Raw genomic sequence first — 144,179 nt, 5'->3', positions numbered from 1 at the left:
TATATATTTTCTAGTGTTTTAATGATGCATGCCTTTCAAATGCACAGGGACAAGAACTCCCTCCATAAAGAAGATATTGCGATCTCTTATTGTATCTCTAGTGGTATTGAAAAGTAAAATTATATTACTGCTGCTGTTTCATATCATGATGAAAGAGAAAGTTTTCTCACAATAGTTATTTCCTGATAACTAATAGCATATTGCTGTCTGCTCAGTCCTTCAATCTGTACATACATATTTGACATCACACTAAAATATAGTAATCACATATGTCTTTTCTGTGCTAATCTGACACAGAAAGTAGTCCTGAGCCCTGTGGATTACATTTCTAATAGCTATTTCATAAAGAAAAACAATTCAGACTTCTTTTGGTGACACACTGCACGAGTTACACATCATGACTACAATTATTGCCTGCCAATACATTTTCAATTTATAAAATCGATGAAAATACAGAGGGGAAAGAAATAGAGCAATAATTGCATGGTGTAATTTACTGTAAACAGTAAAAGGAGCTTCTTACGTACAGCTCCCAATGGGACATGAGTATAGACAGGGAACCTCCTCTTGTTTCTAAAGAAGAAAAAAAAAAGAGGGATGGAGGGATGCTAATCTGCAGAGCAACCATTAAGATAAAAGCAGATGGGGACCTGGCTCAGAGGGTTGGTAATAGGATATGGCACCTTTTCCTTCCAGGTTACTGACTGGAAACAAGTTCAGGTTGTTAGCTACTGAAAATTGTGATATTACCATCCAGCGTATGGTAATAAAGTGACCTTTATTAAAAAGGGCTGTTTACTGCAGTTCCATTTCTTGTAGTACCAGAACCAGTTGAAGTGGCAGCTCAGGGCTATGCAAGCAGAGGCACTAAGCTTTGGGTACAGAGAATAAAATTCCCACGCAAACTAAATACCAATCTCACATCCACAGCAAGCTGAGGAGATGGGGCAGAGCTTCCACCACACAACTGACTGCTACCCCTGCTTTCTGCCCAGCCAGGAATTTTTTTCAGTTACTGCCCTTCTGTATCTTTTACTAACATGTCCCTTCCCTTTCCTCTAATTTCTTCCTACTCTTTCACAACTTCTTCCCAAATTTTCCTGATTTACTGAGGCATTGTTTTAAATTAAAGGTAAGGAATTTAAATTAAAGGTAACATCTCTGCTTCTGCCATTAAAACAATATCTATTTTGTCGTGTGCACTGTGCTTTTTTGTTTCACTTCATCCTGCCATCTTTTCCCCATTTGAATTTAGGGCTTTAAGGTTTCATCAGGACTACTGCAGTGTCTGCAGACAAGCCAGGGACGGGGCCTCACTGGGTAGGCACCTTACCAAGCCCCACTGGGAGCCAGTCCCTGCCTCGGGGACATTGCTGTCTAAAGAGGCAGGCCTAAAATATTCAGAGGGGAGAGAAATGCTTCTATCTGCATGAAAAACACCACAGGAATGAAGTAGTTCATTTTAAGTAATACTGGCCTTGTATCTGTTGAAATTCCTTACATGATTCTTCTTCCAAGGTTAACACATTTTTAGATCCTTTTTTTTTCCCTATTTCTCCAGGGTTTTGGAATAAAGTATACTCACCTCACACCAGGTCGGGGTCTCAAGCCTGGTTAGTGGCAAGTACCATAATCTCACCTCAAAGGCCAGCATGCCGAGTAAGTCAAAGAAGGTGCTCAAAATACCTGAGGAATAAATTGTAATTGTTACCCTGTTCAACAAAGGTGGTTTTTCATTTCCGAAGTCGCTCAGTCTTTTGAAGTGATGCGTCATAAAAGCAAGGGAAAGGTAAAACTTTTCAGTGTCTTTTTACTGATGAATCTACCTGCTAAGATGTAGACAAGCTGGAAAAGCTGCAAAAACTAGAGTCTCACCTCCCCCTTTTTTCACTTTTTTTATAACTTTTCATTTTTAGGGTTGAAATAAAAATAGTTTAATGCCTCATTATCTCTCTCTCCCAGGTCTCCCTCCTATCCAGACTTTTTAAGCATACTATAAAATAATCCAAGAATTCAGCAGTGATTTAAAATCTTCTAATAGCCACTAATAATTAAGAATATCCATTCTGCCACTATTCAGGAATTTCATCTATGTATTTCAATAAGGACAAAGTAGGCAGAAGCTGAATAATATGCAAAGTAAACAAAGACTCGGGTCTGGTTAGGGAATCAGGCATCAAATTTCATTTCCCGAGGACATTACTTTTGTAAAATTAGTATCTCACAAAGATTTTGAAATGTCTTCAAACTGTGAAACTAATAAAAGAAATTATCTTTTTTAAAATAAATTTTTGTAGATTAATACTCCTGGAAATGAATTATTCAACATTTCTTTGATGCTTGAAATGCTTGAAAAGATAAAGAATATCCTTTTAGCTTTGCAGATATGGGACAGCAGATTATCTGCTATGGAAATAAAAAACTACCTGCTTTCTTACTGTTTTCAGCATCTGTACAATACCTGCACATCTGATAAAAATTCATTCAGATATATGTTTTGATATGCAAAATTTGCTGATTCATTTTGAGGGAGATATTGTATCATTATGCGGGATATAATAGAAAATAGTAGACTATAACATTTTAAAACTGGGAAATGTAATAGTGGACTTAAATAGAACTTTGTGTCAAATTATAGGGGTTTTTCCAGACATTGATTAAAACACTAGGAAAAGGGTTAATTTTTTCATTGCTTTCTATAACTTTGTATGGTAATTTTCTGCAGAAGACTTGTTTTATGAGAGCTTATTTTTAACATTTCTCACGTATTTTAATATTGATGCTAAAGATAAAATTAATCTAAAAATAGTTGCTTAATTTCTAATTATCATTACTTCAGACAGTATGATGGTACAGATTTAGTACTTGTGCGCTCTGGACTAAGTATGAAGACTTGGATCTCAAAGAATGCATGCAGCTGGTAACATGGAATTAAGGAGGCAATATACCCTAAAGTATAATGCAAGAAACAGAAAAGGAATTGAATAATGAATGCGGTTTTACTTTGCAAAGATGTGTGCAAACAGTTGCTGTTGGCTTTTACTTTGAATACCTGTTGTGGGTGTGTTGGGAGCTTTGGATGTTTCTCTAAAAATCAAAGCAAAGCAAAGTTTATATTGGTTGTAGTAGGGTTATGGTCTCAGTTTCACTGTGAAAAGCAAATTATCACACATTATGCATTATTTCAGTGTAAATATGTATTGGCTCAGATGAATTTGAGTCAACCTTTTTATATGTCTAGACTGTATTTCAGGGTTACAGTGAAGAAACAGACCAAGGTAGTCTGACACACTGTGGCATCTCTGAACAAGGGATCTACTTAGCATTGACTCTGAATATGCCCTTATGATATATTCAAGTTATGAATCTTTCTGTACATGTGCAGCAGAGATATGGATAAATACAGTGCTTTCTACTTCTTAGAAGCATGGACTTTATTTGAATGTATGTTGAGCTCTCCAGATGAAAGTCACTGAAGACACATGGCAGTGAAAGTCACTGAACGGAGGGCAAGACACAGGAGTCAGGGCTTCTGCTCCCCACCCTGCCTCTGATTGACTTTCTGGCTCAAAATTAGTCATTTTGCATCCTCAGATATTTTTCTTGACTGTTACATGAGCACTGATGATATTTAACTACATATTTAAGGTCCCTCAAAGTCATGAGACAGAAGCACTAAGTTTTATTTAAAGTGCAGTTTATTAAATGCCATGCATTTTCTTGAACACTAAAGAGTGCTCAATGAACTCCTGGTAGAATAGAGCTAGAAAACAAGTCAGGAATAGGACAAGGTGAATACTAAGTAGATATGATGAATTAGGGGGAAATTTAGATAAAAACTGAGGTAGTGAGAAAGAAGGAAAACTATAGAAGAGGCAGGTAAAAGAAAATAGGGGAAAAAAAAAAAAGGTGACTGGAGATAGGAAATAAGCCTGGGGAGATGGGAACAGGAAATGAAAAACATATCTCATTCTTGCATAGTGTAATCCTGTGCAGGATAGTGTTACCCATACATGAAGTTATTATTGTAGATTCATTGTTGGAAATAAGGTGGTTCCTTATGGTAGGCGCCTACCCAAAGAAAATCACAAGCGCCTCATCATCTTGCTGATGCTTTGCCATTAACTTTGGCAGGTGAGATGCAGGTGAGACACTTCAGGTCAGACACTGATGGAGCTGAAGCCCCACTTAGAACAACAATGTGCAATGAAAATGAAAAAGTTCACATTGGCATGGCCTATTTCTGTGGATGGCTAAAGGTTTGAATTACGACTTTTTTTAAGAATAGAATGATAAATACAGATTTCACAGTAGATTTTTTGATAGCTTTAAACTTGCCTACTGGTTCATGCCTTTGGTACAATTAGGCTCAGGTCCTTGCTTATAGAATACTATCCTTGTGGGTAAGGTCAACAATAATTTATTAGAATATAAAAATTAATGTTTTCGTAGACTGACCCCAGAATTTTCTCCAGAGTGAAATAGTAATATTATGCTTTGCTACAGCCTAAAACAGTTTATTATTTCCTAATCTACCAAATTATAAGGTTTATAGAGCTATCATTAAAATAGAGAAGTATACATCAATATGTGAACTGGCTATCAGGCACAGAATAAACCATATTTTGTCTTCTAGTAAACACTTAAGCCTCGAACCATCCAATTATCACCCACTGGGAAAAATGTGACATTTCTGACAAGGTAGTAAAAGCATCTGTCAGAGGACAGAGTTTTTTAATTTTTAATTTAAAGACCAGCTATCATTCTTACTAAAAATACCTTGAAACTATCAGGTGATCTTCAACACTTCAGATGGGTTAAAATTTCCCACTGAAAGCTTTTACCAGTCCACAGTAATCTGTCATGACTCTGCTCGATAAGAATAGTGCGGATGAAAAATGTGTGGTTTATTGGTTCACGTACAGAATGTGTAAATAAGAGAACAGAGAGGAATGTATGCGTTAGTGTTTTTATCAAACTTTCCTTGTTCCATACAGAAAGTTTATGGTCTTGAATAGGGCATGCAGCCCTAATATATCTAATAGGCCTTATATCTAGGATTCATTTCCTAGGAATCTGAAGATTTACTTACTTCCTACTGTTGCCTATGTAGGGGCCAGCTCTGCCTCTTTATCAATTTAATGAACATATTAAGAATACGTTAAGAATAAGTATTTCCAAAAATCTCAGATGAGAAAGAATGTAATTGCTTGTCAGGCTTTAACTGTACACAAGTCAAAATCTGGATTAGTATAAATGACAGTGGCAGAAACAAGGCCTCAGTCTTGCTTTTAATCTTAGTCTTCCTTTCCTTCCAATCTTTTTCTATCATGAAGTCAAACCTCTTTGTCCATGAACACCTGAGAAACACTTTGTTTGTTTTATTCTATCCATCTGGTCACAGGGTTTTATCATTGCTTCAGACAAGTTTGAAGTCAGCACTCGTCTCTGCATTACTTTTATTGACAAATCATTAGAATGACATATATTAATTTAAAAGTGGATAATATTAACTCAGTGTATATTTAACTCAGCTTATATATCTAGAATGTGCCACACTACGAAAGACTTTTTCAGATCTGAGAGACAATTTTTAAACCCAGATTAGGTGCCAAAACTTATATTTTGGCCCTGAGAAAATGATGAGGACCTACATTTCTTGTCACTTCAATCCAAGATGGTGACCTCTTCTAATTGTATTTGGATGTCCAACCACTGGTTTAGGAAGTGAGCATTCAGCATCCTGAGCTCAGTTGTGTTAGCAAGACCTGTAAGACAATTTAAGGAGCACTGTGGTTTCTCTTATAGCTTTAGGGGAAAGCTGGTACATTGCACCCTGAAGCAGCCCATGTCGCCAAGTAGGCATTGGAGGACTGCATGTCAGCAGTAGAGGCTGAACATTACTATGTCGAGGATGAAGGTAATGAGCCCAGTGCAAACACAGATTTTTGCTGGGTAAAAAGGATGATTTCTGACTTAATGAAAACTTTCCTTCATAGTTGTCAAGAGTGGATATAAAGCCTTGATCCCAAACTAACAAATCCAGTTGGTTTTCACTTGTGAATCAGGTTCTTAGAAGGGTGAAATGCCAGGGAAGATGGGAGGGATGGTTTGAGGGTGACCTCCCATGCACTTCCCTTCAGTGAAAGGCATCACACTTCATTTCAGCAGTGGGCAGGCTTTTCCTCCACAAGAACTTTTGAACATCTTGTCTCCTCTTAACATTAAAGGACTGGTATGGTTTGTTATCAAAGCACAGGGAAAGGAGTATGGTTAAGAGAGAGGTATCGTTATATCTTTCTAGGATTTGAGATTTGAACTCTCCTAGATTAATTTGAAAATACAAGCCAAAGAGAACGGCAGACTGAAAACAGGTTTTCATCTATAGCTGCTAGAAAAACAGCCCCCCAAAAGTCTTCCATTTCCTAGCTCTGCCTTTCTGTGGCCCTTACTAAGACCTGTTTGCAGTCCCCAAGGTAAAATCCTGATCAGCTTTCATGGTGTACATCATCATCAACACCAGAGAGAGGAGATGGAGACAGGAAAGCCTATAGTCACTGCCTGGAGCCCCTCTCACTGCAGAAGAAATCTCCGTATAAATTATGGCTATAACCTTGTGAAACTTTTGCTTTTGCTGTCGCAAAGGGTTTGGTATTTTTTTAAATAAATAGGAATTAGGTATATACATTTTTTAATATCCTAAGAATTCAGTGCTTATGCTGCAATGAGTTGAAAGTGGGAATATTGGCAATTTTTATGTGGTAGAATTCCACCTGCACACAGAAAAATAACAAGTCCAGATCCTCTAACATCTGCTCAGGACAGGGTGATGATACTATGAATCATGATGGGTACTCAGTCCCTGTCTGCTAACTCACACGAAAATCCACTTCATCCACAGTCTGAAGGGGTGTCTACATAACAGATTGTGTAATTTCTACTGTTTCTTGCTTTTGTGTGAGCTAGTATGCCTTTGGAAATCACCTTTGTTGCACAATATACCAATCATAATGTTGACTCTATTGTATCCTCAGCAAGTATGAAATCAGAAGATATATTTTCTTCCCTTTGAAGTTGTGCAGTCAGCACTATAGCTCTTAGGGACAAGGTTTCCTTCTATATTTTGTAAAGCGTCTTCTATAAAGGCATTAAAGATTGTAGCTGCAGATTGCAGATACTGCCATAGTAGAAATAACTACATAATTATTAATGGGAATTGTACTCAAGGAAGAACTGAAAATTAGTGCTTTATGATATCAACTGAATTAATATTAAATAGTTATGTATTTTTTAATAAATACAAATATCTGGGTAATATTTTTGTCATCAGACAAAGCAAATGCATGCTTCATCCTCTTTACTTTTCAGTGAATTGTTACGGAAATTATCAAGTGTGAGAGACTTTTCCGATCAAGCTTTGTACTTATTTAAAACCAAAACAAGCTGCACGGGGTCGGTGAGGATTCTTCCTGTTGCTCCGTCCATTCTCTTCACCTTCAGTGGTATAATGGAGGGCTCCTTAGGAATATGCTTTGTAAATGTGACTTTTGTCTAATAGGTAAGTCAGTGGAACTAGTGGAAAAACATTAAATTCTGTCGCATAAGTTATCATTAACAAGGTGGTTTATTTTTGTTTGGCAGTTGAAATTTTAATGTAATGTTCTGCTGAAATTCTGAGATTCAGTCAAGTTTTAACAAGGTACAGCTAGAAGGAGATTGCATTATTTTTTATGTATTTGTTATTAAAATTCTTGATAAATGTTGCAGACATTCTACCTGTGAGCTGTTTTTCACTCTCTAGCTGATATTAAATACTTGCCACCAGAGCTGCATTTTTGATGGTGATTTGTCACATGGCATTATTTCTGCTCCTAGAGTGGATGAATGCAACCTTCATCAGGTTTCTTGTCTGAAGCCTCACAAGAAATACATTTCAAAATGAAAGCCTTTGGTATGTATGTGCATAAAATTTTCCATAAAGGTGTGCTAATACTATTTTCTTGCATGAATGTTTATGACAAGGGGATGTGAAGACTTTCAGCATGGGTGAAATAGATACATATTTTAATACTGAGCAATATTTAATAGAAAAAGTTTATGTCATTCACCCAACTGTGTTTTGTTTCGGTCAGCATTTATCTGGGAAAAGCTACTTGGGAGCCTTAGAAAAGCCCACAGACAAGGTTCCTGTGACTCTCAGTGGCCTTTAGAAAAGCTACCCAGCCTGGGAAGATGGGAATGCTGAGAGTGTGGGATGCTGCTCCTCAAAGTATATGAAGGTTTCTCCCCCTTTTAGATCTAAAGGGGGAGAAGCTGAATTTTCCTAGCTTTTGTCTGGCATGCTTTCCAAAGTCTCAAGCCAACAGCATTCCAGCTTGCAAGCCTGACAATAGTTCCTCTTTAGGGGTTAAATGAACCCCGGTGTATTTCTTGTATGCAATGCTATCTGATTTCTTTAAAGGATCAAGTAGTCTTTCAACAAGTCAGTAAGGTGGCACTGTGCAGCCTCCATATGTACAAACCTGTCCCCAGGCCCTCCATTCGATTGCTGTTACAGGAGATGCTCACACATCAGTGTCTTTGTGCACCCGATTGTCCAAAATGAGCACAAAAAGGTGGGTCAGAGATTCCATGTCTGGATACAGCCCTATCTTCTCTGCTGGTTCCCATGAGCATCATGCTGCTTTGAGTTTTCTAGTGATCCTAGCCCACTGTGCTTAACCCTCAGCAAGGACTCGCACGTGTGGATTAAGTTGTCTGGTAGTAAAACTTGTAGAAAGGGACTGCCAAGAAAAGAAATCCCCCAGAGGTTCTTCCCTCATCACATAAATGGTCATTCAAACTTTAACCATCCTGGGAGCCCAGAGGGAATACACCCAGAGGGTGCCCTCTGTGACCCGTCACCCTTTGACTCCATAGTTTCAATGAAAAATCAACTTATACCAGGATGGCTCTTCCCAGGATGGACTCCTGGGAGTGCAGACTAGAGTCACAGAGCTACCTGCCCATGAGTCATTTCTCCTGCCTGTCATGCTATGTGCACCCAGGGGGTTTCTGTGTTATCCTGGGAAGGTGGGTAGCTGGCCAGGGGGAGCTGGACTGACAAAGGAGGCTGGAAAAGCCTGCAGCATCTGTGCGCATGAGGATCTGCTCTGCTCTCTGATGCTCTCCAGTAAACTGTATTAATACGTGAGCACAATTAAACCTTCATCTATAGGTTTTGTGTATGTGGCAGACCAGAAAAGGGTTGGGTGTCAGGCTTGAGTTTGATTTGAGGGAGGAGTGGGATCTGAAAGCTATAGATACTGTTTTAAAGCCTTTCTCCAGTAATGATGATAATGAATGACGTAAGCCATTCCTTAAGACTGATGATTAATCCTAATGAATAAGTTGCATACATATGTTTCACAGCTGTCATTCAGCTTCCATTTGAACTGCTCTTCCCCTTTCCCCACTCCCACCCATGCCTGCAATCTGCAAACTCTTATTCCCTGTAGGTATTTTGATAGAGAAACAGACAGGTAACGATCCCCATGTCAGACTGTGAGCCATGCAACTGTCAGTTCACATTGTGTCTGACAGTCACTGACAGCTTGCTTCTTCAATTTTACTAAGATTAATATTCTTCACATGTTTTATTTATATTTACTGATCTTACTGCAGTGAATTTTTAAAGAGACATTTTCATGTTAAAATTCCCTGTTAAAAGTCAAATCTGCATTTTCTTCAAAATTTAGATTTACATTTCATCAGTATTGCTTGTGCAGTTTTTGCATGTTGCTAATGGACTGATCACATTCGCAATGCTTTATTCATACAGTGGTCAACAAGGCTTATTCTGATAAACCCCCAGGACCATCACCCTGGGAATCTCCTCATCCTTGGAAACATCTGCACATGGTTAACTTGACCCAAGGCAGTAGTTTCACAGAAGAAGACTATTCGGATGCATAAAATTATTCATGTGTGCAAGCATTTGAAAGATTCAATTTCTGTAAAAGTAACGTCGTCACCAGAGTAATACTGTTGAGCTTAGAAGTATTCACATGGGTAAATGATTGCAAGATTAGACTTTGAACTTTCTGGTGAAACTCTTGTACTGTTCTGTCCTTTTGGGCTGGCTCACCATCTCTCTGGATGCTTGAATTGAAATAGCAACACATGGGGGTGTTGGAATTGTAAATACAATGGGGGAAATTATACTTAAGCCAAACGAATTTTAAACACAAAAGATAGAAATAGTTGGAAATTTGGAAAAAAGATCTGATTTTATGACCATTTTTATATAAATAGCAATAAGCTATTTAACTAATTTATATTAAAATAATATTTGGAAAATGTAAAATTATATATATATGTATGTAAATACATATATTTGCATTCAATACAAAGACAAAAGCTGAATCTTAATGTCTATGCTCTGTCTGCTTTAAAAAGTGCTAGCCAAATCCCTCACTCCAGAGTCAGGGATTTTTATCAGGTGTCCTAGCTGAGTGGAGGCTGACTTATTGGACCCAATTAGGGAAATCCAGATCTTCATGTTGAACATCTTTGCATGTTTATGAATTGGAAATTCTGCACTTCAGGACTCCTTTTAACCTCTCTGATCTTTCAAATTGCATGTCTCTCAACTTCACAGATAAATAATGAGGCCGATTCCGACCTCATCTAGTCTTGAGATGACAGTGGTGTTTTATCTCTTTTTTCCTTCCTTTCTCTCCAGATCTGCATCATCATGTTTTCCTTATTGCCATGGCAATACAGCTCAGTACACAGAGAGGTGCAACAAGCCAACTGCATGTAAAAAGTTTGCACAAAGGCAGAATTGCTAACTAAACAAGGGGCACTGCTGATATACGGCTCCTGCAGGGATATGGGGGGGTGGGTGTCCCGTTTTATCTCCTCTCCTTATCAAGTGATTACAGGTGAAAACACAAAGGGGGACATGAAAGCCAACGCATAAGGATTTCTGAAACAGTTTATAGGAGGGAAAATCAGCATCGAGTAAGACTACAGTAGCATGAAAGCATGCTGTTCCATTCAGATCCTAAGGAGCTCTGGCAGCCTCTTATGAAAACATGGGTGATTTATTACTTGTAGGTGATTTAGCATTTTTAGTGAATTTTGACAATAACCCTGCCCTGCACCTTGGAGAGAGGCATATTGTTAATGAAGAAATGGTGGCACAAACAATCAAGGGCACAGAAAAAACAGTGAATCAGTGAAAAGCCCCTCTATTTAGCCTAGTGATACTCTCCATATTCTTAGGTGCTAACTGAATAGCAATTTACCCTCCAGTGAAACTTCAAGACGGCTTCTTTTTTTTTCAAATAATAGTAAAAAAGTAGTTAAAAACAGAGATCCCTTTGATTTTTCCTAAAGTAAGATGAAACAATAGATGAATAAGATGTAGCTTTTTACCTTTCTCGCTTGGTGTCATTTACATTTAATTCATTAATTATTTTTCAGGGAGAAAAGGTTTGTCTTATTTTCAGTGAAAGGAATGCTGATTGTTCTCCTAGGGATATTGTAATAATGTCAAGGAAAGCCATAAATATTTTATAAAGACTGATAATAGAGTTTTCTGTGCTAAGGAAAAGTCAATGATTTTTGAAAAGGGATACATAATGATTTTCTGACTAACTGCAAAAATGAGATGGCAGTAATTTTAATATTAGTTAATAAATATTGACATTAGTATTTCAATGAGTGTAATCAGGCTTTGGTTGGATATTGGAAAGTCATGGTTTGTTCAGCAGTATTATTATAAAAGCTCAACTATTTCCACTGAAGCTATTGAACAATCCTTGCAGGAAGCCTCAGTAACCTCTCAGAATAAATCCAGTAAGACTACGCGAGAATAAACACATGCTTTCTGCATCATATTGTGAGCTCATCTATTTTGCTGCCCGACTAAAAAACAACATTGCGCAATAGGTTACGTGTTTATGGCATCCTCATACAGAATCAGCCTTTATGCAAAATGAGTTGGTTAAAATGACAGCATCAAGCTTATAGGTAATCTGATGTCTTCAGCATACTTTACTGTGTTGTATCTCACAGTTATTCAGAAACTTATTGGTTAGGAAAAAAAAAAGAGCTAGAAAATACCCAGAGGTGAACCAGAGTCTGAAATGTCAGCTGTTATTCATGGTGGTAGCCTGTTACTGCAGAGATAGTCAGAAAGTCATTATTCCATGATTACTTTTGAGTTTTCAAAAACTTTTAGTCCCAAAGTTACCACCCCTCCACCAAAGTCAAAATCCAAAATTGGTTTCAGAAGCGCTACATTTCTGGTGAAGGATACCCCTGGGATACCTGGTATTTGATGAATTAAAAATGACATCATTCTTGTTGGCTTTAGGGTTGATAATTACTGTCTGCTGAGAACACGCAGCAGTGAACAGTGGGAGAGGAAATGGAGTGAGCTGAAACTTAGCTCTTTGGTTGGAAGCTCATTAATAGACACGTCTGCAACAAACAGACCAGATTTTAAATCTGACTTTTTTTTTTAATTCAGAACATTTTCAACAGAAGATTCCCGAGCAGTGATACAGTTTCCTCACAAAACAGCCTCAGTTTCCAAGCAGCGTAAATTTTAGGGAGTAGCGCATCCCTGTCCCTCATTGCCCACTGCTTTTGCTTTTCAAAAGCCTCTGCTACACTGGCACGGATGCCCAGTGAGCTAGACTGGGGTACAGATCTGACTGAAAAATAGCCTGGTTTGAATAATCTTTATCTGAACTAATTTCCGGATCCAGATGAAACTGTTTGAAATAAACTGTGAGAGTGGGAGAAACTGAAGCTGGCTGCTCACCGATTAGGAGCGATGACCCTGTCTCAGGGAGCGCTACCACACCATCCTCACCTTGGACTTGGTGACGTATTCCCAGACCCTGCCCTTCTGCTGGCCCTGGTGCTCCCCTGACCTCTCTATGACTCAATTTAAAGTCTCAAACCAGCTGAAAAGTAACCCAGGCAAAAAATAGAAAAAAGAAAAAAAGGCTATTTGTTTAAATTGGCTCAAGGAGGGGTCAGATAAGCAGCGGTGCTAATGCACTTCTGTGCATCAGTAACATGTGGCATGGCCCAGGAAAGAGGGAGGACCCTCACATGCTCGATCATTTTAAACTGTCTTGAAACTGCTCCCTGGATGTCTTGCCAGGGGCTGCGTAATAGCAAGAGGAGCAATTTCTGCATTGCAATGTTTAGTCCTGGCTAATTTTAAAATGTAATGTAAAACGGCTCCCTTTCTTTAAAAAACGGGATTTGTGAGCCTTTCCTTAATACACATGCGCACACAGAGTATAAATTCATCTGGGAAATGTGTTGATTTATAAAGTGGGGGGAGCAGAGCAGAGACGAAAACTAAACAATCTCTTCAAGTCTTGGTAATTACAAGAATGCCAAGCCTGGTTTTCCCATGCTTGGGGATGAGGGGGGTGGAGGCTTTTGGGGGAGGGACTGGGATTTTATTATGAGCTTTTTCACAGTTTAGATTAACTGAGAGGGATACTAGAATTTTAAGAAAGGGGTTTATTTTTCCTCCTATATGATTTTACATGCTGAAGTTTAACAGCTGTTGCAAGCAAGAAGAAAACATATTTTTCCCACTACATCTTTTTATTCCACCAGATGAACTGAGTTTCTTTGGCATTATTTCTTCTTCAGAAAATTCAAAAGACTAGGCAGTTAAATTTAACCCAGATATGATTCTGCTGATTTAAAATTACACTAAAACATAGGCCAAACCTTTTAATTGCTCATGACCCCATTATGTTCTGTCCCCTTCCCCCTCACTCCCCCTTAAGTAGTTGCCCCATTGTCTCACTGGGGATTGAAGTTAGATTTACTGGCTGGCAATTACAAGGATTGCTCTTTTGCCCCTTCGCCCCTCTCCCTGTTTTAAAAAATAACAAGAGAGAGGATGGGGGAGAGGGAAGCCTCAGAGTGGTTAGTTTGTTTGTTTGTTTCCCAGTCTCTCTGTGGGTTGCTGGTGTTTGTTAGGAAAAGTGAGAATATAAGCTGATCGATTTCCTTCACCTCCTCAGGACTGCATTTTCCTGGGACAACGCAAAGACCCAATTGCCCTGTGAACTGTCCCATCTGATTTTATTAGGTTTGTTTACCCCTGTGCTATTGTTTATCATAATCTTTATACATATTTGCCCTTACATTGTATTTTTGCTGTCAGCTGCAGCAACAAGTAGGCTTTTATTAGCCTGTGAGCCTCATGCAGAGCAGCAGGAGTGGGCAGCACCCCACATACAGTCTCCCCTCCTTGCATTACCAAGCCTCCCATGCCACAGTGGGATTCACTCCCTAAACAGATAAAGTTCCCACAGGTTCCTCCTCCCCCTTCAGACTTTCCACTGGCGTGAGCACAGGCATTTGCTTTAGTTTATGACCGTTAACAAAGACTGTGGGGGACTTGCTGGGTCAGCACGTCCTGTAACTCTTCTGGATGGCAGAACCGATGTTGGGGCGTGCTGCCATCCCCAGGAGGTCTCCCTCAGCCACACAGGGGTGATGGTTGGTTTTGGCTGTGTCAAATTCCTCTACCAACAGATTTCTCACCTCAGAGGTCCCCTCTTCGGGTTTATGTCATCATAAGGCAGCACTGGCTGGGGTTGAATCGGACCCTGTATTTATATCCAGACAGCACATAAACCTTCAGTAAAACTGCAGACAAACATAAATAACACATGCTTGCACATCCTCTGCTGTGTTGTGATCCCAGTGATGCTGAAACTGGTGCCTGAGCACTTCAAAACCTGATTTTAAAGAATTTGAAATGCGTCTATTAAATTGCAGCCTTTGCTGAACCTGTCAAGAAGGGCTTCTGCCCCAAATGGAAACTGTCCAAATAATTATGCATGGCCATTTTAAAGTTATGCAAGGTCAGAAAATACAAACAAAACACAACAAAACAAAAGCTGGGAGATTGAATGGCTGCAGGACAAAACTGTGAGCTAGGAGAGACGTTTCCCTTCAGTGCCCACTTAGCCACACAAAATCAGGGCTGTGCGAGTTGCACAGGGCTGGGGCGGGGGGCATCCTCCCCCTGAGCCACAGAAGTCCAGATTACAGTTTTCTAAGTGTTTTAATCCTGACTTCATTTTAGGCTAACACCTGGGGTTAAAAAAAATGCTTCATTGAACTGGGTGGGCATGTGAAACGGTCTTTTTTATCCTCCTACAGCAAAAACACGCTCTGGGGAAAAGGGGAGATAGATAGGTGAGGTTTCGAACCCATGGCTGGCTGGGATTCAGTGCTCACATTAGTCCATGCTGCTGCCTGCACTAGCAGACAGGTGTCCCAGTACCAAAGGCTCATCCTTTTTTTCCCCCAAACACTAGCCATAATAACTATGTTGAGGACAACACGAAATACTAAGCGTCCTCTGATTCATGGGTACTATTTCAGAGTTTGGTGCATTGACGAATTATGGGGGTGGCTGGGAGAGAGTTGTGATTCCCAGCTCTGCTGGATCTGCTTTCTGGGATACTTCAAATGGGTGAGTCTCCAGAGCTGCCAGCAGCTCCTCCTTCCTTGGAGTCCCTCTTTCCACACCCCAGTCACCAAACTGGCCCTATGACATACACTGCAGTTCCTGGCTTTCAGTGATTTTCCCCTTCGTTGGTTGAATTCTGAGTTTAGTTAATCTCTGTTCACTGGATTAGTAAAAACTTTTTTATCTTGTGAGCTGCACTTTTTGTGATCTGTATTTTTAAATTTCCAACAAGCAAGTTGGCAAGGAAACATTAAGGTTTACTGGCCATGGCTGTGAAAGCAAATAAACCATGAGTGACTTCCTTAAAGTTTTATCGATGAAGCTTGATAAATGCAAGGTCTAATTTTTCATTTAATTTTTTCATTGAAGTGAATTCTGAAACGGTTTCACAGAAAGTCTAAAAAAAATGATCCATCTCTCTACCTAAAAACATATCTCCAAAGAAAATTACCTCAAAATGCAGAAAACAGTCAAATCATTGAGGACCTGTGGGTTTAACTTCCACTGAGCATGACAACCATTTTGTAAGCTGAAGGCGTTCTGGAGCCAGTGTAAACCAAAACCACCAGGATGTTGAAAATCAAAGTTCCAAGCCAGAGTGCAAACTGCCTCCCTGTGTACCTACTGCAGCACAAACAATACCTTGCACTGGGAAAACATCAGTCTCCCTCTGTCAAAGGAAGCCTGGAAGACATAGTGGCAGCAAGACATGAAAAGGGTGGAGTTTGAGCCGTAGCTCTGCCATTACCTCCCTGCCTCTCATGGAAGGCAGGTCTCTGGCCAAGATTTACAATACTCTGTGTTCTCTTGGTGTAATTTAGTAAATAACTTTACAGGAAGACTGCCAGCAACCTCTTCTCTCTCCCTTTCCCATTTTACTGGTTCATCCTTGGCCTTGTGCTGGTTTGTCCCACCATGCAGGAGGTGAAATGGGTAAGGGAGCTGAATCCCTAGGAAAATCACTGTTTATTCTTATACTTCCTATTGATTTGTAAATTTTATATTTTCTGGGTGGGTTGGTTTTTGTTTGGGTTTGTTTTTTTTTTCCCAGGGAATCAGGTCCACCACCCAGCATAGTGCACATCCAGGACAATACTATGGGAGGGACACGGGAGGAACAAGTTGCTGGCAAGAGCCAGAAATGGCACAGAGCAGCTAAAGCATCTTCTGGCCCATCGAGTGCCAGATCACAGCTTTAGTCTATTTGGTGACCCACTGCCTGCTATGGTTATGAGATATATATATACACACACATGTATTTATCAGTGTGTCTGCAACCACCAATTCTCTGCCAAACTGTCCCTAATTTACACCAAAGCAATGTAAATGCAGCATGTCTGCGGAATGGTGCTCTTTCAACTTGCTTTGCACAGCTGTGAATACAAGGTAGAAGGCAGCGGAAAATTAGGAACAGAATAGCTAAGGATGTTATAAACAATGTCTGTGAGGTTAATTTAAATTTCGCTTATGTTTCTCTAGAGCCATTACTGAGAGATTACTTTGCATTCCAGAGAAACTGGAGTGGGGGGATCCAAGCAAATTGACACTGTTATCAGAACAACAAAAGAAATCCCTGTAGGCCATTTAGAAGCTGTTGGAACCAGGTTTCCCAAATAATATTAGTTGTATTCTTCCCTGCTACTGTGTTAAAGCATGCACGCAAAGATATAGGTAGTAATAAGAGAAGACAAGAAGTCGCATGTGCTGCATATTCTTCTTGCTCTTCTTCCTCTTCTTTTGCCACTCAGGGTACTTATATCTGCCTGCTGCTCTGGTATTACTCCTTTCAAAGGAATAATTGCAGAGAACAGACTTCACTCTTTGGTTTATTGGCAGCTTAAGGCGCTCAAGCACTGCAAGGATTAAGTCTTATATCTTGAGGGACACCTTTCTGTTTCATGTTCTTGGGAAAGCTAGCGGTTATTAGAGATGTATGGGCAGGTGTGTGACTGGCTTAAATATGAAAGATTTTTCTGAATGACTCGGTGTTTATTTTATTTGTTTTGACTTTCATTTAACTTGCCCTTGAATCCTTTTGCTTCTATATACTCTAAGAAAGGTGCAAGGTTCTCTAAATGTTGCCTTAATCCATTGTCTCCTCCCCATGCTCTGTTCCTCGGACACAGAACTGCCTATCACTGCAGAACATAACGGTCAAATGCTCCTTATTATACCATAGTTTAAAACTCATTTTCCAATTACACGAGTATATAGCATTTTCTAAACAAATAGGCTAATTTTGTACACGTAGGCAGCTTTTTAATAGGATGCTGCAATTGAAAATTACCATACAATTCCTAAGGCCCAGTATCACAAACATGTTATTAATCTCCTAGTGAAAACATGTGAGCTGCTTTCACTGTAGAAACCACTTTCTTTTTTCTTTTCTCTTTTTTACTTTTTAACTTTTTTACACAGTGCAGGTAGCAGATTGTTTTGGCCTATTGGAAACAATTAAATCAAAGTCCGTTGGGCTTTCTACAGCTGTATTTAATAGAGAAGGGCAGACTCCTTCCTGCTGGTTAAATTGGTTGCTGTGATGCACAGCTATTTTTATTTTTGCGTGAAAGTGAGGTTTTAAAGCCTTGAAAATAAATGATGGACTTGGCAGAGGAAAAAAAATACTTGGCTAGAAGTCAGCACCAATGTAGTGCCCTGTATTTACTTTGTGGTGTGTATCTAATTTTCTATTTTGATTCAGGAATTTACCCTGATAGATTAATCTATGTTTAGTGAGAGCAGCAACTCATGCTACCTGTTTCAACAGTTAATTTGCATTAAATAAGATGGGTAAGAGGAAAGCTGAATACCCCATTTGCACATTAAAAGCTGATCATTAATCCTATATTTTAATTCTACAACTGTCAGAAGCTATTATTTCCCAAAGAGCCTGACAGTTCAAGGGATAAACTGGAGTGGGTCCCATTATAAAGGTCTATGAATAGACGTCAGAATAGTTTGCGCATCAAACCCCAAAGGCTATTAAATGTGATGCTTTAAGAATCAATTTTTAGCTAAATTAAAGTGAAGGGATGTGAATCCTATGACAGATTTTAATAAAGCAGAAAACGTAACATATAGTGAGGCATTTTAAATACAATTAGGCAGATGTAAAGATTTTAAAAAGTATGCATTATTAAGCATAAAAAAAAACCCCATTGATTTTCAGCCTAATGCTTGGAAAACTGTGCCACAGTTCGCCACAGTAAAGAGATCAAACAGGGAGAGGTGCTGAAATGCTGCTTTCAAAATTATGTTTTCAAGTGACTTTAGAATAGATCAATAGAGAGCTGATAGCTTACGAGCCTCTGAGACAAGTCAACAAACGCAATGCAAGAAAAGAGGACCAAAGAGCTGTCTTTGTACAAAAAAATTAGTTTCTAACAGGACATCTTGCTGAGTTTTATCTGAGTTCATTAGGCTTGAAGACTGAGATCTGCTAATTCCACGTGAAAAGTTCCAGACATTTGCAAAGCCAAATCAAATGTGATGCTGCACTTAAGCTTGTTAAGAAGTCGAAGTTAACACTAAAACCTGCTTAAATGGGCTATCACGAAACAAGGCTGTACAAGCAGCACCATCCTCACACTTTCAGCAAGCCAAAAGAAATCATGTAAGCTCTATGCAGTTCTTGTGAGGCTTTTTAGCACCACAGTAGACTGGCCCTCCAAAAAATAAATGTTGGGAAAAGAACATGATTCTCCAATATGTTACTTCTGTTTTACCCCACAGGGTCTCAAATGAAGTCAGGGAATCAGGCCTAACATATAGAATTACAAGGGCAGGAGTGCAGAAAGATTGACAACCTCACTGTACTGGGAACAATTTTGTTATTTCTCATTTATTTCTACAATTTCTTTCTGTTAAGTCATTTATATCCCAGAGTCCTCGAAACAGGATGTGCCTTAAAAATGATACGTCTTCCTCTGTGCTCAGAAAGTTAATAGTTGTTTATTATTCAAAGTAGACTACTGAAAAAAGATCTTATAAAAATGAAATCCTGGTTCATTTCCATAGCTGAAAATGGAGCTCCTTGCTTACTGCAGCTGGAAGAAGTGAAGACAAAGAGAAGTTTATCATAGACCGTTCCCCCTGGTTGTTTTGTTTAGAGCTGGCTGAGACATGAATGGAAATTCCAGAAAGCCCCTCACTTTGTACTCCACTGGTTATCATGGATTTTAATATTCTGGGAGGATAGCTGAAAGCTCTGTGCTGTGGATTGACCATAATGTCTAGTAAATCACTGTCTATGATAACTTTGGTTTAGCTATTCCTGCCTTTTTTATATTGTCAAATGCAATTAAATATTACCCACTTCATGGTCCACCATTATTTATTTTGAACTAGAGGCAAGCTGTCTATAGGCATGTGCATGTGTGAATGTATAATACACGTTAAAGGAACTAGGTTCTTTACTGTTTTCTGAAGTTGTGTAGACAAAATAATGAAGTGTCAACACTGAGGATGTCCACTCAGCCCCCTCCACGTGTGCTTCACGGTATCATCTTTAATTGCACACCTACCTGCTAATTTTATTGCAAAGCATCATTTAAGTTTCAAGAATTAGGAGCAATTCTGTATTTTGCTACCTTCAAAGCAGTTTGTTATTCCATGCCTTATTTACTGTATGCTATTCAAGCACTTCTCTCAAAAAGGAATAATTAAATTCCTCATGAGATTTTCTGTGGTGACCAGTTCTGCACTATTTGAAAGCTGCACGAACATAAATTAATACACGTCCCTCTTAGCAGTTGCTTTTGGAACTCATCCCAACCTTACTGCTTTGAGTTCTTAGTACAGCGAAATTTTGGCTTTGGCCCTGTAATCTATCCCCGAATAATATATTCAAGCACGGAATAGTGAGGACACTAGTCTATAACCGAGGACATGGCATATGTGGTTCAGTCAGTGCTACCAGCTGTGAGAAACCTGAGCATCCTCAGTTACAGCAGAATCTTCTTAGAATTTAGCAACTTCAACTGAAGAGATAGTGATAGAGCATGTGCAAACTGTGATTTTTCACAGACTTATAACACAGCCAAGCGTATAACAAGAATAGCAAAAGGCAAAGCCCTAGCACAGGGTGCCTCTTCAGATTTTTCAGACTTTGGCTTCAAATTGCGGAGGTGCTAGAACAATTCCCAGAGAATATCCAGAATGTTTAATGATGGGCAAACCCACCTGGTTTATGTTAACCTCAGTCTCAGAAACAGATAAGCAGTTTTGGCTGAAATTTTCATTAGAATTTGAGCTTGAATTAGGCACTGCATGCAAATGACAGCAGAAATGTCTAAACTCTGATGAAATCTAGCAGTCGAGGAAGACAGGCTTATAAAGGTAGAGCACCAGGCAATTTTCCTTTTCACCCTGTGCATATACACAAATGTAATGATCTCATTACACCTAATGCTGTGCATGTGATACAAACATGTATGTGCCACATGGGTGCAAATGTGCTTGTGCAAATACATGCGACGATCAAACAATTTGTCATGTTCAAGAATATCACCCATAGATAGTCACCATGTGTAATTCAGGATCAGTTATGCAAGCACACAGGCCTGCTGCTCGTGAGCCACTCAGCAGCAATGCTACTACCTCTGACTGTGGTAAGAACAGGACAGTCAGGATTATAATCTCATTAAAGGAGAATAGATTCAGAAATCATGTCCTACTTTTGTTAAATGCGGCACTGGTAGGTTACATGGACTGCTTATCATTTGAAACACTAGTTGTGTATCTGGCTTGCAAAAATGATTCGATTCATTTGAGAAATTCTAAATATTACCATTAACAGAGCTTTCTTCTTTGGGCCCATAAATCCAGGTATATCTATAAAAAGAAAAAAAAAAAAAGGGTTTCTGTTTATCATCTGCACAGAAGTTCTTCTTGTCTTTTATTGCAGAGAGCCAAGTGTAATCATCACGAGAGGAAACGACCGAGTTCGGCAGCAGCCTCAGCAGGAAAGCTGACTGCCAGGTGCGTGGAGTGTAAGGATATCTGTGCTAGCTATGTACGCACCAAGGGTTTGATTTGCATTAGAACATTGGTGAGCTGGAGGGAAACGAATGAAAGAGAGGATAGCTAGGCACCTACCCCACCACCACGTCTCTGCCCGCTGAAAAGGTTTGGGTTTCATGGCAGAAACACAAATACAGCGTGAAGCTAAATAATTAAAGCCTGGCATTACAGGCCAAAGTAATTTCTTGTTATCGGGAGAGTAATTTTTTTTGTGTGTGTGTGTGGAACAAAGCTTATTTTGAAAGGTCTTAAATGCGTTCCTAAGAGAAAACATAATCTCTTCTAGCATTTGCAAAACTTATATTACCCTAGGAAAAAAAAAAATAGCCGACACCACTGAGCACATGGGCTTATCTGCAACCTAATACTGTTATTGTAAGGGTTTGTATAGCTCACTTCCTGCCTTTAGGCTTGCACAACAGGATATTTAAATTACAAAGACAATGAAGAAACAAGGCAAAATGCTCTTGATATTAAAAATATTCTAGCTGCTTTACTGCTCTAATTCCCCATGAAGTGACTCGCAGGATTAATGAGTAAGCACAAGGTCACTCCTAGAGTGGCGCTGGCTAAACAAACTACAGGCAAATTAAAGGCAGCCAGCAGGCAGGTTCAGGGTTTAGCAGCTGTCCCACTATGCTGCGAAAAAAGTATAACTTACTATTATAACGGCAACCACTACCCCTTACTACTGTTAGCAGTCTGTCACTGTTTCCATTGTTAACTTGGTCTTTGGGGTTTAATATCTCATCTGTATCAAGTTGCGTCAGGTTGAAACTTGGCACACAGGTATGTCTGGACGGCACTCTTTTTTTTTTTTTTTCTTTTTACTTACAAAATTAAATTGTATCAATTAGAGCTGAGTAATTTATTTTTTTTTTTCCTTTACTTTCAGGCACTGTTTATTCACTTCCCAAAATCTGAATGCAAACAGAAGTTTAACTTTTCACTGAAAGAGCCCCTAAGTATAATTCAATTGGTCCATTGAATCTTTTGGTTCCTATTCAGTTAGTATTGACAGGGCTATTTTTATCCTAGAGGTCTTTATCTGAGTGGGCACTTCTCGGCTTACACTTTCCTGATCTACCACCTTGGATTACTGAGAGAAACCCAATTAACCCATACTGGATTGCCATTAGACCCTGTTTGTTTCTCTTTGGCTTGTCTTTGGGGGAGACTTTCTGTTCTATTCAGTGTATATTTATTCTCTTTTAGCTGTGTAACCACCTCTCTCTGATTGCACAGCGAACTCAAGGAAGGTGCAAAAAAGTTTCAGCGGAGATTGCAGAACAGATATAACCCTTGTTACATGCTGTGTTAAGTAAAGATGCCAAAACACAATTCCAAGCACAGGTACCATGCATGACTTGTGCCATGGTTTGCTCTGCCAGGGTCAAAAAAGGTCTCAGAGTTTCATTATGGCAGCACAGTACTGACACATTTTGCAGCTACAAAAAATGAGGCTCAGAGAGAAAAGCTGGCTTATGTGGCCAGTGAGCGGAGTGTCCCCCCTAAACCCAGTGTATATGGCTGCAAAAAGGGTCAGACCCAGCACAGCGCCCTGCACACAGGGGAGAGATGTGCTATTCCTGCATTCCATGCTGTGGCAGGCTGTAGGTGATGATCAGGGAGAGTGAATATGGTACATGCCGTGCCAGAAGCAGGTAGGTGCAGATGTAACCACGGCCAGCCCGTAACCACCTGGAATCCGGTTCAGCCGTGTCAGCTCCGCTGGGCAGTGTGATCCTTCCTCTCTTCTCATTCATCTGCTTGGCAGTGGGCTCTTTGACCAAGCCTGCCCCTGCACTGGGACCCAAGCTGCACAGGGTGAAAAGAGCACAAGTCTCACAAACCCTTGATAAAGACTGAATATCTACTCATGAGTACCTTGAGTGAAATTCAACTTCGATTAATAGTTGGAGTTCTAAGCCCATAGCAGTGACAAAGATGTGATAGTATGTGGAAGAATGTAACTTATTCATTGGTTCATGGGCCCAAAATTCAGGGAATGGAGGACTCTACAATGGCTTTCATGGTTACTTTCTTCCATTAATATCTCTGATTAAGTTAAATCAGGGACTGTAGCAACAGGACAAGGGGTAACATATTTAAACTTCAACAGGGGAAGTTCAAGTTAAGTATAAGGAAGAAGTTCGTTACTGTAAGGGTGGTGAGGCCCTGGCACAGGTTGCCCAGAGCAGCTGTGGCTGCCCCATCCCTGGCAGTGTTCAAGGCCAGGTTGGATGGGACTTTGAGCAACCTGGTCTAGTGGAAGGTGTTACTGTCCATGGCAGGGGGGTCAGAACTAGATGATCTTAAGGTCCTTTCCAACCCAAACCATTCTGTGATTCTATGATTCTAAGTTTAAATGTAAAATGCACAGAATTTCCCATTAACTGTACATCTGAGGGAGCTGCTGAATGCACTTATGGGAGTCCAGATAAGCAGAAGCTTTAGGGTATACAAACAAGTCACACATCCCCTTGCTTTTCATAAACCAGGACAGTAGGATTATATGTGTGCTAAGTAAACGGCATTAGATGAAGTAATGCCTGTTTGGACATTTTCCATTTTGCATTTGGAAGTCAGGAGGATCTGGAAAACCGCATTTTTTTGAAATATGGTGGGAAATGATTAAATAAGAATATTGCTGTCAGTCTCTTGCGTGCAAATCTGACAGGGTCTGGAAATCACCAGTGAACTTTGGAGAGAATTTTACCCTTAACATGGCCTAAACACAATTGGTTGTCAAGGAGAAGAAAACACTTGGCTATTAACCAAGCAAATACTTCCTTTAAAAAATGTTCTAGTGAGCAAGTGAAAAATGAGGTCATTCATGTAAATATCCCATTCACCAGCACTTTTTTTACAACCAGATTATGGCTACTATGCCTGCCCTACAGCAGAGTGGTGCAGACTTCGGGTAGAAAACTCTTGAAAATAAAGCTAATGGTGGTTCATAGTCCTTGCAGACTATGGGGAGTCCTGAAATGGGGATGTGTGCTGAGGTACTGTGAATGCTCTGCCACATTGCCTGCTGCAAGAGGCAGAGGTGGGAACAGAGCAGGCTTCAGGAGCAGATGCTGAGCCAGGCGGTGGGCAGGGGCCTGCAAAACCAGACAGCTTTATCCTGGGTCCCACAGCAGAGCTGCTCCCCACCTCCTGTCTGAGAACTCACCCGCTGCCCCATCTCTGGTTCTTGCAGCTGAAGGCAGCGGGGGGAGCTTGGGTTCACATTCAGCTGTTTCACACCAACTTCCAGTCACTGACCTTGCACAGACCTGGCACTGCAATTGCCATAATGGTATTTGGGGTTACAGAGCAAGAGAACGCTGCCAGAGGCCTCCTGGCCTCTTCACCATCCCTTGACCCCTTCTTCCCATTTATGCCTTATGCTGTCTCTCCTGTGGACTACAGAAGTGCAGATGCAGTTCTACATAGCAAAGCCTTCAGAGAGTTAAGCACCAACTGGTAAAACAAACTCTCTTGAATTCTATAAAACAAACAAACAAATAAACAAACAAGCAAACAATCAAACAAACAAACAGGAACTTTAGCTTCAGTGACTACGTGGGCACGCCAGAGTTGCCAGTACACACTCATGCGCATCCTTCTTCTCTGGAGAGACAAAACATTGGCTTGGACAGTACCAACAGGATCATTCTGTGAGCATTTTTGGCAGTATTGTTACCACACTTATTTTGCAGTGTATTACATTTATTACACCAAGGCCTACCAAAGAAATAGGATCCTGGACTCCTTACTCAATGGAGGGATTTGGCATGAAATATTCTAATGTCTTAGGGAATGTGTGGGATATTATATGGCAGCATACTTCATAACAATAAAAGTATGACTAGTGGTACAGCTTGTATTATGAGAACATTGTTGTACTGGTCATGTGAAGAGCAGATCTACCACATTTGATTTTATTAAGCATAACCCTTTTATTATATAAAGCCTCTAGGAACGAACAGCGTGCTTGCACCATTGATATTAATGGGATATTTTGCAATAAAAACAGTACTTGGGAATCTTCTGCACAGCAGAAGGAATCTAAGAGTTGCTGGCGTATGTGGTAACTGCTTTACTGAGTGCATACATCTCTGCTTTTGTCAGAGAAGCAAACGAAAATGTAAATAGAAGGAAAGAAAAGCCCAGATGAGGTATTGCTCCACAAAAACATTCGAAATGAAGAAATATCTCCCAGATAGGCTGTTCATCTCTATAGGAAGCAAGACGAGTGTTTTAGAATAAAAGTGCTGCTTATTCCCAAACAAGGCACCCACACAGGGAGCTGCTTTAGTTTGGTTATTCTGCGAACAATTCCGATAGCAAAAGCTATGCCAGCCAGCTTCCTCGCAGAGGCGGGGGGAGGAGGTCTTCTCCTACATTAGGAGCCTTTTGTTGGCCTGATATGGCTATATTCCCCACCACACTGGTGTTCAGCAGGGTTTCCGGGATAAAATAGAAATCCAAATAGCCCTTTCTGTCTACTTGAAAGTTTGTTCTGATTTGAACAGAATTTGTGTACTTACCGGACTATTGAATAGTGTAGTTTAACACTCGGCCTTTTCTCTGCTCGTTTTAAAACGCAGGGAAGGGGGAGGGATTGGGGGAAGCAAAGGGGATTATACTGTATGAAACAGAGAAGCAAAAGTGCACCGCATATGACTAAAATATCTTCAAATCCTCACCACAGAAGTTTCTTAATACCTTGCCGTCTCTAAGTAAGGCCTTTGTTGACATGAGTGCCTCACTTGTTGCTGAATGCTCTGGGTTTATTAGCTTTGGAGTTTAACAGGGGAAAAAGGCAAATGCCTCACAGAGTCTGCACACCGGGCCGACTTCCCTAACTCACTTCTGTCTTTTGAACCCAATGGAAGCAACAAACCAGAAGCCTTCTGCTTTTTTCTTTTTTTCCTTTTTTTTTTTTTTTTTTTTTTTGGTTAAAAGTTAGGATAATTTTATGCTGCTAATTTTATGCTAATGATCCCAGGCATTTGTTTCAGCCTCTTTCTTTCAGTAGAACGAATTCACTCAGTTGATTTGTGGATCCAAATGTGGAAAAAGGAGTCATGAATTTTGCGTGATTAATGGGGAAATTAGAAAAGTAGCCAATTTCGCATAAAATTATACAGGGAAGAAAAATGGTCTATCAGCAATGAAAGAAATAGTGGGAAGTTTTTGGAAGAGTTCCCGTTCTCAAAATAGTTCTCCCCAGAATTGTGCATCTTTATTACGACTTACACTGTTGCAAACTACTGCATCTTCATATGTAATGATTGTACTTTTACTCATTTTTAATCTATGCCAGTTCAGAAATACAAGCAGGAACACACAGTTTTGGATGTAGCAGATATGCAGCAACATCTTAGCTATCCACCCTGATCTAGTATTTAATTATTTAACTTCAAGAGGTGGGCAGTAGTATGCTAGGAAGAGGCTAATGCCACACATTTCTGATTTGAATAAGATCCAGAAGGTGGAAAAAAGGTTTGGGAGCTTCTGAATCCCAAGTTTTTGTCTGGCTCACTGAAAGGTTAGAAGGCACTGGCAAACTTTTTCTCCAGCTTGTGAATGATTCTGTGTGGATGGACCTCAGTACAGGTTGCAACATCTCTGCAGTGAAGGTAAAAAAATCTGGGATTTAGGGTCAAAAGTATTTCTATTTTTTATCTGCAAGTTCTTGTGTGCTTTTAGCAAAATAAATATCTGATGCTGGTTAAATTTTTCTGGTTTTTTTTTCTGCTGCTCGCCATTGCAGATCCACGTCCTAGTGCTCACGACGTATTATGTTACAGCCAACAAACTAACTTCCTCTTAAACATGTTACTTCTACTGTGTTGCTCGTGATATTGATGGCTATTTTGACCTTTGGAATTCTCTAATTACTGGAGCCTTAAAATAGTACACATCAGGTAAAATATTCTCTTTTTGAAGTTCCTTTTTCCTCGCATGCCTGAGCTGAAAGACCATATAAACCAAGATTATTCAAACACTTAGACCACTGCCCAGAATGTCAAGGGAAATTTTGTTAGCGAGAACAAGTGACTGTTTTGTTCCACTTTTACTTTTGAGATATGTTTTACTCAGCAGAAGATAGTAAGCACATCGTTCTACTTGCCATGCTGTCACAGGAATCATTTAAAGCCTTCCCTTTACTAAACTCCAGAAATTAACACTTGTGAAACTATTTTTCTGTATTCCCTTATTTCAAGTCTTTTGTGAAACGTGACCAAAGAACATGTTGCTTTAGAGCTAGCAGCCAGTTCCCCCAGTTTTATCAAGCGCCGCATTCGCTGTATCATCAGAGGTCATTTTTAGCTATTGTACCTCTTTGTCTGGTCCAGTTAGAAAAGCGCACAAGCACTCCAGTACTATCAGTTATGCTTGGAGGAACATAAGAAGGGCGAGGGGGAGGGGAGGCGACACAAACTCAGAAATAGCCTGTTTCTTTGCTTCGAGAGAGCGCAGCCTGCTAACAGCCAGGTCCAGCCTGCCAGAAAAAGAGAGTCCTGCAGTATTATAGTCGGTAGACAGCATGGCCACAGAAATATGCCCTGCCAAAGAGCTCTTAAAAATAAATAAATAAATAAAATAATCTCTCAAAAGTGGCATCCTTATTGAATTTGTCTCCCTTGAAATCAATTCTACGTTGTGGCCTAGTTCTTTCTTATTTCTGAACCTATGATGGGCCACATCTGTGGAAGTCTGTATCAGCTATTCTGAAACCAGCTGCTGCCGAGATTCTTTCAGTTAAACTGAAATTAAGAACAGGTTTGTGGGCTCCCTACCTGCTGTGAAGCCGTGATGTAGTTTATAAAATTACATATGGGTGAGAAAATCTGACTGCCAGGGCTGGAAAAGTTGGTACTATATACAGCCTTTAACATGAACCTAAAATAACCACGTACACTGAGGCTGCACTTACTTACTTTGCAATATTAACTTTTTCTGCTCTCTTCCTCAGTGTCATTGTAAAAACTATGTTGAATAACTCGATTAAAAAAAAATGTGGGTTTGAGAGGATCAAAGCACAAAAATCAAAATCAGGCCATATCCTAGCAACTGTGTTGATGGCAGGGGCAAATATGAAAGACATTAAAAATGTTGATTCTTCAAGAAAGGACTCCGGATTATTTCTGCCATAAAGAAAAGCTTGTTACGTGCCATAAATGAGATGATGTTCATCTTTTATCATTAAAGCAATTCCGTTAATAGCAAGGGGACAACTTGTATGAGTAGAAGGTAAAGAGGAAGTGACCACATCCTGACACCCCATGCAATTTGTCATCAGATATGCCCGGGTTGCTTATTATGGTTACATGTTGATAGACTCATCGGATCCCGAAATACATGCAGCTCTCTGAACGGAAAAGTATTTTCAAATCCGTTTGCTAGATTTATGCCTGACTCAATTAGTGGGGCGCAAGAACTTGACCTCCATGCAGGCCCAGAGTACACCAGTGTGCAAAACTTCGCTGGGTGGTGGTGTGTTTTCATAGTGCAAACTTTGGAAACAGCTGGACACTGCGTATTAAAGAAGAGACAAAGATTTCTGTGGCGTGCGAGAAGTCGATCTATTTTATCCAAGAGTATACGCTGGGTATTGATTGAAACCATTTTGTTCGAGTGACATTTGTGCCACCCACATAAACTCTGAAAGTGCACGAGTGTTAGAATGGTCCGTTTTAATTTGAGTCAGGAATGTTAGTTTCTTGTCAAAAAGCATCCCTGGGAATGTTTCTGTGCAGTGATCTGCAGATGTACATGGGCATTAGAGCCGTGTGTGCCTTCCAGTCTGTAACTTCTGCACACGCTCTTTGTACTTCCAAGTACACCAAGAAAGAGGCTGGGTTTGAATGTAGAGGCTCATAGTGGACTATTTGTCATCAGGCTTTGCATGCTCTTTTTTTCCTTCTGACCCAAGCACACTTTGAAAGCAAACTCTCTGGTTTAGATTAAAACAGATATATACTGGTTTATTGGCAGAACTGGAGAACTAACTATAAAGCTAGGGTCTGTGTTTAGAAAGGGTTGTTGAGAGACAGATATGACGGGAGACGCCAAGGAAAATGCTAGTCTGAGTCTTGAGATGGAGAGACAGATTCCTTCAAAAAATCAAGAGCCGCAAACCATCCTGGGTTAGCACTATTTAGACACATTCTCTAAATTTCAGACAGATTCATAACAACAAAAAGTATTCACCAGCACAAAACCTGAGTAACTCAGAGCAAGCATACAGCCAAAACTGAAGCAACCAACTCCTCCAGATTACATTTCACTGAATATATCTGTGGATGTGACACGTATACACACGTACACACACACACATATATACACAATGTGATCCGAACTTGGCTTGTTTGCCTTCCTTGAAGTATTTATACATACTTTCAGCTTTGATTTTAAAGAGATGGCCTTTTTTCCTCACTATTCCATGCTGGGGTTTCTCGGGAACCTTTTCTTATCTAAACTTCCACCAATCATTCCTAAGGCTAAGTTATGCAGACAAGTCATCGCAGAGATTTTCATCAAAATGCCATTTTCCTTAACTTGAGAAAGCCTGGTCCCAAATGCTGAACAAATAATTTATTAGATCGTAGCAAAAGTAAATAAATGTTTTCCTGCTCCAAGTATTTCATTAGCCAGAATTATTATACATGTGAGTCTATAAATAGCAAACCATGTATCGAGCCATTAATATCGCTGACATTCTCATACAAAATACTGTAATTTAAAGAATTTGAAATGGGAAGACATCTCCTGGAAGATTTCTGGCAAAGACGAAATGGGTAAACAGTGCCTGCAAACAGATTAATCACCCGTGGTAATGGTATGTTACTGACGACTTGAAAATTAGGAGTATCTTCTCTACCTGAAATTTCTAACAACACCGACGATGTTATGCAAATATATTTTGCATATCCTTTAAGTCTATAAATTCTTATCCTGTTCTGGGTTTGCTACTGAAACCCAGAAGTGCTGGACTCAGCAGAAGAAATGTGAGAAAATCTCCTATTTAAAATTACATGGACAGAGGAACTCTGCTAGTGACTTTCCGTGAAATTAATATACCGCTTGATTGTTTTTAAAGTCTCTACATCTTTTGAATTTTTAATTGCCGTTCCATTAAAGTGGAATACCCCTCACTTACTGGGCTTGAAATGGCTTCTCCAGTCCTTTCACCCCCGTAGCCTCTGCATCCTATGTTTTTTTACAGGAACAAGGAGTGCAAGAGCAGGCCCTACGGAAGCAAATATGGAAAATATTAAGCATTTCAAGCATTATTCTATCAAATAGTAGAGCAAGCGCTGTGTTGTGTATTCTCATGTTTTACTGTCTAAGGAAAAAAACCTATACAGACTATGAGGGAAAAGGAGTAGGTTGTAAAAATCACATTTTTTAGGTAGAGGAGTTGGGAAATCTCCTGCACCTTTCATTGCCCTGACTTGTCAATTTTCGCCATATGGAAATTATTAGCTTAATACTGTAGTTCTAAATACTGCCCAGGAATGCTGATTTATAAGGGATCTCTTACTCTTTGTGTAAAGAAATGCTAAACTACTATGCACACTGTGATTAGAGAATCCACACTCTTGCTGCAGGGCGTGCGCCTGGGGTGAATTCTTCAAGCCCAGGGAGGCTGCATCTGCTCGGGTCCATTTGCAGGTAAATCCGTCATCAGGGAACTCGGAATTCCCACAAAACGCTGCAAGTAACTGGGAACACAATGTGGCCCGCGATTGAAAAAGCGTGCAGGGAAGATGCTGATGCAGAAGGAACAAAATCCAGACATTCCAGATAGATTATTTACTATTGGGGCGTGTAAAAGTGCTATCTTGGCGTAATGAGCTGCCTTTGAAGGACAGGCAAAGTGCATTTTTTAAAGCGCGTCCCCGCTCTGTTTTGACCAGCTGCTCTGCATGTCCGATATTTTTCTTTCCCTGTGAATTAGAATTAAATTTGATTGTCCCAAATACATCCCACTCAGGCATTCATGCTGAAAGCAGCAACAATTGTCACTGACCTTTAACACGCCTGCTATTCAAATTAGTGCAGATCATTAATCACACATAGCTTACATTTTATGATTCGTGTATCCTTCATTACCAACTTTCCCCCTTCACTCGCTGCCCCCCATCCCCCGCCCCCCCTTTCTTTCCTTTATTCCCGGGGTTCTGGTAACGAGCACTGGGAAGGGCAGGGTTTAAACCCCTCTCCCCCCACTGCCTCCTTCTCGCCCCAATTTTGTTTCCTCCTCCCTTGCCGGAGCAGTTTGCGTCCCAAGTGCAAGGCGGAGCTGGAGTGGGGCAGGAGCGGGGCCGGGCGGGGGGCTCGGAGCCGGGGTGCCCGGGAAGGGGAAAGGCGAGTGGGGGCCGGGATGCCACCCGGCCTGGCCCGGGGCGGCGGTCCAAGGATAGGAGATAACCCGGACCCTCCGTCAAAAGTCCTCCGTGTCAATTCTACGTCATCGCACAATACGAGACAAAGAAAGAGGAGGAAAAAAAAAGCGCCTCCTCCACACCCTCGCTGTCTAGTACGGGGCTTCGGCACGTTAAATTGGGCTTACCAGGCACGGGCGGAACACGCCGGTGGCACACGGCTGGCCGCGGCTAAACCGGGCTTTGGGAACACGCAGGGAAACACAGATTGAACTTTGTAGACATGGAAGGGGGCTGTGTGGGGTGTGTGTGTGCTCGGTGTTTTTTTCTTTTCCTTTTTTTTTTAAAGCCATATGGCAGATTGATTTGTTCGGAGGTCTTTCAACTTCCCCAGCGTGGCTGTTGAATAGTATTCCTCTTTGATCTTGATTGAGGACTTTAATGTTGTGTTGTTTCTGCGCATTTCAATAGATCCATAAATATTTTACCGGTGGAATTCGCCCCCCCCCCCAAAAAAAAGAAAAAAAAAAGGATAAAAAAGGGAAAAGTTTCGCACAGAAACGCATCGGGGGCAACTCCAGCCCGCACCTTTCGCACCGGAGGTACGTGGGAACCGGGCCGGCGGTGGGCAGAAGCGCGGCTCTGTGCCCGCTCCCGCAGCGCCCGCCCGACGGCGTGTCCCCGGGCCGGCAGCACCCCGCGCCCCAACTTTGCTCCGCGGAGACAATAGTACCGGCCGCGTTATGCTCCGCACCGGCCACACCATTGCGGCCGCCGGGGAAAGGGGCGGGGGGGGGGATGCGCGGTGGCGGAGCGGGCGGGGCGCGGCGGGGCGCGGCGTGCGGGGGGCGGTGCGCGGGGCGCGGCGGGGTCCGTCGGGCCGCCCCCCCCGCTCCGCGCCAGTGGAGCCGCTCGGCGGATCATGTGGAGCGGGCGGCCGCTCGCATGCGGCGCGTGGTTTCACCTTCAGGGCGGCGGCGGACGGCTCGGCGCGCCCTTCCCCGGCAGTGGCCGCCGGCCAGGCGAGGAGGTGAGGGGCGGCGGGGGACCCGCGGGAGGCGGGGGGGGGAAGTCTCGGTGTGTGTGTATGGGGGAAGAAGGGAAACTTCGCGGCGCCCCCCCCCCCCCTTCATCCCCGCCGGGAGCGGGGACTGTCTCCCCGGCCACCGGAGCGGCTCCAAAATGGTAACTTTGCGCTGTTTCGCTTGGTAGAGGAGGAGGATTTCGGTTTTACTGCAGTGGTGGTGCCGGGGGAGGGGGGGTGAGGGGGGTGTTTGCGGGCTCTGGGAGCCTTTTGGCTTTGTACGCTCCGTCAGGGGCTTTGGGTGGGGGTACATCGCGGGGACTGCGATATTAATCCATTAAGAAACAAAGAACAAATTACCTCACTTTAAAGTAAAACGCTTCGGGGAACGGAGGTGGGTGATGGGTCTTGGAGCCCCGAGTGGCCAGTTAAATTATTAAGTGGGGTTGATATTTTTTTAAATTATTTAATCCCCCGCCTCTCCCCCCGCCCCATAGTATTGTGTGTGCGGTGCCCGATGTGTGGCGGTCCCCCCACACCCCGTGTCCCCCCTTGTTTTTTATCCGCTCTCCACGAGTGGGTCCCCCTCGCAGAAGTACACAGTTCATCGAGGGAAGTTGGGGGCGGGCGGACGGAGAAAACAATTATTCACATACAGACAGCGAGAAGGACAATGTCTCCGCAGCGGTTATTGCCAGAAGAGGAAAAAGAGCCCGTTTGGTGCGGGTGGGGTGGGGGGGTTTAATATGTATGTTAAAAAAAGAGCGGAGGGGGGAGGAGGAAAGAAGAATAGAAATAATGCAGTTCCAGACATTTTGTGCTATAAAAGCTTTCCTCCTCCTCGTCCCTCCCTCCCTCCCCCCGCTGCTATCCCCGGTGATCATTAGCATAGCGCCCAGTCGCGATCCTGATGCGAACGGAGCACTCGGGCAAGTTGGGGAAAGTTTGGATGGGTGAACTTCGCCGAGAGGGAGCGAGGGAGGGAGCTGGGGTGTGAGGACGGGCCGTGCGTGTGTGTGTGTCTTGTATGTGTATGGGGGGGGGGGGGGGATGGCGTGTGGGGCATGACAGCCGGCCCTTTTTCCCCCCCCAACCACCTAACCTCTGCCATTAACCGCTGGAGACAAACCCCGTGGTTTTGTTTTTTGTTTGTTTTTTTTTTTTTTCTTTTTTAAACCGAAAAGTGTGGGTTTGGAGCCGGGCCCCATTTATTAGGAGCGTTAATAAGCTCCCAGCAGCAGGCGGGGATCGTGTGGGGAATGCGCATTGTGTGTGCCCACGGCTGAGCCTTTACATTCCCCCCGCAGATACGGAGGCGCTCGGGCACTGGACGCGCAAATATCATTTTGCTCGGACTACTTTCCAAACATTAATTCTGCCCTTTATTTAATCCAGATGCAGGGTTTCCCCCTTCCTTCTCCCCCCCCCCCCTTTTTTTCCCCCCCCCATTTGCTGCCTTATTGTCGGTTTACATTTTCTGAAAAGGCGACTGGTGTAACCTGTGGAATTTGAAATGCAAATAAAAGCCTGTGGGAGTTGAGGCAGAACAAATCAGCATTTATAAAGTGAAAAAGATTTAATGTCTTTGAAACCATTGCGAGATTTATTTATTTATTTATTTTAATGCGAGCCGAATCGTGACGTCAAGTCGTTTGGGAAAGATTTTTTTCTTTTTTGTTGTTGTTTAATGATTTTTTTTTAAATTATTATTTTTAACGTCTGAAACGCCGGTATGCGAAGTGCTTACAGGAAAAACAGATTACAAGATTAACATCTGTTAACATGATCGTTTATCTCCAGCCAAAAATAGGTCAGTCCTTTCTTAAGGAAACACGATTGCCGGGCGCATGATTAAATAATGAAATTAGGCTGATGAGTTCATAAATTAAGACGCTGTGGCGACGTGCGCCGGCGAGGGTCCGTCCTGTGGCAAAAATAATGGCATTCGGGGTCCGCCGGCGAGCGCTGCGAGGGGTCAAAGTCCCTTTTTGGGGAGAGCCGCAACTCTCTCGCCTCTTCCTCCTCTTCCCCCCCCCATCGCCGGTGGCCCCCCGCCCGGGGAGCCGAACTCTTTCCCTTGGGAGCGGAGAAGTTTCCTCGGCGGGGAAGGCCGCGGGGGGTACTGCGGCTGGGGGGGACGGAGGGTCGGACGGGCCGCGGAGCCGAGCCCCCGCCCGCCGGTGGTCCCCGCCCCGCCGGGGCGGCCCCAGCCTGCGGGCCCGCCCCCCGCCACCGCCCGGCCCCGCTCGGCACGGCCCGGCTCGGCCCCGGGGTGTCGGGGCGCGGCGAGGTGGGACGAGAAGCCGCCGGGCCGGGCCGCTGCCTTTCCCCGTCCTCTGCCCGGCCTCGTCCTTTACATCCCCTCGCAGTTTCCCTCTCGGTGGCGGGGTTTGGCTTCTTTTGGAAGTGGATGCGAAAGTGCCCTTACAAAACATCTCCCCGGGCTCGGCGGTGCCATCGGTGGTGTTGGGGTTTATTTTGCGGCAGATTCAGCGATTTCTAGAGGAAGATCAGAGCAGCTTTTCAGAACTGTGGGCTGCTGTGGGCTGGCTCCTCGGCGGTCGGGTCGGGGAGAGGTCCCAGAAGCCTGCCCGGCAAAGGGCCGCTGTGCTTTGGCCCCGTGCCATGGACTTTATTTCATGCTTGCTGCACTAAATGAGTTAACAGCCAAAGGGTTTTTCATTAACTCGACTTGGCAACCATGTATTTGGTTGGCTTCTCCCCCTGCCCCCCCAAACCCCAATACAGCATAATTCCAAGCAGAAGTCGAGTGGTATAACACGGATTGATTTACGGGGGGGGGGTCTGCTTCTCAAGGTGTTCTCTTTGTGCCCCCTCCCCGGGCATGGCGTTTGGGTGGGTTGATAACTGAGATTTTCATTTTGTGAGGTGTCTGTGTCTTGATTTTTGACTGTGGCTTTCCCGTGGTGCATTAAGGCCCCGTACGTCCTGAAGGGGACCAAGTAGGGGGGATGCTGACCCTGAGGGAGGGCAGCGACCTGCTGCTTCCCCTTTATCTTCCCCTCAGCCCTGCAGTGGGGTGTGTGGATGGGGCCAAGGGGTACATGTCTGTATGTACATGCTGGGGGGCACGCTGCTGCATGTAGTGCAGGTGCATATGTTGTTGCAAATGGGACAGTGTATGTGTGCACACATGCAGGGACAGAGATGGGGTACACTGCATTGCTGCACGTGAGCCACATGTGTGTGTCTGCAGATCTTGCTGGTGGGGGGTGGGGCTATGCATGTGCACGCCAGGATGGGGATTGCATGGGTGAACACGTGTGTGAGGGCACGTGTGCGAGGCAGCGGTGCTTCATGGGGCAGGTGTATGTGTGTGCTGATGCATGGGGACACGGGCTGTGTCCCATGGATGGGTGCAGGTGGTAGTGGGTGCTATGTGCAGTGTCATGCCTGCTCCTCCAGCAAGGCCCCCCAAGGCTGCTACTGGGCCATAAATAACTACTGCAAGAGGTGTTGGGTGTTTTGGGGGGAGAGCAGCACTGGGGAGGCATGGTGGTGATGGGAGCAAAAGTTTCATGGAGGCAGGGAGTATTTTGGGACTTTAGCTGCTGTAGTTTTGTCTGCCGTGGCTGGTCGGGATGAGGAGTTGTCTCTTGTTTACCGCCAGCATGTCCTTCAGCTCCGTCACAGCAAACCCATGGCTGTCTGGCCTGGTCATGTGCTGCTCTGTGCACTCCATCTTGTACCAGGCAGTGGCGGCTTTTGGAGCTTTTCCCTGGTAGAACTGGAAGCTGGAGTTGTGTAGGAGCACCTGAGGTGTAATTAGTGTTACGGTAAAGTTATTCTGGGAGACATCTTTAGTTTCACAAGAGTAGCTGCCATAACCATATTGAATTAACTCTGTACAGTGAATTGATTTATATGGAGTTTTGTATTGCTGGCATGGTGCACACCTTCACTAGCTCCTAGTGTAAAGTAGTTTTTAGGTATCTCTAAAAATTCTTGTCTGGGTTTTGTTTTCAAGCCTTTAGTTCCTATAAAACCGAGTGGTGTTGAAGTGACATCTAGTTAGTGATAAGTACTGTGTGGCCTGTGTGAACAATAGGGCATCATAACCCCCCTCTAAACTCTAAACTGTTAGTTTAAAATGCAAAAATAATGCTTACAAAAAGAAAAAAAAACTAAACACCAACATCAGTGAGAATAGCATTGTCTTAAGGAGTGATCCAAAACATGTTTAAAGAGAAGAATGGTATTAGTTAGCAGGGCTCTTACGTAGGCTGAGCACGGCCTTCTAAATTGCTGTATGGGACTAAAACATGTGAATAACTGCTGCTCTGTACATCCTAGAAAAGAAAACAATTTACATGACTATGGTGAAAGCTACCTGTTGTTATTTGCAAGTGACCTCAGTGACAGTATAGCTGGCTGAATGGAGCAACAGCAGTGACATTCAGCTTTTGTAGATTAAAGTTTTCCTGTGACAGTGACTAATGTCTTTGCTTTAAAAATTAGGTTTATCATGTGTTTTTATAGTTGGTCATAGTATCGCGCTGTCACCAAGATGTAATAATAGCAATTATCAGCACAAAAGTACTCATTGAAGGGGTTGAAAATGATTGTGCCATCCTTCTGAATCTTTGCCTGTTGATTGCCCCATAAGTGCAGCCATCCCTCATCTTAGCAAAGGAGGATGTTTATGTCTTAAAGCTTTACGTATCTACTTCAGAAGCAGGGATGTTGTCTTTGGTTGACTGAAAAACAAGTAGCCTTTAAAATGCACCTTGCTGTGGGTGCTTGCGTGGCTAGTACCAGGCGGGCAGCCTGGAAGAGTATTACTGGATGAGTGATGTAGTCATCAACTCTTGCAAAGCATCTGTGTGTTTGGATTTGTTTTTCAAGGTTTTTATGTGCAGGTGACTTCAACAGATATCAATATATAGATGCTTGTGATCCTAACTGGTGAGTTTTATGCTGAGGTCCCATCTGATGGAGGACATCTATATTTAGAATGATCAAAATCCTGTCAACTTTGAAAGGCCTCACTTTTGTGAAGACTTAAATTCATGCCAAGTACTTTTAGGACTTTTCTGGGATTACATACAGTGTGCAAAAGGAGCCAATGCTTTTGCGAGATCAGTGATGAAGCCTGTATATGTGTGCTCAAACTGGAAAGCTGGGTTTGACTATATTGTTTCTTAAAGTCATCAAAATAGAAAGCTGAAATACAGAGTGATTGCATTTTGCAGGAAGCAACTTGTCCGAGCTTGCAAATTTTGCAAGTAAAATGTGCCTGTTTTAGTTTTTGAGACACAAGTATGAATTTGTAGGTACGTACCTTCTGAGCCTGAACAGGCACTAGATTTCTGTGCAGAAGGGGGGAATGGACTACTGTTGTTTTTCATAGCTGTATGATGTTCCTCAATTGGGTAAGAGTGTGTACAGCCATCCTGTAAATTGACTTGTTACTCGTGAGCCCAGTGCTGTCCCCTAATGAGCATGCTTGCCACTCCTACTGAGTACTGAGGGTTGCAGGAGGGTGGCTCTGGGTGGAATTGCATTTTCTCTATGTGAGTCTGAAATCCTTAACAATATTGGCAGTTAATCAGCTAAAACTTAACTACAGGGAATTTTTTTCCTTCCTTTCTTTCTTTTTTTTTTTTTTTGTTTTTCAGAAGTCATACAGGTAATCCAGATAATTAATCACTTCATGGCAACAAAAAATAAAGTCACATTTATTTGATTAGATATCTGCAATATAAATATTTGAATGTTGAAGCAACATTGCTTTTTCTAAGCAGGCATCTTACATACTGCAAATGTTTATACACTTTAGTGCTAGGATAAAGCTGTTCTGACTCAGCCACTGAAGGCAAAATTCTGTTTTTCAGTTAACCCGCTGTAACTGCACAGTAACTCCAGGTGTCATCAATAGAGTACTTGGGAGTTAGAACGACTTAACAGATAGCAGTATGTCTTGATTGTCACTTCTGCATTAAAAGTAAAGGAGACTTCCTTTCCTTTTCCAGCAGGAGCGGTTCTAGTAAATATTGTGTTAGTGAGCCCGCATTAAAACATACTGGTGGCTTATGGCCCAGGTAAACATCGCCATGGCTTTCATTAGGATGATGACTTCATTGCGAATGTTTACTTTCATTACCTAACTGTTAGTCAGCAAATGTTGGGTCTCTTGATCTGCTGAACCTGCTTTGCTGTTTGAAGCCAATGAGCTCTGTTTTTTTGATGCGATGGTTACTCAACGTCAGTTATTCAGTTTTTGATGTTGTTTACATCTCGTTTATCTGTAGAGGTGCATCAGCATTGTTACACGCTTTGTGTTCGCAGTTTCTCCTTGTGTTCCTGAAACTGTATTATGGCAACAGCACTTATGCAAACGGACTTGGGGCGTTAAGCATATGTTCTAAGATTAAATTAATGTGCGGATGGACAATGCTTGCACCTCTTAAGTTGCTGCCAAAGTATTTATTGCCTAATAAATTCTAGCAGGTATTTTATAGCACTAATATATATTACTGCTATGGGGCTGTAATATAGAGCTGCTGTAAGATAATTCGTTTGTTTACCGCTCCCGAGCTGTGAGCTAACATTGCACATAGTGCCTGTTGCAGGGACTCTGGGACAGTGGCAGTTTACACTGTGACAAAGTCACGTGTTAATGAAGACACTGCTTTAAACTGTTTTAAGCCTTACCTCATAGAGCAACAGGGGCTTTTTACTGTGGATTCAAAACTACTTATGTTCTGATGACTGCTTAATGTCCTTTTTTGCTAACCTTTCATTAAAGTGATTGTTTATGGAAAAGAATTTAATTTGTATCAGCAGGATATTGCATAGCTTAACGCTTGTTCAACAAAATCCACATTTCATTACGGGCTGTTGTGGAAGCCATAGGCCAGGCGTTGCTGTTACCTTGGGTTTACGACGACTGTGTAACTTTAGTAGAGTGACTCTGAATTTACAGGGCTGTGTGTGGGGATGAATTTAGCACACAGCACTTAGCTCCTAATTAAAGCTTATAGTATTACATCCGTAATCAGGGTGCTCTTAGAATCTCTAAGAAATTACTTTTTTCTTTATCTACTCTTCCCCCTTTTCTTTCTTGCCATCTTGCTGTATGGTGTTGGGAGCTTGCTTCTCCATGTTGGGGCCATGATATTTACGTCCCAAAGGAAATGTTTTCCAGCAGTGTACTCCAAATTGCAAAGTAGGATAATTTTTGTGGCTCCCCAAATCTTTAAGGCCAGTTTCTGAAACTATCTAGCTTTTAATCTTCTTTTCAAAGTAAAACAGAGACTACAAAGCATATGTAATTACATTTTGTAGCTATTTTTAGACTCCTGACATGTTTCATTTATAGTATAATGATAAAAACAAATACTCAGCGCAGAGGCCAGACAGGCAATTTTCAAACCAACAGCATCCGCTTCAGCTACCCTGCATGTATTTCATACATGTTTGCTTTAGTCTTTTTGTTCTTTTTGGTTGGGAGTGTACCGAAACTGTGTGTTTCAGTACATGGCTGGGGGGTGCAGAGAAAATGAGAGCTCTATCGGGCAGGTCCTGTTGGGAGTGTTTGCTGAAAATTGGATCATATGTCAGTGAGTTTTAATGCATTACACACACACACACACACACATATGCATGCTTTGCTTTTCTGGCAGGTAAAATAAAGGAAGAACGGTGAGTTGGCCTGTCACTATTTTTACACCGCATAGAAATGCTTGTGTTGGCTTATTACGAGGGATAAAGCTGAGTTAATAGGAATTTTTCCTTGTCTTTTAAAGAAAGATGGTGAACAGCGAAGTGGCATTAGTTTTCAGTAAAGAAAGAGAGAAAGAGAAGAAAGAGCTGGTGGAAATTGAGGTGTTTGTGTCACAATTGTAGCCTCGTTTTAAAATAATCACATTTATTTATTTTAAAATAGATTTGGGAAAGAAAATAGCCGTGTTCTTTGTTTTTTGAAGGGTAACGTGTATGCGCTCACCATATGGTAGCATTTAACCTGTATTGTATGGGCTGACAAGAAGTCACATTTATGCTCTGATTTATTTCAGTGTTTCAGAATGTTCTTTTTCTGCAATCTAGTACAATAAACGATGCATTTAGGGTTGTGCAATGTAACTGTGTCTTTAGCTGTTTTGCGTCATTGTTAGAATGATACCAGGTTCATGAGTAAGCAATTTTATTTATTTTTTTTTTTCCCCTTCCGAAATAATTTCCTTAAGAAATAGTCGGTCTCTGAATGTTGAAATGATTTGCAGGAAGAGTTACGAACAATAGCCAGTGACACGGTGTGTTGTAAAGGATTGCGGAGCGAGGTGTTACGGTCTCTGCTGGCTGTAACTAGAGCTGCTCCTTTGATGGTTGAAGATATGCTTGGGAAGACTTTCTCCCCCCCTCCCGCTCTAGTCTTCACACAGAGGTTGCTTAGTTGTCCATTTTAATGGATGCATTCTGGCTTCCCTTGCAGTAGACTGTGAGGCACCTGTATTGGTGAGCTGGTACCAGTATTAACAGCCACAAGAATGATAAAACCATGAATCAGGCAGCTTAGGGATTGACTTAAGCTATGCAATTAGGGAAATAAAGTCTCTTATTTTCCCTTTGAATTTGGAGCCCCTGGGAGTTGTATTTTTAGACTTTCTTTCCCCCATGCTGCCCTAGCTATGCATATCTTCAGGGTTTCAGGAGACGGGGCTCCACTCGGAAGTCCCAAGGCACGCAGTAAATAGGAGTTATCCCCATACGGTGCATCGCGTGAGAACTTCCAAAAGTCGGTGTCACTCCTCGGTGAGGTACCAGTTGCTCACCATCTGTCTCTTAAAGTCGTTTCTTTTAACCTTGGAATACAGAAATATTTCAATAAGGTTATTCATGTGTTTGTGTGAAGTGTCTGTAAGTGCACTGAAAAACTGCTAAGCTTCTAATTTCAACGTGGTGTTTGAATACTAATGTATACCAATTAGGAATGGCTGACGTTGTAATTTATAGAAGTTGAAAGGAGCATTAAACACCACCCTTCCAACACTAAATACAGCTTTTCCTCCTGTTGTAGCTGCTTACGTGAAACCAAGGGTCTGTCTTCCAGATTGTTGTGCTAGCACGTTGATACATCCTTGGATAAGCTACCAGTCTCAAGTATTATCACGTCAGCCCCTTTGCAATATCCTGTGTATAACTGTACCTTTAGCTGATTAACACAGTACTTTGTTGGTACTATTTCGAATGACTCTGTGAATGCTTATTTTAAGACCATTTTTAGGGAAGTGTTTTCATCACTACTGAGAAAAGCTGAGTGAAATCTATAAATACTTACTCTAATTAGATTTGCTCTGTTTGTCTCTTTTATTTTTTTTCCGTTTACCCCCAGATAAATTTTACCTTTGTAATGAATGCTGTGATCTTCAATGCATAATTTATATTGACATTAATAATGATACTTGGAGAATGTTTTAATGCCAGTTTGAGAAAACATGACAAATTTATGATGATAAACCTCGTCCCATTAAATTGGAACAGATTTCGGTACAGAGAGCTGTGACTGTTGGTGGTATGATGAAATAACCCACTTCTCATTGTGGCAAGCATATTGGAGAGTTCATCTTATCATGAACGGTACATACCAGGTGTCAAGTGACATGCCAGGCACACAGCTTTGCTTCTGAATGACTCCTTCCAATTAGAAAGTAATGGCTTTAACGGGATCAACCAAGTAATCGGAGTCTCCCAGTTCTCCAGTGCCAAGAGGTGTATATTTGCAAATGTTATTTATTTATCTGCTCTTTAATTGAGTTCCAGAATTGTCGGTAACCTTGGGTAAATGTGGTGGTGGTTGTGGGGAAATATGTGGAAATCGTGGGATTAATGGTTTAGCAGTCAGGATTAAAAATAGTCTCAGCAAATTACCCTGTTGATACTGAAGCCGGAATCTGTTAATGGGGTTACAAGCAGATTGGTTTATCAGTCATTTATTTTCTAGGTTGATTAGGGATTATAGGTTGCCATGTATTTGTATCACGAAAGTAAGCAGTGCAAAAGGCGAGGACGGCTAATATTTCACTTTAAAGTTCCATGCACTTAAAAGGAGGGTGGCTGGAGCTCAGAAGTGTCATCTAGACTGTGGGCAGCCTTTTTCTCCAGATTTTAACGCTCTGAAGTGGATGTCTAAGGAGCCTGGGTGTTGTAATAGGCTGGCCTGGCTTGTTAAAAGTCTGAAAGATGGAGTGAAAGCAGTAAGGTATGAAATGTTAAAATACCTGTTGGTGAATTGTCTGCTGTTGTGTCTCCTACTGTTTCAGTGCAGAACAGAGAGCATTCTTGTTTAGTCATGATAATGTATATGATGTGCAGTCTGTGCAATAGACTGATGACTTCTGTGTGTCCTTGTTCAAACCTGCAAACAAACTGTCTTTGTGTGTACCCCTCCATAACAAAATCTTTTAACTGCTACCTGTGTACTGCAGGTTATGTGTTCATCTCTGAGTTAGGCATAAAATTGCAAACCCGGGTGTCCACTCTAAGTCTTCATAGAAACATGAGAGCCACGATGGAGTCCTATAATATCTCAATATTACTCTTATCTTCTGATGTGTACCTCAGGAGGTGCTGTGGCTTTCGCGCTCCTCTTTGCTACCTTGTCCTGGTGTACAGCTTGAGGTAGCCCAGTGGCGTTTATTGGCTTTCCAGTACTTGCCATGTGGAATGCAGTTGAAGTGGCAGGTGAAGATTTCTGCAACTTTTTAGATAGATTTGGAGCACTGGAGAAGATTGGTGGAGAGACTTGTAACTGTTTTTGCTTCCTTGGATCTGACAGAAAATAAGGGGGGAAACAAGAAGTTTAAGAAGAGAAATGCCGACTTGGTTTGAAAGAGGAGTGGAAAATATTAGCTAAAAAGGAATCCACTTGGGACTGGCCAGTCTGGCAGGCAGAGGAAGGGGAAGGAAACAGAGTCCTTGAGATGTAAAAAATCAGGCTAATTCCTTACCCTTCTAAGGCCTAGGTCCTCATCTCCCCTTGCAAAAAGCTTGTCCAAGCCTTCTGCAGGCTCTGGGTCTGATGTCCAGGGGTCAAGGCTTGTATCATGAGACTTGAGAGGAAGACAGATGGTTATCCCGTTAATGTGGCTTCTTTGTACGTGAATTTTGTGCTCCCGGAGGACAGAAGATGGGAGAGAGAGCATAACAGATGTGGTGAAGGATGAGCAGCCTAGGGCAGTGGCAGGATCGAGAAGTTTGTCTGAAGTTTGGCTTGAGTCCTCTCTCTTGCAGGTCGTTGTGTAGACCAGAGCGCAGGTTACCCTCCAGCATGTAGGGACCCTTCAGCGATGCTGCTGGCTCGGTAGGATAGGGAATGCTGCCCTCTCCGTTGGTACTGCCCCTGCAGAGGGAAAAAACCCCATAACTCAGGAGAGTCTCTGTCTTCTCTTATTCCCACAGAAGAGGACACACTTCCTCTTAAGCTAAACTCTCTTCAATGTGTAAGAAGAAGTACGAGATGATCAGAAGTGTGAGTCTGACAGCTAAGAAGATGCTAGACATGAAACAGATTTTTGTTGTTCTTACAAACCCAGTTTATCCTGCTTTGTTCAGTGTATTATACAGAGAACAGTATTTGAAGGACTGAAATCTCAGTTTCTCATTCAAAATTCCCATGCAAAATGAAGTTTTCAGTTTGATTTTTCTCAGTAATCTTTTAAAAATAAAATATTCGTGTAGGTACAGGGGTATGCGAATGTGGAAAAAATTTAAGAAAAATAATTTTGTGGAGGAGCAATAAAAACACTCCTCACAATCATCCCTCCTTCACTTCCGTGCTTTTAGGGTCTGGTGGATTTTGACAAGTGTAACTCAAGAGTTCTCTCATGGAGTTTTACAGCAGCTCTGTGAAGTTTATTGAAGACCAGATACCCAGAAGTACTCTCGGTGTAATTCCACCCACAAGGTTACACCTTGCGTTTGGGATAGCGGAGCTGTGCCAAGATGAGCTAGTTGACTTGTAAAGATCTCTCAGCCGTTTCACGGCTGGCATCAGCGTCAGTCTCTGCAGAGGCAGTGAAGAGCTGGTGCAGGCAGCAGCCGCTGCAAAAGCTGGGGGAGAGGAAAACGCAGGGCGTGAGGAGCTGAACACGCTGAAAGGAAAGGAGAATGTAACAAGACTGTGCAGAAATAAGGGGGGAGAAAATGGGTGTTTGGAAGAGCTGTGGATGTCCAGGAAGACGGTTGAAGGTGAAGAACCCATTTCCCTTGTGCCTCGGGACTCTGAGTTTCTGTAGGTGAGTGTCTTTGTTCTTTCTTTCATCAGAAATCACCATGGCAGGCATCTGCAGTTATCTGTGTTAAGGTAGTAAAATGATCATTGCCCCTTGGTGGTGCTTTTCTTCGTGAGCAGTGAGGCTGAGGTGGCGGCTGGAGCTCCTCCAGTCATTGTGTCCCTGTACAGCATCGCTGGATGTCGCTCTCTGGAATAGGTTGGCGCGGTCTAACTGAGATCTTGTGTGTTTCGTTTCCTGTGGCACTGGCCTGCCAGGTGGTCTCTGCCATCCCGCAGCAGCGTGAGAAGGAGACAGGGAGTGTGCAGAGCTGTGTAGGAGCATGGTATGGAGATACCTGGTGTTTGTCTGGCACCTAGCATGTGCGGTCCTGCTCCGTCACCAGGGGTCCTGGGACATGTTTGCATGTGTGTGAAGAAACTGAATTTTTCTTTGGTGTAGTTATTTTAAGGGACTTAAGGCTTGGTTCCCACTGCACTGGTCACTGCTTATTGTAGACGCTTCACGGATCACTGCCTATCGTAGACCCTTTTCCTGCCTCTTATCCCCCAGGTCTGCTTTGCTCTGCAATCCCTGTTTCCCAGCTGCTGTGCACTTCTGAACTTGAGGTGGTGTCAATATTCACCTAAAACCTAAAGGTGGCAGAGACTTGGAATAAGTGGGTGGATGTGGCATGTTGAGCATGAGAGTTTTTGGAGGAGGAATATGAAGTGGAGCAGGTTTGAGATCAAGATGAAAATGGGAGCGATCAGAGTGTTGCAAGGGGCCGGTGAGAAGGACGAGTCTATGCCAAGTAGCTGGTCTGTGGGCACAAGAGGTCTAGGAGGATAGCAGGCAGGATGCTGACAGCCGCCTAAGGCTGATTGATTTTCAGCACTGGCAGCAAACTTCCTTAAAAAAGGAAACAAAGAAATTGCTGTGAATGAACAGAATTTGTTAGGACTAGCTAAGTTTGTGAAAGATGCGTGTCAGCAAAACCAGCCATTAAAAAAAGAGGCACATGGGAAGTCTGTTGTTCATCCCCCGTCTTTTCTGTGAATACTCATGAATCTGTCCTGAAAGCACATTTTCTAGACGTGACTTTCACTGCTACGACCTGAAGTCTGGTTACTTTTACAAAGAATGTGCTGCATATAATGTTTCTGGTCTGTTAAAATGAAGTAATAACTTAGTGTTTTAAGCATTATAAAGGAGATAAAATGAGGACATGCAGCAGTTCCTTTTTCCAAGCGTCTGTAGTTTTGATTAGTTCCTTTGGTTAACAGCCATCCTCTAAATCAAACCACAACATGATGATCAGGTAAAGGTGTGTGGGAACATGGTAGGCATCTGTTTTTATCTGACACAAAGTCAGCGGTTTAGGCTTACAGTAGATTATAATTTATTAGGACAGTATAATTATAGCTGTTGTCATATGGTGGCATCCAGTAGCAATGGTGATCTGTTGTTCTTGTTCTGGGATGTGTATAAACACATAGTAAGAATCGGTGTCGGGACTTGATTGTATCTTCTCTGTGTACATGTGGTTGTATGGATCCATTAATGGGTCATTAAAATTCTTCAAAGCATATCTGCTGTCAAATTAAACACTAATAAATGTCTGTTAATTACCACAGCTCTCTTCACAATAATAAGTTATTAGAATTGAATTTACTGTGCATTTTACTAGAGTAGGGGGGAAGCCAACTTCAGCATTTGTTCCTCGGCTGCTGTTTGAACGTGTATCCACAATAGGAGGCAAAAATTTGGCAACAGTTTCCCTGGTACTGAAGGCTGCCTGTGTATACATGCTGTGGAAGTGCTTTCTGCTTCTTCCAAACTTGGTTGGTTTCTGTGTGGGGACCGGTCCTGCACCAGGCCTGCAGGAAGACAGCACCATGGGGCTCTGCTTCTGCATCTCTCTGTGGGTGCCTGGAAATGTGGTCAATGCCAGTGTACTTGGGTCATCCCAGAAATTAACCTGCCAGCTACGTGGAAAAATGAGGGTGGTTCGTCTTTATGTTAGCCCTCTTTGTATCTTTTACAAAAATGCTCTGAAAAAATCACGGTGAAAAGTCACATCAGAGATGAGAGCAACCAAGGAGGAAAAATGCTTGGCATGCCATGTAGCTTGGGTGCATTCATATGAGTACAGTGCTTGCCTGTGGGATAAAGGATTGTTTATGCAATTTTCCTTCACTGCAAAGGTACTCTGCTTTTGCAAACAGCAGTAGCAACTTTTTGGTTTTGGTAGTTCAGCTTATTAGTAAGAGCTGTGTGCCATAGTAAATATGCACAAAGCTCACTTTTATGTATTTACTGAGCAGTGCAGCTGGGATTAAAGTGGTGCCATATCCCATGGACGTGTAAATGGCTTTGTAATTTCTTCTAGACACTGGTCAGAAAATGATACAGATTCTTATGTCAATTTGGCCCTAGAGACTGAGCCTTGCTCACTTACTCTGCATTTCATTGGTGTTTCTCCACTGATTTCAGTTATGTTAATTTAAACTTGTATCAGCATACGTGAGACTGGAGGTTAGCGTTCAGTGTGCTAAATATGCACTGTGGCATAGAAAGTGTAGCAGGATGGCAGGGGACTGAGCCAGCAGAAGGAGAGATGCTCATGGCATGTATCTTGTGCCTCTGTGTACTTTACTTCAACCTCGTACTCCTGGTGTCATATTTAGCCCTGATATAGGTAGATACAGCCTATGCTGAGGTTATTTCTGCGTTGAGGTCTCATGGCATAGGGTCATTTGTCTCACTTTCTCACTGCTTTTCTCTGTAACCCATACTGCCTTGTAGGTTAATGATGAATTCATGGCTTGTAGGTAGTCATGTCTGCTCCTATGCATGTGCACACATACACTACTGCAAAATAAAACCTTCAGAGCGCACACTGAATAATCATTCCTGACATCAGTGAGCACTTCTTAGTCATCTGAGGAGTTGCGCTGACTTCAGAGGCACTTTCTTGTGAGTAAGAGCTTGCCAGTGTTAGCAATGGTTACCCAGCCTGGCCCTATAGGGTGGTGTTACGACTCAGTCATCCTAACCTTGGCATTGTCCAGGCACACACACACACAAAAAGCATTGGTATTACTAGGCCAGGACTTGAAAAATGTGAAATTATTGGTTTCACTGTTTAAAACCAGGCAAACAGAATACTTGCAACCTTGGAAGTACAAATGCCTCCTTGGCCACGCATGATGATGGTGTTGAACGCTTTGTGTGTATGGCAGCATGCTGTGATGCACTTCTGTCTTCTTGCTTCCTCCTCGGCATCACAGGCTGGATTCGCCTCAACTCTTTGCTATCAATACTTGCTAACGTGGAGATTTCAGGGGTGCAGGTCAGGTCAAGTTGGTCCTCTGTGTATACAGGACAACACACCTGTATGCTCTGTGAATATATTTGTTTATAGTACAGGTCCGTTGTTAAGAGAAAATGGTACATGACTTGTTAGATAATGGGAAAATGAAGGCAATATTCTCAAGATTATTCTCTTTAGAAACAGAGATTGCTTTCTGTAGTTCCTCAAATGTGACAAGATGCCTAGCTAAGTAATGTACTAGCTCACTAGAATAAGTGTATGATAATGCCAAAGGTAAGAATGTAATTTAATATAGTGACCTCAAAATCCTGTAGTTGTTCAGTATTTCTGCGTCTCCTATCTTGCAAAAAAAGCAAGATTTCCTTTTTTTGTTTTTCCCTTCCCCTGCTTCCAGTTTTGCAGAAGTAGGTTGGTTGTAGTCCTCTCTAGTTTTGAGGTTATACATTAGCAAGCATCATACTATTAACCCTTGCAAGTCAGTGTTGATTTTTTTTCGTAATATAAGCATAGTCTATGCCTATACGTGTGGAAACAAAAGTCACAGATTTATTTTAAAGCTATGAAGGTTGGCAAGAACCAGAGTGTACCCTAAGGCATCCTTACATTGCCAGTTGGGATTTGAGCTTTTATACAAGTAAATTTTATTGTCTAGGTTAAAAGCCAAATTCATTGAACCAAATTAATCTCTGCTTCATTTCCAGTGTTGGCAGAGTTTAGCCAGGGACAAACATAGCTGTTTGGTTAAAGATTAAAGGATTATTATTGGTTTGATATTTTTAAACTAATATTAGCATGAGCCCAAAATTAAATAGGTTTTGAAGTTTTGGCATGGGGTTGCCATGCTGCCAGTAATAAAACTGATCTTTATTTCTTTATTTATTTAATCAACATACTTGCCGTGAGTACAAAGCTTGTAATGTGATGCTTGTCGTTAGTCTGGCAAGCTGATCTGTGTAGGCAGATGCTAGTGGCCACTTGGAAGCCTACTGAACTGCCTGCAAAGATTTGCTCATGTGGGTCAGTCTGTCCAACTGGGGGTTTAGTTTTAGAGGCAATTAACAATTCACTGTTGCCTAATTTTAGAGCTCAAATAATTGCTTTGCTTACTCAAGAAGAGAAACAGTGCTTCTCTTTGAAACCTTCCTAACTGGGATGTAAAACCAGATAATTTACATTAAATGGCAGGAGCAACAATTTGTCTACTGCGTGAAACCCCTGTATTTATGTATCAGTGTAATCCAGCCATTAGTTTATGGATTCAGAGTCCTCCTGGAAGTGTGCAGTGCCCCTGAGCGCTAGATTTAGCACTTGATGCCCAGATGTAGTTTTCAGATCTATGAAGTGCATGGATCCTTACAGCTCCCCACTGGCTGTGTTTTTCAAGATGTTAAGGCGCTTGGTACCCTTCCCAGGTCAGCTGTAAGTTATGCTCAGTCAGAGTGGTCTCAGGCAGCCCAAATGATAGCATTGCAGTTATCCTAAGGCACTCTGTCATCTTCAAGATGACTTAAAAGCCTAGCTGGACATATAACACAGTACCAGCGTGCAGGATAGCCCTGCTGCTGCTTTAAGTCGGGGGCTTGGGTCCCTGCTGTCGCTTCCACTTGGATGGCTGCAGGATGGCAGAGTACAGTCTGGAACTGGAGGAGCAGGCAGGAGCGTTTGTTCCTGTGGGTTTTTCTAAAAGCAGCGAGGAGAAGGTGTAAAAGGTTTAGGGGAGCTAAAATGCCGACTTTACTAAATGAAACAATTTAATGAATGCAGTGCTGACATACCATAGGTGAGATCTTCTTGCCCTGTTGCTCCACATGCCCTGTTGTGACAGCAGGAGCGGTTGAGCAGGGAAGCGCATCGGTCCTCCCCTCTCTGAGTTTTCATGCTGCAACCCCTATACGGATGTCTTTTGGCCAAAAAACTTCCCTCAGGCATCACTTCAGGAAGCATGTTTTGACACTGCCTGCTTGCATATGAGCTTAGAGGGAGTCATTGCAGGTGTCACTGCAAAGAAGACTCTTCTGTGGTGTATGGTTGGAAGACTCCAAGGCAAAGAAGTCAGTGAGAATTACTTATTCTTCTTTAAAAAACTAACTAATTCTTCCTCCTACAAACAGCATAAATGTTACAGAACTGACTGTCAACATTGGGTTTATCTGGGGGGAGGTGATTAGTTTTAATATGAAAAGTTTGTTTTAGAAAGGTCCAGGTGAAGGACATAATATTGCAAGTTTAAAAGGTTTAGGATAAAGCAAAATGGTATTTTAACATTTTCAAGGAAGTGTTCACTGCAGTGCCAGGTAGCATTTTACCTGAAATTTGCTTTTTGTGCTAGATAAGCAGTTTTACTACTTGTAAAGTCTCAGTAGGAAGGTGTGAATATTAAGCAAGACCGATGTATTCACTAGACCCTGTTGTCAGTATCTGGAGACATGTATGGACATGGTATCTTCTCCATTGTGTGAAAGGAGAACTTTCAGGCTTTGAAAGCAAAGTTCAAACTCTAAGGTCAAAGAGCGAAAAGTACTTCTCCTTGCCCAGACAAAAGTAGACGTGTGGGGTGTTCTTTGTTCTTTATTTTAAGCACAACAGTGTATGCAGTTGGGCATGGAGATGGCACTTCACCGTGACTGTTGGTGGAGAGGTGACCTTAACAGTGGTCCTGGGCCACGTTGTTTCCTCAGTGTGCTGCAGCCCTTCTTTCAGTAAAGGGTTGCTATGGGATGGCTGAATCAGTACCGAGAGGTGTGGTTTGGGGTTTTTTGGGTTGTTCTTGTTTTTTATCCACGCTCTTTTTTTTTTTTTTTTTTTTGTGGTTGTGGCACTGACACATGTGAAGACCAGGTCCTCTGGGAGACCTCATTAACACACTAGATGTCCTGTGCAACTTTGCAAGGGTGAGGAGGAAGGGATTTGGTTGGGGTGTATCAATTGGCAGGTATGCTAAAATGTGATAAGGCTGTGTTGATGAAATCACCAGGTGCAGTCAGATCCAGTCATCCTGTGCTTAGTTATTCTTCCTGTGGTTACTGACCAGTGAGCCACCCTGTAATGTAGCAGGTGTCTGCATTTTGAGCTAGATCGTATAGTACCTGATCTTACTGATTTAATAATCCAGAGAGGTTTTACAGCAAAACAAAAAGAGTTTGCATACTTCTTCAGATTAACGAGATCCATCTCTTAAAACAGAGGATTAAGACGTAATTATTCTGTATTTATATAACAATCACTTGTGGTTGTGTATGCTAGGTAGCTTATATAAACTTCTCTTTAGGATTGTTTCTTGTTCCTTCATTTTTAAAAGCTATTAGGTGAATGAGAAGTTGGTTTATGATAAAACCAAACTTTTTTTTCCTTTGTACACAGGATGTAACCATTGCAGTGGTGCAAACTGAAATGAAAGGATCATTTGCTTTATGCTGACCCAACAACATGGAAGTTGTGCCTCTTGCTGGAGTGCCTCATGCTGTGTGGGTCTCTTATCCATCCTTTCTGCCCCAATGGGCCAGGCTTCTTGAGCAACCAGATCCTATAAAAAATAGGCCCTGTCCCTCGTGGCATGGTGTCTTCATTTGTCACAGTGGTCATGTGGTGGTGGGCAGAGTCCTGGTGGAGGGGCAGAGGAGGGAGAGGTGGGGACATGGGGGCCTTTACACTGAGCTGCAGTAAGGGCAGGGATATGATGTGGAGGTGATGGTTAACCTCCACAGGAAGCATTGAGATGTTTTAGTTTGAGTTAGGGTATGCTTTGAAGTCCTCTGGTGGAAAGACTGCCTCCTTGCCCCCTGTCTTCACTTTCAGGTGGTAAAGCCTTTCTACCTCCACTTTACCAGAAGTGTAGGTTAAGCTGCTGTGCTTTACAAGAAGAAAACGCTTCTGTGGCAAGCAGACATTGCATACAGAAACCTACGTTTGATTTCTCAATTCTGAGTCTCTCTTCTTTCAGAAGAAAAGGTTTGATGCACTTCTTTTTGTTCCACTTGTTAAGTTTTAAAGGAAAAGGTTCAGATTGTACTATTCAAGGTGATGTAAAATATTTAACTAATTATTTTAGCCAGCAGAGAAGAACTGGTTGGGAGGTGGAAAGGAAGAGGAGGCAAAGGTACCTGTCTAGTTAAAAGTAGTGGTGCAGTGAAGTTAAGGACCCTTTAACATTTTTATGCCAAAGCTGAGACAGCAGTTTCATTTCAACTGTTGATTGATGCCATCATTCCCCCTGTTGCAGCATCTGGCTTAACTGTGAGGAAATACCTGAGTATCTCCTGATTACTGGTGATGTCTTGGTGACTTCATGCAGTGATGTACCTGTTTTCTCCCATTGGGGCCCGAACACGCATAGCTGCCTGTGCTTTCTATCATCTTCGATTAAAACTGTTATTGCCTCTTCTCCGTAGATGGAAGTATGTCTCTGGAAGTCAAATGCTAGCATCTTAATCTTCACTTAAAAGTGTAGGCAGCCCTACCTACCTCGGGCTTGTAAAAGTTGCTACTCCTGTGAGTTTCCTTGGGTTTCCTCCTGTTTCTGTTCATTCTTCAGCACTTGAAACTAGCCCCTGTTTGAATCTTAAGCATGAAATTTTAGTTGGTAAATAAAACTTCAGTTATTCATATAAATTATGAGAGAAGCAGTAACACCTTTGTGCTTCTTACTGTTCTGGTTATGCCTGCTAGGAAACTTTAAGGAAATATATGGAGCTGTCAAGGATGTAAAAGCAAGAGAGTCTTGTTCTTGAAGAGACTTGGATGGCTGATGAAATCGCAGCCCTTGGGTGCCGCGGAGAAGTAAATTGAAGTCATTATGACATTATGGCAGAGAGCGCCTGATCTGCCAAACTGTCAGCGTTTGATGGACGTGGTATCTACCGACATGATGTTGCACGAGCGCCAGCCAGTTTCTCTTTCTGTCAGCGCAGTGTTGATACTGCCAAGTGCCTGTTATTCCCTCAAACTATGGCACGTGTAAAAAAAGCTGCTGATCAATACTACAAATGGGCAATTTATGTTTGGTGATCATCAAACGTGTATTGATCTGTCTCGGTTATGGGTGGGTAACATTAGGAAATCAGTGATGGAGAGGGTTGAAGTATTGGTAACAGATAATTTTTCAAATTAAACCATAAACATTCGCAATACTTAATAACTTGCAAGATATAAATAGTTTCCTGACAGCTTTCCACCATCAGTTTCATTTGGGAGCTGACTCACTAACACCCTAAAATTGAGAAGAAGAAAAATCATTGAAAGTATCAGAAAGTGACTTTTTTTTTTTTTTTTAATGTTTGGTGTGCTTTTTTTGGTGTGTGTTTGTTTAACATAGCACAAAGTGAGCATCCCAAGGAAGCGCTTTTGCCACCCTGCTATGACTAAATGCCTCCAAAATGAGTCTGGAAGCAGGTTCTAAAAGTGGAGATGCAGCAGAAACAAAGGCAAAAGTTGAAAGAGCAAACACCGACATTATGCAAGATAGCAGATGAGAAATGATTCAATAATGGCTACGAGCATTCATACAAGGGGAAAAAAACCATCCAGATTCCCACTTAACAGTATTGATTCTACATTTGAAAAATGAACTGCAGCTTACTGCATCCAAGTTGTAGAGAATGCTATCTGCAGATACAGGGAGAGGTACAACAGGGAGGGTTTCGCTATGTGCTTAGACAACAAAGTAACACAGGAAGGATTAAAGGACTTCTTAGGTGAAGTCATCCTCTATTTAATGCTTATTGAGAAAGCACTGCATCTTGTAATGTTGGCTGAACGTATTTTGGAGGGTTAAGGATATTTCTGCCACTGTATGAGTGATTATTAAAAAGATCAAAGCTCCAGTCTTCTGTTGGCATCTTCGCATGCAATTCTTTTGAAAAGGGGTGTGCTTTTTATTTTACTGTGTCATAATTTCTAGGGTTTTGGGTTTGGCTTTTTTTGTGTGTGTGTGATAGTTTATCATCTCTAGAACAATGCACAAATTAGTCATTCAGACGAAAACTCTAAAATCTGGATGACCTAATTATAGATTTCTAAATTTGCACTCCTGTGTCCTGGTATTAAGTATTCCCTTACTCAGAAGAGCTGAGTACTTAGAAATCCCATTGCAGTCAACGGGAATTGCAGTAATAAGCACTTTGAAAAGCAAGCTGTCCTTGTTAAGCACTTAAACATGATGGTTTATAGAGATACCTGAGACTTAAAAAATGTTTGCCTAAATTAGTAACCTAGTTAATATCTCTAGAGCCAGTTAACTGTTTGAAAAATATTTGCACATCATTTGGGAAATTTCAGGTTTCATTTAAAATAATTTTAAATATTGTGGGGTTTTTGGCTTAGAATTTGATCAAGTGTTTGAAGTACTGCCTTTTTGGAATAAATTTTGAAGTTTCACACTGAAATCTCTGATTTCACTTTCTGTTAAACCTATTGTGATGTGAGACTACTCACACTTCGTAGGTATGAATGGCTTTGAGAAAAAGGGTAGCCCCACTGGATTTAGTCAGTTTATTTCTGTGTGTAAAGTTACTCAGTTGCGTAAGTGTTTGCAGAATTTTGGCTTGTGTAAAGTTTCAGTTAATGACTTAAGTTTCTTCTTGTTCTGTCTTTAATAACTTGTTTTTTATTTTAAAGATGCCTGAAAAGCCAGTATTTACAGAGCAGCCCACCCTCTGCGTTTGGTTTCAGAAAGGAAAATAATTTTAGGTGAACTCTTGTTGCTGTAGAAGAAAAAAAAGTAATGTGGAAATGGAATGGATTTTGGCTTTACGCGTGTTTTTGTCAGTGATACAATGGATTCATTCATAAACCTTTAGTAAGACGTATTTTGATATTTTTTCTCTCATTGTAAAATGTAGGTGCGAGTTTTCCTGGAGAATAACAACTCAAAAGCCTTAATTTAGAGTTATAATTATGAAATGCTGACTTTACCATTCAGAGCAGTTGAATGGTTTTATGTGGAATGAGGAGACGGATGAGGCTTTCTCTGATGCAGGCCACTTTAGGACACCATAAATTATGTGCATCAGATATTTTTATTCAGGCAGTACACAACAAAACATGTGGAAATGCTAAGACTCCATATTTTAGGAAAGTAGATTTGTAAACTATCAGTTTTAAATACATCCTGTAACAGTGCCAAGCTGTGAGGCTCAGAACATCACAGATTTCCTCAGACAATATGAAATACTTATTGTTACTAAGTTTTAAACAGGATCTGTCCTTTTAAATGGCTGTTTTGAGTAATACCTGGAAGTTTAATGGTTACAGATACTTTCTGGTTTTCTCTGTAGACAAAATAGAGTATTTTCAAAGTAGCAATTAACGCGTAATGAACCCCCATGCACTTAAGGTGGACCAAAAAGTTTTTCCAGTACTTCCTTCAAAACCTCACTCTGCAACCTCCCTCCCTCTCTCATTTTTCTTCTGCTCCCTCCCCTCTTTCCTCCTTTCCTCAAGAGATTTTTTTGCCTTTCTGAGTAAGCATTCTTGAGTACTTATCACTAAATTATCTGATTAACCCTTATCAGAAAGCAAAGGGGCAGACTTGCAAAAAGCACAGCTGAAATTTTCAAAAGAACCTCCAAAATAACTTGTGTAAGTTTCTTTGGCTACTTTGAAAGTTTCAATTTGCCCCTCTTTCTTTGTCTGTATTGCTTGTCTGTGCCCGTGCAGCTTCATAAAATTTACTGTACCATAAAACTGGCTTAATCTCTCTTTCAAGTTAAATGTACATATTGGGAAAAAGTTGGTTTAGGCTCAAGGTATTCTACCAATATTCTCCATTGAACTTATATTCAAAACTACTGTTGCCTGTAACAGTTTGTGGCGTTGTGCTTGAGTGAAAAGAGGAGTCTTCATGTGGCTGAGTGCCAGAATGAGTCGACCTCTCAAAAGACATTTTATCTGTGGGACTCACTATACCAAGGTATTACCACAGTAAAACCTTGCAGCTCAGGCTGACTAATGGAGAGGTTATGACATACAGCTTGTGGCTTAAGAGGGCTACTCCAAGTATGAAGTCAGGAAGACACTTTTTCAGAAAAGCATGCTGCCGCCTGCTTCTGAATTACTTTGTGCCTTCTGAAGTTGGGGCATTGGTCTCATCTTTGTGGCTCTTCTTACAATGAAGCGATGGCACTGATTTTAGAGAAGTATTTTTTCTCCCTGTGAATCACTGCTATGGTGACTTAGATTTTAAGGAAATAAGGAAGTGTCCTCATTGTGCGTGCTTTGTTATCTTTGTACCAAATACAGACAGTGTTCGTCATAAAATGGCTTTTTATTCTAATAAAATGGGGGGGGGGGGGGGGGGAGGGAGGGCGAAGCACAGTGGTTAAGCTCTAGGTCAGCCAAAATAAAGCCACAGAGTTCTTGCAGTGTCACCGAAACTACACTAGCTTGTATGACAATGAGTGGTGACCTGGTGGCACTTGCCCTTGATTATCTTCTTTTGTACAAGAGACTCCAGTTCATACTGGAAACAAACATTGTAGTATTAGGAAAGCAACACACTGCTCTGCTCTGCAACTTATATCTCATGTGCTTCACTGAAGAATAGCTTTATTAAACCAGCCACTGCTTGCCGATCCTCTCCAGCAAGACCAGATCTGATACTTCTTAAATGTATTTTTATTCTCCCTCAATGCTGAAACAAGCAGAAGCAGGCAGACTTGTGGTATGCTGCTTCTCTCTTCATGGAAAAGATGAATTCAGAACTATCAAGCCAATTTCCTGTTTAAATTGCTGGATTTTTTGTTGCCTAAAACTGGAATTCAGATGAAGCAGGAACCAGCTATTTCTTTCTGACCTTGACATGTGTTGCTTTTCTTGGCCAGCTGAAAAAATGTTAGAACAAACTTCATGGCAAGGCACTTAAGAGAGTAATTAAAACCCTGCAAGTAGTTCTTCAGTTGTTGGTCGCATTTCTGTAATAAGTAATTCAAATAATTATAAATAATAACACTCCCAAGAAGTCTTCTGTGACTGCTAGGATTGATGGGTGAAGAGCTGTGATTTTTGTGCATGTTTGACTGATATTTGATAATTGCGGAGCCTCTCCCTAGGAAGATTTTATTGTGCTGAATGAATGAGACCAACTTTTGGCTTCAGCCTTTGTTCTGTAAGGTACTTTAATGAGGACTGCCTTCAGTGCTCAGCAGCTGCATTTCTTCCTTTAGGGCTTTCACCAGTGGAGAACAAGAACAATAACGTGGAGATAACTTCATTATAAAATGCATAGATGTTGTTACACTTTTTTGGTCAGTAGTCCGGAGACGTGGGAATGTGAACCACTGAAGCAATAAGAATTCTTCTAATAAAGAAGCATTTACAAATGAAGCAGCTTTTAAGTTGGATATTTCTGCACTGTGTTGGAGATATGTTGTGTTTTCATGCCTTGGAGTTTAGTATGTTTATGTCAAAGGGCTATCAGAGTAGTTTAAATATTTTTGGGTTGCAAATCCCTTATAAGGAAATGTAAGGTGATACAAGCTGTTCCTTCAGTTGCTTCCCAGTTACTTAATGTATACGGAAACATAGTTCCGTTCAGCTTTGTGAAAAATATCAGTCTAATAATATCGGTACGAAATGTGAGTCTTTTCTCAGAGCCACACACTGAGCAGTCAAAACCAAGCTGGACTATAAATCACTGTTTTTGCAATACAAGTAGTTAGAATGTAGTATCTCACAGCCTAGCAACAGCCTTAATTAGCTGCTACTGCACAGGCGTGGCAGCGAAGGGTAAAAGCTATTGCAAGCAGAGCCCCAAATCTGCATGTGTTGTTTTCATTTACAATGTTAATGTAGATGACAAATGTTATTAACGTTGGGTAATTAAAGTGTGCATCCTTAACTTTCTGACGTCTCTGCAGTTTGTTTTGTTTTAGGTTGCAGGAAGCATTATGAACTCTAAAAAAGCTGTAAAGAGAGGTTAATAGAAGTTACTGAAAACAACTTGGGATTTAAACTGGAAAGCCTTGTAAAATTACTGCTCTTTCTCTTTTTCAGATACTTACATGGTTTCTAAACTACTTCTTTGAGGGCTTATACAGATTCTGGTTAGGAGAAATACTTTAAAAGGACTGTTGGGATGAGTGCTGATAATAGATGGGTCCAACTCTTTATAATGATTTATAGTTGTTATTCAGTTAAATTAGACCTTGGTGCACTGATACACATCTGGTCATTACTTTCTTTTGGCAGGGTTTCCGTAACAGTTTGCCTTCATTAACAGCTACCAAGTGACTCTTAGAAAATAATTAAAATTTCATTTGATGGTATTTGTAATACAATGGCTGCATTGTTGCTGGAAAGTGAAATCAAATGCTTGTTAGCCGCAAAATCTCTACAGATGAGTTTCACTGTTTCAGAGAAACTATTGGTCGTACAGAGAAAGCTGTGAAGGCTGGTGTGTGTGTCTTTGAGTGCAAAAGCATGGATAATGTCATTTCTTTGTTCATAGTAGCATACCGTTCACCCAAGAAATCTAATGGTGTTTGGGTACTTTAATCTTACAACATCTTTAAAAACATGTCATTTAAAAATGTTATTGCTTAAGAAAAAAATCTCTGCAATTAATGACGTATGCTTTCTAGCCCGATTTCTGTTCGTCTGCTTTGGGTACAAGACACCTAGCTTGAGTTGGTCACTGGAGTCTGTTTGATGAAGGCACAAGGAGGATGTTTTGGAAGCTCCTCGTAGGCAGCTGTGGCAGCATCTGGTTTGCAGTAAGGAAGGTGCGTGTGTTCCTGACAGCCTGCGTGGTGGGAAGTTGTGACACACAAGCAGAGCAGGTAGCAGAGTGGGAGGAGATGTGTATGTGTTTAGAGCTTTTTTGTTTTTCTGCTATTTTTGTGTCCCACGGAACCAGCACTGTTTGCCTTCCCAGCTTGAAAGTTGTGTTGCCAGCTTTTCTGGAGACTGTTGACCTCTCCCATATATGCATAAAAAGGCGTAAAAGAGTTACCTCGGCAAGGTGTGTTCGCACTGCTCTGCTGGAGATGCTGGCTGTGTACTGGGTGGCTGCAGCGCTGGCTGTTTTGCAACTCGCAATGAAAGATAAGGCTTGCCCTAAAATTCTGTGGTCACATAAAAGTGACTCCGCACCCTTCAACTGGAAGTGGCTGGGCTGTAAGATTGGAACACAGGGGACCTTCAGTTTTTTCCTGTACAGTAGCAGATGGCTTGAGATTTGTTGTGAATAGTTATCGGAACATAAGAGGGTCTGAACTGGGTCAGGCTGAAGGTTCGTGTGCTCCAGTATCCTCCCTCTGACAGTGCTCAGTGGTGGCTGCTTGGGGAAGGAGCACTGGGACAAGCCTTTGGTGGTAACCCCTCCAGGGGGACTCTCCCAGTTTGACCAGTTTGCAGCTCAGTGGCTTCCTAAGATAGAGGTCACATCTGTGTCATGCTGGTTTCTTAGCCCTGGATGGGCTTTTGTTTCACGAGTTTGTCCATTTGCAAATGTTGAGCCTCATTTGAATCAGTTAGGTAGTGGCAAAGACATTGGGTGAATTGGGAGCTTACAGTTTTGGGCACCTTGGTTTCCAGCTGATCTGCACCTTGTAGGCTCAAGCAGGGTTTAAAACGAAGTCTCGTGCAAACAGAAATAATTCCAAATGTATAAGGAAGATAAATGTCAGTCTTGCACTTAAAAACTGAGGGGCTAGTCTATCTCCCTTCTCCCTTATGTGAGTATAAATGTGCAGTGACTCCGCTAAACTTGGTGTGGTAGCTTGGGATGGACACCCATCTGACTCAGCTTAGTATTTGACTCGCAGTTTGTTACCAAGAATGACTTGAACATGCCTGAACCTCTTGTGAGCTGGCAATCTCTCTGCCTGCCCTGAGATGAGAGATCCTCTCAGAATAAGGACTTGGGGGTGTTGGTTGATGAGAAACTGAACATGAGCCGGCTTCAGTGTGTGCTCACAGCCCAGAAAGCCAACCATATCCTGGGCTGCATCAAAAGAACCGTGACCAGCAGGTGGAAGGAGGTGATGCTGCCCCTCTGCTCTTGTGAGACCTCACTTGGAGTATTGTGTACAGTTCAGTACGGTATTGTCCTCAACATAAAAAGGACATGGAGCTGTTGGAGCAAGTCCAGAGGAGGGCCATGAGGATGTTAAGAGGGCTGGAGCACCTCCCGTATGAAGACAGGCTGAGAGAGCTGGGGCTGTTCAGCCTGGAGAAGAGAAGGCTGCGTGGAGACCTCAGAGCAGCCTTCCAGTATCTGAAGGGGGCCTATAAGGATGCTGGGGAGGGACTCTTCATCAGGGACTGTAGTGGTAGGACAAGAGGTAATGGCTTCAAACTTAAACATGGGAAGTTTAGATTGGGTATAAGGAAGAAGTTCTTTACAGTGAGGGTGGTGAAGCACTGGAATGGGTTGCCCAGGGAGGTTGTGGATGCTCCATCCCTGGCGGTGTCCCTGCCCATGGCAGGGGTGTTGGAACTAGATGATCTTAAGGTCCTTTCCAACCTAACTATTCTATGATCCTGTAATAAGAGAGCTATATAAAACTGCTGTAATGGAGCTCCCAAAGAACAGCTGCCTTGTGGAGGAGGTACCATGCTGCCCCATGGTGGGGCCCCAGGGTGGCCAAACGCTGTTTCAGAGGCTGGACCAGCCTCAGTTGGTCCAGTCATCTAGAAGGCAGCATGAGGAAGCATCTAGGTACCAGCATGAGACCACCCTCTGTACCTTTGGTTTGTAGTCTGCAGCATATGGAGGAACGTCGTCTTCACAAGTCTGAAGGTGATAATGCGCTAGAGAGTAAAGTGTTGAAATACGTGCTAATCCAGACCTTTATTTTCTGACATCATTGATGTGTCTCAGAGGGTTGGCCTGTTAAGACTTCTCTTTTACAAGGATACCTAATAATTTTCGTCGAAACAACCCCATCCTTAGTGGTTTCGATGTCAGATGCTGCAGCTGCCTTTATCTGTGCCCAAGATGGACTCAGTTTTGCAAAGTCACTGTTTATAATCTGCAAATGACAAACCCAGTGAGACACAGTGAGGTTTGCCTGCTCCCTCAGAGCTGGCTTGTCGTACAGTAGTATTATCACCATCTATTCTACTTATATTCAGGGTTATGGTTTACTTAGAAACATTCTGGCAGAAGATCAAGGTATTTTTAGTACCATTCAAGGTTTTGCAATGTCTGTGCCACATCTGCACCACAAGGCACCTGGCAGATATAACAAAGGACTTGTGTCCTGCAGGAGAAGTAGCTGGGGCCAAGGAGTATATGGCGCTGGATGTCTGTCAGTGAGTACCTTGATTTTTTTTTGTGGTTATACAGGCTTGTCAAGTTGAGATGGTGTTCAACGCTGTATTTATCTTTAGCATTCTTAATTTTGTTAAGTCTAGTTGAAAGCATTAAGGAAAATCTTTATGAACCTAGATCTCAAACACTATATACCTAAATAAAATGTTATTATTTTCCCAAACCAAATAGTTTGTGTTCTTTTGCCTCATTTTTGATATGTGTAAATTCCATGGAGTAAGTGGAGGCTACACATGCTTTGTACACCTGACCATCCACTGAATGAGTATGTGGAGGGATTATTCTGGCCCCCAGCATTAGATGTTCATAGGTAAGCTGCCTTAGCCTTCTGAGGAGTGTTTTATGGGTAAAGCAGAGGAGGAAAGAAATACCACATCTGTTTGCTATAGTTATGGTCTTCCTCCTTCTATGATTTTGTCAGAGGAGAAGATGGGGATCATTTCCTGAAGCCCCTTTTTCTGCAGTCCAGTGGCTGCAGAACAGAAGATGTAAGCCTCTGAAAACAGAAAGTTGGCTTCACAGTTGTTGGAAGAAGCTTGAGACATGACTGAATGTACTGTAAAAGCTCAAAAGGCAAGTAAGAGAATCCACAGAGAAGTTAGGTTCAAAAACCTCTCCTGACTTTGGGTATACCATGGTATTTGAGTGCTTGACCCATGAGGTTTAGGGCTCTGAGTTTGCAGTACTATAATCATAATTTTTATTGTGCTTTCTGTGCAAGTTTTAACTATACCTGGTTCTGTATAGTGTTTTTAATTAACACTTTGACTTTATATGTTGATTGAGTTGATCGCATGTGGGAAGTTTGGGAGGTACTTGAAAGCCTGTGGGTAGAGAAGTGTGGTAGAATGAGGAATGATACTTAGCAAAGCTGTATATTGAGAGTTGTGATGTTGGATGGAGTTCTCCTACTTGATTACAAGCCTCATACATGGGTCTTAAGAAAAAGGTTTCCTTATGCTTAGAAAATACATGATTATAGATAAGATGCTGTACTTGTGACCCTATATACAGTAGTAATAGTGCTGTGTGTGTTTTTCCTTTCAAGAATGTGGTTTTTACTGGTAGTCAAGTTGTGAGGCTGGGTGACTTTGTTTTTTTGTTTAACGTGGCCAGTTTTTTCTTGTGAGGAAATCTTCAGATTATAAACAGTGACTTTGATAAATGTACCCATTACCTAAGTAAGTAAATACAGGTGTGCTTATCTAAACCTGATTAAAAAAAAATAAAATCCAAAATCCTCTAAGGTATTAGCAAACATTGTAGCTGACTATTGTAAACCTGCCAAAATTAGATTGCACCTGCCTAAAAATGTGCTTCTAGCCAAACATTTTCTTAGTTTTGCTAGATATTTCTACTGACATAAAAACCTCAGTGTAGATTGCTTCTTTTTATTTGGTATATTAGAGCATGTTATTGGTATGCTCTCCCCTGCAAGTAGAGTAGCCATCGAGTACTAAAGATAATATATAGTTATAAATGGTTTGTTTTCATAGTAAGAAGTGTCAACTGTAGTGCAAGCAGTCGCTTACATACAGAGCAAGTATAATACTGTACTATTGCACCATGATTATTTAGCACTCTTTATAGTGTAAAAATATATTAAATAGGGAGTAGTTGAGTAATAAATAGGTCAGATGCAGAAAAGAGAAAGCGATAAAAAAGATGGGTAATGTATGTGGCTGAGACAAACGGCGTTTGTGTGTTAGGAATAGCAGCACAAAACATCCCATGATGAACCAGCCACGCCATAATCCATGCTTATTTGTTGTGTAACAGGTTTAAGGACTTAGCAGTGTGGCTCAAATTCTGCTCTGGAGTTAAAGAGTCACAGTTACATTGTGCTTCTCTGGTGGAAAATCTACTTGCTTAAGTGTCGCCCTGAGAGTCAAGGAGTATTTGTATTTGCAGAATGGTAAAATGTGTGATAGAAAGCACCATGCATGTCGTGGAGGAAAGTGAGTTTAGAAAGCTTTTAAATCAGGCTTACAGTCCCAGCTGTAGAAAGAGACTAAACCCTGTAAGAATACCTTACTGAAGTGAGACTCACTGCTAGGGATCTTATACTTTAATTTGATGTTCCACACAGCCCACTGTTTTTCCAGTGTTTCCTTTGGTGACATGTGCACTTGAAATGTATTTGTTGTTATGCTTTTCGCTTGTTGTTATTAATATCCTGTAAATGGATACAATTGGCTGGAAACCTGTATTTCCGAAAGGCAGAGAGGCGAGAGGTTAGTGACATGATTTGAGCTTTGTTCATTTCTTTACTATCTGATAGTCCTTTTGGTTCACTAAGAGGTGAACTCTGGGTAGGCAGAAGAAGGGATTAGTTTACTTTTGGGCCTCATGGGAAAGAATCTTGGTTTCTCAGCTTCTGGCTGTGCCTGTGATGAAAAGAGGGACTTTGACTCTAAAAAGGTGAGGCTTGACTTGATAATTTGCTCTTAGAAATTTTTTGAAGTTGGAACATTTGATAATAAATGTTAGCTATAATTTAGTATATAATAAAGTATATACTCTATAATAAAGTATATAATAAAGTATATAAAAGAGCACTCTATAATAAAGTATATAAAAGAGCATGTATAAAAAATTTCGAGTCCCTGCCTTAAGGAATGTATGTACCAATTAGAATATAGCAATACCTACTACACATATTATGCATTGGGGGGAAAAAAACCCAACAAAACCGAGGCATGAATTTCATTTTGGAAAATAATTTTGATTCATTTGTGGAAAACACGCTTTTAAGACTGAATGGAAAAATAATGAGAAAACAGTTCTAAATGCAGTGTCAAAACACAAGGTCGTAAGTGGGAAACTGATACAAAAGATGCATTAGGGAAAGTGAATCACTGCCCACACAAAAGAGAGTAGGTGGAACTGTGGAGGTCCTTGGGGGAGAAGAATGGCACTTGAACCTTACATGTGAGGCATTTGACCTGCGTGTTGACATCCTTTTGATTTTTGGGAGAGCACTGTGCTGTAAGCAGCAGTTACCTGAATAGAGCAGAGGGCAACATGTTGGTGGCCAGAGATAACTGTGGTAACTGAAGATAGAAATGCCTGAAGAATGGGCGTCTTTTGGGGAACAGGGCAGAAGGGGAAGGGAGGAGGCACTTGCTGACTGTCCTGCCAAACAAGGAGCCAGTGAGCAGGGACTGAAGCCACATGAGCGAGGGAGAGCCCAAATGGAAGAATTAGTCACGAAGGGCCCAAACAGGTTTGAGAGAGAGGAGGTGAAGGTGCTTCTGGAAGAAACAGTAGCGCTGGAGAGAACCGAGAAAGCAGGGCTGAAGAGCGAGCACACTAAGGGAAGAGTGGGGAAAAGAAATGGCCTTTACACTGGGACTGCGGGATGGCAGTCGCCCGGGAAAGGGACCGCGTTGCCCCCAGGTGATCCACAAGGGATCTGACGGGCAGGCGGTGTGTGTTGATAGCTGGGGCTTGGAGGCATGGTGGTGATGGAGGTGGGGTGGAGCTGGGTAGGAGAGTGGAAGGAAGGAAGTCAGTGCTGCAGAAGGGGTGTGGGTGTGAGTGGGATGGACAGGGACCCGGGCTGCGGTGCAAGATGATGTGAGTATGGTAATGATGGCATGTGAGTTCTCTGTCACAAAGAGTGAGCGAGAGGGGAGGGTTTTGGTGTGTATATGTGGTACACAGGCACGTTTCTTTGAAAGGAGAAATAAAGTCTAACTATAGTATTTGGTGATGCAAACAGATCATGTTCTTGGTGTAATTGATGTTTGTCTTGCCAGCTGATAGATTTGCCTTGCAAGTTGCAGTTGTAATGTATGGAAAAATAAACAAACAGGCGACACCAGACCTTTCTTCCTTGCAGACTTGTTTGCTTACTATCAATGATAATTGTGGGGAGGTGGTTTTGTTTTTAAGTAGTTGCTCAGGATTTGTATGCTGAGGCTGTACAAGAGTTTCTATGTAGAGGGTGGGTTTTGTTCCTCTTCTTTTTATTCTCTCTGCTCTTAGATCTAGCTTCCTGTTCCCAAGGCCAGCAGTGAGCTCAGGAATGGTTTTGGGGATGGATGTCCATCCAGGCCCTTCTCTTTCATGGAGGATGTAATACAGAGTAATTTTCTGCACTTTGGTAAATTTCTGTCTGTATTTCTGAAGAAACAACTTGTACGCTGTAGACGAGGGATTGGCCCAAAGATTTAAAGTCTGATTAAATGGCAAAGGGAGGGGAAGTCCACGTACCTGTTTGTGTAAGGAAGGTGGAGTAGTTCTGAACAGAGTTGTCAGAGTTTATCTTGTGATATACACAGTGTCCTAACCTGCCAAAATCTGAAGCATGCCTTACATTGTGCCTTAATGAGAGCAAAGTTAACAGGATTGGTAAAGTGTGCCTCGAAATTGTATTTATGAGGAGCGGATGGAATCCGTTTGTCTCTCTGGATGATACATTGCAGTGATGTTCCACAGAGATAGTTCAGCACTTCAGACCAAAATAAGCTGGACCAACTGACAGCTGAATGATTTGGTTTGAGTTTAGTTTCTCTTCTCTTGTCTGGGAGCTTTGAAATCCAAAAAAAGTCATCTTGTGCTTTATAGTCATTCGATATATGGGACTGTTCCTTTCTTCCCTTTATGTTTATAAAAGTAAATACATAAATAGAGGAGAAAAGTAGTTGCCCTACTGTGTAAGTCTGCTCATGTTTTATGGTGATACTGCTTTTGTTGTACTGGCTATACCTGTTTGCTTTTATATGCTTACAATGATAGGCCAGTACAAGATTCGGTATATTACAAAGTTGGATTTATCACATATGTACTGGAAGTAGCTTTTAGTGGTGAGAACTACAGAAAACTCTAAAATCAGTTAAGAGAGTAATGAAATAACAGCAGGCATCTTCTTATCTTTAAAACTGCTGGTGAACTTAGAAACTTGTTTCTTCTTTTAAACTACAAGCAGTCATCTGTCTTACCACTAAGTGTGAAAAAGCTCATAATCACAAATTGTACTTGTGGATCAAGTGATATTCGGGGGTATCTGTGTACATTAGCGAAAAGGAGGTAAAATGAAGGTATTTCTGAGGCACTGGCTATCCACAGATTGGCCTTCAGCACTGTCCTCTGCCAGTTTGGGTCTGGGTGTCACTGAGCCAAAGCTGTGTGCACGTCAAGCAGCTCAGTGGGTCCTGAGTCTCACCCACTGCAAAGTGAGCTTCAGCTTCGTTGGTTTGGGATCTGTGAAGTGCAGAGCATCTGCGCTTGGGCCTGGGCATAGTCTGCATGCTTGACATTCAGAAATGTTGCAGAGAATGGAAAAACAGTGATTGAAAGCCTTAATTACCTGCTTAAGTTCTTAAACGTTTGAGAAAGCTTCCTAAAATAGAGCTCGTCCATGCTGTTTTGTGCTTTGCAAGCGCTTACAGTAAAACACTTATATATATAAAGACAAGTAACCCCACAATGGAAAATGAGGTTTTGGTGGTGTGTGTTTTGTATCGCTTGTCAGTGCTAAACACTGCTATCTCAGAAGGTAATGTTTAACAAAATATTTTATGGCTTATTCAATATGATTATCCCTCCTTGTGTTTCAGGGCACAGTTCTCTCTCTTTCCCTTCTGCCCTTTCTCTCTCCCCCTCTTCCTGTGTCTCTTCCCTCTCCCATTCCTCTCCCCACCGCCCCGCTTTTATTTAAATGGGATTTTGAAAAGAGTAAAGGAAGTATTGCCTGAAAGCTTGTTTCAGTGCTTTACAATTCCTTTATAATAGTGTGTGGGGGGAGGACTAAGCAACAACTTGCTGGTGTTATTTCAGAAATAATTTTTTGTTACTGTGAGGCTTTAATAGTTAATCAAACAACAGTGCTGTAATTCTAAATCTGTTAACAGGTTAACGCTTGGCAACACTTACATTTATAAGGTAATGATTTTACTGTAGCAATTTGAGCAGTAGGATGTATTAGGTGTAAGAGAGACTAATTTATTACCTTGAATTTCTTAATTCTCCACACAGCTTATTTCATAGCAACGTACCATAGAAATAATCTTTACCTTCCATTGACCTGCTGAACATAGCTGTAGCTAGTAAATTTGGTTGGTATTAAACATAGAGCTTTTTGCATTTGACGTCTGCTATGGGCAAGTCATTACAGTGCTGTATGAAAGTACTCAAGCACTGAAGTTTGTTCCTCACTGGTGTAATTGTTAGTTGTGGCAGGGAGGAATTTGGGCACATAGGACAACATTTTTTCATGTAACTTTTTGCTGGGGTAGGAAATCAACAATTCATAATGTTTACTTTTAATTATGCTCTTGTTTTTCTTGCATTCAGGTCTTGATTTACACAGCACAAAGGCATTCCGGTTTTAGCTAACGGTATGGCTTCTCGTTTGGTGCAAATTGATTTCATGGCACCGTGTGCACTTGCGGCAGCTGAGGATGTGGTTTGTGTGTAGCTTGCATTGATGGGGCAAATGAAAGAGACAGCAAGGAGGGGTGGGTGGTGTGTGTGTATGTGTGCGATGTACTGTACTCCTGCGTTGGCTGCAAGCTGATGATCGAGTCCCTGTTCTTCTGCAGATAATGTAAAAATTAAAAAACTACGTATTTCCTTGTTGTGACACTGGAAGTGAAAACAGATAACCCTTTTTTTTCCCCCCAATTTAAAGATACAAACTGAGCACATAGTAGCATATTGGTGGGAAAATACCCTGCCCATACAGTTTGTGATCAGCCCCCATGCTGAAGGTTTAAAATGGCCATGTTACATCTCCGTGTAAATTGGTTTGCAGTGGAAACCCTAACAAGATCATTAAATATAAAAGCACTGTTAGATGCCGGGAGAATACTGTGCTGCCCATGTATATGTGCATCTCCATAGACATGCATGACTAGACAGCATCAATGCCATTGATCTGAATAAGGAGGTAATAACACAGTATTGAGGTGGCTTTGCTTGTATTTGTAACCGACTTACTTTTTTGTTAGATACTATCAGAATTGTGGATGTTCTTTCAAATTTTCATCTAATTTTTACTGCTTGAGAGTACTGAGACACTGAAGTAACTTGGTGGGTGTGGCCAAATAGGAAAATATTAATTTTATGTTGAAGTAAAATGGAGGGCTTTTTTTTTTGTTTTGTTTTGTTTTTTAAGATTTTTCTGAACCTCGGATGATGCTTATATTCAGAATTAGTGATCCTGTTACAGCATGTCAGAATAAGAGCTTTTGACTTTCTGACATGTATCATTAATGACCTTAGGAAAAAAAAAAATCACATCTGCACTAGTGCAGTTCTTGGCTTTTCTAGTTCTGATCAATAATCACATTGTGTATTCATTCCCGCTAGCCCCCTACCCCGCGAGGTCAACTTTAACTACTAGTCTTTATATTTCAGAAAAGGGAAGGACATAGACTGCCTTATCCATTAATAATATTGGTCTCAGAGATTCCTTTGGATCTAATTTACCGATCAAAAAGTCAGTAACTTTTTTTTTTTATTTCTTTTATTTTAATACTTTATCTGTCATTTTTCAGAAGAGCTTTCCTCCTCTTCTGCCTTCCCGTGCTGTGTTGAGAAGTCAGTGTGGGAACTGGACTGAAGATGCTGAGGCTTGCTATGGCTGTGCTATTTAAATGGATCCTTGCTTGATTGTATTGTAGCATGTGACAGTGACAATGGGAGAACAACAATTTCAGGGCCTCGTGTCTGGATGGTAACACAGCTGCTGCAATAAAGTCTTGTTATGGTTGTCCAGTCACATTGTTATTTCTAATTAGACATTCTTATTTATGTTGCATTAGAAAACAGTTTGAGCAAACTAGTAGATACGTGAAGTTAGTTCATTTTCTCCTCGTTTTGAAAGATAAATATTGCTTTTTTGTTTTGTCCTACAGCTAGAATAAGTAGTCTTGAAAGAATCTTGCCTTTAAAATAAGCTTTTAATTATTATTTTGGACTATAATCTGCTGTAAAAATAAAGGGTTATTGTGGGTAGTTCTGTCAGTATTAGACATCACCACTAGTTTTAAGTCTTGTGATGGCATTTTGTGATTTCTGCATTGTTGTTTTTTTCCATGAAAGTACTAGTGATACTGGTTCCCTTTTATTCATTTCTTCATATTAGAGGGGAAATGTAGTTTGTTCATAATGGATTATTGATTGGTCTGCGAACAGCAGAAGCCCCAAGGCCTTGTCATCAATGGTACTTACTCTCCCAATAGTGAATGCATCGCTTCATGCAGCTATTTGCAACCCCAGTCTGTAGAATATAAGCCTGTAATTGTTACTTTTGTGCAGCACAGTTTTTAGGGAGAGGAACTCTTCATTGTCATTATGGGATTTTCCCCCTCAATTTGTTCAAAGAATAGTCCCTTTGTTTGGGTAGCAAGATAAAGCTTGTCCTGGATGTTAATGATATATTTCAATTCATTGCTTGGAATACTACAGTGTAACTAATAAAGTACATTTCTTTGTTTCCCAGAAAACAAACACGCACAGTATACTAAAACACAAAATATGTACTGAGTGGGTGACAGCTCTGTGTTTCTCAACATACCCTGTAGCAGCGCAAAAGCAAACTCCCCCCCTCTTCCCCTTGCTCCTGAACTGCTTCTTGAGGAGCCACAATAAAATCTGGGTTACGGAGGTTCTGCTGACCTTGTTTTGAGAGAGATCACCTCGCTGCAGATGCCTGCCTCCTGCTTTTTAAGCATTCGTGGTTTTATCTTCATCTCAGTGTATTCTTTCCCCTGCTAAGGGTGTGGCATCGATTGAAAAAGGCCTGACTCTGCTTTTGCAGCCCTGGCTGCCGCTCTGAAGCCTGCTGCAAAATGTCATTGGCTCATGGAGGGAGAAGGACATGAAAACACATGATGTATTTGGAGAAGCTCAAAATAATATTGCAGGGTTCAGACAGCAAACTTTTCAAATGGGAAGAGCTTCCCCAGCCGCAGGGGAAGGCTGGTTTAAAATAATTGAACAAAAAAGTATTGCAAAATGCTGCTGAAGGATTTCATATATAGCCTGAGCGGAAATAAATGAATAGAAATTCCTTGTTTGTTTTTCCAGGAGCTTTTTAATTCCTTGTTTGTTTTTCCAGGAGCTTTTTATTTCTCCTTTTCAGTCCTGTGTCAGTTTTGGCACGCTTAAACAAACTTCAGGAGGTCTGTTGTCAAGATTGCTGCTTTTAATAACTGAATACATTTGAAAATTTGACAGTCTTCTATAACTGGCTCGGGATTTTTGAATAGCTTTTTACTGGGTTAGCTTGGATTATTCTCAGAAAATCACTTCAGAGCTATGCAGCCTTTACCTAATGGCAAGTTTAGTCTATAGGTTGCAGAATGTCAGGATTTCCTGCAACTATGTGCTTACTACCTAAAGGTACGCTTGCTCCACTACGCTCTGATGTAGTCTGAAAGATGCTGATCAGCTCAAGGGAGCAAAGGATCTGTAGGCTAATGACATGGTCTGTAAGAAGCGTTTCGGTAGGACTAGTGCATAAATGAGGATGGCAGGATCGGGGTGATGGACTGATGGCTCCCATGGGATCTGGGTGTTCGGAAGAAGCCGCGTCCCCTCACGAAGTGAGGAGGAGGGTGTGCAGGTAGGGCAGGGCTGATGTGTGTGTGTGTGTAAGGTGGTGTGCCTGCAGCCGGGGGAGAAGACAATGGAGGGGGAAAAAGGTCTCTGCGATTCGGTGAGCACAAAAGCTGGTGAGGCAGTTGTAAAACATTCTCTGCCTTCCGTCCACTCTTCTTCTGCACTTTACTCTCTTCTGGCCTCTTTACTCTCAAAAGTGAAGTCTGTTTGGCTCTGGGGTTACTTGAGCCTTCTCAAATTGAGAGAGATCAGCTCTACAGGTTGCTGTTCTTTAACGGTTACAACTTTCTCAAATTCACCTACATGTTTATGTTCCACGGCCTATCATTTCATCATCTAGAAGGAATTTCAGTAAGATATTTTTTCCACAAGATCATGCCTTACAGTATTTTGTGTGTGTTGGGTTGTTTTTGTTTTTGTCTGTTTTGTTTTGTTTTGTTTTTTAAAGTCATTGCTTTTGGCAAAAGAACATGGTGGAGTGATTGGAGCGTATAGTCAAACCTCTTGAAGATTGGAAGAGCAATATTTCTCCAGTGTATTTGTTTCAGATGGGATTTGAAATAGTTGCACCCAAACTGAAAGCGGTTTGTTTTAAAATAGACACTGTGCTGTTTGAATAGGTCTACGTAGCTTCCCAGATTGTATGTTCTTGCTTATTACTTACTGAAGAGTTTTCCCTTCTTGCCATTACAGCCGTGCAAAATGATTTTTAAAGTCAGGTTTAATTGAAGGGAAATTAAAAAAGAATGTATAGTCTTCTATATGTTAGAACAAGAATAATTTTCTTTTGTTTTCCTCTCAGACTGCACTGCACAGGAGATCTCTATGTAGGAAATGTATTTTCAATTAGTTCTTCAATATGGTATCTCTTGCATTCTATTTTTCAACTTTCTAGTGTTGTTTATTTTCAATTTCTTCTTTTATTAATTGTTTTCCAAGAGACACAAAAGGCTGGTCTCGCCCTACAGGGAGTCCTCACAGCATACCTGGTCCTCTTCCAGAACACGTAGGTGGCACGAAGAAAAGAGTCCTAAGTATTTCAGTGTGCTCCTGTTTTATTTAAAGTGCTATTCCCCTGTACTTTTAACATACTTCAAGACTTAGAGAAGTTGTGAGGATGGTGCAGTCATGCACCAGTGTAACTGCACCTCTGCCAGCAGGGATGTGCTACCATGGCCTTGCTGGGGAAGCTGTGGCTAGTGCTGGGAAAGGCCCAAGGTCTTCGTGGTGACAGCAGGTCCCTTTGGCCAAATGTATTTTCTCTCACCCAAGAATTGTGTCTGAGTTAGTCTTTAAAGCCAGAGAAGTTTTGGTGTCGAAGTGTCTGAAATAGAGTAAATTCTGACCAATTCTTCATTTAAGCTAGTAGGAAAGCTTGTTTTCCCTTCTGGTGAGGGGATTAAAAAAAGTTTATTTGTATTTGTCCCCATGTGGGTCAAGCTGTCTGTGTGGCGGGGGGTGCAGAAACAAAGCTTATAACTGAAATATTTGGCCGAGCAAAGGCATTTCTCATCATGCCACCCCTCCTGGTTTTGAGTCTTTATACATGTTTCTCTTCCACCTTGCTTTATATACCAAACCTACATGTAAACAGTAGTGGTGTTAAGTGCCTTAGTGTATTTAATAAAGGCTGGAAATGCCCTGGATACTGGCCAGGATCTTCTATGCGAACTGCTGATCCCTAGTTCAACAAAGCAAAGTGAATCTAGTTCATACACTTCTTACAGCAGAATATCAAACACTCTCAAGGAGTTGTATGGCATTTGGCATACACACACGTTATTGTGTTTTAATGGCTGCAATGCCATTAAAACACACAAAACACTTTTAAAGACTACATATTAATTTACAGATTACATTCACTTGCATTTCCGTGTGGTTTGCCTCTGTGCTAGTGGGGATCACCGTGCTGTGACAGTCTAGGAGAAATCTGCAGGCTGAATATGACTCTGCTATGGATTCTGTGTGACAGGATGGTGCTAAGGAACTGCAGGGTGAACTTGAACCAGAGCAGTGAAAGGTTACCATCTACCACCTGAAATTAGTGAGAGTTGAAACGTTTGTACAGTAGCCTTAGGGTAGCTGGACATGGCCACATTCCATGTGCGCTGAAAGAGAATTATTTCAGAATACTTTCAAGTTCATAGTTATTTCAAAATACAAATATTTTTATCATCATAGTCAGCCAGGAAGAAACAAAAATAGCTGTGGCAAAATTTTACTCACAGCAGAAGAGCAATCAGTGTAGCTTGATTTAGAAGTTGATGTCTTCTATCCCTTATGCCATCTTTGTTTAGTAATTAATACTAAAGTGGAAATTATTAAGCCAGAATGTTATTTTCTATTGGAAGGATTTTGCAAGTGATGTTTTCCTCATTTTGTACGTTCAGTCTTCGGAATTCAATCTTTCTTCAGAGTTGTTTTTTCTTTCTTGCTGCTTCTTTCCAATGAACACTGGCTTTGCTGTTCTCAAAGAGCCCCTCTAAAAGCATTACTTTTAAGTGGCACTCAGGTGATGTAGGGAGGGAGTTATAAGTTGTTCATATATGTTTATCTCAGTCAATGTGCCAAGGCCTAAGGGAGACCTCTCCACGCTGTGTAAAACAAACTGGGATTGGGTGAACACCCTTCCTCCCACTGGAATTTCTGTCTGTGGAAGAACAGGCTGGAATTTTTGTGAGTCTTAAATAATTCAAATCTAGGAATACTTTATTTCAACTTTTAAAGTTACAAATTGCAGTGCATTAGCCAAGCTAAAGTAATAAAGATGAAACAATTATCTTGGAATATTTTGGTGAAGATGGTAAAACTTCCATTAAGTATTTTAGACTAATAAAATAATTTGACAATTTTTTAACTCTGACTTTTCCCCCCCCTCAGGCCTAATGTAATATAGGGCTGACGGGAATCTCCTGTGAATGGCTAATACCCCTCTTATAAATAATGCTTTCTTCATATCCTCATTTTCATAACTAAGTTTCATTAATGAAAATGCTATAAATAATTAAAGTGAAATATGTCAAGGCTAAGCACAGGGAAGCTGCGGCCAAGTAAACAAAGGGACTCCGAAGCTTTGGATTTATGTGTGCCTGAACTGCTGCATACAGCATTCTTGTCTAAGTTTGGCTGTTAAAGCTCTTTTGAACTTTCAGACAGGAAACCTTGTAGAAAGTTGAGTTAAAATGGGACCTACAAAAAACCCCGAAAGTCACTAGCCTAAAAGTCAGCCTACCGATAAGCAGTGTTCTCACTGGTGTGAACTGTAGAAAATACAGAATGTAGAAAAGATTGTATAAAATACGTGGAAAAATCTGCCCCAGAGCCTGCTCGGTTTTTTCCTACAGTGGTACAGAACATTACAAAAGAAGCTGTAGCTTGTTCAAGTATACTGTACTGTTGTGTTAAATGCAAGAAGTTACCCTGGTATTTCTTTTTGTGATTTAATGAGTTTTAGGTTAAGTCTTCGATTGTAAGACACTATGGGTTGTTACTTGGCAAGTTTAGATTACAGGTCAAATAAATAAGATGTTGCTCTGAATTGTTTCATACATCAATAATGCAGTGTGAACTGCATTTGTATTTGCTGTTTGGCATGTTCATACCTTCTGGTATAGCCACAACTTCCAGTGGCTGACATCCATTAAATACCCAGGGAATTTCTTCTGAGGCTGCCACTCTATTTGTTTTTAAATGGCTGATTTCGGAGATTATTTAGACATTCTTGTTTGTAAACTTCCTGCTTGTATGGATTTCTGGATTTGGGATTTTATTTTTATTTTTAGTCACAATAAATTAGTCATAATATGAAAATGCTTCATTCAGGGAATGAAATTGCGATTGTATCATGTCCTTTAGATATTACTGTCAGCTTTCTCGATGAAAAGGTAGTTTGGGTAGCTGCCATTGGTAACTCCTAACATGCTGAACGAATATTAGATATGCAGAAAATCAAACCCAGAAATGTATGGTCTTGTAGCAAATAAGAGACTAGATTAACTTAAACATAATGAAGGTATTCTATAGTGTGTAACTGATATGAGCATTGCATCAGTTGTACGTTGCTTTTTGTAAGGCTCATGCGGGTGTTGTGGTTAGACTATTTATTTATTTACACATAGAAGAGATGCAGAGGTGAATATAGTGAGACACCTTAAAATGTGCAACTGTAGATCTGTAGCTCTTTATTTATTGAGTCACAGATGTCAAGTGATGGATGTGTGAATATATAGTCTTGTTATTGCTCTGCATATTTTAGCTACATTTTAAGAAGCTGATGTTTTCTTAATGTAGTAATAGATTGGTTCTCTCTATTAGAGAATACAGTATTCTTTGATCTTAGTCATGTGGTGTTTGTAGTACTTAATGAGGATAGGAAAAGGGGAAGATTTTTGTTTTACAGTGTGGTAATTGGAAAAGAAACAATCTATGGAGATCTTAACCATTGTCTTTTGCCATATACAAGGTGGGGAGTTGCTGGTGTGTTGCATCTTGGATTGCTGAGGCAAATATTGACCTTGCATTTAGTCATGATGAGATACAAAAGCTTTACAACTTTTATTAATCATCTGTTTTGTTAATCAAAGCTGTTTCTTGTTTTGTTTGTTGGTTTATGGTTAAGATTCTGTTTCATTGTGGTGGGTGGTGCTGTGGTTTCCTGTATGTCTTGTTGACATAAATTGCTCATATTTAAGATCATTTGATACCTATGCACATCATCAGTTTCCTTTGTTAGATCTAGACTAAATATTACTCTTTGAGGATTTTGGTTTTTTTCTTCATTGTCCATCAGGAAATAACTTCTGCTTTTCCTGCATGCTTTGTCAGGCTCTGGATTCTTGTTTTCTCTCTCATCAAAGTACTGAGCGTCCTCAGCCTCTGCGCCTGCTCTGTGCGTGCCACATCAAGCAGAGCAGAGCTGTCTGAGATGCAAAGTAATGCAGTTGCCAGCAGGAATATGATACTTGCTAAAGACTATAGGAAAGCCTTTTATCTTTGGCAAGTAAGTATTTTACATGAAATTACACATGATGGTAAACCTACAGATTTAAAGCATAATAACCCCTTCAAGAAATGTTTTCCTCATTTAAGGTGTATTTTTAGCCACTTCTGCCTGGTTTTGAAACAAAAAATGTTTTGAAAGTTTGCACTTTTTAAAAGACACTCTGATGTCAGTGTGTGGAAATGAATGTATGCTCTTTTTGGGATTTTACTTGTTTATTAATAATGCTTGCCACTGAAATCTAGAATATCATCAAAAGGAGAAGCTGCTGCTTTTTTGTGCAGTAAATTGTAGCACAGTATGCTTCTGAATGTGGGGTGTATGATGGAAGCTGTTGGGTTAAAAATATGAATACATTTAAATATATAGGTTTAAGAATCTACTTACGTGATTTCTGTACATTTGTGTGATTTTTGTTCTTGTTTCAGGTGATCTATGCCATCCATTTACAGAGCACACAGAAGTGGTGCTTCGGACTCTCTTGAGCAGCTGAAAGGAGAAACCTTACCCAGAGAATGAAGCAATAAAACATCTCTCTGCAGAACCGTATGATTGAAAACACAGTCCAGCCCTCCTCTGCTGCCGGACATGCTTTTGTCCTCCTGCCCTGCTCACCTGATGTTGCAGTAATACAGATGGATCGTAGAAGAGAGGCAGAAATGGAGCTACGGAGATCCTCCAGCCCAGGCAAGCTAAGCAAGAATGACATGGACACTGACAAGACCATGTGCCACAGCTGCTGCATCTGCGGTAAAAGTTTCCCTTTTCAGAGCTCCTTGTCACAGCACATGAGGAAGCACACGGGTGAGAAGCCCTACAAATGCCCTTACTGTGATCACAGAGCTTCCCAAAAGGGCAACCTCAAGATCCACATCCGTAGTCACAGAACAGGCACTTTAAGTCAGGGGCACGAGGCGGAGATGGGAGAGGCGCAGCTGGGGGAGATGGGCGTTTCGGAGGGCCTTGGCGGGTGCACCAGCCCCACTAAAAGTACATCTGCCTGCAACAAGATCTTGAATGGTACTGCTCAGGTTGATAGCAGCAAGATCTTGTTGAGAAGCAGCAAGAAGGAGGTCATGGAGGCGGTTCCAGCCGAGGTAGATGGCAAACTGACCTCTTACCAGTGCACCTTCTGCAAAAACAAATTTGAAAGGAAGAAAGACCTGGAGCAGCACCTGCACCAGGTCCATAAACCATTCAAGTGCAGGTTGTGTAGCTACATGACCCTGAGGGAGGACATGCTGTTAAGCCATGTAGAGAAGGACCATGCTCAGGTCCCAAATGGGGGGGCCTACACTGAGAACTGCAAGAGTGAGCTGAGCGCGGGCGAGTTTCCGTGTGAAGTCTGCGGTCAGGCTTTTAGTCAAACCTGGTTCCTGAAAGCTCACATGAAAAAGCACAGGGGGTCATTTGATCATGGGTGCCACATTTGTGGCAGGAGATTCAAAGAGCCCTGGTTTCTCAAAAACCATATGAAGTCACACGGCCCCAAGACCGGGAGCAAAAACAAACCAAAAAATGATTTGGAGCTCATAGCCACTATCAATAACGTGATACAGGAAGAGACGATCGTGACAGGCCTATCTCTGTATGAAGTTTGCACCAAGTGTGGAAATCTGTTTACAAATATGGAAAGCCTGAAAGCGCATAATGCTGTTCACTACCGAGCACAGAGGGGCAGCACTGGGGATAAAGCTGAGGACTTAATTGATGGGAGCCTAAGCTCGTCAGTAACGAAGCAGTTTTTCTTGCAGTGTCTCAATCTACAGCCGTCTGTAGGGCTGGATAGAGTTACAAGAGGACAGCCTGGGAAAAGGGTAGCCGAGCTGGATCCTGTCAGTAGCTACCAAGCTTGGCAGCTGGCCACCAAAGGAAAAGTAGTAGAGCCCTCGGAGTATGTGAAGTATGTGGGATGGGACGAGGCCCTGGCGGATGCAGACGTGACTTATGACAAGGATAAGAGAGAGTATATCCTTGTCAACCAGGAGAAACGCAAGCGAGACCAGGACTCCCCCAGCTCTTCCAGTAACCCCAAGAAGAAGAGCTGCACCAGCGGGCGCTTGGAGAAAACTGGCAGCACCCCGTCGGGGGAGAGCTGCCCGCTCGCCCAGGGGGACCTGGACTACCGCCCTGCCTCGCGGCAGAGCCGGCGGGCCACCCAGAACAAGTCCACCGAGTGCTTCGAGTGCGGCAAGATCTTCCGCACCTACCACCAAATGGTGCTGCACTCCCGGGTGCACCGCAAGGAGCGCAGGAGCTGCGGTGAGGGGGGGACGGCTGCCCAGCCGGACCGCTATGGCTCGAGCAGTGAGGAAGGGGACTCGGGGTCTGTCAGTGGGCCCAGCACCCCCGGATCTGCGTCCGCCCCAGAGGACTCGGTCACCTCCGGCCTGGGGGAGGAAGGGGCTGAGGAGAGCTCAGAGGAGGGAGCAGCCAACCCCTTGCTAGGTAAGATTGCTCCCAGCCTTGCCCTGCTCACTGTTGCTGGTACCTCTGTCTCCCAGTGCGGGACATAGTGATGAGCAGAGATGTATGAAAGCATGTGAGAGGTTTAAAGGCAGTGTGGATGGGGTCCTGTGCCCGGTGAGTGCTGCTGCTGGTCTTGGCATGGTGACTTGTTGTTTCTGGCACAGGTAGTAAAAGCGAGATCAGAGGACGCCTTCATGAAGTGCAAGTGAATTTGTATTTCGGCGAAGGACACCTGAGAAATAGTTTAGTTGCCAATAGCAACACTGTGGGGTAGGGTAGTGTCTTTCCTGGACATCTTGGGGGCTGTTTTTCCCCAGTTTATGGGCATCTTGTGCACTGTTCTGCCTGTAGCATGCAGGTGTAGCAGGGGCACAGCCAGTGTGGTGTAGCCCTGAAGCGTGTAAACTTGTTAATCGCCAGTGTGAGAGGCATCGCTCTCTTCTTCTCTGCTTCACTTCCCAAATTGTGTTTATAACTCCAAAGGCTATAATTAATCTCTCTGGATTAAAGCGGTCCTTTGAGCCCAACACTACTAAATGGAACAAATTATTCTCCGAATAGCAGCAAAGTAAATATTTAAAAGAACACCATTAAGCACTTTTGTATTTTTTTAATATATTTTCTTTCTGTTGTTCACCATTCTTTGTTTATAATACCCATTTAGAAATGTGAGATTAACCATTCTTTCCTTACTAGCCTTGTGCTGCTCTTTTGTTTGTTTTCTGTTTGGCAAACAGTATTGTTTTCCTCTCATTTTCATTCCTTTTGTTGTGAAGAACATAGTTATCTGTAGAGTTAAACTCATTTACAAGACCATCGCAGATGAGGTAATCTGCACCATTGTGGCGGAGGGTGGGATTATTCAAGTAGCTGTGTTCTTTCAGGATTGTATATAATGTTGTGCTTTCTCCTGGTTACAGACCCCGCAGCAGCAAAGCAACATTTTCCAGAATTGTGTTTTTCATAAAGTTTAGAATATCTGTATCTATATATATGTATGTGTATATATGTAATATTCTTTTTGGTCATTGAGCTTCTGTTGTGAAAGTCCCATGGTTTTAGGTCAGTTAAAGTTGGGGCCGACACTGCTTGCAAGGTGTGGAGGGAAGAGAGCTCCAGAGGATTGAAACTGTAAAAAATTAAACCCATCTGTTTGTCCTTAAATTTACAAGAATGGTCCTAAACTTGATTTTGCTACAACTTGGATCAAGTCCCCAGTGGACAAATTGGGTGCACGCTAAAACAGAAATGTAAATTAAACCAGGAACTCCACATTTTTTTTTATCCCTCCCTCCCCCCCCCAATAGATCACAATTCCAAAAAGTCTTAGGACAAGCTGACTTAAATATTTTCTCAGTGATTACTTGCCTCTTTAAAAGACTCAAAATTTAGCTTTTCCATCTGCTATTGGATTTTGGACACTTAAACAAAGTTCATTATGGGACCATACATACTTTGTGTGAAAATCCATCAGCTGCTGCCTGAAACACCTTGGTACAGTTGACACAAGATGTAGTGATAAACCTGCAGCTTCGTCTACAGTTAAATACGGCTGCCGTGTTTTACCAGTGTATGTACAGTTGCCTTATGGAAACCGCTGTGGTGGAAAAGCGTGTCTCTGGAGATGGCTAAAAACACCAGAACACTTTTTCCATGATGTTTGAATAGGAAAGCTGTTCTTTCAGGCTTTCCATATGAAGCACTCTTTCTAACAAGAGGAGCTGTCTCATCTCTTTGCCTGTCCCACTTCTTACCTCAAATCAAGCTTTGAGCCCTTGTTGCAGGAGTGAAAGGTGAGAGTTAAGTTCATGTGGCAGTTTCTCTCACAGGAATTAAGTGACTGGCTTAACCCTGTGTAAATAGCCAACACTTCATTTGTTAGGGCGCCAAATTGGTCCTCATTTTCAACTGTAAAGAAGCAGCAAACTGATGGGCCTAAATAAAGGTGCATCTTGGAAAGCAATGTTTTTGCATTGATGAGCTGGGAAGGTGGCAGCTGCCTTTTCTGTTCACTAACGTCACAGCTAAAGAGCTAATCAAGTATTCAATTGGCTAATAAGATTATGACCAAGAGAAATGTTACCCTAGCTTCTTAATAGAGTTTATTTAAATAAAATCGCTGTGTCAGTGAAATAAATGCTTTTTACAAGTGACAAAAGATTTTTTTGGATTCAAAAGAAAGTTGTTTGGTGGTGGTGGTGGTGGTTGTGGGTTTTTTTGTTTGTTTGTTTAAAGGAGTTTTCATAGGTCAGTGTTCAAGACTGAAGTTTCTCAGTTTTCTCTTTTTGGTATGCAGATTTAGTGACACTGCCCTTACATTGTATTCTAAGGACAGGGGACATTCTGTCCGTCAGGCTGTAGGATTATTTTTACTCTTCAGGTTGCTGCTTTAACTTGAGAGGCCTTCTTTCCCTTCGCTATGAACAGAAACTTAAAAGTGTACAGAATATAGGCCAAATTCCACCCTCATGTATGCTTCCGCTAAAATCAGGTGTGCTGGTATGGCCTCAGAGCACATTTTGTCCTAGAAGTGCTGTGGTTTGCTATCCTCTGCTGTGGCTTTTCTTAGTCACTCTTGCAGGTGAAGCTTTTCCATCAAGAGCCGTGCAGACAGTACCCATCTCCAGTGGAGGCAGGCAAGTGGTGCTCTCAGTTCCTGTTCCTGACATGCCTCCTGTGGTGGTATTTTTACTCAGGCTATGGTCAGGAAAATCTTGGGCTACTCATAAGGGTATATAACATCTGTATCTTTTTTTTACTTTCATATCTTTGCTGTTTTTCCCCCCTTTGACACATTACTGTGTTATCCTGGGTCAGAAGAGGGCCTTGAGACTGATGTGTGCTGAATGTTGTGGCCTTGACTCAGCTTAAGGTTCATCTTCGTGCGTTTAATTCTTAATCAGCTGAGTAGTCCTGTTGACACACAGTGTCTTGCAGCGGGGAAGCTGGCAGTGCACCTCTGTGGTCACTTAGGGCCAAGAGATGTTGAGGCGGAGACATACAGATAGGGCTTACTGGGAAAGAGCAAGAATTGCACCTTGCATGTGAAATGGGGTTGAGAGCCTCCAGAGTAGGCAGGCGCTTCTTTGTTCTTAACACATTGTAATTTGCTGTCTACGTAGGCTAACATAATGATTTCTCAGACACTGGGATAGTGTTTGCAAACCCAGCTTACCAGCTGCCATGGGGTAAGCTAGCTGGTTACAAAGTGCTTTCTGTCTTGTTGGATGTTGGAGGGTAAAAATTAGGTTTCTGGAGTTACACATGGTATACCATGTGATACCTATAGTACTTTGTATATATGCAATGAGGTATACGTGCTTTGTGTGACAGCCATATGCGAAGAGGTGGCCCAGAGCACGTTCGCTCTGTTAAGAGCAGCCTGAATATTTTTGAGGTCTTCCTGCTCCGTATTAGTCTTCGTTTTTATTTGGCATTCAGGCCACTAGCAAACTGTACCTGAATTTCCACTGAGTTGCATCCAGGCTGTTTGAACTGCTTATGAGTTGTTGCACAGCACTTCTCCAACGTGAGGCTTTTTTTTTTTTTATGATTTTCATTTTTAACTAAAATGAACCCCACAGCTATGACTGAGGGAGTAGAGGGGGATTATGCATATGCTGATAAAAGAGGAAAGGAAAACTCTCTGTCTTTTTAATCTTTCAGCTTCTCAGCTAAAATGTAGGTTTTGGTATGCCAAAGAAATAATTCAGTCTGGTTAGTGTTTTTAAGGCTCAACTTGGGCCCCGTCATTGTCATGATGTGTTTAGCATTGAAAGTGTTGCAGTTCATTAGGTTAGGCACTATGAACAATTTCAGTCCTGAAATGAAGAAGGAAATGCAGTTTTTGAGTCTGTGACTGCTGCTGGCAATGGGAAGATGAAGAAAGCAAATACTACTTGGCACTTAGCAAACACATAGTAAAAGCACAGGCTTGTGATATCCCAGTCAGTAAAAGAATGCCATAAAGGTACTTCTTCTTGCAGGTAAGTGCCAGACTGGGCAGGAAGTAAATGTTAAAAGTAATCTGTGGAGGGTTAAAAAAAAAAAAAAAAAGAGTGTTATATAGGAATAAAGGAGGAATGCTGCTTCTAGCCTGACCTTGTAAGGGAAGGATGGCAGGTAAAGGAGAGGGTGCTGCTCTTTGGAATGCTGCTTCCAGTGAAAACAGTCATACCCATTTTGTTTCCTTCATGTCCCTGCATCTTCTCTCCCTTTTTCTTTTTCTTTTTTTCTTCCTGTCAGACTCCTAGATTTTTGAAATGCTTTGAGGAGGGACTGATTTACTCAACACATGCTGTTTTTATTACATTGGCTAATGCAGGAAGGGGCTGATAGCAAGTGAGAACTGTTGTGCTAGGCCCTGTACCAACACCGCTTTAGGCCCAAGGAGCTCATAGGCTGACTAGATGAGATGGACACAAGTTGCTAGACTGCACAGAATATTAAAAAAACCCACAACGAACAATGAATACAAAACAGTGGTAGTGCGTGGCTGTGTTTGGTTTGTGTCAGGAATTACCTGGTGGTATGGTGGGACTTGCTCAGGAGGTGATAAGCTCCATGAAGGGGTGAGACAAGATAGGGGTAAGGTAGGGGGGAGAGAAGGGGAAATGGGGGAAGGCAGAGAGGAGTGAGACCTTGGTGAAGGGAGTTGTGCCATGCAGTGAGGTTTCGAAGAGGAGGCGAGGCTGAAAAGAGGTGTAGGATGGCGTTGAGGTTCAAACCGTCCAAGGCAATGCCAAGGTGCACTGAAGCCGTGAGGGCTTGTGATGCCCTACGCTCAGAAGTTGGTAACTCCAAGAAGGTTGCCATGTGAAAACCAGAAGGTCTGGAGCAGTCACATGAATGGGAGACAGCAGCAGGATCTTACCTTGTCCACACCTGCTTCTGGACTCACTGGCTTGTTGTTACTGATCTGCTGAAAAGTCAGCTCCTTCCTTGGCTTTAGCTTAAGCAAAAAAAAGGGAGCAGTGCCTGGTTTTAGAGCTCTTTGTGCATGTTACATGTAAAAAACTCTTAGAAATCCATGGCCAGACATTGGTTTAGTATCCTTATTAGTAAATCGAAGGAGAAGAGACAGCTGTTTGTGAATTGCTTACAGGTTATACAAACTGAGAGATGTAGCACATACCATTTATCCCAAGCATATTATAAGAAAATTCTACATGTAAATTGGAATGCTTGAATAGAAACATAACAATATTAGCAAGTTTCGAGAAAGAAGAAGAGTAGGAGAGACTTATGAAGCATAAATTTGGACTTTGTTTTGCTCAGATATAAATTACAATAAATCCAAGAGCTGGAACTTTTTAACAAAAAGTGCCTAATTTCATAAGGCTTTTGATTTAAAATAAAAGTAAAAATTGTCTTGAGTTGCTTTAGTTTTCCACTAGAATGGCGAGGCACTAATCTGGGGGAGGGGAGGAACTAGCTAAGCAAGTGAAAATAGAAAAATCAAAATGTATAGTAACTCCAAACAAGAAAGATATTCCTAGTAAGTGTTTTCTGTTGCTAGACTGAGTGCATGAAACACAGCCGTCGGTATCCAGTAGCAGGACTTCATTGTTCTGCTTATATGAAAAAATGTGCCTCTGTGGAAGTCTTCTCCACTGTTTAAAAAATCAAACATTTTTACTATATATCTTAATCAAATAATTACACTTTAGATACTTCTCGTGCCAGATTCTCACTTACTGTAAATCTCACAGTGTCATGCCACTGAAGGCAGTGCTGTTGGGGCATTTTACACCAAGTGAAGATCTTATTCTGTATGTACAATCTTAAGTATGTTGAAGTTATTTAGCTTATTTATTTTGCAGAATAAGCATATAAAAATTGGGGAATGTCTCAGTGCTGCACAATTAGTAACTCCTGCCCCAGGCTTCCAAGAAATGAGGTAATTTCAGGGAGGAAGAGTGTCTCAGTGGCTTCTGTTAGATCCCTACCACAAAGATAAAAACATTACACTGTGATTACACATTTCCCCAGTTAGTTTTGGCATTGCCGAGGATTGTTGTTGGCATATAAAACCCCCTCAACTTTACAACCCAAACTAATTGTTTTGGTTGTTAACACCAGTGGGGTTAATGCCAGGACTTTAAATACAGCAAGTTGATGTCTCTGCCCAACTTCTTCTATGACTTGAACCAAGGACCCTGTACTTGCAGAAGTAAGATCTGTTGGGCATTGTTTGGGACTTTAAAGTTCAAACTGTTCCTTAAAGCCCATTGGGTGGATTAGGACTAGATCAGTTACCTAGTTTGAACGCCTCTAATAGTACCATTCAGAAATTTCTCCTATATCTGCCTTGCTGTAATGCGCACAGTCCAGTTGTGATGTGTGTAGCAAATCCACATGCAGTGTGGTATTTTCTCATGATCTGAAGTTTCTCTGCAAAGTACTGCAGGTTGAAGCATCATTTTTGACCAGTACAGGCCTGTGTGTATCTCCACAGCAGCATTTTATTACCTCTTCCCTCCCCTTTGGACTCTTGTACGCTCCTCAGAACTGCAGAGGCTGTCTTCTGTGTGTGAGTATATATATATTCCTGTGGAGCTGCTGCCATCAACAATAGCTTTTTGCTTTCATTTATTTTTAATTGTGGGTAGACATGAATGGGAAGAAGAATTGAGGAAACAGAAGAAAATAGAAGTTATGCTGATCATCCCAAGCAAATGGATAACAAGAAAAATTCTGGCAGCCAGGATCACTGAAGCGTGTATCAAGGCGAGAGGAAGAGAGAAGAGCGATAGGACAGCTATAGAGGTGTCATTAAAAACCCCTCTTGGACGTGTACCTCACACGTGAAGTTACTTGGCCCTTGTTTATTTTAGGCTGATGGTGGGAGCTGTGCTTCAAGAAGCTCATGCAAGAAGTGTTTGACTGGAACAGGGCAGCGATGCTTTGGGGTAATGCAGTCATTACCATTTAATGCTGTGCATTACCCTGACGTCATACAACTAAGGAACGTTTAATGATTGCCCTGTAGGCACCTTGGGTAATTTCCACTGTGTTCCTGATTATGCGTTACTAGGTCCTGGTTTACTCTGTCTCCTGTAACGTGGGTGGCCAGCAAGAGTGTTAAACAGTAATTCAAGTTCCTCTCCCAGCAGAGCATGGTGATGAGGAGCAGATAACCCACAGTCAGCTCAAGTCAGAACTAAGTCTTGCTGGCTGAGCTTGAGCTACTTCAGTAGATGAATGACTTCTCAAGACAGAGATTGCTGTTGCTCAAAGAGAACTTCTTTTGCAGCATTTTGAACTTATTAATCCAGCTGTTGCATTGCTTTTATTCTTTGCAAACATTTATGTGGAGGTATTGTTTAAGTACTGAAGAATTTTGTGCAGGGTATTTTGATAAAGCATGTCAAAGATACTTTAACTGGATTGAGCTTTAATTGTTAATGTTCCTGTTTTTGCAGGTTACCATATACACTCACGAGAGACACGGTTAGACAGAAGTATTGTTTAGACAGTTTATTATAGCTGTAGTCTGTGATATGAGCAACCAAAGCATAGCTCAGCTTAGAAGAAAATTTGTACCAAGATCCTAAAGGAGAGATAGGTTTACCCAGCCTTTATTTTATCTTTTGGAAAGCAGGGAAGTCAGTGTGGTTTCTTAAAAGTAGACGATAGTAGGATAAGCTTTGCCCTGAAGCTTTTGTCAGATGCCCAGAGCAAGATTAGTTCTTCATACTTCTTCCACAGCTTTGGGAATGTTGTCACAGGAGCTGCTTCTAAGGATTGCTTGTATCTTAATGTCCAGTCCTTCCTGAATTGCCAAGCCCCATTCCATGCCTACCAAGCACTAGTATTTCTTTATAAAAAAAATTCCAAGGGTGTGGAAAGCTATTAGCCATCTTGTTTTCAGTTTGTGCATTCAAAAATACCCCTTTAAGTCAGTTGCCACAGGGGTTCCAGTTTTCATAGTAGACTTTTAGCTTTTCTTCAGTATCATAAACATCTGCATATAGGGACGTGCACTCGGGCATCCAGCTGCACAGTAACTCAGCTTGTTCAAAACACTCATTTCTTGACACCTACCCTGGCTTTGCTGCCTTGTAAAAGCCAGTTTAGCAAGCAATTCTGGTATTTCTTAGTACTGATGTTTCTATTACATCAAGTTATAGCATGTGAAATACTGCTTTGTGACATTTATAGTCATAAGATCACATTGTGTAGTGCTTTTATTTTCTAGCAGTTTCTGATTAGTGAGGAAGGACTTCCTTCCCCCCATCTAGTAAAACAAGATTCAGGCAATGAAAATTGCAATGCTAGTGTTTTTAATCTCATTTCCAAATATTTCAGTAGTGCTGTGGCTGTGTTCAGTGGGATTATATTGATCTGTGAACCACTGCTAACGAGGGACTTATCTCTTTCATGTTAAATGTTTTTGCTGTTCTTAACATCATGGTTCACAGTTTGTTCTTCATCCATCTTAAACCAGGTTTTCTTTGTTAATGTGTTGGGTTTGGCAGTAGATGTTCTCAGTGGATATGGTGGGCTAAATTCTGTGGGAGCTGAAACCTGGGGAGTCCCAGGGCTGCACAGGGTATAGAACTAATGCACGGTTTGGCCTACTGTTGGTAGATAATTTGTTTTCTGAAGGTGCATTTTACAAATACAAGTTTTACTAGGTCTCACTTGACTTCTCTTTCATTACTTCTTAACTCAGTAGTCTCATGCAAGCACTAGATTGCTTTAACTTGAATGGGGCTAACTGGTACCAGTCATACCAGTAAAAGTCAAAAGCAGCTTAGCTGTAGTCAGGGGAACCCTTGACAGTGGGTGGGAGTATCAATAACTTTTTGTTTTATTCTCACTTTTCTTCTGATTGCCTACAAGATAATCAGCAGCAAGCCTGGGTTTTTAGGGAGATGAAAAGCATGTAGTGAATTTTATAGAAACTGTGGAGGAAAACTTTTGAGTTTTTCATTATAATTTTCAGTGCTGTAGTCCTTGAATGAGACTTTTGGATCCTTGTTGCACTTGGTGTGTGACTGCTACTGTGCCATATTTTGAGACCAATACGTAGACATTATTTTCAGTGTCTGGAATGGATTTGTAAATGTGTAAGGAACTTATTTTCATGGTGAATTTGTTTTCCATGTTTATAGACAGCATGAGTTTGAACTGGCAAATTGCTGAATGCTTTGGTCCTGATCCAGCAAAACTCGTAACTGCTGGCTTGATTTTAAGCATATGAGCAGTCAGGTTGGAATCATTAACAACTGCTTTGTTGAACTGCTTGGCACCTAATGGCTTGAGGTTAGAGAAGAATAGAGAAATCGTTCTTTGCTGTAATCGATGCCAGTGTAAATTGCATATCCTGAAATGTACTGTAGCATACAAACTTTACAGGGGATAAGACTAGGGGAGAGAGACAGGTATCAAAATTGTCTTTTGTGGATACTCTCTTAATGGATTCAGTTACACTTTAGTGATGCTAAGGGAAAAATCCAACACCTTATCCTTTTGAGGTGTAGAATCTCTATTGAGAAAGTGTCCATGTGAAGCACAAAAGTACTCTTTCAGCTGATGCTTGTAACTTGGATATCGGTGCTTATTTAACATGGATTTAGAGCATGAGATACTTTCCATACAGGACCCATGGGGTCCTGGGGGAAGATTTGCCCTTCTACTTTTTAGAACTTTGTTTTTAAGGTCGGTAATCTCAAATCTTAGGTATTACAGTACCTTAACTTAAGCTCTGTTACTTCAATAAACAGAAAAACAAATAACCATTAAAATGAAATCATATCACAGCTGTAATTTTAGTCTTGTTTGGGAACCGTAAGTTAGTGATAGTTACTCTAAATCATCTTCCCCTTTGTCGTTCCCACCCCGCCCCCCGAAGGATACAAACACACTGATTTATTTATTTTTTAAATTTGGGGTTAGTTTGTAATATAAGACACTCCCAAACCTTGTGTTTCTTTGAGATAACAAATTCATCAGGCAGTTGAAGGCATCAGCTACACCTAACAGCACTTCAGAGGTGTGTGTTATCTCAGGATAGCATATGTCTTGTGATGTCTTACTGCTTAAATAGCATTTGAGCCAAGCTACTGTCAGCAAAAACTAAATATTTTTTGGAGGGGAAAAAAAAAGCACAACACAAGGGAAATAGATGGGTTCTTTCAGAAATGTGAACCTCGGCTCTACATGGCATCTATCTTTTTCCTACTCTCTGAAACATTTTCTGTGTGTTTTAACAAGAAAGGTTGCATGCCACTGTCATGATGGTGAAAGATCGAGCACAGTGAATTGGGATGATAATTGGATGTAGAAGACTTCATTCCTTCCCATCCCGGCAGTGCCTCAAGGAGGTGGAGCAGCTGTTGCATGCAGTTGTTGCCTTTTGCATGTTTTGCTAGTTGTGTAGCACCACTGAACCAAAGGTATGTTCAGTTTTCTGTGATTAAGCGTTTATTCAGAAGGTAGTAAAGCCTTTTTTACTAGATAATGAAGCAAATAGGTCCTTCTCTTCCCTTAAAAGAGAATTCAGGAAGTACAGCTTACACTGCACATGGAACACATTAATCCTAAACCCCTTATAATACTTCGCAGAAGTTTCTTGTCCTTGCACATGCCTGTATCCACATGCGCAGCAATTTCCCAGAAACATCTTAACCTTAAGTACTGCTGAAGCCTGGAGAAGCCTTAAAAAACTCCCCACAGAATGTCAAGCAAAGTTGTAACAGGAAAGGCTTAATCTTTACTTGGATTGTTTTGGGACAACGAAATTGGGTGCATGTAAGTGAGGATCACTTACTTGCTACTGTAGTGCTAAATACGTTTGATAAGGAAGCCTCAGTGCTGTTATTTGTGTGAAAATACAGAATATTGTTTTTTTCATTAGTTTTTACACACAGACATGACTTACTGGTTGTGATTCAAACATAATCACTTCATTTTGAAAGTGAAGGTGTAATGGTTTTTTATCTCTAATGTTATCAGCATGCAGTGCGTAATATTAAGGCCCATAATGGAACGGAAGTGTTATTAATGCATAATGAAATTTTTATGTGCTAGTAAAATTTTCTGCTAGACTGACCTTTCTTGGTCAGTTAGACTAGAGCAAGATTTTATATATATATATATATATATATTTTAATCTCTTAGGATATACTCAGTAAATTGAAGTACTGAGTTCACTCAACCAAGACATCATGGAAAGTACTCTTCATACAGTATTTACTCAAATTCCAGTTTTGCAACTTTCTTTGAGGCCTTCAGAAGCCAAAAGGAAAGAAACATGATACCTAGGGAGGTGAAGGTTGGAATGGGCCAGAAACATAATGTAATTAAAAACTCTGTCAAGCTGAAAAAGGTTTGAGAAAGGCAAGGCAAAAAATTGGGAAGTGTGGGAGTGTATGTAATAAGTATAGGTTAATATACATAAATGAGAAAGTGCTGGTGTGTTACTATTAGAGATGCATCCACATGATGTAAAAAACTTATTCTGGAAGCTCACGGATACTTACAGGCAGATCTCTGATGCTAACAGCCCTACCGAGGTCCCTGTCGTAGCAGGGGGTGGAGGGTATGCAAAAGCACAAGCCAGAAATGTGGTCTTCTGCAGTAACTGCCTGATCTGTGAATTTGCTTTCTGGTGTGAATAAGTTCAGTCTGATGCACAGTATCAAAAGTATCACAGAGTACATATACTGTAAGGTAACCAACCTACATTTCTTTTGTGGAGGGTCTGAATTCAGAGTGAGACAAAGTGCCATTCCTGACATATCCCAGCGGTGCTGTGGAGAAAGCAGGTACCCAAGCTGGTGCTGCTGAGAACCGGGTGCTGTGAGGCCTTGGATGGGACCTTTGATCCAGCTTGTTGCAATGATCATGAAGTTGTGAATCGAAGGAGGTGATGGAAGAGGTTGTCTTGAAGGCGTTGGTCTAGATTCAGGCTCTTGTCAACTGAAAACTATAGGTGGTTTAAGTAGGAATGGTGGCCCTAGGGACAGCTTTGGAAGAAAGCTGAATCAATGGCACGAAGCAGTAAGCTGGAGGTAAGCGAAGGTTGTGTTTGCGTAAGCAGTGTCATGGTGTTAGCTTACCGGTCGGAGAAGGGCCATGAGGATGGCTGAGGCCTGGAGCAGCATGTGCCAGGGAGGTTGGCATGCTGCGGGGAGTCAGCCTATGCAGGCACAGTTGGCTCTCGAAAAATGAGTGTTGTTCAAAGGGAGTGACCGTGGAGTGCACGTGGAGAGAAAGTGGAGCACCAAGGAAGGAGGCACTGTAGTGGAGTGTCACCTCGTTTGTGTTAGGCTGTGGGAGTGCGTTGGGGCAGGACGTTACACCGTGCCCCTGCCACAACCCTGTACAAGCAGTCCCAGCACTTAGAGCTGTGCAGAGTGGCAGAGCGCAAGTGAAAGAAAATCAGGTAAAAGTTTCTTTCAGGTCCTGAGAACAGCGGGAACTAAAAAGGGAAGGAGAAGTGATAACCGTGAAGCATACAAATGAGGGATTCAGTTTTGATACGTTGCATGTCTTAGTGTTTCACCTGGTAAATCACAAGGATGTCTATATTCCTTTGTGCCTTTTCATCTGAGTGCTTGAGTGTCGGGAGATAATAGTTATGTTTGGAGAAACGTTTTGAAAGAAGACATTTGCAGTTCTTCTACATCTGTTTCACTTTCTTGGTGCGCGGGGGAAAGGAATAAATACATTTTTATCAAAAGTGTCACTGAATGGAAAGATTCAAAATGATAAAGTGATGGACTTTGAAAACTTGACTGTTAAAACTGGTGTGGCTGGACCGCTTGGCTTAAATGTAGCATGTCATTTCAAAGGCACTAAAGCCAGATACATAACTTGCCCCAGATGTTTAGATTCAGTGAAGCAAGCACACATGGTGTTTTGAACAAAGTTGCCTATACCCTAGTAATGACTATTTTATGAATAATACTGTAATTTCAGACACCCTTCTCTGCCTATATTTTCACACAAATAAATTGGCACCCAATGCAAGGCACTGTGTTTTGTCAAACCAGCTTCAAAATCTTAATGTGTTGTTTTCTTGTCACAGATACTTGAAAGTACTCGCTGTGTTTCTTTCCTTTAATGAAATTAACAGCTTGTTGAGAGCTGAGGTTGCATGTTGGATTCATAATCAGTTGTGGTTATACAGAATATTTTATTTTCTGCCTTTTCTTTCATTTGGGGGACATTTATATAGTAACAGAACTTCCATTAACTCCTGCTGTTTATTCTTTACCCTTAAGCTATAGCCCTTTGTTGCGGCATCACAGTGTTGACCCTGGAACCAATTACTGTGCATAACAACCAGAAGATGATGAAGCTTATTCTGCACCCATTGTTTTCCAGTAGTCTTGGTGTACGTAAGCCTCTCGTAGTACATGGAGCAGTAGGATAAATCTGTTTAAGAACTTTATAACGCGACCTGGCCAAAAACATCAGTAAAAGCAATATGAGAGAAAGCTTCTTTGCTGATCTCTTGTTTTACAGTCCCGAGAGTGCAGCTGGGAAGGCTACAGCATTCTTCCTGCGTTTGGGGAGTTGGGGTGTTCTCCATTAGTTTTGATGTCTGTCTCTTCCCTGGAAGCGAGTGCATGTGCAAATGTGGTACAGATGTTGTATGAAAGCTAATTATGCCTCTCTTTACTTTAAGCTGTGGTGCTGTTCTGTTTTGACCCCCACCCCCCCACACCCCAAAAGGCTTTTCCTGAGAAGAGAAGGGAAACCATTTTCCCATTCTTCCCTTACTCAGGGGTTAATTATATTTTGCCCTGCAACTGTACCTCAGCAAAAGCTGAATGGAAATACAAGTCTCTTTTGACAGAAAGGTGGAAGTTTTTAGGCTAGCTTAGATTTTCTGTTCTTTTTTTAGGAATTAGAAGTCATTACCAATTTCAGCCAAAAGAAGAAATCCCACCCTGAGGTTACGTTTCATCCATGCCTTTGAGAGAGCTTAAATCTCTCTGCTGTTTCCTCATGTTTGGTTGCTGGTCGTTGACAGCCAGCTGGGTTAAATTGTCACAGGTGCAGCCGTAAGCAGCTAGCAGGAACTGAAGAAGCACGGGTAATCCCACTTAGGAAATCCCCTAGTAGCTTGGTGCTCGCTTGAAGCAGTAGAGCAGAAATACAGTTAGTGGCAGTTAGAAACAAGGAAGAAGAAAAATCTTAGCTCATGCATCCAAATTAAAGGGATATGCTCTGCTCTGTTTCCTAGGGTTAAGGCTTCTCATAGAATCTTCTGTCTTCTTTATCTGAACTCCTGAAACCAATGAAGAAACCGCTTGCTTACACTAATAAACTAATACTGTACTCTGGTTCTGGGATGCCAGATAGGCAGTCAGGTTGGACATTTATTTTGCTGTATTTATTTTTCCTGTATTTATTTCTCTGTATGCCTTTGTGCCCGTGGTTTTTTCATGCTTTCACAATCATCAATATAATCTTTTCCCCCTTTATTTTTAAACACCGCCTCCAATACAACAAAATGGAACAAGCCATTCTTTCAAGATGTCTTGAGACCTGACTTGTTTATATTTCTGGATAAGAAATAAGAACAGTCTCATAATTTTTATGAACAAAAATCAGCTTCTAAGCTAACATGGCTTGTAACTTATATTTGTGGAAGATGATCTGAGCAGGGCAGGTGTGAGACAATTTTAGTGGGGATCTTTTCGTGTTTGTTTTGTTTGGTTTTTTCTCCTCTCCTCCCCCAGAAGTGGAGCTTCCTTTCTCTTTCTAGAAAAATTACCAGCTTTTTTTGGGAGGGAGAAATATGTGAAATGCATTCTTTCATATGTCATTTCAAAGAAAAAAATTAACTACTTCTTATCCATCGTCTCCATTTCTAAAAAACTACTTTTTTTTTGTTGTTTTGTTTTCTTGATTCTTTTAAGGAAACAGCTGTAATTTTCATGGAATTTTTTTATATATTTTTTCTATTGGGAAGAAGCTAAGTGACAGTGTCACAGAATCATTTTCAAGTGGAATGCTTGGCAAAGTCTGCAAGGGAAAAGTAAAAGAAAACTTTAAACAGACTAAAACAGAGCATTAAGGAGTGGATAATGGTATATCTGAGAACTGTGTAAGTGTGTATGACCAAAATCTTCCAGCAGGATTTCCCACTGCGTGTTGCTATTTTTGAACATACAGCTGTGTCTAATTATCTAAAGCTGATGTACAATGCAATTAATGTCGTGCATCTGAAGAGCCAGGTAACAGGGCAGCTGACCATGTATATGAACAAATAACCCAGTGTGTGTACAGTGTGTGCACACAGATGCATGCAGAGCTGTCCACAAACCTTTGCAATACCCCAGCTTTTGGGCCAATATTATCCACTGCACTCTGTGTGGTCGCGGGCACGTGGAAGTCAAGTGGGAAGACAGCAGAGAGAAAGCCAGTCAGTTGGGAGAGCATGGTGTTTAAAGTTCAGGGAAAGCATTTCTAATTTCAGTTTCAAGCCATAAATAAAAACAATCCGGCACATAGTTTCTGCAGAATTAGAGGCATTGTGACTTTTAAAAGATTTCTGAACAGCTGATACCATGACCCTGTATTCTTTGTTATTTATGGAAATGTGTTACTTGCCAGACTGTGAAAATGGCTGCCTGCTTGCTATATATGTTATTTTTGAATCACTTATAAGTCAGCAGCTGCATTTTCACTAAGAGCTTAATAAAAATATAAAAGAAAAGACAATATCTCTTTATTAATACCTAGATATGAAATTCTTTAAATGCTTTAAACATTCAAATCATTTGGCAAAACAAAAAGGCTGGAAAAGCTTTCCCAAATAAATGACTGTCGTCAAAGCTTCTTTCCATATAAGGCTCGTATTTCAGATCTAAGCCTAACTAAAAAGAAGAGAAATACATGGTCATCACATATTAATAAATAACTGCCTTCTGATTGTGCAGTAATTTTACTAGGCTTTCTTTAAAGTGCAATTAGATTTTTTTCTACATTATGAAGTTCGTTTGAGCTTTAGATCCTGTATTTTGCTCAGATGTAAGGCAAAACTAATCTTCCTAATTGATTTACTGAATGTTGCTGTTTGTATTTGCTTATCCACGTCAAATGTTGTATGGGCCTTTTGACTTTGTAACTAGCTGAGGAATTACGTGGAAGCAACAGAGTTAAATTAGTGATGAGTTATTTGTGTGCAGTCAGATTGGTGTCCCTGTCTGTCTTCCCTTCTCCCTATGCTGCCACCAGAAGGGCTCAGCCAATTCAGCTGTAAATTTCTCAGTGAAAACTATTCACTCTCTTCAACTGTCCCATTGCTGAAATGATGTTTCAAACTGGGTTAATCCACTGGCCTGGAAGCCCATATCCACAAGCCTTAAGAGTATAACAGCTGAAAGTCTGACCCATCAAAAGGAGCCACTCACAGTACATGTGTAAGGTGTCTACAGCCTGACTACTACATGCAAGATGTTGTACAAGAGCTTGGTGTGAGAAAAACATTTTGAAGCGAAGATGGGAGCGGGATTGGGTTATGCTATTTACAGGAAGCATGCGAGAAGGGGTGCTGCTGTTTTGTTCGGGCAGGGTGTTAATTAGTCTGTGGTCAAAATGTGGCACCACGGAGTTGGTGAAAATGATGAGTGGGAGGTTGTAAGAAGTCAAGTACAAAACCAGTATTACTGATCTTGGAGTCCACAAGATCAAAGTATGCAGGCTCCAGAACTTAGTCAAAATAAATAAAATTTGTCTCCCTGTAGGAGAAAGTGGAGATTTGAGCAAAGCCTTCTTCAGGCCGGTTTCCTATCAGACCGAGTTGGAGAGAGGCTTTTGGCAAGGAGTTTGTCAAAAAGACTGTAGCATTTTTTTTCTTCTGTCAGACGTAGAACTGTGTCTTAAGAGCTGTGCTGTCTACAGAATATGTACTACTAATTTGCCAAAGCCCAAACAGGTTTTTTGACGATCCTTACGCTTCCAGTATACCCTGGCCTGCCTTATATGCAAAGAGATTGCCTTAAGGCTGGTGTCTAGACAGGGCCTTGTGTTTCGGCAAAGGGAGTTAAAAGCAGGCTCTGATGTCCCTAAATTTGCAGAGAAATCTTTCTCTTGACTGCCTGCCTCTCATAGTTAATAGAAGAAGTGTTATATTTCTGTTGGGTCCTGGGATGTGTGAAGATACGGGAGGTGCTTCAGGTGTTGCTTGTCAAAGGATGTAACTATATCGTGGCTTGTTCAAATGCTGCTGATGAGCTGCTGCTGTAAGGAGTAAACAGTGGGGCTGCTGTTCGTAGACAGTCCCATTCAATGTCTCAGGCTGTCATTGTAATAAAGGATTATTCTGACATTATAAACCAAACAAAGGCAGCTCAGTGAGCTTGACCTTCTTAAATCTAAGATGAAATTATGATCTGTTTTGCACCCTGCAGTATGGGCTTAAGAGAGTCCGGGATGGTGATTCTTCAGTCATGGGGGACTGTAAATAAATTGCCCTATCTTACAAGGCATTAGTTAGTAAGACTGTTAGTAGTTAATAAAATCTTATTTGGTGTATTAACCTTGCTCTAAATTTTAAAGGTATGCAGCCATTTGCTACTGTTGGGATTAATGCCATTGTGGAGGAAGTGACTTGGGTAATGGCTGTGTCAGGATTAGTACAGTGTAGGTTGTGTGGCAAGTCTTAGTTCCCCAGGTGTCCAGTGTAGTTTGTGAATATAGCTATTCCTGGTTTATTGTTTACTTATTTTAAAAGTAACATCAAAACCTTGGTTGGTAACAGTAAGGGTCTTTATTCTTTGATTGTAGGTCGAAGTCACTTTAAAAGGAACATGCATATTAGATGCTCAATTCAAAATATGTAAGGGAGTGTGAGACAAATGCACTCCTCAGCCTTCAACTCAACCAGCCAAGCTTTTAAGAGATTAAAGACTGAAAACTGAAGTTCAGATTAGCTGATGTATTTTATTCAAGACGGTAAATCGTGCAAAATAGATAGATAAACATTGAATGCTGGTTTGCCACTTCACAAAGGGTAGTGCCCTGTGTCTCAGAAAAATTCAGCTTTTGTTTTCAGATGATCTGCATTCCCTCATCACTGCTTGCATCATTGAAAATAGTTCTCTATAGTGCCCTTCCATCCTTCATCTGCAGTGCTCTTTGCTGTTGGTGAACAGCAGGTTTAGAGTGTTGAATAATAGGCTGGGACTCAAATGGGTAACCTCTATCAATTATTCATGATGGGTCTGAGTAGCCAGTGTACAACACTGACAACATTCATACCTTTCTACTGTAATATGAACTGTAAACGATACAGTGATTGATAGACTACATATGACCTTTGGTCATTTTTATTAATTCCTGTTGCTGAGTTCTGTAACCTGTTTTTCATTGCTTATGCCATGGAGCCACTGGGTTTTTAAAAACTCCGTCTGTCCAGACTTGGGAGAGGCTCTGAATTTATTGCTTATTATCTGTTTATATTCTTTGGATCAGTTCTCTTTCCTTTGAGGTTAATAGTTGTATCATCGGTGACTTCAGCAGGATCATAACATGTTTAGAATAATATTAGGTGAATGAAATAAAATGTGGTTGGGGGATCCTGTACTGTGGCTGATGGTGAGTAGAGCTGTGGGGAGTTCTCAGCAAAAGCAGAGGAAAGAAGGGATGCTTGCCCTTTGCTCATGGCCTGTTTCTGTTTGCTTGGTAGGTTAATACAAAAACCCTGACTGAAACAATGCAAGGCTTGAGGTGTTTTGCTTCCTAACTGTATGCATAAGGGAGCTCCATTGTATAATCGTACATTAGATATACTGTGCCACAAAAAGTCTCAGATGCAAATTTAGTGTTACAGAACAAGCTGAAGTTTTAAGAGCATTTAAATCTGTTTACTCAGTGTCCTACTAGTGAAGTGTTTTCTGAAGTCCAAAATGAGAAGAGGCTCTTAAATTTTGCATTTGTTTTGCTTATGGAGTACGTTGCTTTAAAAGCACAGTAATTGGGATTTTTGCTGATTTGTTTGAGAAGGTGCTGTAGGTACCGATCTACAGAAATGTAGTTCTGCATTTGAACATGCTGCTTACCAGGAGTTCACACGAAGGGTATATTTAGAAGGTGGGAATAAAACTCAGCCAGACCTGGGAGAAATCAACACTGGGCCATGTACTGGAAGACAGAAGGGGATTAAGGGGAGTCCTAGTCCATGACAACAGCCAAAAGTAACCCAAAATTGGAAGATGAGCAAGAAACATCTCTTTCGCAGGAGACCTAGACGCACTTAACATTGCAGGCTCTGCCAGCAGAATTGTCTGTGTCAGGCTTTATGGCGATGTCACACCCTGACCAGTGTATAGGTGTGGTGGAAGGGACCTTAGTGCAGATGCAGGGTGTCAGCCAAGTGGCACATCTGACTGGGTTTTGTGCAGAGGAAGGGGTTTTGGCTGTAACAGCACAAATTGCAGCCTTGCCAGGATATCTGCATCCATGCTGGCAGTCTCATGGGTGTCTGGTTTTGGCATGGATGTAGCCTTGGAACTCCTGGCGTGTGGAACTCCTCACAGTGATACCACGGCTGCTTTCCCCATCAGACCTGTGAGGCAGGGCTTCTTGGTGCAGGGTGACAGTGGCTTGTGTTGTAGTAACAGCTACACCATGACTCCGCTGTGGGAGAGGGTGGTGGTGTACTTGACGTTTGTGTAAGCAGGGAACAAAAAGTGTTTGGAAACCCTGCTACCTGTGCTTACAAGGTCATTTCAGTCATGGGCATTAATCCAGGACATCTCTTCCCTTCAGCTTTATTCCAGGGAAGGACCTGTGGCGTGATTTTGCCATACACACTGCAGGTGTTCAGGAGGCTGAACCCGATGCTTCAGGTTACCAAGCAATCCTGCCAGTACACCTGAATCCTGATCCAGCAGCCCTGGAGCACCAGTCCCTTTTCCCCAGGGAATGATCACCAGAGCTTGAGCTCTGCTCCCTTGTGTTCCTGGTGGGTCTTTAGTGTAGCTGAAAGTAGGGCTGTTTTCCACTCACCAGTCCACCTTAACAGAGCAATACTGGCCAACATATTTTGTTGATCAGTGTGATTCCAACTCCGCAGTAATATGTAGACTAACCAGATGGAGGCTTGTACCTCTTGTGATTGTAAAATTACCCAGAATCATTGATAGTTATGAGAGTGATGACGGAGACCCAGGCGCTGTCAGAACAATGTGCTTTGAGGCATGCTTAAATCTGTTAAGACAATATTTCGTGTTGCTGCGTGCTCAGTACACAATTCAGCAGCATGGCAAAGCGCGTATGCCTCCGTCTCAGCTGTGAGGGTGGATAAGGGATGAAGATTAATCGCTTCTGAATTTGACTCAGCAAAGGGGCAGGTCCTGTTCTATTCAGAGGCACATCCAAGAAATTTTACTCGCAGGTCCAGAAGTCTGTATTTTTAGATGTTGTTTTGGTCTTTTTAATAGGTCAGAATAAGATTTTTCTAACTTTGGAAAAAAAGAAAGATTTTTTTTTTAATTGGAACCTAGTGTGAAAACTTCCAGGGAATCAGTGAGCAATTTGTAAGAAACAGCTGGAAATAACAGTGGAGAAGGCAGTGCCATCTCTATTCTCTTCCTGCCACACAGCCCACAGACTGTACTGTAGATCCCTGTTCATTTACATCAGTTACTAAAGGACCTATTTAAATGAATGAACTTCATGAATTAATAAGTATGTGGGGTAGGGGGAGGGAAGAAACCTTCATTACAAAAGGTACTTTGTTCTTAGATGTTGAGAGTAAGAGTTTGGTTTGATATTTCATAACATAGTGCTGACTGCTGTTTGCTGTATTTCGTAATATACCCCCAGTAACATGAGATCACACCACAGATTCCTGCTGTTAAATGGTTATTCAGACGTGTTGCGCTACCAGCAGCTTTTTGCTTGCATGTGAATTATTAGGTGTTTGAATTAGCAAAATGTGGATTAGCAAAGTTTTTGCTTCGCTAGTGGCGCAGCAGACACTTAAGCCATTTGGTCGTCAGCTACAGTCGTTCTGTGTTTGAGCTTCTCAAAATAATGCCTGCTAGTGCCTCTGTAATTAAACATCTGTCAGGGTTTTCAAAATGCCGTATGGGGTTTCTTCTTTTTGGGGGGGGGAGGGGAACAAGCCCCTGCTTTTTGGGGGGTAAAATGGTGTGTGTAACAGCAAAATGTATTTTAGCTGGTTTTACAGCAGGGCAAACTTAGGAAATCAGCAGCTTTCTTCTCCATTTTGGCTGATGTAAATAAGCAGTAAATTTATTGAGACATCCGGCGTAAAACTGGTGTGAGAACAGAACTTTGGGCCTTGTGTGGCAGCTTGAGCAGATGGGTGCTTCTTACTATTTCTTAAAAACTGAAATGACAGGGAGATTAGGGTTTAAAAATCACAGCTTCTGTCGCATGCATTAATTAAAGGGTTTTAGTGTAATAATTTTATCTTATTGTTCTAAAGCATACGGTCAGCTACTTTCAATTTTTAAAAGTCCTCAGCCTTTCTCTGGGAGCCATGGCTGTTTGTTCAGTTAAATTCCTTCTGATTAAAGCTCCCTGAATAGTCATTGCCTTCATATACCGAGACCAGCTCTGTTTTCTCTATGCTACGTTGATAATGGGGTCACTGGGAGATTTCTGAATTACAAGGTCTAACCGAAGTTACAGCGCTTCAGGGATGGTTCGCTGCTCACCACAGTCTCGTGCACCTCGAAGTACCGTTGGAGCACTTGGGGCAGTGGCTCGTACATTTGTATTCCTGACTTGTTTTGCTCACAGGGGAAGCACTGTAGTAATTTTGGTTATTTCATATCAGGTCCAAAATATCATCATATTTTTTAATATGGAAAGAAGTTGGAACCCAAACTCTGCAGTGATCTAGCAGTACTAGCATTTTTCTTTTTAGGTATGCCTGCAATGGCCTGTACTTTATTACTTTTCCCCTGCAAAATATAAACCTGCAGATTTTTCAAATTTGAAAATGGCATGCATCAAGAGTGCTGATTTAGCAACCCTGCATAGGAGAGGTGGAGCTCCTCTGGGTTTTAATCTGATGGGCTGTGACAAGGTCATTTGAAGAAAAAGGGCCTTATTGTGACTGTCAGGCAAGTTTTATTTAAAAATGTCAGTCCTGTGGATACTGGGGATTTGTTACTGGTTTTGCTTCTTCCAACCAAACTTGACATTCCCTGGAAGAGCAGATGTTTGTGGAATGAACTCCTGGGGAATTAACTAATTAAGAAGGTCGAGCTTCTGCGTTCTTCCAAACCGTGTATCCCCAGGCTGCAGTGTGGTGTCAGGGCTCTTCCTTGACAGTGCTTGTAGGTTAAGGCTGGCTGAAGACCTGTAACCGTCTGCCAAGCTGGTGAGCCGGTGCTGGAATTCACCAAGGGAAAGGGGAAGAGTTGCCAGTCCAACAGCTTTCTTGTGTTCTCTTTAAACTGATGATCAGGAGAAGCGCTGGAGATGGCATCCATTTCCAGCAGTTTGCTGGAGAGGCTGTCCTGGTACCAGTTCCGTGAATGAGTAGGCAGAGGTGAGTTATCCTTTCCATCTCTGGTCAGCATCACCTGGTAAACATGGGCTTCGCATTTGGGATGTGCAGATACTGTCATCCGCTCTGAGATTGACTTACTCATGAGTAGTAAAATGATGATGAACACAAATTGTGTATGTATGTCTTTGGTTTTTCTGGGGTTTTTTGGGTTTTTTTAATTTTTTTTGGCCAAGTTGGGAAGTGCCATTCCCAGCAGTTGTGAGCAGCACCTTGCAGGAGCCGAGTTATTGTTCTTTGCTTTATTAAGTGCTACAGCTCCCTGTAACAAGCTGTTAAGCTCTTAGGACAGGCTGATCTATCTTTAGACTGTATTGACCCATTATCACCCCAAGTATTCATGTCTTAGAGGACAGGCCACACCAAATAAGGGATTTCTTAGATCCTCTTAGATTCAGGAAGGAGCTTTGGTAGAAGAGGTAGGTTGACACCCACCCTCAACGAGACAATCCTGGTAAAAGGGGCTGTGGCTAGTGCATTTCTGACTTTGGGGGAATGGAAAACCTCCTCAGAGGGTGTTGCAAAGAGAGGCGAGACTTGTTCAGTGGTGGGTCTCCATTTTGAGGCTGCAGCCATCTCTTGCAGAGAGAGTCTGTAGGATGGAGAAAACTAAATTGGCAAGGATTTGGGTTTGAGAAGACTGGCAGAGGGATAGAGAAACTCTGCAGAACCCTTCCTGGCTCCTTTCAACTTGGATTATAGAGCCCGTCAGCCTAGAATTTGGAAGCAACTTTAACTGAGATTATGCTGATATATTAAATTTCTCATACTTGATTTTCAAATGAAGGCTAGAAAAATTTAATGAAAGCTACTTAGAATGACTCTAAGATCCAAATATGCATATTTTGAAAACAGTCTTTGGAGCACTGTGATATTATAATGCTTAAATCACTGCTTTCCACAGAAAATAATTCATTTCTTGTGATTCAGTAATGTTGTTAGACAAAGTATTGCTTTGTTTTTTTGTGGGTTTTTTTCAGCCTAGTAACAAGATGACTCAGATAGTAACCTGGATAATTAGGTTACATAGAAACAAATCTATTAAAAATTTAGTTTTATGTTCTTAGCATTACAGCTTAAACTTGCTACCAATAGTAGTGGGTCAATTTTGAACCAAAATAGGTATGTCTAAAAAATTCGGCTTCGTTTTAAAGGTACTTCTCGTTGTAAGTACAGGAGTACAACACTGCACTAACAATGCATTTTTTTATGTGAACAGAATGAAGCATTTTGTAGAAGAGCTGCTATGGTACTTGCATTTTTGATTTGTTGGAAAACAAGGATTATATTTTACCACAATATTAAAAGAATTCCATAGTCTGAACCATTTCAGTTGTTTCTGTTGGGAAGATTTACAGGGTAAAACTCTACTTCGCTTTGTCCAACACTAAGCAGCAGGAAGACGTCTAGCACAATGCAAGTGCCAGTGATACTCAGCCGTATGAAATGCCTGGTAGTTTAATTGAAGTCTGATTTTTATATTTAGGTTGAGGGAGCTTGAATTACCTGGGCAGAGTTACTGCCTAAAAGAAGTTCTCTGACTTTCCATAAGCACAAACATAATGCATTGAAAATACAAAGAACATTGAGAAAAGCTGAACAGTGGGGTTCAGAGATGTGGGGGAAGGAGAAGGATAAAGAGAATGTAAACTGACTTTTATTTTGATTTTACCTTTTCATAATGACTGGGACTTTGGTTTTTTTTTCTTTTTCTTGCCTTATATAATTACTTAGAGCTTCACGGCAACTAGTTAACTTGAGTGGAGAGAAGGAATAACCAGGCTGCAAACTCTGATCTAAAGTCGCAGTTGTAGTTAATGATGAAGACTGGATATGATGAGGAGTTACAATCGGTATGGCTGTTTTCAGTGTGTTACATCTTCAAAAACTGGCGGTGCACCAGTTCACAAAGTTCCCTGTCTTGGCCAGGGCAGGTGGTCGAGGAACTGCACAACTGAAGGCAGAGGCTTTTACGTGGATAGTTGAGTTGGGTGGAGGACAAAGCTCAGTTAGTTGGAGCTAAGAGACGCTCTCACTTCTGAGCAACAGTGTTCCTCTTCTAGAGAATAGGCAAGTTTAATCTCAGAGGGACTGAACAACTTTCTCATGGTCATTTATGGGATTAAACTGTGTGGTAAAACCGAAATCTGTAACTTGGAATGTCTTTGAATGCCTTTAACTACAAAACCATCCACCCTCTGAGATACGCTTTTTCCTTGTGAAGCAGAGAATGGAGAAAGACAAAAGCACAGAGAAAAAGTACTGTGAATAGCAAGAAGTATGTGTTCTCAAGATACTGGGGGGGGGGGGGGGGGGGAGGAAAGGGCTCTAGAGGGCATCTTTATGGTTTTGACTAAGGCCAAACTAGGTGTAATAAGCTTTTCCACAGGCCGAATAATGCAGAAAGGTAGACCGGAAGATTCAAACAGGAAGGGCAAAGGAGAAAAGTCTTTTTGTGTGAACACAGTGGAGATTGAAAGGTTGACTTGGCTTTGGAGATGGCTGAAGTTGCTTGCTGCTGAATTCTGCATGCTACTGTGGAGGGTGGCTTTCATACCTGTGACCTTAAACACAGGCCACTGCAATCTAGAGACCGTGCTAAGGCTCCCCTTATCATGGGAAGCCTGCTTACAAGCCCCAGACAAGATGAAAAGAGGTTCCTCACAGCATAGAATTTCTTAATTATAGACAAAAGAAAACTTTAAAGGCTTTTTTAAAAAAAAGGTGGTGGGGGGGGCAATCGTTAACAGTGAGCTTGGGAAAGCCAGTATTTCATCAGCAAATACACAAAATTAAGACAGCCTTGGAAAGTCCCTGGTAAGCTCTGTGCTCATTTATGTTCTGATATTTCACAGGGAACTTTCATTCTGAAATAATGAAAGAATTATTATGTGAATTAAACTTGAATCTTTAAACCAGGCAATTTTTTGAGAATTTACTTTGAAAGTGCTGCTTTTCATTGAACTTTCCTAAAGCATCCTAAAACTGCATGTTCTGACATTGCTAGTGTTGTTCTACATTCCCCAGTAATCAAATGGAAAAGTGCAGCATCAGGGAGGGAAGAGTCAGTGGTTTGCTCTCATTCCTTGATAAATGGAGGACAGATGCCAATCAGAGTACTAAGTGCACTTGGGTGCTTAGTGACAGGTAGCATTTCCAAGTTTTGCAGAACATTATGAAATATACTTGTCTTCTGAAAGCTATGCCCTGTGAATGAAAACATACGAAATACGTTTTCATGCTAAAAAATAGGAGCACCCAAAATTCTTTATTGCTTTAACATACCGAGGCCTTTGTATCAGCAGCCCTCTTCCCTCTAAATCCTTGATTATTTTTTTTTTTTGTTCTGAGAATAAAGAGTTGGGTCCATTTATCCAACTCTTGATCTTTGTCTTAAGCTTGAAGTTGAATTCAGAACATAAAAATGTACTTTTTGCTTTTCCCCACTACATTTGGCACAATCTGAAGTTTTTTATTCACATGCCCTTTCCAGATATTTTAAATGTAATAATGTGTTGCTGCAGCGTCTTAGCTTGTCCTCTATCCATAATACAACAGTCCGGATTAGTTTAAAACTGACCTGGTTGCAAATGTTGGATATCATCTCCATAGATACCTGTTTCCTTGTCCACATTGCTGCTCATCGGTTTACTTTCCTGCTAGTTGTATGTATGTAAGTGAAGCTTTTCCCACTCCCACAGCACTTCCTTAATCTGCAAGAATGTTCTCTCAATTAGTGCTCGGCAGGCAAAGGTTTTTGCATTTGTGAGGTCTTTGTGTTTTCTTCTCCCACGTTTCTGTATTTTCCCCAGTGGCTGCACTAGGGAAAGTTCAAGTGATCCCTTCCTGCAGAGAGATGCATGTGGGCTAAGTGATTACCATGCATCAAGAAGAACTCTCTGAAAAGAAAGAGATTGGCATTACCTCATCCTACTGCTGGCTGCTCAAACTCTGGCCTGTTTTGACAAGAGATCTTTCTACATAGTAGGAGCAGGGAACAAAAGTCAAAAACCTCTGTGCTGGAGGTTTTGTTTCCCCTAAAATGGATGCTCTTCTACCATCTGCAAACATGATGCTTCCTGTAAAGTAACCTGTATAAACCTATTGGGGGCTATTTATTTCAAGACAGTTCTTGTTTGGAAAAAAAAAAACCCCAAACCAGGAGAAATGTATATAGTACAGTACATTACATAGAAAACCCTATGAAAATACTATACGTTCTGTCTCTGTTCCTGGTGTTTCTCTAATTACACCCCAGATCACTGGACCAGACGCAGCTTCATCTGTGAGAAGGTTTTCATTCTCTTTTATTTTCTTGGTGGTCGCAAACACCTTGACCTAGGACGTGTTGCTCATCATCATTAAACATGGCACACCTCAGTCCTGCTGGTGCCATCTGTTATTTGGGAGGATGGAGCCCCCCTTCAAGCCTCAGTGCTTGGTCACTGTATGACTTGTGTCCCCATCATACAGAGGCATGTCTGGTTTTGGTTATGGATGGCAAGGGAGCTCAGCTCAGAGACTTCTGCAGGGTGTGGACTGGGTTTCCCAGATTCACAGCTGGTGAAAGGTGTAATGGGAAGACATGTGGGATGCTGGCTGCCCCTTCCCAGTCCCATGACTGCTTCTCTTTTGGTGCTGTGAGGTGGTTCCGTCTCTGTCCTTTGGAAAGCGCGGTGGTAGTAGGCACTCACACACATGCCAGTGACTGGACCTGCATGGTCCATGTAGTCATTTCATATGAAGTGCAGCAATGGGGCTGCCCAGAGCATGTGGTGAAGTAGGGAGGGATCCCACTGAAGACTGCCTCTCCTGGGAGCAGTCCCCTATGTGGCGACTGCCATCACTTGAGGACACTTCTGCGGGGTAAGACCTTTTGCGTTTGTTTTGTTTATTGCCTTTTTGTTTTGTTTTGGTTTTCTTAAATATTTTATTACTTTATTTTATTACCCCCACCAACTTGGCGGTGTTCCCTGGTGCAGAGGACCCAGCTAACCAGGCCATGGGTGCCAATGTCAGCTGGAGTGTTACATGCCCACTGAGGGGAGGTTTCTGCTGCACTGGGTCAGCCATACTTAGGGCTGGGGTTCCTGAGCAGCAGCTGTGGGAGCAGCCCCCTGCGGGCTCTGCTTTTCTTGGTGGGAATTTGTTGTTCTTGGTTTTGGTTTGTTTTCCGGGTTTTATTGGGGGTGGTTTTGCACTGCGGTTGGGTTTTGGAGCAGGAGGCGCAGCGGCGGGCCTCATCCGCTGGGCGGCGGCGCCACCTGGCGGCGGCGGGCGGAGCGGCCGGCGCCGTTCCTGCTCCCCCCTTCCTCCTCCTCCTCCTTCTTTTCCTCCTCTTTCTCCTGCCCGCCTGCTCTGATCTCTGCAGCTGCTGAGCCGGGGACTGACATCGGCATGCGGGGGAAATAACGGAGCCTTTAATGACTGGGACAACACCAGAGTTTTCTCGTAGGCAGCGCACTGTAAAGATCTGGTTTAACTGTACTCTTTGGGACACAGGAGCTATGGTGGTGTGTTCATGGCAGGGAAAGGTCATATTTGCTGCACATGACTCATAGGGTGGGTGGGATTTTAACTGAGAGCATTACCTGTATGCAGATGGAGGTGCCAAGGTGAAGCACTCCTTAGTAGCGCAGAGAGTGTATTACTTAACTCATGGGGACAGGTAACTGTGTTAGCTACATATCCTCTCTCATAACACTTTTGGGTCACTTTGGAAGCTATGTGTTAATTTTGATTAAAGAACTAAAACTGAAATCATCTTGATGCAGCGTCTGTGCTGTGAAGACTAGTTATCACCTGGACCTTGTGTGTAGTCAGGTGTGCGGGTGGATCAAGTCAGGGATTAAATGCATCTGAATGAATAGATTTAAAATGGCTCTGACTTTGAGGAGGATTTTCAGTACGCTTTATTTTTCTGACGTTGGCCTAATCTGTATCTTTGCCAGAGTAGCTGTTGTCGTAAGTACTTCTTTGTGTGATGCTACTGAGGACACACACATACACACACGCCATGCAATTGTTTACCTTTCTCTTTTTTGAAATATCTGGGCAAACATTTGGTTTTCTGTGTGATTTTCAGCTGTTTAAGAATCTGAATTAACCAGATTAATTTCTTAAACCCATTCTTCTTTAGGCAAGTTTTATTTCTGTCTGGAAGCAGCCTTAAGGAGTCAGCTGTGGTTGGGGTGGGGGGTGTCCTGCCTTTTGTAAGAGGAGGGTGTGTATAAATGGCAAGTAAGTGATGTAGGTGATCTGAGGAGCTCTGTTTTTATTGGTAACTTAATCTTTCTTTTTAATCTTTCTTTATTTCTTCTTTTTTCCTGTGGAGTCTTATGTGCATAACAACGAACCCTGCAACTGATACAGGACCTGGGCGGTGGGATGGGGAGGTGGTTCGGTTACCTCAGGTCCCCTCATCCCTCCCCAGTGCATTGTTTAACCCTGCTGGAGTTGCTCTGACCAGGGCCACCGTGCACTGCTGGGAAAGCAGATGGCCTTCCTGAGTTTCCAAAAAAATCCGGCCCCTGTAAGACCGGAACACTCAGGCATCGTAATTAACACTTAAGCTCCTCAGGAGGAGAGGTGTCAGGACTGCTTCTCATATAAATACACCAGGCCACAGCCCTCGCCCAAGAGCATCTGATGCAGCTTGTTCCTTGCTCCCAGCAGGGTGTTCCTCCATCCCACCAGGTTAGCATGTCTGAGGAAAAAAGCTTCGAACTGCAGTGGCAGGCATCTTTCTGTTTAAGGACACCTCATATAGATAGCTGATCATTGGCATTTTAAAATGTTCCTTTGTTAATCCCGTGGCAGGTGCAGGGAGTTTTCATGCTGTTTTTCTAGAGGCTTGCTCTCAACATGGAGGCAGGAGACGTCAGTGAGCTTAACTGAGCCTCTTGCCCAAAATGGTGTTTGCAGGCTGCTGCAGGTGCACGTGTAGAACTTCTCTTCTATCAAACCAAGTTTGTAAGTTGCCTTTACAAACGTACTTCGCTATTCACTTGTAAGATAGATAACAGAATGAGGGCTGGGGAAAGGAAAAAAAATGAAAACTTGAAGTACTTTCCAGCCGTTCTGGATGTGTGATTTCTTTTGGTTTTGTGCGTTGTTTCGAGTCTTTTTTTAAATCCGTTTGAAAAGGAGAAATTCCAAATTAAGCCAGCCTGTGGCAGTGTTTTTCAGCATTTCTTGGGCTTCTGCTGCATTTAAAGCTTAAGCCTTGGTGCTAATTGGAAAAGTTGGGAAGCTTCCTATGTGCTGTATGCAATAGCTAGTTTTCAGTATTTAATAACGTTTTAGCATCTTTCCGCAGCTGTTATTAAAATGATTGTGTGATATAAATAATCATGACTCACAGGTGCAGAATTACTATTTCGTTGTCTACAAAGCTTTTTTTAAAAGTGATGTGTTGCTACTGCCATTTTTCAAATGGATTTGATTTCTCTCCCCCATTCTCCTTTAGCATAACAATGTTTCTATTATTTGAAAAATTCATAAAAACACATTTGCAGCTGGTTCTCCTTTTTTCAAGACATCTTTGAGACATTCCCTTGTCTTCTGACCTTTTTGAGCTACATCATGCACCGTGGGATGATTCTCATCCCACTTCCTTTTAAAACAGAAGGCTTCCTCTTGCACCAGAGATGAATAGATGCTGGAATCTACTTATTTTATCTTCTAAATTACATCTTAAAAGTTATTTTGTTCCACTTACTCACTTTCCAGATTAGTAAGACACTTAAAAGTGAGGATTTATGTGCGCCCAGAACTTTGGTGCTCTTGTGAGCTCTCAAATTTGCCTCTCAGTATGAAAGGAAAAATGTCAGGAAAAATGCTAAAACTCAAAATCCCTTTTAGAGTGCATTTTGCCTGCAGGCAGCTGCCCTTTCTGCTGCCGTGCTGGTGGTGGTAGGTTCCAGCCTGCTTTGTCTGTTAGCTCTTCAAGGGGATTATGGAAGTTGCCAGTAAATGGCTGATGCCTTTAGTGATCTGTGTAAGGCTGTCACAGAGTTGATTCAAGCCAGGTCTGAAAGGCCATTTACTTTGGTGGAAGTGCCTCCCATAGTTATTGTTACTATTATTTCCTCTGTTCTTACACAAAGGGGCAAGGGAGGACACTGGAAAGAAAGGGAAGGGTAAAGGAAAGGCTGCTTACCTAGCAATTAGCCAACCTGCCAATACGCCTGCCCTGAGTGGTCAGTAGGACCAAACAATGCTGACAGCCAGCCAGAGGCTAGGTGGAGGGGAGCTGAGTCTGTCAGGCAGGACCTTGAGCCCCCTCTCTTGGGCCTTTGGCTCAGGGCTGCTCAGGGTTGTGTGGCACGTGCACAGCACGTTTGGTGCGGTTCAGCTGCAGTTGGTACTGAGTCAGTGGCCTTGGTCAAGTGGCCACAGGCTGCCCTCATGAGTGCAGCAACATCCTTCCCGGGAGCTCTGCTACTCTTTGGTCCCTCCAGAACAGAGCTGTTCAAATCAACTTCTGATCTATCTGTAGCTTAGAGCCTTCTCGTATCTTGAGGGAACTCTGCACATCTCACATCCTGCTGGGATCAGCCCCTCATCTGTCCTGCCACATCCTTGCAGCACCACGTAACGGTGATCGTTATGATCCAGCAATGTCACCCCTCACCAGGGGTGTCCAGTTTCCAGTGACGATAGTTCAATCTGTCCAGCTCTGTCTCGAATTTGATCTGACTGACTTATTTCCCTCTTCCAGCCCTATTTTCTTCCATTGTCTTTCTAAAGTCCTCTTTCCTCTGAAAACCTGAAAAAAAAAATACCCACAAGGAAGCAGATTTTCTGTCAGAGTACTGTATAGTGAATCTTTACATACGTGTAATACTTAGATTGTAAGTTCACTTTTCCATGATGTGCCACTGTGCTTGATGTGACTGACATGCACAGTAGAGAGATCTTTGATTGCGTGAAGTCTGAAGAGAGCTACAAGCCATGGTAGCATGGCCTTCATCAGGAGAAACAAGGCAAATTAGGTCATTCACAGCTCCTTATTTCCATAACTGTGCTACCTCTGTTACCACGCTGGGCTTGCTGGCTGAAGCTAAGGTATTTCTGCAGAATGCTCGCCTGCAGCACAGCTGTACCCTCTGTTTTTAGACAGAGCAGCTCTAGTAGGGCTTTATGATGTATGGCAATACACTAGCCACGCTTAACAAATGATAGGGGAAATGAAATATTGGATGTGGAATGTTAAGCTGTATGGGGTGGCTGCCAGTCCACAGTCCTGGAGTGGAAAGCCTTTTTCCTTAATGCATTTGAAGGAAAAGGAACAGGTGGTGGTCAAGAAGACGCTCTGGAGCAGACGTTGTGGCAAGTCTGACTGTTGGAACGAAAGGGAAAATCTCCAGCAAGATTTACAACTGTTTGGGCCTATGTTTGGAGTGGCTATACAGGCAGGCTGCTACTTGTTTAAAAAAAAGAAATAAATCTGACTCATAATTTTCCATCTCCTCTGCAAGTCGTTTTGATGCATCCAAACCAATTGCACTTCTCTTTCTGTGCCTTAAATTAAAAAACCTCCAAACAAACCCAAACCCAAAAAACACAACAGCCCCTACCCAGATCCAGTCCTCTCATTTAATTATGTATCCTGCTGTGTTAATAGTCTTACACCCTTCCTTCTTCCTCCTTCTACCTGCACCAAACTTCACAGGCAGGGCCACACATGGAGAAATGCCTAGCAGCTACAGAGTGTACTGGAAGTACTCTGCATAGGTTTTGGATCAGTTCATGCTGTATTGCTGTTAACTATGGAATTACAACAGAGCTGTGTTAGAGTCAAATTGGTATCATCTGGCCTAATCACTTCCTAATTTTGCAGAGCATTCCAGGAGTTTTATATCCCATAATTTTCTTTAAGTGTATTACGAGCAGCAACATTTATAGCGATGCCAAATCGTGCAGTTTTCATGTTGGCAAGCAGTCACTGCAAGTGTTTTTGTATTGGTCCTGTGTACATATTCATCTCTCCCTCTATTTTACCCATAATTTATAGATGAGTACTTACCATTCCCTCACCACTTTCCGAGATCCAGACAATGATGTGGAACTGTGAAGGTGCCTGTACATTTTAAGTGCCTTTGCTCCAAGTTAGTCCATGAGTGGGAGTGATGGACCTTTCTTCTACATCCACTTATGCACTTTGGCATTACATTTCCTAAAGCAAGAAGAGCAGGTTTGAAGTTTTGTAAGGTAGGAACAGAATTGCAAAAGCCATATGTAACATGGACGACTCAGCCCTGTGTGAGATGGGAAGACATCAGGATGCTCTGGAAATTCACAGGGCAAAGAGGGGCTGTGGAGTATGACTGGGAAGTCCGGCCCCAAGTCCCAGAAGGAGCTGTGTATGTACTGCGAGATAGATACGGCAACAGCACAGGGGTCAGCGTTAGTTGCGGCCTTGCTGTGTAAGGCTGGATAGACCCGTATCACATCCCCCCAGCTCTTTATTTAAAAGACAAGCTTTCTTCTCAACCAGCAAAAGCCCAACTGAAATCTTAACTACCCTTGGGTCAAGCTAGTGTGGATGAAGGGTGAAAAAGGCTCTTGGAAATACTGTGATAATAGGAGCTACGGCTTTGCCTGCACATATACTTCATGGGGCTTTTCCCCTGCTGCTAGGCAGATATTGTGCTCGCGGACCCCTATGAGAAATACAGAGGTGAAAGGATTGGTAAGTCATCGCTAGCTCTGCCGCTGCCCAGAATTCCTATGCACCATATATATAATGACTTACAAAAAAACCCACTGAGGAGGTGCAGAGAGATGTGATGAACACTGGAAATGTTGTGTCGTGGCATGCTGCCAGCAGCAGCCATTTTACCCACATGTGCACTTTCATTTCATGATGGGCTCTGCTGTGGATACTTTCCTTCCCTCACCTCCAAATAAAGACTGTGTTGACTCTGGAAGGGCTGATACCTGGGAGACAGATCCCAAAGCACCTGGCCCTGGAAGAGAGTTTGCGTTTGGGATTCAGCACAAAGGTTTTTGGACTTGATGTGCATCAGTGCGATGCTGAGCGTGATGAAAAGGTACTCTGTGAGGGGAGAGTGGAGTAATTTTCACATGAAGCTGCTCTTGCAGCCAGTTGGCCTTTGGGAGGCCTGTAGCATTGGTACCCTATGTGACAAATATTCTTCAGGGAAAAATGGTAGGCAAGTAGCTGGAGAGAAAAAGTTCACTGTAAACTGAAAAACAGGCTTGTTTTTCATCATGCCTCTGGTACTTAACAGTGTGCACCTCAGCCCAACAGATTCTGGACCCAATACCCTTTCCTTTCCCATCTAGTTCCTCAGTTACATTGTTGGTGCCTATTCTATGATTGTGCTTGAAATTCCAGTAACCTGGCTGGCGTTTGCATCTGTGGATGGGGGATGTTTTTGTCAAAAAGAAAAGGCCTCCCTTTTCTTTTTGACAAAAACAAAAAAAGTGATCCTTGAAGTGTGACATTATTCTAAAGCACTTCTGCTGTGCAAAGGAATTTGTAATTTTACTGAGCTAGGGAATACCTTGTAGAAAGAGGTCTTTTGTGTGCTGTACTGTAACTGTTCTCAGACTCAGATTTCACTCATCTTAAAATGTTAAGTTTCAAATTTAAGCTACTAAAATTTTTGTGCCTTTTTCCCAGTCACTTTGGTGACCTTTCAGATTCTTTCCAAAATGCAAAACTAATGCAATCAGTGTCTCTGATGATAAGAACAACAGTAATCTAAAATAATTCAGACACCTCCACATGTGCTGCACAGAACTGAACAAACTTGACTGAATTAGTTTGATGGTTGCCTATTCATGTTTTTTGCTGCCTGGATTGTAAGAGTTCACTGGGTTTTGTTTTCACAAGCAGCAGGTGTCCTCCCAAACAATGCCAGAGAGATTAATCAAATGGCGACTGGGGAGTGTTAGGAGTGGTGGTCTTGGCTTGCCTGTCCTGCTTTCATCCCCTGCACTGTACCCCAGTTCTGCAGAGGGAAGGAGATGAACAGTATAACGGGGCCCTTCAGCTGTTTGTGTGGTCAAGGCATGGCGGTATGATGTTGTAAGCATTCAACAGCAAGGGTAAAAAGTATCCTGTGGGTAAAGTTAGAAATTGTGGAGGGCAAAGTTAGTGAATGAAGCAAATGGGACTTTGAATAAATCTGTATGTTGTTGTTGTTCCAGGAAGCCTGAAAACAACTGTGCAAGAAAAAGCAGCTGAAAAACAGCATGATCAGAGAAAAAGTTGAATTTATGGCTCCAAGCATTAGTCATTTCATCATTGTGGCAACAGTGGTAGTACCATTTAGGAAGAAAAGAGTGGAAATAAAAAAGCTAAATTTTGTTAGTCTAAAGTGCCTAAAAGAGTTAAAATTGCTTAGGTCAGATAATAATTCCCCCTCCCTGGGCCCACTCCCAAGAAAAAGGGATGCAAAATCGTAGTTCTCCTCTCTTCACTTGTGAGATCATGCTTTTTTGTAGTTGGCATCCTTTCCCAAGAAATACTTGGTTGAGACTGACAGTTGCCATCATGCATTCTTGGCCCAAAATTGTTGGCCATGAGATTAAAAAGTCAATGAGGAGTCATTTTAGGAACTGTAAGGTTCAGATGTGGAAGAAAAGAACAGAGACCATGAATGCCAACTATACCAAAGGGGTGCTAGTTCATGATCTGGTTTTATTTGCTAAGGATGGAAGTATGGTGTTCTTAGAAATGTATAGCTGATAACGCATAAGTGAAAAGGTAACTCCCCAACATCTAGGCACAACAAAAATAGGAAAAAAAAAAAAATAATGCTGAATTCCAAAATTAGTCCAAGAGAAAACAGGGATATTAGTTGATCATGTGCTTTCTACCTTTCAGTATTGCCCTATTACACCTGCTAGCCCGCCCCATCCTGCAGCACTGAGTGATCCTGTCTCTTGGTCATCTCTTTTTCTGAATTATTGGGGAACTGGTGTAACTGTCTCTGAAAACATGTACAACATGTAAAGCAAGATGAGCTTTGTGGATGAGAAGCTGGATCTCATACCAGAACAGCTTAACTTTTTCTTTCTGGTGTCTCATTGCAGCGTGTGTCCTTGTGCTGTAAGAAAACTTGAGGGTTTATAGGAATTGTCTCTCACCTCGCACCCACTTTGCTGCCATGTTGGGGATCTGCAGAGTGGTGCAGCCAGAGCAGAAGGCTGGGGGAGGTAGTGAATAGCATGTGGAGAATAAAAACTAGACAGGCAAGCAGCTAGAACAGAGGGCATGGCTGGTCTAAGACAAATCATTCTCTGCAAAACAGATACTGAGTCTTTTTATACAGCCCAGCCTATGCTCAGATGATAAACCTGCTGCTAAGGAGGGTCATGGACTCACCGCTGGATGCTTCAGGAGTCCTTTTCTTAGCTAACCACATCAGGAATTAGTATAAAAGGAAGGCTGGTTTTGGCATATGTCTGCAATGTACTTATAGTGTGTGGATGTTAGCTTACAAGGGGGTTTGGTTTGCTGTGCTGGTAGAGCAAAGAGAAGGAGTAAGTCATGCTTTTCACTTCCTTGTGAAAAGGGTGGATTTTTATCATGCATTCATAATCCGTGTTTCGTCCATTCATGTTTTACAGTCCAAGCAATGTTCCATCTCTTCTCACATTTATTTTGCAAGCTGCAAATACACGTTTATTTTTCTTTTTTTCCCCTGTTCATTATGAGTTTTTCTGCATGAATATATATCTGATGGTTGTGATAGACTCCAGTGCTCAGGATGACATAATTCTCTCTTTTGGAACTTGGCGCTCCTGGTGAGGTTGCAGGCATTGGCCTGTCACAATCCAGTCTTCCCTCAGCCGTGTGAGGGACACTTAACTCTTCATCTTTATTTTCTGTCTGGTTACTTTTCTGTTGCAGTTCTCTGAACTCCTTCTGACTTGTCTCTATTTGCAGATCTGCACAGATACTCTGGGAGCAGGGAGTATTTTTGTTGGACCTTCCTTTCACAGGATAAAATACCTTGATTTTCTGCTGCAAACCTGCTTTCTTCCCTTCTTGCTCCCCCTCCCCCCCCACTATGTCCCATTGTATTGTGCTTATGGTAGACTTCTACAAAGTGCCCATTACTATGGTATATATATTTTGTTTTATATATATATATTAAAAAAAAACCAAAAGTAACCAACATGGCCATCATGTAAATGTCTTCTTCAGAGGGGTAGTTTTATTTTAATAATGCATATTCTTATTTGTGAAAGCTAAACTGAAGAACCTCACCTAGAACACTCACATTTAACTTGCCATCTATTGTAACATCTGTTATTTTCAACATTGCTGCTTCCCAGATTTTGCCCTCCCACTGCATGGGTTTTTTTGGATCATTTCCCTTCACTTGTCTTAGCGTGCTCTTTTTTTTCCAGAATGAATCTCATTTGATTATTTTCAGACTGCATTTCTATTCTCTCTGAGTCCCTGTGCATTATTTCTTTGTCCCCATTATTTTTGCAGCTCCTCCAAACATGCTATTTCCTGGACATTTAAGTTAGCATACCGTCTAGAGTCTCTTCTGGATCATTAAAGAAAATACCAAGTGAAATAGGACGTAATACAGGTCTTTGCAACATTGCACCTCCTTTCCATGTTATCCTTTGCTTTTATCATGATTTATTTGCGGCCAGTTTTCAAACTGAGCCACAGCATTCATCTCAAAGTGCAAATCACTATCAAATGTTTACTAAAAATCAAACACATTGCATCTGCTCCTTTCCTTTTGACTCATAGTGCTGTAAATGCTAGCCAGAAAAGGGGCCAATTTCTAGCCAGTTCTGCTCCTCTGAATAGAAATCACAGTTTCATTGTCCTCAGGCTTGTAGCCTGGTTTACTTTATAGGAAGCCTCATGAATTAAAACAGCTGTGCAGCTTGTTCTGAAATTTGGTTTCGTGGAGAAACAGAGCTGAGGAGGAGACAAGTGGAGTTTATGCATGTGAGGGGGAGAAAGAGAGAAGAGAGAGAGGTGTGTGTGGGGACAAAGGGAGTCACTTTTATCTGCCTGTGTGAGATAGATACATAACTAAGTGATGGCAGTTAGATGTATTTCTGAAGAACTGGTTGAATGCCTGAATGTTCCTGTGTTTCTAGACCATGGCTTCCAATGTAGTTGTTTCCCACTGTCCTGTTTTGCTGTTCTGCGATGCCACCAATATTTGAAGCTATGGCCAAACTGAAGGCACAAGATGGCATCAGCCACCACTTCCTACCTAGCTGGGCACTGTGTAAAATTCCTCCACTTAAGCTCTTGGCCAGGTATCTGTGACACAGAAAAACTGCTACCATTTTAGGGATGTGGTGAAAGGACCTTTCTTACTCTTTGAAGTACAACAGGTAAATGGCTGGTTTGGGTAAGAAACAAAGGAGTTGAGACAAACGTGAGAAGATGAGAGGGACTGTATGATAAAAAGTGAGAGCATGCTTAGCCAGGAACTCTTTCAATAGGGAATGTGATTTATAGTCTCTGGAGATCATGCAAAAGGCATCCCATTCATGGCTTTTTGCTTTGACCTGGCCATAATAAAATTTCAAAAGTTTCTGGGGACAGTAATGCCTGCACTGCACTGGTTAAAGCAATATTTTATACCAGTGATTTAAAAGGATTATTACTACCCCTTTTCAGCTGGGGCAAGCAGCTGGGAGCAGGCAGGAATAAATTTAATCTATTTTTCTAAAAAGGCTCTACCTACGTTTTTGGGTTGCATGCCATCTCCTGTTGCCTGTGTCTCTTCTTTCCCCTTGGTTTTTGCTACCTGCTCACAGCCCAGTCTACACCACCACCCGTGACGGGGAGGATGGCAGCGTTTCAGCTTGGGCATTGGTACCTGGAGTGTCGGCTCCCTGGTGGAGAGCACGATGGGGCTAGGGAAAAGCTTAGGCTGTGCTCTGTGCTGGTGAAGAAGTGTGAGTTGGCCTGCAGGTGAGAAGCGTGTCTGTCCACATCTTGGGGAAGGGCGGAGGGGTGTAAAGGATATGGTTTTGTTTGGGGTATTTTTTTTGCTAGAAGTGCAGCTTGAGCAATTAACACAAATGTTGCTACTGGGGCTCCTGATCTAAGCTTTTAAAATTATTCCTGGTATGTTCAGTACTGTTCTTGTGAGACAGCAGGGGAATTGAATCTAGCAAGACACTACCAAGAGATGCTAGAAGCTGTGCTTTATAATAACCTTACAAATTTTGCTATATTGTACTGACAGCGTATGCCATCAGCATTGCGGCAACTGGGGGCTTAGGTACACCTCAGAAATGCCTTCGCGGTTTTCCTATTCTATGCTACATTTTCCACCTGGAAACCCCCCCTTTTCTTTGCTGGCTGCACTAAAGCAATAGTGCTAAGAGGACTGTAGCCACCTCAAGGTTTGCAGTACCAGGCTTTAGACCCATTGTTGTTGGGGCACATGGGACTGTGGTGTGTCTGTCTGCTTCCTCCCCCTCCCCAAGTACAGACGTGAACTGAACAGTCCAGACCAAAAGACCAAGCCATGCCACCTCACATAGGTTTTGACCGAGTCAGAAAGCATCGAGGAGTGTCTGGGGTATGCAGAGCAACCTGGGAGTTGAAGGTGTCTGCCAATGCACCCCTTCATCATGGCTGTAAAGAGTGGCTGGTACCTCCTGGCTCTGCAGGCCTGGTCCCACACCTCCCTGCTCTGCCCGCTCTGCTCAGCATAGCCAGTAAGTTCAGTCTCTGCTGAGAACTGCTAGGACCGAAAGATTTGTGTTTGCTTTGCTTTATTATTTACTACACTCATCAAAGGAGCCACTCCTTGTGATCACAAAGAGAAGCCTTAAAATCTTATTTAACAGCACAAATATTTTGGGCTTTGACAGATGTGCTTTGAAAATAACACAGATGTGCCGTGTCAGATTTCACCGCTGTGTGCAGTGTCTTTGTTTCAAACTGTAAATTTGTCTAGTAGTGCTGGGCATGTGCTTTCCCGAAACCTTGCCCCCTGCAACACAGGAAAAACAAGTTTCTAGGTTGTGGTTTGTTTTGTTTTTTTCCACTGACTTTACCTCCTTGGAGAGTTTGAAAGGGAAGTGGTCTTAGCAGAGTGAACAGTCAGCTCTGCAAGGCTGCACATCTATGAGTTATTTTTAACATAATTACCTCAAATTAAATAAAAGCTTAAGAATTTTTTGCTTGAATTGAAGGTGAGGCTACATAGACTTTATTTGCAGTGGAATTCCAGCGGAAGACTAGCTTCTTCCATTGCGCTGTGCAGAATAATGCCCATGGCACTGCTCTGGTCTAACAGAACAGTGCTTGATTTTCTTGGCTTTTATGAGTTGCAAGAGGATATGCAGCTCTAGAGCAGTTCACTTCTTTCCCATTCTCACCCCTGCTAGGGATGCGGTGATCACTTTGGACTGGTGAGATTTTAGTTGGAGCACGCCACTTGCCTGGCAGTGGCTCATTAGCTGCATGTTAATTGAAACTGAAAGTTTGTCAGCTGATTCAATTCGGTTACATGTTAAATGGATTCGTGCAGTAAGCATTACTGCTGTGATGAAAATCTGAGTGGAATTGATTTGTGAACTGATTTGGAGGGATTCAGTGGCTTCATCAGTGGCTCTGAGAGATCTGCATCGGGAGAGTATGCAGAGGTAGCCATGCTCCCAGCAAAACAAATCCTTCTCTTTCACCCTAAACAGCTTTAATCACTGCCCAGTGAGTTCCCTTTCCAGGACATGTTAGGTAGATATATTTACTCGGGAGAGCTGAGAAGCGAAGAAGAAAATTAGAAGAATCAAAAGTCCGGTTTGAATCCTGTAATCAGCATGGCTGAAAATGTTGAATTCCTTATCTCTCAGTAGATTGAGTGAGCGATCATAAAATTTTCCTAAAGTTTGACTCAAACATAAACGTATGTTAAAAAAAAATAGTATCTGCTTGAAACTAATGGACAGAAAACTCAAAATTTACATCCTCCATAACTCATCTTTTATAGTTGGCCACTGCAAAAGTCCCTCTTCGGTGAACAATTTATTCTGTATGCTCTACCTGCTTATATGCTTGAGTTCTGCGTGGAGCCAATTTTTATTGCTGAGTTATAAACCCTTTGAAAATAGGGGCTTATAATGGAAGCACTGCCAGACCTTTAACTAGGTCAGTCTTATCTGGCTGCATTATGTTAAAGCATTAAATGGTTGCATATTTGTTTGTTTTTCTCACAGTCACAGAATTTTAGCGTTGGGTGTGTTATTGAATTGTTCTTCCTTCAAAATGTCATGAATGTGCAGCATTAGAGAGTTTTTCCAGACCTTACAGTCATCTTTAAAAGTAAATTGAATTGTTGTGCCTTATTTCAAGATTTTCTTGCTTATGCAGTACATTTAGCCTGTAGCATGTCATTACAATACTAATAGCAAAGTTTGCTTTTTCTCCTGCTATCTTATTCTAATCTTAAATTGTGCTCTGTCTTCTGGGCTCCTTTCTGCATAAAATGACAGCGATGTTTTTTTGTTTGTCCCATTCAGATGAAAAGCCATACCCCTGCAAGTTTTCTAAAGAGGAAACCCCGATGGTAACATCTCAGTTGGATGAACTCCCGAAGCTGGGAAGCCGCAACAACAGAGAGAATGACACCAAGGAATCCAAACCAGAGATTCCTGCACTGGTGTCAGCACTGGAGAGTGTCATCAAGGAGCCCTTTTCAAAATACCAAGATCTAACAGGTTCTGCAGACATAAAGATGCCAGCATTTCACTACAGTCAGGGGCTTCCTTGCTCCAGTCGCATTAGTAGCTTTGCTTCGGGTGTGGGCCAGACATCTTCAAACATGGTCATGAACTTGAAAACATCACTTGAAGTGCAGGCTAGCTGTGCTAGAGAAAATTTGCTGGACTTGCCCAGGGAGCATCCTCTGGTAGAAAAAGGTGCTGAAGCTCAAGAGGCAGCTGCACTCGATTTGAGTGAAAAATCAACAAGGGATAATTCATGCAATAAAAATCTGAATACATCCTTGCAGGCTGCTTTAATTGTCTACCCGTGTCCTTTCTGCAGTCACAAGACCTACTACCCTGAAGTCCTGTGGATGCACAAAAGAATTTTGCACAAAATCAGCTGTAATTCGATGGTCCCCCCTTGGGTTCAACAGAATGGATTCAAGAGTGTTAAAAACAACCTGGTCTTTCTGGCCAGGAGTGGGCGTACTGGCCCCCCTCCTGTTCTGGGCGGTAAGGAATGCCAGCCTTTGCCCATAGCCAGATTTACACGCACTCAAGTGCCAAGTGCATCACCAGGGTCCAAAAGCAGCTGTCTTTCTGTTGGGATGACTGGGAAGTCTGGGAGTACTCATCAATCAAAGGATAGTCATGCCTTCAGCCACTGTGGTCCACGCTTATCAGGTCTGGATGGGTATAGACAGCCCAAGTTAAACCATACCCAGGAGCAATACAGCATAGCAGCACAACAAAAAAGTAAATACGAAGCAAATTCCAAACTTATGCAAATGGGAGCCTATAGCAGAAGCGTAACGCCTACTCCAACGGTCATATCCAGGTCTAGCACACAGCCCACCAACAGTAAGCAAGCAGAAAAGTATGTGGTTCCCCAAGGAAGTACTAGTTTTGTCCCTCCAGGTAAGCACTGTGTGTCCGACTCCATGAAGGCCAAATTCAGCCCACCACCACAGTATCATCCTCTGTGTAAAAGTGAGCAGTACACTAAACATGAAGAGCCACCGGTGCCTCAGAGGGAGTCTCATGTGAAGGCTGGGAATGAGATGAGGACATTGGCAAACTGCACAACTGTAGCACGAGTGAGTCCGCTGCTGCAGCCCCAGCCTAGCGCTGCAGGAGTTTCTCCGGTTTTACACTCCAGCAAACAGGATTTGGGATCAGATGGGCACGAGAAGCGTTTGGACATTTTAAATATCTTTAAAACATACATTCCAAAGGACCTTGCTTCATTGTACCAAACCTGCGGTGCCAACAGCCCTGTCCTGGATCACACAGGTAAGATGCTTTTCACAAGCCGTTCTGTAGCTGAGGATACAGCTTGCTTGTTCCTGCTTTGTTAAGAGCCGTGACACGCTGCTTCACAGTTTCTTCTTTCTCTCCTTTTAACGGTTGGAGTACAAGTTCATTGTTTTTATCATTTGTGGATAGGCTTGAATGGGTTTGTTTACTGATCTCTAATATTGCAGCATCCCCCCTTGTGCACTGTGTGACATTTCTGTCGCAGGTTAAATGTATCTGGTTCCACCTGGAGTATTGCTGTTCCTTTATCCCCTCACATGAAGCAGGCTAAAGTTACACAGATGCTGTCACATGAAGATCCTCCTGATATGCTGGTGCTGGCACACATCATCATCTTTTTGCTTCGGGCAAAATAAACATCTTCTGGGGCTTGTCTGTGATGTTGTTTTGGAGGTTTTGTTCAATTTTGTCTGCAAACAAGTCTTCCAACAGAGATAATCACTTGTCAGTGTCCTTTGTCTTTCTTGACAAAAGTCTTAAGATCCTCCTTGTCCATATCAAAGACTGCAGTCCTTTTTTTCAAATGATTCTTTTGATCTGTTTGTATGTTTCAAATTAAAAAGAGGTAGGGCCAAATACACGTAAGCAGGAAAGACAGTTGTGCCAGTTTAAAAGTTCAGGGACTAAAAACTTACCAGAGCTCTCCTTCTGTTCCTTGCAGTTAGCTGCCGTGTAAAAACAAGAAAGGAAAGGGGAAAAAAGAAGAAAACTATGTATTTGCATTTGAAACCGTACTCTTCTGATGATCTGCCAGAATTAGTTTGTTAAAGTGGAAACTGAAAAATCACACTGATTTATTACCCTTCAGTGGGTGTGTGTAAGGGGGTGGGGAGAATGGGACCCATCCCATTCTTTTATACTCTTCTCTTTCTGGAAGTTGTGCAAGAACTGAACTCCACATGGAAAGAGCACACGTTCCAGATCAGTGTTCTAGTGTCCTCACCTGACATAATGCTCTCTGTTTTGTTAAAAGCATGTGTGAAATGGAGCTTGTGACCCCATTTTGCAAGTGGGACAAAATCCAGGACGTTTGGAAGCTGGTAGCCTGAGGACAGGTATGGTCTACTGCCCAGAAGATGTGTGCAAGTTGTCCACTCTGGCAGCTGTGATGCAAGAAAGGAGCCATAGTGTTTGGTCAGGTCCTGGTGGAAGGCCTTTTGGAGAAGACAGGAAGGCAAAATCTATCTGAAATAGTCCATGAGGTGCACCTTTCAGCCACTCCATCGTCAGTTTTGCTCAGTCATTTAAAAAGTGATGCTGCATAGGAGCCAAGTGTTATTTACTGAGTAGATCATTCCACAGGTGGTTAGATGCAGCATGATGTAACTATCATCAGGCTCCTGGTTTTTAAGGAAGCAGAGAAGGACATGCTCAGTTGCTAAAACTGCAGGGTCAGTGTTCCTCATTTTGTTTAGTGGACTTTGCTTTTGGCATCCCAGTACCTAGGAATGTTGTCTCAAGCTTCTCCCTGCCTGCTTCCTGCTCTAAAAGCCACTGGTGGTTCCATTTCGGGTCCCTTCACCTGGGTGCCCTCCTGTGTGTTCTTTAATACTGCATTTTGTCAGCCTGCTCAAAGACATCTTACTGATCCAGTGAGCTCCCAGCCGTGTTAAGAGGGATGGAGAGGAACAGTAAATGCCAGGAACTAGAAAGCAGCTTTGTGAATACAGGCACCAGAAAAACCATGAGGACTGTTGGGGCAAAGTAGGGGCAGGGTTTCTGAGGAAGTCTCTATTTACCTGCTTTTTAAAAGAGGTATTTTATTGCCAAATTTTCTTGCTGGGCAGTGATTTCCAGAGACACTTTGACTGGAAGTTATTTAGTGCCCATCTCTGCTTTGAAATCTCTTCCTTCATTCCAAGTGTTTTACAGCAATCAGATTTTCAGAATTTGAAATCTCTTTTTATGTATCTTGTCTTCATTTTATATACAACTTCCAGGTCGTTGATGGTTCTCCAAACCAATTGGTGTGATAGCTGTTTTTCATAGCACTAAAATAAAAAGCTGCTGCAGGCAAAAGGACTGAGATCCTACCAACTGCAAATAGAGGGTAAATGTACTTTGTCTGAGATGTCTCAGTCTAGGGCTGTGCGTTCTCTGAGTCAGTATGCATCATACAATCTAGTCTTAATATGGTAATGTGCGTATGGCAATCATGACATAAAGGACAAACAAAAATCCCGCTTAGGTATACTATTTGTTATGGGGTTTTCCCCAATTGAATGTTCCCAGTAGACTTTACTTGGGTGTTTGTTATACGACCTCATCTTGGATCACACTAGAATATTTCAGTGTGTGGTAGAGCAGTGTTCAACTTCCTTTAGGGTGACTGGATTTATTTCTGGGATCCTTTGTTTTACGTTTGTGTTTATTCCAGTGTGTCCTTGGAAAAGAGAGTTGGTATATGTACTATTATGACATGGCTGCAAACATAAAGCTTGCTGCACTTAGGCTACGTTTGTTTCACACTGCCCAGTTTTCCCAAATGCTTATAGAGAGAATCTTATTGTTGTATTTAATAGTGGTTATTTATTTTATTCATGATATTTACATGAATCATCATATTAGGAAAGGATGGGTTATGGCAGCAGATGCACTCTTTCCCTGGGGCTCCTTTGAGACCAGCTTTGAGCATCAGTTTTGCAGGAGCTCCCATTCATACAGCCACATTCATTTACCTTAATTTGCTAAGACCTGTAGTCATCCACCCTCTTTTGTTCACACACAGGATAACCTGACTGATGACTCATGGGGCTATTGCCTTCTGGCAATGATGCACTTTGCTCAGAGCTCTGAACTCTCAAAAGACTGATGGTACTCCTTAGGAAATGCAACAATGGCAAATACACCTGGAAGCAACCTATTTTTTCCACCTGCTTTTTAAATAACTCCCATAAAGTGAGTGGTAGGGAGGGGTTAGATGAAAATCTTAACCAGCTCACCTTAAGAGTTTGTACAGGGTAGTCTGGATCACAGTAGCATCCTCAACCTTCCTTACGTGTGACTCAAGTGGAAGCAGTGCTTCCATTGAAGGCTGTGGGGTCGGGACTGTGATGGCTGCGGAGACAAGTGTATTCACCTTCCACAGGCAGAGATCTTGGGTACAGAGAGATTAAATGTCTTTCCAGAGGTGGCAGAAAAACCACCTGAGGAACTCAGGTCTCCCAGGCCTCCCAGGCTTCACCGGGGCTGCTCTGCTGGTAGCTGAACCCTGCTCTGCCTGTCCAGCAAAGGCCACGTCTGGTCCATCAACATGCTTCACTCAGCTTTGCTTTCGAGCTCGCAGCTGTAGTTCTGGCCAGTGAGGAGAAAGTGCTGGTAACAGACCAGAAAATCTGCTTTAATCTTGACTGCCTTACAAGGCAAATCTGTATCATTATAGTATGGTGAAGCTCTCACTGATATTCACGTGATTTGGGGAGTTTTTTGGAGGTTGTGTGTGTGTCTGTGTATATACGTGATCTGGATTTGCCCCTAAGTCATCATCTTATATTTGACTGCCAGGAACTTAGTTGTCAGCAGTGAGTGTGTTTCAGCTACATTGTACAGACTGTGCTGCCATCTGCAGGAGGTGCTGTTACAAAAAGAGGAAAAAAAAATTGTGAGTGGATTGGGTTTTTTCAGCAGCCAGACATTTCTTTGCAATATATGCTGCTGTGAAAACCATCGGAGGACCCTTGGTGCCATACCAGCAGAATAAATGGCAGCTTGTCTTTTTCCATTCATTTTCAGGCGCAGCATCTGTATTTTGGATGAGTCCTCTGGCATCCTGCAGTTGATTTTTCAACTGGGGGGAAGGAGGGGTTGTTGTGACTGTCTTGTTCACAATTCTATTATTTTTAAATGCTGTAACAGGGTGGGGGGAAGAAAATCTGAAACTTCACTTCCACTGACAAACCCCAGAGAATTTCTTTAAAAGCCAAAGTATTCCAGTGGCAAATGGAAACATCAACTCTTTCCTTTTGAGGAGGGCGTTTTACCAAAATAGAAAAGATGAGGTTCAAACATTTTTTTTTTTTTTAATAATAAAAATGCCCAATAAAAGTCAAATGTGTCTTTTTTGATCAGCAGCAAAAAGACAAAGACCAGCCCTTTAAGTCAGATGCTGTAAACTGACCTTTGGAGAAAAAGGAGAGGTTTGAGCGGTTTTCCACAAATGCTAATGGCCTAGAAAACATGTTTACCCAGGGATGGGGGAAGGCTGCTACACTGCTACCAGCTCAAAATGTCCGGAATGACACTTTCATTCACAGATGTCTTTCGTCTGTGCCTCAGAGGTCTGGGGTCAAAGCAGCACCGGCAGGCAGGTAGGCAGGGGCGAAAGGTTTGATCAGTCTGCGATGGCTCCGCTCGTTCTGCATTTGTCTCTGAGGTATTGCAGCCTGGGGGGGACAGTCGGGCTCTGGTCCTACTCACTTCCTATTATCCATGTGACTTGTCTCCACCACGCTGGAGTCACTTTGATTTGCCTGATGTACTGCTTGACAAAGCTGGGTGATGGCTGAGAAGTGGATCCAGCTGCTCTGAAAAGCGCACACCTGACATGCCAGTCCTGGTGCGGGCACATCATGGGGAGCATTTTTTAATTCAATGTAATTTATGCATTCTTGCAGTCCTGTGTGTGCCTGGTCTGTCAGCCAGTGCCTAGATGAAGGCTGACAGTTGTCATCCAGGGCCTGAAGGTAGCCTCACATAATGACACATTAGACATACTAATGATGTTTTCTTCTGGCATAATGTTTTCTTCTCAACTTTCCTCTCTCCTCTCTCCCCCCACCCCCGCCTCCCTCCCTGCCTCCCTCCTGACTACAGGGATGCTCAGGACACAAACACGCCAAGGAGACTGCGTCTGCAGAGAATGTGGAAAATGCTTTACCCAACCCAGTCACCTCAGGACTCATCAGAGGTCTCACGCAGGTACTTTTTCACACTCACTCTTGCTTCCTCCCTTGCCTGCTTTCAGATCTGGCTAACAGAATGCCAAGATTGCATTTCACATACTGTGTTAACCTAAGTAATTCCAGTACCTAAATCTAAGAGACAGGTTTTTTATTTTTACGACTATTGCCCTTGTTCTCCAGATATTGCTTACCTGATCCCTGCCCGAATTCCATAAAATCACAATGCATTTGAGATAAGTCTGTTTGCAAATGTTTTATTTTAATTAGAGAGTAGGGTACTCAGAAATGAATATGCTAATGAATTCTGTTGCCACCAGCACAAATTGAAATCAAAGTACCCCTTTCAGCGCAACATAAGGCTTTATTTTGCCTCATCATTGCTGTTGACAGGAACATTTTTGCAGGAAACGAGATTTTTCCGCGCACTGGTCAGCCCTAAAATGGGAAATCCCTACCAGCCATTTTTAACCTGGCACAGTCTGTGGTTGAGGCTGTAGGAGGCTAAAACCACCGGTGTCAGGAGACCTCCGAGCACTGCATGAGACAGTGAGACTAGCAGGTTCCTACTGAAAAGTGTGAATGATGCATACATAAGCCAATCTGATGCGAAATGACAGAGGCCAAATGGTAAGTAATGCAAGAAGAGGGTCCCTTTACACACACACCGATAATTAATGTTGTCAGTGATTGCTTTCTTCAGCGCCGAAGTCTGAATTAAAAAGGGCAGTGGCCCTAGGCTGCCATTAGCACACTCTCTTACAGTAAGTGTTACGGTAAATTGGTATTTTCCGGCCACAGGCTAGTAGCTGGTGTCTTTTTTTGAACATGATTAATCTGTAATGGTCTCAAATAATGTACACACACTAACGAAGCTTGAATGTTCATCTGTTAACAAGCCCCCTTGTTCCCACAGTGGTATTTGAGTCTAATGGACTCCGAGGTACTGAAGTTCACACCACCTCCGCAGATGCCCCAAAACAAGTATGTTTTACAATTAATTGGATGTTTGCTTTTTAATGTGGTAGCTGGGAAAAAGTTGCACAGTGATACTCATCACTAAAGCGCTGACTGTTTTATAACATGTATAAATAATAAGAGTGTTGCTTGATTTTTAGCTTTTATATATTTTAAGTGTCATATAGAGTCAGTTAATTGTAAAGCAGTCTTCAAATAAACATGGTGGTGGCTTACTGGGGACTGGGTGGGATAGGTAATTGTAACGTGCAGTGATATGTAGTAGTGAGATTGTACATAAAGAATTCCTGGATATAATTTGCTCTTAAAACTAACACGTTTTCTGCTGCAGCAGTACATTAAAGCTTGATGTATATTTTTCTGGAGTATTTGTACCCTGATATCCAGTATCTGGCCTTTGAAAGGCTCTCATCCTCCAGTTTCTATGAACTCTGTGTGATGGTGTGCTTTCCTGTTTCTAGTGTAGAGTTTTCGGTCTTAACAAACACTTCTAAGCACTCTGAATTGTACGTGACAAAGCTGTTGCATAGAAAACCATTAAATTAAATTTATTCTCTGTTTGTTATATCTTTGGAGACCAGTGTCATAAACTGGACCTTCCTACTCCATCTTCCATCTTTGCAGGTGAGTTTCAGGGCACACCTTCTCATGGGCAGTTCTCTTCCATTGTGAAACTTGAAACTGCTTCCAGCATCAGTGACGTTTCCTTTCATCCATGTTTTTAGTTTAATTTTTGCTACAGCACTTTCTGTGTCCTGTTTCTTTCTAAATGAATGCAGATGGTTTCAGCCATGCTTGGAGAATGCATCTCCATGCTAGTCCTGCCTTCATGAAGTTTAGGAGTTGGTTTCCACTGTCTCGGTAAACATCCTCACTGGGCACAACCACATTGCAAGCTCCAGCACCCTTCATGGGGCACCTCTTTGTTGCATTTGCATCTTTCTGGCCCAAAGGCTATGTGGGGAACCCAGCTGCTGCCACAGGAGTACTTGAGTTGCCATCAGGCCGTAGGAGTGGCCAACAACTCCCCTCATAAAGTTTTCAAGATGGCATAGCACTTCAATAGTTGTGGGTGATGTTTACGTTGCTTTTGTGGAACAGTAGTAGCAAAGTTATGCTATAGTTAAGAGAACTAGATGAAAGTGATCTCCTTATGATGCTTTTTGATAAAATTGTGCAAGGGCATACCTCTGAGCAGCAGTATGTGACAGGGTGAAACACTGCAACTCTGCAAACTAGCTCAACTGATCTTTGGTTCTCCTTGGTTTAGTAATGTGGACTTAGTAAACCTAAGCATCTTTAAAATGCTCTTCCATCTTTTCATGCTCATGGTTTTATTTCATGTGTAGTTGTGATCGGATTCTGAAGGCATCTGGGTTTTTTTCCCTCTAAAAGACAACGTAAGGTCAAAGTTGGAAATACATTTTTAAAAAATTCTGGAATGACTGTATCCATCCACTGGCAGCTCAGTCCACATCGAGTCCTGGACTACTCTTGTAATTCAGGTTATACTACTGCACAATAAATTTACTCATAATCTTGTCTTTGTAAACTACTGCCATGCCACAATTTATTGACTTAACTTCTTCCATGGCAAACGCAGCTTGCTCTTGCAGTCTCTGTCCATGTCAATCTGTCTTAAAAGTATCTGATTAAATTACAGCGTCTCTCAGTACAGCAGAATACTGAGTAGGGGTTCATCTCTTGCCAGTCAGTATTTCTTCCACAGAAGCTGCAATATGAGAACTTCTCCAGGAGATAGTTCCCTTTCTTTTGTCTTGTTTGCTCCTCAGTATCAGCCTTTGTCTCGGTTTGTCAGCATCCATGTCAGTTAGGATTATTCAGTTGTCTGCTGTTTTGCTCATTCTTGTCGTGAGCAGCTTTGCGCTCCCCCAGAAGACTCCACCTGCACAGTCCCTGCGCATTAGAGAGGGAATACACTCATTTCTACCTGCAGCTGTAGGGGCCTTTAGAAGCGCAGAAATGAGCTCGCACTGAGAAAGATGCCTGCAGCACTCTGGTAACATTGTGATTTCCCACTTTAAACATTGTCACTCTGTGTCTTCACTTCTTTTCTTAATTGGGGACAGATCTGTTCATGAGAGTTTACAGTGTAAAGTCAGTTTGAGTTATGAAAGTGCCATGCACAAGCGAGAAACAATAGTAACCACATACAGTAGCTTGAGAATGAAAGGGATTTTTTTTTTACTGCTAAGTGGAAATGATTCACTTTATGTAAAGTTTCCTCCTCACAGGTAAAATATCTTCCCCTGAGTTGTCTGCTAAAGAGTAAAAATATTAACATAAGTACTTCACAGTTCCCCCATTCCCTTCTGTAGTCAACCAGAAGATCATCTCTAAAGGTTTCCTTTATGAAATAATGTTAGGTAGGGCTTTTAAAATCCTCCAGCATAGTAGCTTACAACAGTGCTACATTATATAGCAGTTTTCTCACAGAATAATTCTAATTCTGCACATTAAAAATAGGGTCTACAGCCAGGCTTTTTCAAACATGAGCCAGCTAAATCTATATTTAGGTGTCTAAATAGGAAACCTACTTTAGGGTAGTGAACCACCAACAGAATATGCAGGTGTTCAGCATCACTGAAAAGTAGGCCACCTATAGGGGTGTGTAAAGAAGATCATACACAGCCCATCTTGATAATATTAGCACTGGGCTGTGTTTCATGCATTGTTATCATCACCAGTGAAATTCAAACAAAATGTGGGAAATAAGATACTCATTTCCTTCATAACATTCTTTACTGTGGTTTCCTACTTCTACCTGAATGCTTTTTAAATAAAAGGACATTTTTACATCAAATTAATTTCCCATGAACTCTGGAATATTTCCTACTCTTCTTTGTCTACAGGACAAAAAATGCTCATTACATACCCCGAGTCAATACAATCTGTACCAAATCATGTAGATTCTCTTGAAATGCTGCCATGTTAAACATACTGAATATTCTGAATATTTTTATAAATGCTAAATATCCCAATATATCCATGATTAAACTTGTTTATCCACAATGAATATGTATCTTAATTTGGAATACACCAAGCAGCATCCAAAGACCTGATTTAGTAGGCATGAATTCGGGGAGCAGACTCCCAATTGCATATACATGGCAAGACAAAAGCTGGCTCCTCTTCAGAACAGTCCCTGTGACTGCATGTATCTCAAAGCCGCTGCAGCTCTCAAAGCAAAGCTCTCTAAAGCATGGGGTCATTTCAGAGACACTGCCTGGTGCTGCAGCATTGCAGCTGGAAGCCCAATTCCCAAGTGACTCTCCAGCCTGCTTTTACAAAATGGTGACAGCGGTTGTAGCAATCTCTAAAAATGCCTTGGGTTTAACTTCTGTGTTTTTAAAAATGTACAAGAACTTGGCCTGCTTTAGGAATGTAGTTTATCCTCTATCAGTGCTGTGTCAAACAATATGCTCTGAAAATTTTAAGGGACAAGTAATTGGCTGTTCAAAAGGTATGTTTTACCGGTTAGCAATGAGGAAGAGTTCTGTCTAATTGAGAACTGTGTGAAGGATATTTGCAGTGTTGGAACTACAGACACAAAGTTCTCTGCCTTTTGTGCAAGTGAAACAAGCAAAAACCCCAAAACTCCAAAATGCCCTCTCTGGAAAAACACCCTTTTACTCACAGAAAATCAATTTAAAGCTATAGCCCAGAAAAAATGAACTGTTGGTATCATGGCTATCTCTGGCTGAAGCTTTCCCTGTGCTATAAGGCAGTAATGGTCGTTTTCTGTGAAACAGGTTTGAACACCGCAGTTCTTGAGCCTCATTCACTGAAAAGAAGGCTGTGCAGTAGGTCCTGAGTGACAGGGGTAAACCACCTTCGTTAAGGAGTCCATAAGTCTTAATTTTTCTCCACTCTAAGTATTTTGAAATAGTACTTGAGATAGCATAAATAATAGTCAGAGTTTGGGGGATGTGCAGATTGGAAAGAACCATCAAGAAAACACTATATGTATATACACACACACATACAAACACATATACATATACACATGCACATACACATACACATACACACACATACACATATACATACACACATGTATATTGTAAAGGAGCTTGGGAAAAAGGCTGGGGACATTGTTACCTCTAATGTTTTTACAGTCCAGCATCACTACAGCCCTGCTTGTCCTAAAGCAACTTTGGAGAGAAAGGGAGGAGGTAAAAAAAATAATCCCCAAACCCCAAACGAATTAAAAAGTGATTTAAACCACTGGTTTCTGAGTTTGGTTGGGTTGTTTCTTTTTTGCATTTGAAATTCTAGCACTGTCTGTTAGAAGCCCTGTTTATGACATTTGTTCATATGAAATGCCTTGCCCCTGTTCCTTGTAGAGTTTCTTCTAAAGATCATGATTAATAGTTCGGTCCTCATTATTGCAAATGTTATTTTTAAATAGTTATTCTGAGAACAAGAATTCCATTAATCAAAATAATAGATAATGAACAAATAAATGGCAACCTAATTTGTCTCGTTCATACATATGGAGATTATAATGCAAACAATCAAGGAACCATGGAGGCTGCTGTACTGGCATCTCAGTAATATGCATGCGCTGTATGTCCATTAGTTTATGAGCATTAGAGACAGGATTAGCAGCTGTAGTTCTTGTCCCAACACTTTCCCTTTGCCAGCAAACTGGAGTGGTATCTGTGCTCCAAAGCTATCACTCCAGTTTATTTCAATGTCATGCAGTAATCTATCTCCAATATATTGACATGTGCACAAACTGATATTTTCCTGTTAACTGGTGAAAAGCCCTAGAAGTAGGTGTGAAAGCAGCTGAGCTGTCGGTATGGAAGCTATATGTTTTACTTCAAGATCTGCTGCTTTAAAATGCCAAAAGTGAAGAAAGCCTACTTTTTAAAATGGTAATAATTTCACTTCAGGAATAATTCAATCCAGCTATGTCTCAGCTGGTTCAAAACCTGATTGCCCGCTGGGGCTGGTGCAAGTACAAGGGGGTGAGGCACTGCTTAGGTTTTGGCATGTGTGAAGTTCAGGTCCTGTTTCCTGGTGAAACTGGGAGTGCAGCCATACACCAGAGAGGCCTAGCCACCCTCGGCCCCTCTATGCCTCCCTGCCAGGTGGGAGGAGGATGGATTAGCTCTTTCATTGTCCCCAGTGCTGTGTGGTCCAGATCTGCAGGACATGCCTCTGCCATCCTGCACCTCACAGGCTATCCATCCCCCAAAAGTGCCACTAATTACACTCCTTTTTACAGTTCTTACCCAGGGAAACTGAGGCAAGGTGCCTGCCATCCCCTCCCCTCAACCTTCCCTCCTCCCCTGGCTCGGCAAAACCCTGCTGCGCTCCCCCGTGTACGTAGAGCCGGTTCGATATGAGACATTTTAATGATGAATGCCTCCTCCTGGAATTGTGGCTCTGTCTCTCAGGCATGATGCAGCTGTGCAAAAATGTAAAGCATCTCTGTTGGTTTACTGCAGGAAATTCAGCATCCAACTAAGGAAGTTTTATCACATCTCTCATTCAGTTACTGTTTCCTACATTTCAAATATACTGCGGTCTGTACAGCAGCTTTTTTTTTCTTTAATTTTGTTGCAAATCTTTCCCACTTAAACCAAACTTTGACTGGTAAATGTCATGAATCTTGGGCCAGGTTTAATTAGGAATTTTCTAAATCTATTAACAAAAGAGATGCACTTAATACATTATGTCAACCAGAGATGGGCTTTCTTCAGCTATTTCGAGGGCTGCCATAGGCACAGCTTGAAACTTCCTTGGATTTTACATGGGTGCTGTATTTTATGTTGCATTAATTTAAAATGGTCTGTTTCACTTCATCAAGACTTTAGCTTAAGGATAATGCATTTATGTAAGATTAATCTTGCCGTGTTGTTTTAGGATCAGGATTGTAAACTGCATTGTTCCAACAGTGATGTTCTAAATGTCATTTTAAAGCTTTTCTTGGGAGCTGCAGGCTCCCACTTATTCATGATGTTATCTTTAATTTCACTTGATTTTTAGAATATCCCTGCTTTTTTTTCCAACATGGTAATTATTCATGAAAATTGGCTAAAAAAAAAAATAAAAGGAAGATGACAAGGAGGAGAAGAAAAAGCCGCCTTAGCATCTGACAGACCTGCACAAGAATTCAGTTTTTCTTCTTTTAGCTGCCTCTGTGACCTCAAACTTCAGCCTTTTTAAAACTCTGGTCTAGTTGTGAATCCCGTTTGGCTAGCACAAAGGTCTGCTTTTTGGAGGCCTCTTCTTCCCTTCCTTGTTCACAACCTTTTCTGAACTGCTCCATCAGACATTATTACTTGCTCTCCCTAGTCCGTCAGGGCCTTTATATAGGCCTGACACGCTTTTCTCTAGCTGGAGATGCTTAAAAAAACCCCAAACCTCCTAATGCAGTGGGCCAAAATGAATGTACGTGTTGGTAATACAGGGTAACAAACACCAGTGGGAGCTGCTGGAGGGTTGCGCCTGGGAGCAGAGGCGAGAATGAGCTTTTCCCTGTGTCGTCCTTCTTGCAGGGGAGAGACCACGGCAGTGCAGAGGTCACCCACACGCTGCGTCTCCGGAAGGGAACCTAGAGCCCTGGCGGAGGAGCCCCCACCGTGGAGGGCAGCCCCCCGTTGTCTGCGGAGCAGCCTCTCTCCTTCCCTCCCTCCCTGCCAGCTATTGCCTCGCCCAGAGCCACCGAGCGAGACCAAGCCCAGCGCTCTGCGAGGAGGGGGTGCCTCTGCGCTGTTAATCATCTTAAAATAAATGAAGATGCTACACAAGATATATATAAATTGACGTACTAATCAGTCCCATGGTTCCTTATTTCCTTTGTAATAAACAGTGGAGTTGGCAAGCACTGTGGCAGCACAAGGCATCTATATTAATCAAGAGAAGTTTGAGACACTGGAAAAATTAAACTTTATGTGATTTGGACAGCATGAAGAAGTTAAGCACTGTAACAAAAACCTCCCTGATGCTCACAATGACTATTTGATACATTTGAAAAACAGCAGTGGATTCGAGGGCTGGAGAAGTATTAATTAATGAAACTGCCACTGCCTGTCATGCTGAAAATCAAATTAAGGGAAAAAAAAAGAATCAACAACAACAGAGAGAGAAAGAAAGGGGGGTGCGGGGAAAAGGTGGCATTTGGTGCTGAGAAAGCAATGCTTGATGAAGGATTAAAGGGACTAAAGAGAAAGACCGTCATTCTGCAATGGTTTGTTTCATTACAGTTTGGGGACCACTTGCATTTCTAGTGCTCTTGCTCTTGACTGCGCACCATTAATAGTATGTGAATATGGAAATTGAAACACTTCCAGAGAAAAGCTTCTATTCTGCTTTGGAAAAGACAAGCTAGTCAAACACTAAGAGAAAAAAACAGGCTTCTGTGTTTTACTCTCAGGACCTTTTTTTTTTTTTTTGCAACAGGGCTACTTTCTTCAATCTGATCACAAAGGAAGTCTTCACTTTTTTTATTAGAAACAAAAAAGAGAAATAATACATTAAAACACTCAGCTGTCTAACACCGCTGATCTGTACCTTTAGAAGAGAAAAGGTGTCACTGAGCAAGTTGGGGCAGCCCTGGGCCCGTAAGGTACTCGCTGCTCCTGCGTTTGGTTCAGCAGGCCAGCTGCGCTCCACCTCGGGCCCAGTGACGTTTTGGCAAGACGAGGAACTTATTTTGTGGTGGCAGGTTAATGTTCATATAAATGTGTCATGTCTTGTACTTGGTGATCACTGGTGGTGTTAGGAAAAAAAAAGAAAAAAAAAAAGCTTTATATACCTCTTCTACCGTAACTCTTTAACTGCAAGTTTTCAAGGTGGGGTTGTGGCACATAACAGGTTGTTAAACCATGCAGTGTAAGCAATTAAAAATGTATTCCACAGATATAAATATTTTCCTTTCTTATTGCTGTGACACTATGTGTGATGGTAATATTTCTGAGAGTTTCAGATTTTGCACATATAATTTTATGCATTATCAAAAGTTACTGCTGCCTTGAAAGAAAATGTTCTGTGAAAATTTTTGCAAAAGCTTTACTAGTTTGTTTTTTTTAAATTGTAACGTTTTGTAAAGGCAGGAAATGGATTAAAAAGAAAAAAAAACAACCTAGCATGCTAAATATATTTTTCAAGAAAGCAATAATTTTACATGTACAGAAATAATGCTAACCTTTAATACAGGTGAGAGCAACAGTTTACTTAATACATTAACGGAATAGTGCTGTTTTTGTAGACATGGGCTTCTGACACAAAGATTTGTTTAAAAAAACAAAAAGCAGAGAAAACCTTAAAGCGTGATCTTCCTGTTCTAACAGTTCTGGTGGGTGGGGGGTTGCTTTTTTAAAGAACTCTAGTCAGTAATTGGTTCTGGATACTACTTGTTACTTGTTTTAAATTACTTGACAGTTTTTGTTACTTCGCAACACTTGCAACAATGCAAATTAACTTTCTTATGTATTTTTTTTTTTTTTTAACTAGTTTTTCCTTATGCTATTACACCAGATGTATACCAGAATCCTCTGTAAGTCTCGGTGTAGTTAGGAATGTCTGTGCAAGTACTTTTAAGTGACTGTAATTAACTGTTCTGTGAAGTTATTTTGAGGGAGGTCGCATAGACACATTCCATTGTACACCAAAAAAAAAGGAGAAAAAAGAAAAACTGAACTATTTTTCTGTGTTGCTTTATGATTATCATTTTGGGTTTGCACTAGCTTGCTCGGTTTGGTTTGGGTTTTTTCTTTTTTTTTTTGTTTCACTTTTGTTTTGTTGCTTTTCTGAATCATATTTTCCATGAGTGGAAGTAACAGTGACAGTTCAGGACTGCACAAAAGCTAGTTGCTTAGCCTATTTGTTTGTGTTTTAGTTATTAAAAACTCTTCTGTACCCAAAATGGCATGAAAGTGTACATTTGTAATTCTCTTTATTGTATTCTTTTTGGCAAGCAGATCTAGAGAATCTGAGTTAATATTTAGAGCCAAATGCTTCTTTCTGGAGGTTTTCTTCCAGAATCTCTGACAGAGAAGCTAGTGCTGTCACTGCCATTACCAGGGTACTAATCAGCAAAGTTTACAATCATAATTTAGCTCCATGAAGAACAACAGTAGGGGAAATCAGTTTAAATAATTATATGCTGTGTATAGCACAGAAATGAGATTTTCACTTAATTAAACAAGAAATAAGAGTTGGGTGGGGGAGAGCCAACCTTAAAGAACATCTGTTTTCAGAAGCGAATCCCGCGATTTCTGTTTTCTTCTTTATCATTGTATTGTATTGATTTGTTATTTTAGTTAGGCCATAGTATTTAAAATGAGTTGTGTTCCTTATTTATTTAGTCAATGGGCTTTGATCAGCTCTTTTAAGCAACGTGATAACTTTTTTTTGGCATGACACGCTCCTGTAAAGCCCTTTTATGACTGTTACAGGGACTTTCTACTACCTCTACCAATCTACTGTTTCTTCTCTTAACAGGTTTTTATGGTGTTGCAAGTCTAATGTAACTTAGACAATAAAGGGTTTGATTATCTACGCTGCAGATTCTCAGTGTATCTGCCATCTCTCTCTCTCTTTCTCTCTCCCTCACTCTGTTTTTTGTGTGGTTTATTATAGCTAAAGTGTCGAAGATCATCTTTATTACAGCTCAAGTGAAAGAAAGACCTTCCATGCTGGAATATTTTTGTATCCTGTATGTTGTGCACTGACCGAAAGTCGAACTTTGAGAAACTTTTTCCACAGAGCTAATCAGCTACTACCTTGCCATCATACTGTTTGCATTCTTTAAATTCCTTCTGTCAGAAATGCTATGAATAAAGGGGTACATACTGCAAAGTGGAAAGCAAACGAGAAAGCCAAAACAGTTTTAAGTTTTGTATTTCAAACCCACTTAAATCTTTAGTAAAACGTAAATTGCTACCCCCATCGTACGGAAGACTCTGCTTATAGGAGAACAACTAGTTCAGAAAATTATCATTTGGAAAATAGCATCTTCTTGGTGTAAAACAGTGTTCTGCTATTAACTGACTTGGATAAAAACCTATAACTGGAGAGATTGCCAAGCGTTGACATGAGGCACGTTTTGCGATAATCCCTGTAAAGAGATGGAGAAAACATGTGAAAGATTAGTAAGGGGCTAAGTTTTGCCCCTCTGAAATTCAAGTAAGTAGACAGAAGGCAGTGTCTGAGAAAGGCCAGTGCTGAGGTTAGGAGCAAGGAGAAGCCAGAAGTGAAGCAGGAGGTTTAGACCAGAATCACCAAAGAGTAGGAGAGTTGCCCAAAAGGGCAAAGTGAACAGTGTGAGAGAGCAAAATGTTGTGGAGGTGGAGCAGAAACTGAAAAACTGAAACCTAACCAGGAAAAGTTTGTGCCCTTGCAAAGGGCTTCTGTTCAGATGAAAGGGAGGAAGGATACACAGGGAGCTTCTGGGGAGACAGATTGGAAACTTCAGAAAATAAGCACATAATTTAAACTCAGTGAATCATCTTATTCCGCAAAAATGTTATGTTGTGAAATGAGCCTGAATGATGTTCTGACAGAAAATGAGGGAATGCGTTTTTGGATCTTTACTCTCTTGACTGATGGGTGAACCACAGTTAGGACTGTAATTACGAGTAGTTGAGGCTGGACCGAAGGGTCTCTCCAATACCCCAGGGATTTTGAAAAGCGTATTGCTCTTTTCAAGAAATAAGCAGACTCTGGTTAGCCCTAAGCAGGAGGGGAAAGAAAGAAAAAAAGCAGGGAAGAAGGCATAGGGTTTTATGCAGTTGCTGAACTGGAGCAATCCTTTGAGGATGCTAGAGGGTACATTCAGATAGCATTCTCTAATACAGAATATTTTAAGATGTTGCATAGAATGTTGGATAAAAGAGCTGGGGATGCTCAAAGCTGTTAAGAATCCAATATTAAAATGGCTTCAGACACTTGGCTCTCTCCTTTGTGAAATCCTTTGTATCTCAAATTTAAGTTGTGGATCATGTAAGATTGGTACAGACGGCTTGATTTGTTTGTTCGTGTGTCATCAGTGTTATCTACAAAGGTGAGTTACTTGTCAAGAGTTTAGAAAATGTGAGGTACCCATGTTCCCTTTCTGTAAGTGAAAATCTCTGCATGCTATATTTCATTATCATCAACCCAAGCACCACAGGAGTCTTAGAAGATTTCTCTAAGAAGAGAAAAATGATTTACTTATCTTCTAAATACTCGTTGTTCTGGTATGACATAAAATAAAAGAGACACTGGCCCCCCAGTTCATCTGACTCCCAGAATTCAACTGACTTTTCTGGGACAGGGCAGTGTTATGCCTTGCCTGGGACAATGAAAGAGCCACCAGTCGTTTCTAAGAGCTATGGCTTGCCGCAGCACACTGGAGTGGTGCTGCAATAAACACACTTCTTCTAGGGACCTCTCTTGGCAAAGGTAGTTTGCAAACTGAACCATTTCTTTCTTTTACCACAAGTTTACATGAGAGTCATGCTGATGCTGCAGGGATATTGGGTGTGTTCTTCCATATGGGAGCCAGTGGTGGGAGGTCACTGCACTCGGTTCACCCATGGACGACCATGGACTTAAATGGTAACCAGTTTACTTGCTACTGTTTTCCTAAACTTTTCTTCTTTGTGTTCCTCTCCTCCCTCAGATAGCACAGATGCAGGTGGTTGGTTGCACCATGGAGGAGGTGACATCCCCAGAGCAGTGGTGGGAACAGGCAGCTGGGAGGAGTTTATGTTGACAATAAGTCCACGTCAGGGGCTTGCTGAGTGTCTCATTCTGTCTGCTGGGCTTCCCTGCCCACGTCTCCTGTCAAATGGCAAATCCATTTCCGTGTGACTGTGTTCCCAATAATGTGCAGAAGCCTGCTGTGGATATGGGAATGATTGTTCCCCAAGTTTTTTTTCTTTTCAAATATTGACAGAGTAGGGAGCATCCCTGGACCTCATTGTTAGAGAGACAATCTGGAGGAAGCCTAGTTAGTGCAGATGTGACATAAGGTGCCTTTTCTATCTGTAGGAACGGCAGGTCTACTGGCACGCTCTAGGGGCTCCTTGCAGTATGGATTTGTGGAAATTTGCTAACTAGAAAGTGGAATTACATGGAAATCTGCTCAGGTTTTGCACCAACCATGCAATGGGAGCAGCCCAGGAGACCTGAAACTTTTTTAGCAGGGGAGAGTTCCAGGCCTCTCTGGAGAACCGTGCATGTGATGAGTGACTGAGACTGGGTGGTGATTTCTGGAAAGTCTCACTGCAACTCTCAGTTCACCTTTTGCAAGTAAGGGCTCCTCGTACTTGGCCAGGGGTTATTTATGGCAGAAGTGACATGCAAGAAGCCTGTGGGAACTTCCTGAGCTAGGTTGAGTGCAGTGCGAGGGTTAAATCCAAGCAGGCCTAAGCAAAATTGCAGGGAATTTACCAGAGGAGGGCCATGAAGATAACCAGAGGGCTGTAGCACCTCTTGTATGAAGGCAGGCTGAGAGAGCTGCACTTGTTCAGCCTGGAGAAGACTGAGGGGAGATCTTGTAGCAGCCTTCCAATACCTAAAGGGGGTCTACAAGAAACCTGGAGAAGGACTTCTTACAAGGACATGTAGTGATAGGACAAGGGGGAATGGATTTAAACTGAAATAGGGTAGGTTGACATTAGATATTAGGAAGAAATTCTTTATTGTGAGGGTGGTGAGGCCCTGGCACAGGTTGCCCAGAGAAGCTGTGGCTGCCCCATCCCTGGCAGTGTTCAAGACCAGGCTGGATGGGGCTTGACAGTTGCAGTATCGAGGGTAGGGGGAAGACACAGGTAGCGAGGAAGTGTTACTTGCTGCTGGAGGGGCTGATGATGTACTTTGCAGCACACTGGACTACTCCATTTCCTACACTGCCCCTGGAAGTTTTAGCACTTTCAGGGTTAGAAACATGTAAGGAATTCCCTGCAAAGCTACTTAAGTTATTTTCATTTTGTCCCTTCTGACAGCACACAATGTGAGGAATTACATGGCTTTTAAGGTGAGGGAAGTAAGTAGAAGGGGAATAGTCCAAGCGTCAGCAGTGTTGCTGTCCTAAACACCTCCTTTTTCAGAGTATGACATTAAATTACTTGGTAACTGAGTTCATTCTCCTTTGCATTGGTTCTGTTAAACAAATGGAGACTGTAAAATGAGGCACAGCTGGAGGCACCATTAAACCTACCTGAATTTTGCTTCTCAAGTTGTATTTTCTGAGTATTTTGCAGAACATGAGTCTTTGAGAGATTTTAGAAAAATAAATTCTTAAGAAATTAATTTGACTGTATCCAGAATTACAATGTTTCAGGAATTTGAACTTGCGAGAAACTGGTGAGTGCTGAGGTGGCATGGGAAGAAGCACCAAGGCTATAAACCTAGCTAGATGTTGACTTAGCCATTTTATTACTGAGGCTGGTTTGGTAACCATGACCCCAAGGAGTACAAATGCCTCTTAGGGCCTCCTCTGATAGTTTTTCATACTACTTTAGGCAGAGTAATTTGCTTTGTAAGGTTACAGTTTCTTGTATTATATGAAGGGCCTCTTAGGTAGGTGTCTGTCTGTGCTGGGCACAGTATGGGAAGAGACATTTCCTGATGCAGAACCTGCATGTGGGTTGCCATGCAGAAGTGACTCTGAGCTGGGCTTAAGGGCAAATTTACCTTCTGTCCACCTCACTTACCTGCTTGAATGCCTTTAAGCTGCCTGTGAGGCAAACCAGTTACTGTTTTGAGAAGGAAGTGTAATGCACAGGGAACCCACAGTGCTCTAAAGGCATTACCTGCCATGGGGATGGACCCTGGCACCCTTGATTTCAGTCAGTCTGCCCTGAACATCTGCTCTTAATGCAACCAAGATATGAAACAAATAATGCTGGCTGGGTGGTAGACCTTGCTTGCCACAAGGTCAGGCAGGATGTGTAGGCAGTCTGGTTTCAGACTGAGCCCAGGCAAGTTGGATGTGAGAGAGCAGGATTTCACAGCTCAGGTAACTGCATAGGTGTGTAGGAAGGCTATGGAGAAGCCTCACCTCTCAGCTCCTTGCACAGTATACAGGGAGTGCATAAAGGATGTGTCGATGATCTCTCCACTGGGCTGATACAAAGGAAGAGCAGGTGCTCACTGCCCTACAGCATCTGTAAAGAAAGACGTGTCCTTCTTAGGCCTCCAAAAGATGCTGAGGGTCTGTGGAAGCACAAGAACTGGGCGGTCTTAACCTGCCCAACTAACATGGAAAGTTTGATACTTCACCATTTCTATAAAACCTTTGATTGTTTTTGATTATTCTGTCTATCTGTGAGTCTAGATCACTTTTGTACCATTGGAAGGATGTGAGCTGTTTCTTAGAAGAGACTGAAAGCCTTTGGAGTTCTCTTCATCCTTCAGCGACATGGAAGAAGGGCAAACTATCTTCTCCTGCCCACCTGTGTGTATTTGAAGCAACTACATTAATATCAGTGGGATTTGTGCATAGTTGCATGGCTGACTGTGAGAAGAAATTTGACCTCCAGTCGATGATGCACATAAAGTTGATATATGCCTATGTGCATAGTTATTTTGTGAAGGGAAAGGATTAGAGCAGGGATTGCAGAATGATCACAAAATGGTCATGCTCCCTACAGACATCTGGGGAAATTTGTGACACCAGTCCTAAAGCCAAGCTCCAGTTAAGAGATCAATGTGAAGGTGATGTCTATTAACTCATAATGTTTTAACTGAAGTTTCTTCTCTTGGCAAGAAACCCTTCTTAAAAAAAAAAAAAAAACCAAAAAACAACCCCAAACCAACAAAAAACTTGCAATAAAATAGCCTCAGAAGATGGAGGTAAACAGGTGTAGTTGTCCCAGTGAATCAATTGCGAAGAAGCAATTGCAACAATGATTCTTAATATACTTTAAAAGTTTTGGCTTTAGTATGGAAATGATACCAGTTGAAGTGAAGGCAATACTATCTACGTGGGAAAGTGGCATTGAAATATTCTTTCTTTCTGCTGCCTTTTGTCAATAAGAGAGTCTTGAATTATGCATTAGCAAGCTATAGAGTTATGGAAGATAATACAGCAAGGTTATGAACCCAGAACAAAAGAAGGGGAAACTAGGTTCAACTCGGTAATATATCACTTGGAACATATATAAATGGTTATAATGCTTTGCACATTATGAAGACAGTAGTCACGTATTTAAATGAGAACAGAGCTATTGCTTCAAGATTTTCTTCAAATATTAATTTGTGCATTGTAATTAGTTCTTCTTGGGAAGCCTTGCAATGTTCAGGATGTTTAGAGCTTTGTGGAATATTCTAGAAAATGACTCTTAAGTAGGTATACTTGAGATGTCAGATTTTACATAGATAGCAATTTGTATTCACATAGATGAAATTCTGAATCACTGTCTGTGAACAGTCATCTCTTGAAATGGGAGTGATCTTTGGTCAGAGAAGGCCAAAGCAATACTAATTCTAAATACCAAGTATTTGGAGGAGAAACCATAAGCAAAGAATTATTCACAGCATTTTTTTTTAACATCATTAATTTTTTTATAATGTGCTTTGCTCCTTAAACTGACGAAGAAAAAGGGAAGCAAAATTCTTTGTCTAATTAATTTGCTATCTGGTGTTAGTTTGGAAATGGCACATTCCTGCAAAGCCTTTCCCCCAGGTGATGTCCAGCCACTGTTACCCGCTGGGTGCTGGTGCTTCTCCTGACCTCAGTGTCCATCCCAGCCCATGGGGCCTCGTCCACCCCTGGCTGTGCGTGTACTCATCTGCAGCAGCGGGGGAAGCAGAGAAGTCCGCACTGAGCCTGACCTCAGCAGCCTCAGGTTTATCTGTTTTGTTCTTTGTGTATATACAGGAGGCACACTGTTCCCACATCAGCTGTGTTTGGAGCCTGAGCGCTTGCTTTCCAGTTCTCCAAGACAGAGCAGCACAGAGTGGGGGTCCATATGGAGGGACAGAGCTGCTGTTTGCAATGTCATATTTCCCAGTGATCGGTAGTGCTTCTCTGGGCCCCAGAGACCAGGATGACGCTGAGAGTTTTTGCTATGTTGGCTTTGAGGTCCTTGGCTGCCCCACCATGAGTAGTGCTTGAGCTTAGGCAGATACTGGAGCTGTATCTGTCCCATCTTCTGTATCAAGTCCCATCTTCTTACCCACATGGAGCCAATTTGCTTCATAGCCAACATGGAGCAGGGAGGATGCTGTAAGCCTGTTGAGATACTGCCTTTCTCTCTCTTGCTCAGCTTTGGAGGCAGGGAGGAGCCTGGGTCCCTCGGTTCTCTGTGCTGGAGGCCACTGCCAGTCCTCACTGCCACTGCCCATGGGCACATGCATGACCACCTCTGGCTCCCAGGAGAGTTCTACTGCTGGGGATGTGTGCCCTCCTCCTGCAGCGCAGGGGAAAATGACTGCATGCTTTTGTTGCTTTTGCCAGTAATGTACCTAAATTATTGGGGTTTTGTTGTTGGTTTTGGGTTTTGTTTTTTGGGTTTTTTTCAATAGGATTTTGGGCAGAGATCAGGTGGAGAAAAGTTGACTTACAACAGTTTTGGTTTGCTTGGTTTTTTTGAAGAAAATTATGGACTTTGAAAACAAGGTCTTCCAATGGCTGACGCTGTTTACTAAATCAATGAGAGCCATCTGATGTGCACTCGCAGTTCCCTGAGCTGTATCATTAAACAAGTGTAAGTTAACCAACCTTTAGTGCACTGTTATTTGCTTTTAATCACAGCTGAGGAGCTGCTTAGGAAAACTCTTGGGAAAAGCAAACCATTTCTTGAAGAGAGGAATGGGAAGTCCAAGGTAAGCATTTACCAGTTGCCAAGAATCCTTAGATCCTTTTAGTGTCTCATTATTTGGTGAATAAACCACCTGGCATTGCTTAGAAAAACATCAGTATAATTCCTTTCCAAGACAGACCTAATTGTATAGCAGTGTGTGGTCATTATTTTCTTCCACAT

The 144,179-nt window shown here is 41.9% G+C and overlaps 1 protein-coding gene across 3 annotated transcripts; it reads left to right on the top strand.

Moving 5' to 3' along the window:
- The first annotated feature begins 32,827 nt into the window (after window positions 1-32,827).
- ZNF516 (zinc finger protein 516) lies at window positions 32,828-136,771 on the top strand. Of its 3 annotated transcripts, none has more exons than XM_030494321.1 (6): window positions 32,828-32,953; window positions 76,788-78,807; window positions 119,849-121,327; window positions 126,164-126,268; window positions 127,166-127,233; window positions 133,761-136,771. In XM_030494321.1, exons 2-6 carry the CDS (start codon window positions 76,908-76,910, stop codon window positions 133,818-133,820), a joined length of 3,612 nt encoding a protein of 1,203 aa, XP_030350181.1. In that variant the 5' UTR covers window positions 32,828-32,953; window positions 76,788-76,907; the 3' UTR covers window positions 133,821-136,771. The 3 variants fall into 3 exon arrangements, with proteins under 3 accessions (XP_030350181.1, XP_030350201.1, XP_030350190.1); XM_030494341.1 differs by lacking the exon at window positions 32,828-32,953 and adding an exon at window positions 33,058-33,108; XM_030494330.1 differs by lacking the exon at window positions 32,828-32,953 and adding an exon at window positions 76,308-76,359.
- The last annotated feature ends 7,408 nt before the right edge of the window (window positions 136,772-144,179 follow it).

Source organism: Strigops habroptila, chromosome 1 (assembly GCF_004027225.2).
Source record: "Strigops habroptila isolate Jane chromosome 1, bStrHab1.2.pri, whole genome shotgun sequence".
NCBI lineage: Eukaryota > Metazoa > Chordata > Aves > Psittaciformes > Psittacidae > Strigops > Strigops habroptila.
The sequence above is the reverse complement of the archived record's forward strand: the minus strand, read 5'-3'. Positions and strand labels throughout refer to the sequence as shown.

Bases quoted from the DNA above. Each gene is read 5' to 3' on its own strand.
- ZNF516 (XM_030494321.1), top strand. From the start codon at position 76,908: ATGATTGAAAACACAGTCCAGCCCTCCTCTGCTGCCGGACATGCTTTT. The intron at 126,269-127,165 runs GTACTTTTTCAC...TTGTTCCCACAG, and splicing joins TCATCAGAGGTCTCACGCAG to TGGTATTTGAGTCTAATGGA. The intron at 127,234-133,760 runs GTATGTTTTACA...TCCTTCTTGCAG, and splicing joins CCGCAGATGCCCCAAAACAA to GGGAGAGACCACGGCAGTGC.